Genomic DNA, 144179 nt, shown 5'->3' on the forward strand with positions numbered 1-144179 from the left:
CCTATGTGTGTGTCTTTTTTGGAGAAATATCTGTTCATGTCTTCTGCCCATTTTTAAATTGGATTATTTGGTGTGGGTTTGTGTGTGTGTGTGTGTGTGAGTTGTATCAATTCTTTATATATTTTCGACACTAACCCTTTATTGGAGATGTCATGTGCAAAGATCTCCTCCCATTCAGTAGTTTGCCTTTTAGCTTCATTGACTGTTTCTTCCGCTACAAGGAAGAGGCTTTTTGTTTTGATAGTCCTCACATGCGCTGATTCTTAAGTGGCAGCACTGAAAAGGAGTTGGAAGTCTTGAGAGAACAAAAAGTTTGGGCTTCTGGTTTGAGCTACACCCTTCTCTTGATCATGTCTTACTCTTCTGCTCTGTTTTTGGGTCTCTGTGCCAAGGGCCACAGCTCAGGAGAATCTGGGGCCTTTAGATTTTTTCAAGAAGGTGCATTTACTCGATGAGCACATTTTTCTCTTATTATTTGACTTTCACGGTATATTGTTGGCTTGCAAACTCCTGGTCCCTTTATTGTTTTTCTAAGCACTGGCACTCCATAAGAGGTAAGGGTGAGAGTTGGGAGGTCAGGGGTTCACTTCCCTAACCTCTGGTTGGAGGAGGTAAAGAAATGGGGAAGAAAGGCTCATCCTCCCAAATCTACTTGGAGAATTCTATTTGTTTCTACACCATTCTGTTGACTCCTAAACTGCTAATTGTAGATGTGTCTGACTGGCATGAGAATGCGAGTGTCTCTGAAAGCTGTTGGCCTAACATTCAAACCAGAGAGACCACCAGTGGGGAGACCACCAGGCTAGCACACATGAAACTCTGGTTTTACACCCGGCTATGTCACTGGTCACTTGGAGATCTTAGGCAGTCCTTCTGTGCTTTAGTATGGGCTGTGGAATTGAAAAGGCATTAAAATAGATGAACATCATAATTTTTTGATGATACGAAATGATATGAGAAAATGCTCTTGTCAGTATAATTCTAAGTGGAAAAAACGGGTTCCAGACTTGAGTAAAAAACTTGCCTCGTATCCTTAGATGAGTAATTACCCAGCAGAGGCTCAATCCTGAATCTATCCATTATCCAAACCCAAGGTCTTGACCTCTTAGCCTTAGCCTCTACATGGTGGAAACCAGAATGCTTTATTTTTTTAAAGATCTTGTTTATTCATTTATTTAAGTGGGAGAAAGACTGAGAGAGAGCGAGCATGAGCAGAGAGAGAAGCAGACTACCAACTGAGCAGGAGTCCCATGCGGGAGTTGATCCCGGGACCCCGAGATCATGACCTGAGCCGAGGGCTCTAGGTGCTCCTAGATGCTTTATTTTAAATGACATTTCATTACTGATTTTCTGACACCTGGTAAAATATTAAGCAAGGGGGAAGTTGCTTTTGCTATAGTCCATCATTGTTACACAGCATATATCTTCAAGGACTCCATGCCCTCGAGTGTCTGAATTCACTGTCTCAATCAAATTAGTTCACAGGAAGGAAAGCTTAAGAAGGGGAAGGGGGGAAATATATATATAGTTTAATGTTTGGCAAGAGGGAAGATGAAACTGCTAACCTAAAAGAAAAAAATGCATGTTGTTTCATCTTTATCCTGTTTGCAGTGTTTTCTTCCCTTTCCTGGAGAGTTTTGTCTTGGGTTAGAAAATTCATAACACATAACGGATTTCTTTCCTCCCAAACATAATCTAAATGCATGTGAGATAGCCACATTAAGGCAGAGTTGTTTTGGGAAAGTCTGATTTCCAGGTGTGTGACAGCTAAAGATGGGTGTTTATTGGTAATTTGGCTCAAATGATCAGTCTGGCTCTTTAGAGGTGAAAGTAAATAAATGGAAGTAAGTATTAAATCGTGATAGAATAATGGCCTCCCAAAATGTCTGTGTCCTTGTCTGAAACTTATAAATAGGTAACCTAACATAGGAAAAGGGATTTTGCAGATGTGATTAAGGGTTTTGAGGTGTGGAGATTATCCTGGATTATTTGAGCAGTCCAACGTACCCACAAGGGTCTTAAAAAAAATTTTTTTTTAAAGTAGTTTCCATGCTAAAATTTTTTAAGTAGGCTCCATGCCAACTCACAATTCTGAGATCAAGGCTTGAGCTGAGATCAAGAGTCGGACGCTTAAATGACTGACTGAGCCACCCAGGCACCCCTCACGAGAGTCTTTATAAGAAGGAGGCAGGGGGGTTTACAATCCAAGGAGATGTGACAAAGGAATGAGGTGAGAATGATGCAGCCACAATCCAAGGAATGCTGGTGGCCCCCAGAATCTGGAAAAGGCAATGAATGGGTTTTCTGCACGTGTCCAGAAAAACACAGCCCTCTGACACCTTTTAGTCCTGGAAGGTCCATTTCAGACTTCTGACCTCTAGAACTGTAAGATACATTTGTGTTTTTTTAAGCCCCTGGGTTTGTGGTAATCAATTATAGTATCAGTAGGAAACTAATCTCATTACGATTCTTCTAGAATTGTAGACCTTATAAGGGAGGATATTTTCTTCCAAACTTTATTATTGGGGCTGCGCAGTTCTTCAACACGGAAAAGCTTTTAAAAGTTACCGTGACTGGGAAATGTAAAGGGATGGGCCAAGGACAGATAAATATCCTGTTTTGCTTTGTGATCCAAAGTTTAAACAAATCCGTTTATCTTGGGCACTTTCAGTGCTTTGCTGCAAAGTTGATCTGTGAGCAGCAGAAGTAAGAGGGGGACCAATGAGCTGAACGAGACCTCAGTCAATCTGCTTCCTCCGTCTTCGCTTCACTGCTTCATACAGGAAATCTATTGCTGTGTCAAGTTCCAGAGAAGAGTTTCTTCTGTTCTAACTTACGAATCAGCCTAAAGCACAGAGTGGAAGGAGGAGGTTGGTAGAAAGGGAGTGTCCTACTGTGGATGGGCTAAGAGGATCCAGCCGGGAGCCACTAACCAGAGAGAGCCCCACCATGTCCAGAGCTCCTTTCATACCTGTGTGGAGGCAAAGTACCAAGTAAAGGCAGAATACGAGAAATCGGAGATGCCCTGCACTAGAAGAACTCCTAAACAACGGCTTCTACCAATTTTGACTGTCTGCTTAGTGCTCGGTAAGTCTTAATTCTCTGTGAGAGAGCGACAGGAGAATGGCCAGAAACGTGGCTCAGCTTTTGCTAACTTTGCTTTGCTTTTCTTGTGGAGCGAGGAAAGATAATGTGGTCACCGAGATGGGGGCAGGGGTTACTCTCAGATTTATTTCACGTTATTCTCCTTACTCTGCAGTTTGTCTTACTTATTTTACTTTGTATCCTATGGTACTATAGGTATCTATAATTTGCCTCACTGCCTACTTCCTTATTTCCCCGTTCTCCCCCTCCCCTTTTCTGAACGAGGCAGAATAAATCAAGTATTTTCTAGTAACGATCCAAGTCATTTGGGTTCTCTCTGCCCTTCAAAAAAATTAATCCCACCTCACACAGGTCCATATTGTTCACAGTATAAATTAGGAGAATTTATGGCTTTTAATCGCTTTCTACGGCCAGGTGCTTTTTAAAATATAAAACACACCGCGTGGCGGTGCATCTGTGAGGTGTGTCTGTATTTATCTTTAAGACGCGTAGGCTGTAAAAGACACTTTCTGGATGAGAGGACACTGCAACATCTAGGTTCTCGTAGGAGTTGTAGGACACTGGGGGCTCTTGGGGGGGGGTGTCCTGGTTTCACTACAGAAGGTTGGTAGGAGTTGATGTGGGAGGGAGTTTTCAGGTTTCACTTTTAGTAAATGGGAGCAGCTGCAAGGGAACAGTGTAGTTGGCATTACATTTCATAATTTGATCATTGAAAAAATAAAAGACGTATAAAATACTGCCTACCTTCCAGCAAAACTATCTGTTTTCCACATGACAGTCTTCCTGGTGAGCACAAGTAAAATAACCGTATTGTATTCCTGTGCCTTTCTACGCAGAATTTTCATGTACTTTTGGTCCTTTGGTCTGAAAAGCAAACCAGTGAAGTAGGCAGGGAAGACAGTTTTCCATTTTATGAAGGTAGAAACTGAGGCCTGGAGAGGTGAACTGATTTGTCCAACACCACTTGTCAGTAACAGAGTCACACCCAGTCCCGCCTGTAGCATCACCAGATATTTGAATAGGCTTATGCCTTTCACTAAAAAGCACCACTATTTTTAACACCACGAAAAAAAAATTATGCCCATGCTTGGTTATACGCTTAATGGACTACTTACTCACTTAAGAAAAATCAAGTGATCTAAATATTTCAGTAGTTGAGATCTGATTGTGGAAAGCAAAGACCCAACTTGGCAGGGAAACCAGCCAGGCAAGAGGCGATTTTTCATGTCAAATCGCATTATGACTTTTGGGAAGGAAAAAAAAAATCAAGATGAAAACGTAACGGATAATTTTGAATTGTAATGTTTTAAAGGTTTGCATTTTAAAACTGTTTCTGAATGCAACCAGAAGATACTATGTAAGTCAAATCTCTGAAAGCTGTGCGTGTATAATTGTAAAGTTATCGAAATATTAGAACCAGGATACAAAAAAGCAAATTACATTACATGCAGAGATTTACATGATAAATTCGCCATGAAATAATTTAGAATAACGAGAAACAAACTACTTGGGGTATGAGTTTATGTCTTTATTACTAATACTGCTTTGTTATTAATACTGCCAAACAGAAATAACTCAATTTGTTGTACAAGATAAATTCACAAAGGCGCCTAAGAACTGATGACTTCAGAACTAGGCCTGGGTGGTTCATCAGCCTTTAGCTCAGGTCATGATCCCAGGGTTTTGGGATCGAGCTCCGTGTTGGGGTCCCTGCTCAGTGGGGAGGCTCTTTCTCCTTCTTCCTTTACCACTTACCCTGCTTGTGTTCTCTCTCTCTCTCTCTCAAATAAATAAATAAATACAAATATTAAAAAAAAGAATGACTTTAGTGTAAAACATAGCACTTAAAAAATCTTTTTACTTTTATGTTGATTTATTTGCTTATGAGTTCAAGCAATGTGGTCGTTGGTAGGCAAGGTTTATTAAAAAAATGCCTGCAGGGAAAAATTAAAACAATCTAAGCGGTCCGCTGTCTAGCAAGGCTCTCCAACGCTGTGTCTGGTCTTCTTCCCTCACAATCTCCTTACTGTAGCCTATCTGTATTCTAGACTTTTTTCTTGTGTTCACATTATATTTTGCTATCCTAATCAACTTGATTCTACTTTTATCAAAGTCACTGATACTAAGATCCTGATTACTAAGGACTCCACTTTTTTCCTTCTTTGGGCTTATTTGGTTCATTTGTCATTGTCTTCCACTAGAGGGCAGGAAGTAACAAGAAGAGGAACTAAAAATCAAAACAGGGCTGTTGATAGCTTCAGCATGTTTGCGAAAGACAAAAAACAATTGCAAAAGAGGAGTTTGTTTTCATTAATTTCAGTCCTGTCTCCTTTTTCTAGTTTGAGAGTTATGAATTTGCATAATGGTTTCCTCTAAACATCTATGCTTAAGCAATTAGTTAAGTAATAAAAAGTATTAGGAACACTGAATTGTTTATGATGTGTTTGTGAATCGTGGCTAAAAGTTATTAGCAATATAAATTAGGGAGATCAAGGTAAGACAAAATAATTGGAGAGTATTTTAAATTGGTCCCAAAGATGATAGATATTACAGTGGATTAGAGCTGTTGAAGTCTTAATGGAGAAAATGGATCTTGAATGATAAGTTTGGATAGATGGGGAAAGGTAGATACTTACATTGAAATTGAATGTATTGTATTATTTAATGCCCCTTTGCTTCCAAATTTCATCCATGCATTGAATATTTTGGTGCTTTGCGTTTTCTCAGTAAAATCTCAATCTTCAGGCGCCTGGGTGGCTCAGTTGATTAAGCATCTGCTTTCCGCTCAGGTCATGATCCCAGGGTCCTGGGATAGAGTCCAGAAGCTCCCTGCTCAGCAGGGAGCCTGCTTCTTCCTCTCCCTCTGCGGCTCCCCCTGTTTTGTTTTTTTCCCCTTTCTCTCAAATAAATAAAATCTTCAAAAGAAAATCTCAATCTCTTTTCCCTAAATTTCTTGTTTCTTATATATCTCTGTGTTACGTTTAAAGGTTTGTCGTGAGGTATACTTTTAACCATTAACCATGTCATCTTTAAGAATTGTTTACCCTCTTTGACAATAATTTCCTCATTCGTGAAATGAAGGAGATGTAGGAGACTTTTGAGAAATATAAAGTTTTAGAACAGGAAGGGCTTTAGAAACCTTCAAATTTCATTTCATACATGGGCAAATAAAGCCCAGCATTTGTTCAAGGAATTACTAAAGATAACGCCCAACTTTTTAGTAAATGAACTGAGCTTGAAACTCATCCATAGTATCAAACATACAAGGTAAAAGAGATGTGGCAAGTATGTGTGGGATAATAGGAGATTCCTGTCTAGGAAAAAGAAGGCAAGGCTAAAATGTGGGTTAGTTGTTCTGTTAGTAAGTAAGTAAGGGTGGGTGTGTCGTGTGAGGAACTGTGCTTCATGCTGGTGATACTTGAACAAGACAGACATAAATCATGCGCTCATGAAGCTCAGGCTCTCAGAGGAGAGGTAAGCATTAAATAAACTATTGCACATAAGTAATGTGTAAGGAGAAATAGAAAGTGACATGGAAATATGTAATTGGTAAGTCTAGTCTCGTCTGTGAGGGTCAGGGAAGGCTTCGCTTTGGAAGTGGTGTTTGAGATGAAGAGAAGCAGAAAAGAGCGAGGCAGGAAGCATTGAGGGACTCACATTCCAGGCGGGTCAAGCACCTTGTATGAAGGGCAGAGGAAACTGAACTATGACTGCAGTTGTAAACAAAACAAAACAAAACAAAAACGAAAAACCAAAGAGAAATCAACTGTATCGAGGCTCAGCTGGGGTTCTGGGAGTGAGGGAGAATGATGAGAAAAGGTGCAGAGAGAAAGCTGGGCGGATGAGACATGGGGGAATGTCTGCATTAACGTGCCTAAGGAGAAAGACGGGTTTGCAGAGAAAGCAAAGGAGACAGGGCAAAGTACAGGGGTAATAGTAGGGGGTAAGAAAAGGGATTTACAAGGAAAGGGAAGTGGTTAACAGCATCAGAACCTTCCAACAACCCAGGGGCACCAGCCCTGAAGAAAGGCCAAAGGAGCTGGTGACCTTCAAAACTGGGTTCTGAATGGAAGGGTATAGGAGCCACAAGATTGCTGGTGTTGAGGAGAGGGTGGGTGTGGAGGAAATTGAGGCTGTGGTCACAGACCCCTCATTCCAGACATTTGGCAGTAACAAAAGGAGAACGGATCACAGTTAGAAGGAGAAAGCAGCATCTAATTTCTTTCAACCAACATAGGGGAAACCTGAGTGTGTTCAAAGGGTGTCATCTGAGAACACTCAGTGATTTGGTCAAGGTTCTTTTCCAAACTGGGGGTGTGTATATGTAGCTGTTAGTTGTTTAGTGACTTATTTTCTTTTTCCTTGCCATTTTGTTAGTTTGCCATGAAATGTTACCTCTCCCCGAAGGTGAACTATTATATAATATGAGAGTATTTGGTTATATGATCCTGTTTTGTGGTATTGACAATTTTTCAGAAAAAATGTCCAAGTCAAAATGATGAAATCATGTTACTTTTATTTTCTAAAAAATCATCCCATCTCTTGTTCATTGGATCCTTCCCAGATGTTCCCCAAGGGTTAGTTCCCCAAGCTAGTTGAGAGTCACCTATAGAACCTAAATCATTAAAGATACTGTGATGCCATCTCAAATCTACTTAATCAGACTAATCAGGGTGCAGAGTCTGAGATCTGGGCTTTCATAAATCCTTGCAGATGGTTCTGATGGGAGCTTGGATTTAAACACTGTCTTAGGTCTTTATCACCCAAACTATCCCTCTTATCCTGCATACTCAGCAGATGGCTGCTCACTTTTGATTTACCTGTCATTTAGTGTGGATTTCTTAAACCAAATGATGACCTTTCTGAGGGTAGAGACCTTACTTCATGCATCCTATCACCCCCCAGAGCTCTGCACAGGTACGGACGCTAAGTAAGGATACTCTGAAAATGTTCGTCAACATGAGCTTCCTCCAAATGTCTCTGTGTCTGTAACTTTTCTTGCCCTTTCTGCTTCTCTCTTAAGAGACAATGTATTTTCCCCTTCTTCTTCTTTTTCTCCTCCTGCACCTTCTTCTTCTTCTTCTTCGATTTATCTATTTACTTGAGAGAGATAAAGCTCAAGCTGGGATACAGGCAGAGGGAGAGAGGGAAGGAGAGAGAATCCTCAAGCAGACTCTCCACTGAGCAGGGAGCACAAAGCAGGGATCGAACCCAGGAAGGACCCCGAGGTCATGACTTGAGATGAAATCAAGAGTCTGTCACTTATCCAACTGAGCCACCCAAGAGTCCCAGTATCAGTCTTTTCAAAAGCAAACTTCCACTTTGCTTTGGCCTCATTTCCTGCCAGTACCACTAGGATCCTGCTTTACCATCACTGGTGTAAATTCTAGCTCCCTCTCTTTCTGTCTACAAATAGGTTGTGCTCTCCTCTGTTAGATGCCTTCTCCCTCCTCATCGTTCCAAATATCTTCCCATTCCTCTCTCTCAGGTTTGACATGAAAGGATAAAGCCCCTTGTCATTCTTGCATACTTTCAGGGTCTTGAAAGAATAAGTCTTCATGTGTTGACAGTTGCTTCTGCTTGACTCCTTTCAATCTTGTGCTCGTACCTCTGTCTTAACACTACTCTCTTACAGATGCTACGGCTCTCTGACCACTTTCTTGTTAGTAAATCATAAAGCCTCTTAGTCCTTAACTTAAGGCTTTTCCCACGTGATTTTTTTTTTTTTTTTTTGGATTTTATTTATTTGACAGAGAGTGACACAGTGAAAGAGGGAACAGCAGCAGGGAGAGTGGGAGAGGGAGAAGCAGTCTTCCTGCTGAACAGGGAGCCAGATAAGGGGCTCGAAACCAGGACCCTGGGATCATGACCTGAGCAGAAGGCAGACGCTTGCTGACTGAGCCACCCAGGTGCCCCTTCCCATGTGATTTGATTTTGATGATTCCTGTCTTGAAATCTCCTCCCTGGTTTGTGGCATTGCGTTTACTTTCTTCATCATTTTTGCTAACTCTGCTTCTTCCAACAGATATCTAATTATAAATGTTTTTGAGACTTTGATTTTTGGCCTCTTCTCTAATTTCCACATCAGAGTCAGCAATTTGGCAGCCTATGGACTAGATCTGGCTTGCAGACACTTTTCATTGGCTCGTGTAATATTTTTAAAAATCTGAATTAGTTGCCAATACTTTAAAATTGGGAGATTTTTTTTACCCCAAACCCCTGACCTAGAATCTAGGGTTTCTGAGAGGGTAAAGTTAAACTACGTATATCAAGCACATAACACCATCTGAATTTTACATTCAAAAGGTGGTATCTTAATTATTATTTTGCAGTTTTCAAATATCTTTCATAGATATTATTTCAAAATTTATTTAATTAACCCTTAGAGATCAACTTCCTTGTTGTTTTGTTTTCTGGAATTAAAAACTATGCTGAAATTAATATTCTAGTACATATAGCTTTGCATATTGATATGTATGGGTATTCACTATCCATTCAACACACTGTCTATCCCTTGTGGTAACTGTTATACATTTGTACAACATCTGTCCTGGGCTAGGGAACAAATCTATCCCTATTCACTAGTTTCAGACTATGTGATGGTAATTGCCTGAAAAAAAAATTAACCCATCAACATGGGTTTTATTAGCACAGTGTCCTGACCAACTGATACAGGCTTTTTGATGATATCATTTTGGAAACTAGGGTCAAATTTGTGATTTACCATAATTCTTTTGGCTTTCCAAATTTTATTCATCCATGGAATTCGTTATTGGATTCTTATGTTTTGGAGCTTGATACTTAAACTTTTCTCACTCTTCCTTTTTATAAACAATTTGGGTGTTTTATTTTTCTCTCTGTGTTGTATCTGAAGAATATAATTGTAGTTACCATCTAAGTCACCTTTCAACATATTACTTAACCTTATCTTTTATTGGCCTGTTGGTATCTTTTGCCCATTTTTTCCATTGGGTTGTTCATCTCTCTCTTTCTCTCTCTCTCTCTCTTTCTTTTTCTTTTTTTCTTGGTTTATATGTTTTCTGTATATTTTTTGGAGGAAATTAGTCTTTTGTTTATCGTAAATGTTCAAAATATTCCACAGGTTTTTGCTTGTCAACATTAGTTTACACATTTTCTTTTCTTTTTTGCCATATAGGAATGTAAGATTCTTTCTATAGTCATCTTTCGCAATGTTTTCTTTTGTGGTTTCTGTTTTGTACCAGGGTTAGAAGGTTTTTTTAACTCACAGTGACAACTGTCCCAGTTTGCCTCGGACTTCTCTGGTTTTATTTTGATTTTTTAAATTAATTTTTATTTTTTAAAAATATTTTATTTATTTATTTGAGAGAGAAAGAGAGAGCATAAGCAGGGTGAGCAGTGGAGGGAGAGAGAAAAGCAGGCTCCCCACTGAGCACAGAGTCAGACGGGAGTCGGGGAGTTGATTCCAGAACCCGGGATCATTTCCTGAGTGGGAAGGCAGACACTTAACTGACTGAGTCACCCAGGTGCCCTGATTTTCCTGGTTTTAGCACTAAACATCTTATGTCCCAGGAAGCCCCACATTCCCTGGCAAACCACAGTGTTACTCACTCCATGTCCCATTTAAGATTAAAAAAAAAAAAAAATCACCTATGCTTTCTTTCAGTCTGTCTATCTATCATCTATCAATGATTTCTGTCTTTGGTTCATTTTACTTTATTTTTGTGTAAGAAGTAAGGTAGGAATCTGTTGTTGTTGTTTTTTCTTAAATGACTAGATAAGTTTCCTAATACCATTTATCAAGGATATAAGTAATTATCTTTCCCCTTATGAGTTTGAATGACCACTGTTATCAGATACTAAATTTTTATATGTATAGATTAAGCAACTGAGGTTCAGAGAGTAGTCTGTGAAAGATTGCAGAAGTAATAAATGGAAGAGCCAAAATATTGGTCAATTTTCTTTACTCTAATTTTGTTGTTTTTCTGAAGTTGTTCTGCTAGAACTTTGGGTTCCCGTCCAATGTTTTGCTTATTGAACACCTAATTAGGTGTTGTCTGCTACTAAATAAATACCTTTGAAAATGCAAATCACATTTATAAATTAAAGCATAAGGATGCAACATCATTGATGCTGTGATACAGGGATCAATTGCTCACATTGTTCTATTAAAACGTGTATATACTAATTGTGTTTTTGTGTTTCTTTGAACTTATTATTTTAATTTTCTATTATATTAACATATATATTGCCGAGTGTATTACGTATGTGCATTTCAAAGAACAATTACACAGTGAATGTTTATGAAAGTTTATGAAAATTCTACCACCCAACCTTTGCTGTAAGCTGTTATCTTTTGGGATAATCATTCCCTGCCTTTTTAAATGTTTTACCATGTATGTATCCAGCTCTAAACAGTAAGAGTTATTTTGCCTTTTTTTTTTGATTGCATGTAGATGAAATCATACTCTGTATATTATTTTATTGTTGCTTTCATTTGCTGAATAGTATGTGTGAGATTTACTCATGCTTAAGTTTGTAGTTATAGTACATTAATATAAATAATTTTTATCCTAAAACTTCAAATGCTTGCAAAACAGTTTTTTTCCTTGAAAAAGTTCTGGTGCAGAAATAACAAATATGATTTAAGATAAGAAATCTTGGGGAGACTGGGTGGCTCAGTGGGTTAAGCCTCTGCCTTCAGCTCAGGTCATGATCTCAGTGTCCTGGGATTGAGTCCTGCATCGAGCTCTCTGCTCAGCAGGGAGTCTGCTTCCCCCTCTCTCTCTCTGTCTGCCTCTCTGCCTGCTTGTGATCTCTGTCTGTCAAATGAATAAATAAAATATTTAAAAAAAAGAAATCTCCTATTTTGTATTTCAGTTTCTTTCTTTTTCAGACACAAGGATTCATGATAATGGAGATATTAAGCTATAATACATATGAACATATAAAGGAGAGTTTTCATTTTAAAAATATGTTATATTTCTTATAGCTAAAATGGCAAATGTTTATTTTTCTCTTCTGTTCCCCTTCTATAGAAAGATACATTTGTCTCAGGGAAAAAAATTTATGAAATCATCATGTGAGACTAGAATAATAGGAAAAAATGAGATTGTCTCTTTTTGGCCATGGTGTGTTTTCCCCTTCCTTCCTTCCTTCCTCCTTCCTCCTTTTTTTTTTTTTTAACATTTATTTGTTTTTGTGAGAGAGAGCATGGGAGGGGGGTGTGAGGAGCAGAGGGAGAGGGAGAGAGAGAGACAGAAACCTAAGCAGACTCCTCACTGAGTACAGAGCCCAATGATCCCACAACCCTGAGATCATGACCCTGAGACCATGACCTGAGCTGAAAGCAAGAGTCCAGTGCTTAGCTAACTATACCACCCAGGTGGCCCAGCCCTGGGTCTTCAGATCTTAGTTTTCTATAATCCCTTCAGGCATGTGTCACCTGCACATAATAGTATTTTTATTTAGAATACACTTTCCTCTCTCTCTCTCTCACTCTTATTATTGGCTTCTTGTCTGTTGGATCTTGTGTTAATTACTTATTGTTACATAATAAATTATCCCCAAACAAGTATTTATTTTCTTGCTGTGACCAAGGTGGGGAGAGAGAGAGAGAGAGCAAGCATGAGTGAGCACACACTGGAAACCGCAGTCTTTTTATAATTGACTCTCTGCACTGATATCCATCACTTTCACTATATTGTAGTCATTAAGTGTATGAGTGAGTCCAACCCACAATCAAGAGAAGGGAATTTTACAGACATGAATATCAGGAAGAGAGAACATTGGGAACCACCTTAGGGGCTGTCCACCACCTCGAGACTAGGATAAGTTGCTCAGGGTACATATTTATACTTTTCATTTGCTACTATTGCAATTTCACATAATTATTTGATTATTTGGTTAATGTTTATTGTTCCCAGTAGATTGACACTCCAGGATAAATAGGCATTTATTAAGTGCCTAGCTACTGTAGTTTAATAAAGGAATATTAATATAACTTCAAGTTGCCCTCCATCAGTCCAAAAGTTCTAGAATACCCGATTGGGGGTCACTCTGCCCTTTGAATGAAAACTACTAGTGATCATAATCTGATTATAATCTTAGAAGGCAGAAAATATTTCCTTTATTTCCAAAATTTATCATAAAATTAATGTATTAGACTTCAGGAAGCTTTAGTAGAGAAAAGATTCAGATAAGTCTTTTAGTTCAAGCATTCCTATTTGGTATATATAAATAACAGAATTTGGGGAAGAATTAGTAATGTTTTCAATTATTCCTACAGGGTGATACTGCTTTTTAAATTATATATCGAAATAAAATTATGATTTAGGCTTCCTCCTCCAAAGGTTACGAAGTTCATAGATTTTTTGTTTGACTACCATGGACTTTCATAATTCCTAGATCCCGATGTGAAAACCATTGCATTAGAGGAAGAAATAGAGCTAGCGTATTTGGGTGACAATTCCTCAGTATCTGTAAAAAAAGACATAATTTAATTCCACAACTTCTTGCTCGAATACCTTCATAACTGTTGGGAAATAATACTTTTATGTCTAACCTATATCTGCAAGATGAAGTTTTATAAAACACAATGAAAATATTTACTAACTAAAATGTTAAGTTTGGTATTTAAAGCTTTCTGGAGCCAGAAGTAAAGGTTGAAAGTAAAGGTTTCTGTATTGTATTGACTTTACCATACTGTTGACTAGAAAAAGTTATGTACTTAGTGTAGCTAAATAAAGATTGTTCCAGCAGTGTAATTTGAGTTTCCAGATCTTTGTGTGATTAAGATTTCAGCCTCAAAGTTGCATTTATTTTAAAAGAAACCTTGAATCTTTACGTGAGGTGTATTTCTTCTTTATGACTAGGTTTAATACCTCAGTCTGTCATGTGCTTTGAATACTTTTCATGAGTTATTCCTCACTCATTAATTTAAGAATGAGAGTCTGTGTTTTGCAGAGGGGGGACCTAGAGCATATGAATTCATTTAATTATCTAAAATGAAACAGAGTGTGAAAACTCGTATCTCTCATATTTTGTAGCCATTGCTAATCTGTGATGGTCCAGCACTATATTTGTTATAATAACCTGTAGAGTTTTGAAGTTGGAAAGCTTGAAACATCAAATGTAGAATGAAATAATTCTGTTACTTGGTTTTCCTTATGAAAAATATCAGGATATTTCCATGTATCTCAATGTGTTGAAATGTATTTCGGTGTATTCTGTATTTTTCAAAGTAGTTAAATTCATTCAGTGTTAAATAACAATAAAGATGACAAGTGAAGATGGAAAGACCATAATAAGCAGTAAGAATGACTTCTCATTAATTAGTACTAGCTTAGAGGCTCCAGGTTCTGTAAAGAAATGTCAAAAGAAACTTAAAAATGGAACTATGCCACATGATTCTCTTTTGCAGAAACATGGGCATCTTATCAGAGCATAACAAATAGTTTAGGCTCCAATGTTGTCCCCAATTAAGCATTATTTTAACTTAAAATTCACTGTTTTAGCCTCCTTACTGCTTTGTTTGCCTTCTCCTCAAAGAACCTGCAAATGAATGAAAGGGCAAGAAATCTTTAACTTTTCCGTTTGCCATCCCCATACGCCGGAAATACATGAATCTTAGCAACCCTAGTAACTATTGGAGGATAGCATAATCCACATTCTAATTAGGTTACTAGCAGTTACTTGACCAGGGGTTTTTATTGGGAGTGGTGAAGTATGAACAATGCCTATCTCTCCCTTTTTTAGTCAGGACAACACAGCAGACCACAGGATTTTAGAAGAGATAAAAACTGTTTAACCTCACAAAAAAAACCATGTGTTCTTTCTGAGAGCCTTTTCCCCCCTTCACTGGAGGAAGCCTTTGGAGTATGGCTTTGCACAGTCATGCCCATACAATGTCTGCTGTGTGGGTGGTGTATGCTTGCTCAGGCATATGACAATGACGATTTGGGAAAGGAAACTTCTGGTGCTCAAAGTGAGTAAGAGGTTTCATTTGTACTAAAATCACAAAACAATCTTACTTCTACTGATACTTTTGACTTAGATGGAAAAGTTTTTTTTTTATACCATTATTTTCAGAGTCAAGGGTTTTTCCATTTGTATTTTGTTTTGTGTTTGTGTGGATGCGTGTTCTAGAGTTGCATATGTTAAAACTTGATGTTTCTGATACTGTATTTAGTTCAACTGAGGGACAATTTATGTACAATTAACTGTATCCATTTAAAAGGTACAGTTTGATGAGTTTTGTCCTATTCCTGTGAATCATCACAAACAAGACACAGAACATTTCCATCATTCCCCTTATATTCTTTCATGTATATTTGCAGTCCATCCTTGCCTTGGTCCCTATCTGTAGGCAACCACTGATCTGCTGTTAGGCACCACAGACAGATGAGTTAGCATTTCATCTCTGCAGCATTCTTTTGTGCAGTGTATAGTGTATACTCTTTGTGTCTGCTTGTTTCACGCAACAGAATGAGTTTGAGAATCATCAAGGTTGCTGTGCGCTCCTTTTGTGTTGCTGAGTCATATTCCACAGACAATTTACCCATGTATCCATTAACTGATGTTTAGATTGTGTCCAGCTTTTGGCCATTGCGAACAAAGCTGCTATGAGCATTCATGCACAAGTCTTTGTGTGGACATATATTTTCATTTCTCTTGAGTAAATACCAAGATTGGAATGGTTAGGTTGTATGGTGGGCACACGTTTGACTTTTTTAGTGTAGTTTCCACTAACACTAACAATATGATTATTGAAAATAGGTAACGATATTTTTTGCAATTATTTTTGTCATTAGCTTATATTCCACTAAGAGGCATAGAGTCAAATTGCTGTGTTTTGAAAGTCAATTGGAATAGCTGCTCTGTATGTGGTTATTGCAACCAATTCTACATGCACTTAGGTTCATTTGTTTCACTTTGCTTCATAATTTTAGTGTTTACAAGTAATTTGGTTATACTTTATGATTATGGAAAATGGTTACATGGTTCCAAAGTCAAATCTATAAAATTAGAGACATATTATTTCTATTTCTGTTCCTATTTCATCTATTTAGTTTTGAAATTATAAGCAAGGAAAGAAAGAACACACACACACACACACACACACATCCCTTATAGTTTAGATGAACAGTAGTGTACTATATACAATTTTGTGTATCCTGCTTTTTCTACTTAACAATATATCTTGGAGATCCCTCCATAATAGTTTATAGAGCTTTCCCTCATTCTTTCTAAGAGTTTCATTATATTTCGTTTGGTGGATGTACCATAGTATAGAAAACTAACCCCCTATGAGAGCTCATTGGGTTATTTCTCAAATTCTTGCTATGACAATGTTGTAATGAATAGTCCTTGCATATATTCTTTTAATACTGTTGCCTGGGTTTCTTTAGGATAGATTCTGAGATTTGGCATTGCTAGGGAAGAGAAATGCATATGTAATTTTGCTATATATTGCCAAATTTCCTTCTGTGGACGTTGTAACGCTCTACATTCCTGCCAGCCTGATATCGGCATGCCTATCACTCCACAGCTCCAAAATACATTGTCAAAGTTTTGGCCTTTGGCAGTCTAATAGGTGAGAAATGGTATTTCTGCATAGTTTTAATTTGCATTTATTTTACCATGAATGATGTATGAGCATCTTCCTATATGACTAAAAGACTTTTGTACTGCTTCTGTAAACTAAATCTCCATATCTTTAGTCCAGTTTACTGTAAGATTGTGTTGACCTTTATATTTTTAGCACAGTTTGAGTCACGTACATGACAGGCAGCTGTGCAAACCACTCTTCTAAGCACCGAAGATGTGGAATGAAAAATATAAATGAAAATCCCTGCATATATGGAGTTTATAATCTAGTATATAATCTAGTTTACAATCTAGTGAGGGAGTGATGAGTTTGGCCCATGAATTTTGGCAATTGTCTCCCACCCTCCTCCTTACCTTAACTATTTCTGTTCAGATTTGGAATTCATACTGCTTGTGTCCATACACCATTGTAATCTTGATTCTATTGACTTACCATTTGATGTACTCTTTCAGACCTTTGTCTCTCTGTTTCCCCCCAAACATGGGTTGGATTTGCTTCATTGACTCTCTTAATTTAGATTAATTTGGGTAGTGCATTTATCCCAGTGCATTCCTTAGATCCCATCCTTGGTTTCTATTCAGTAGTAGGACCTCCTTGCACAAGAATAGTTGGGCAATTTAGAGCAGCTTACAAGCTGGGCAGCCTTGGACAAATTGCTTCATCACCCTGAGTCTGCATTTCTTTAACTGTAAAATGACGTTAAAATACTTGTCAGTGTGGGGAGGCTGAAATAAATAGCATATGCTAGTTACCCAAAATTTGTTCCTAGCAAACTTTTGAGCAAGTGCTCAAAAACTCTTAATTTTAAAGACAGTGTTTTATTAAAGTAAATGGTAGCTTGGAGGAGCAGTGGGTTCAAAATTTCTCCAGAAAAACACTGTGTTAAATCTTATGCTAAAATGTTTCTCTTTGCTAGTCAGGTGCACCCACTCTAGATATATTGGAAATGTATCATTTTCTTGTGAACACTTTCTAGGAATGTTGTGCCTTCCACAGTGAGAACCTGCCAATATCCAGCCTCAACTCTAATTGCACATCTGGTTTTTCTCACTTAATGACAAGACTAAACTATTCCTAATTCGTTGAAAGTCCCATGTAGCTTCCTATCTTTTTCTAAATGACTTTTCTTTTTGTATGCAAAAAGATTTCCTTTTTTCTCCCTGCAGAACTCATCTACTGAGCTCAAATATCACGTGTTATACAAAATCTTCCCTTTTACCCTTGCTCTTTTAGAGTTAAACATTTTTTCTTTTTAACTTCTGGACATTATTTTACTTCTATCATCACTCTGAACACTTTACCTTCTAATCATATACATAGCTGCTTCCTTGTCTGGACCTTTAGCTCTTGGAGAGAAGAGGGCATTTTTTATTATGATGTTTCTATGCTTGGTGAGTACTTTGCCAGAAGTTGCTGCTCAAAAAAAAAAAAAAAAAAAAGTTTATTAGCAATTCCCACTTAGAGTTTGCCTTACAAAATTTGAACTTGATAGACCATTGTCCATATGATATGATTTCAACAATGCTTAGGAAAATCCTTTTTTGTTCCATACCAGCCCCCAATGAACACATCACTACTAAACTTTCTTGACTTACTCACTGGTGGCCCCAAAGCCTGTAATGGATGGTAAAATCCTTTTCACGATTGGAGGTAAAGTAAATGCATATAAGCCAGGAATAAGAAATACTTTGACTTGGGGCGCCTGGGTGGCTCAGTGGGTTAAGCCTCTGCCTTCAGCTCAGGTCATGATCTCAGGGTCCTGGGATCGAGCCCCATATCGGGCTCTCTGCTTGGCAGGGAGCCTGCTTCCTCCCCTCTCTGGCTGCTGCTCTGCCTACTTGTAATCTCTCTCTCTCTCTCAATCTGTAAAAAAGAAAAAAAAAATTAAAAAAAAAAAAAAAAGAAATACTTTGACTTGAATATAAAGACAGCAGGGTGGTGACAGACACTTTTCATCTAAAGTAGGGGTATGCCAAAAAGGTAGGAAGTTAAAGTCAAAAGTTCATCGTGGGGTAAATTGTCCTGAGACGTCTTGACTGTCATAACTTATGTTTTTCTTGGCAACTGCAATCCAAAAATGGCCTGTAGAATGTAAAAAAATTGTGACTTTAACTCGGAGTCAGAAATACTAATGTTATTCTTCTGATCACCCCATATGTCTTTTCAGAGTGCATACGTGCAGGAGTGGGAAGTTCTGGGACACCAGGGAACTCAACGAAGCAGCAAACAGGTAAGGACAATTACAGTTTGGGTAAAGGTCATCTTTTAACGATAGCTCTATTAGAAGTATGCTTGATGCTGGTACAGTTTGTATGTTAAGAACTTGAATCGTCTTTAAAAAAAAAAGAACTTGAATCGTCTTCTGTTGTAGTTATAGGCTCTTGTTTAAAAGAGTCTAAATATAATATTGTCTGTTTTATGAAGAGTTCATCATTTGTTCATTCTAAAATGATTTCTATGATTATTTAGTAACTTTTTCAAGAATGGTGATCACTAAGCAAACCAATGGCATGTTAAAAAATTTTCACTGGGTGTTATACACAAATATGACTCATGGATACAACCTCAAAAACTAAAGAAGTACTCTATGTTGATTAACATAACTTAATAAAAAAAAATTCTCATTCAGTTTGAAACATGGGTTTAAAAAAGAGGTCTTAGCAGATATGAGTAATTTATTGTCTCTGTTCCCCACTCAGCCCTACTGTCTTCCAAAGTTGCCATTATACTTAGCTTCTTCTTTATATTTTAAATTTTTATTTTTATTGTATACCTCACTTCATTGAAAAATAATTCCAGTGACTCCAAAATGCATTCCTGGTCTTATAAATATACTTTGTAATTTCACTCAATTATTTCACTATCTAGAAAAATTAGATTCCAGGTAAATAATTAAAATAATTATATAATTATAATTATAGGTAAATAAGTAAAATAATTATATAAACTATAAATCCAAAGGTTGGAAACAATGTATCAGTGGTGCCCCCCCAAGAATGGTGGATTGAATGGTGTCGCCCTCAACAAAAAGTCCAGCTGGATCTTGTGAATGTGGCTGCATTTAGGAAAAGAGTCTTTGAAGATGTAATTAAGTTAAAGCTCTTGAGAAGAGATCATCCTGGATCAGAGTGGGCCTAAATCCAATGATAAGAGTCTTTAGAAGTGAAGAGAAAAGGACACAGGGAGAGCCAATATGAAGATGGAGACAGTGATTGAAATGACATGTCTACAAGCTGAGGAACACCAAGGATTGCTAGTTGCCACCACAAGCTGGAAGAAGTAAGAAGCATTCTTCCCTTGTGCTGTTGGAAGGAACACAGCCCTACTGACATGTTAGTTTCAGACTCCTGGATTCCAGAAATACTAAAAAATACATTTCTGATTTTTTTTAATGTGACCAAGTTGGTCATTTTATATTAAGGCAGCCCTAGGTGGCTAATCTAATGAGTCATTAAGTTACTTTTCTACTATAAATATGTTTTAAAAAACACAATTCACATTTGTTTCTGTCTCTCTCTCTATATATATATATATTGTGAAAGTATTAAATTAGACTTCTGGTGTTAACAATGTAAAAGTATAATCTTTATGAACTTTAAAGAAAATTTGGTTTCAGATAAATAAAGAAAAGAAAGAAATCACAGGACCACTGACCAGAAGGCTGACACATTTGTTTTACTACTTTGGTGTACACAAAGCTTCAAGAAAGCCTGGATAAGGAATTTTCAGTGAAGATACTTGATATGAAATTAGAATTTCATGGCAACTAACTGCAGTTGAGATAATAAAACTAAAGGACTCATATATCAACAGTTAACAAAGTTTAAAAGTCATTTCCAATATTGTAAAAGTAATTAGAGGAATATTTGTGAAAAGAAGCAATTTCTTCTCTTCTGAAAACAATCCTTTTGCACATTTAAGAATACATTCCGACTTGTGGGTTTTATCTCTGGCATGAGAAGTCGTAGTCATCTTGTCTGGAAATATCGGCAATTTAGTTCTTATCAGATATAACTAAGTCTGTATCTGGATAGTATAGGATTCTGTTAGAAGAGCCTGGTCTGGCATTAAGTGATGTCTTCATAACTGATTTGAATGAAGTTTTCAAATATTATATTTTTTAAATTTAATTTAATTTTTTCAGTGTTCCAAGTTTCATTGTTTATGCACCATACCCAGTGCTCCCTGCAGTACATGCCCTCCTTAATACCCACCATCTGGCTTACCCATCCCCCCACCCCTCTCCCTCCCAAAACCCTCAGTTTGTTTCTCAGAGTCCACAGTCTCTCATATTCATCCTTTCTGATGGAGGCGTAATATTCCATTGCATATATGGACCACATCTTCTTTATCCATTCGCCGTTGAAGGGCATCTCAGTTCTTTCCATAGTTTGGTGATTGTGGACATTGCTGCTATGAATTGGGGTGCATATGGCTCTTCTTTTCACTACATCTGTATCTTTGGGGTAAATACCCAGTAGTGCAATTGCAGGGTCATAGGGAAGCTCTATTTTTAATTTCTTAAGGAATCTCCACACTGTTGTCCAAAGTGGCCAGATCAACTTGCATTCCCACCAACAGTGTAAGAGGGTACTTTAAATTAAGAGTCAGTAAACTATGGCCCATGGGCAAAATCCAGCCAGCTCATTTTTGTAATTAAAGTTTTATTAGAAAAAAAGCCACGCCCATTTATTTATATATTATACATGGTTGCTTTCTTGCTGCAATCATAAGATTGAATACTTTCAATGGAGACCATATGGACTGCAAAACCTCAAATATTTACTCTTTGCTCTTTTATGGAAAAAGCTTGCAGTTTTTGATTTTTCTCTTCTAGTACCCTCAGCCCACCTCACTTATACCCTTTAGACCTAATACAACTTAGAAATTACCTTTTGATGACTGTTTCCTTTGCTGTGCAGAAGCTATTGATCTTGATGAAGTCCCAAAATTTCATTTTTGCTTTTGTTTCCCTTACCTTTGGAGACGTGTCTTGAAAGAAATTGCTGTGGCCGATGTCAAAGAGATTACTGCTTATGTTCTCCTCTTGGATTTGGATGGAGTCCTGTCTCACATTGATAAAAAACTTCTCAAATTCAACACCCCAAAAACAAATAATCAAGTCAAAAAATGGGCAGAAGACATGAACTGACAGTTCTCGAAAGAAGACATAAGAATGGTTAACAAACACATGAAAAAATGTTTAACATCATTAGCCATCATGGAAATGCAAATCAAAACCACAATGTGATACCACATTATACCAGTTAGAATGGCCAAAATTGGCAAGGCAGGAAACAACAAATGTTGAAGGGGATATGGAGAAAGGGGAACCCTCTTACACTGTTGGTAGGAATGCAAGCTGGTATAGCCACTTCGGAAAACAGTATGGAATTTCCTCAAAAAGTTAAAAATAGAGCTACCCAATGACCCAGCAATACAAATATAGTGAAAAGAAGGGGCACATGCACCCCAATGTTCATAGCAGCAATGTCCACAATAGTCAAACTGTAGAAGGAGCCAAGATGCCCTTCATCAGATGAATGGATAAAGATGCTGTCCATATATACAGTGGAATATTACTCAACCATCAGAATGGATGAATACCCACCATTTGCATTGACAGGGATGGAACTGGAGGAGATTATGCTAAGTGAAATAAGTCAAGCAGAGAAAGACAATTATCATAAAGTTTCACTTATATGTGGAACATAAAGAATATCATGGAGACATTAGGAGAAGGAAGGGAAAAAGGAAGGAGGGGAAATAGGAGGGGGAGATGAACTATGAGAGAGTATGGACTATAGGAAAGAAACTGAGGGTTTTTTTTGGCGGGGGGGATGGGTGAGCCCGGTGACAGGTATTAAGGAAGGCATATATTGCATGGAGCACTTGGTGTTATATGCAAACAATGAATCATGGAGCACTACATCAAAAACTAATGATGTACTCGCATAACATAATAGATTAAAACAAAATAAAAAAGAAATTTCCTTTTGACACTTCCAAATGGAAACTACAGTACCATCATTGAAACTACCCACATCCTAAATTTTATCTCATTATAAACCCTCAGTCTTGGTTGCTGGTGAATTTGACAAAGGAAGAAACTGTCAGACCTTCTGAGAAGCCAGATATGATAGGATGGGAGAGGTCTGGAAAGACTAAGCTATGTTAAGTTATAATTGAGCTTTAAAATCTAGAATATCTAAGTTATAGCTCGATTTCAGTAAGCCCTCTGAGGTCAGCTCTGACTCATTTGTTTCTGGAATCGATTCTTGAGCCCAATATGAGCTAAATTTAATCATTCAACTTCATTTTAAAAAAAAAAAAGATTTTATTTATTTATTTGAAAGAGAGAGAGAGAGAGACTGCACATGAGCAGGGTGAGAGGGAGAGGGAGGAACAGGCTCTCTGCTGAGCAGGAAGCCAGATGCAGGAACTCCAGAAGCATGACTTGAGATGAAGGCAGACACTTAACCAACTGAGCCACCCAGCTGCCCCACAACTTCATTCTTTGCCTTCCTTCCAGACCAAGCTAATAAAACTTAGTTGCCTAAAAAAGCCCAATTATTTGAGAGGTCTGACTATGTTTATTTTGAAGATCTTTACTAATTTTTTTTGTTTACTTTTTAATGTGGTAGAATAATTATATAATTAGAATGGGGAGCAAAAAGTATATTTTTATAAGCAGAGAGCTCATAAAATGCTTATTAAATGGTGGTCTTTAAACCCAGAGAGAGATCTTTGTTAGGCTCTTAAGTCACAGAAATATTTTTTTCATTGTTGTTGTTTTTAAAAAACAATACTTAAATGGGAATTATCAGAAACCAAGTTTGAAGTAGATGAGCACTATTTTGATTGTCAGTAACTCTATAGAACACAAGGAAAGAATACATGTGGATCTCAGGAACTATACATATTTAGAAACTCAAGCTAGGTGAAGGATGTCGTTTCTCTCTCTGTTTCTGCTTCATTCTTCAGAAGGTAAGTATATTAGGGTTCCTAAGAGAAACAGAACAAAGAGATATTTATCATCCATCTATCATCTATCATCTATCTATCATCGTCTCTATATCCACTTACCTATCAGTGTATCTAGAGAAATATTTATTTTAAAGAATTGGCTCATATGATTGTGGATGCTTGGCAAATGCAAAATCTGAAAAGTAGGCAAGCAGCCTGGAGACCCAGGGAAAAGTTGTAGTTTGAATCTGCAGGCAGTGTACTGGCAGAATTCCTTTTTCAAGAAGATCAGCCTTTTTCTACTAAAGTCTTCAACTGATTGCATAAGGCCCACCCACAATTTGGAGAGTACTTTGTTTTACTCAAAGTCTACTGATTTAAATGTAAATCTCATATAAAAAGCACTTTCACAGACACATCTAGAATAATGTTTAATTAAATACTTAGGATCCATGGCCTAACAAGTTGAAACATAAAATTAGCCATCACAGTAGGAAAAATGAAGGAGAAAGGGGGATGAACTACTCATCTAAATTTGGTTCCAAAATTCTTTTTTTTTTTTTTAAAGATTTTATTTATTTATTTGAAAGACACAGATCACAAGTAGGCAGAGAGGCAGGCAGAGAGAGAGGAAGGAAAGCAGGCTCACCGCTGAGCATAGAGCCTGACGCTGGGGCTTGATCCCAGGACCCTGAGATCATGACCTGAGCTGAAGGCAGAGGCTTTAACCACTGAGCCACCCAGGTGCCCCTGGTTCCAAAATTCTTGAGAAAGTACTCTGATTTGGCAGGTGTTAACATGCTTTTCCACTTGATGGGATAACTTCTAATTTCTGTTTTGCAAAGCTTTTTATGGAATCAGTTACAATTAACTGATTTTCTATCATGGTCTCTGTAAGATTTGTGACTACATAGTGGCTTGTAATCCTTTTAGGCACCTAAAATTGACTTTTCTACTTTTCTCTGAATATTTTCTAGCTTCAACACATAGTTCATCTGTGAAAGGAAAGGAGAGAAGCCTCACACTTCCTGCAGAAGGTAAAGAGATTTTTAAATTTTTTTCTAGAATCCAGTACTAAAGGGAGTAAGTGTGGAATTGCCTTAGAAACATAGTTGATGGACTGGTCAGGAAGCCAGCCTTGAGCCCAGTTGAAGAGTATGGTGATCTGAATGCTGCAATGTGGAGGACCCGGTCCACCTCCCCCAAAGCAGTTCAATTCCATGTGAAGATTATGGAGCTCTATCAGGCCCTGTGCCAGGCTTTGTGGGGAACACAGAGATGAGCAAGGTGAGTTAGACTTCCAGAGCACCCTAAGGGCCTCAGTTTTATGGGGGAGCCCAGAAATAAACACAGATGCCATATAAAGTTGGGGAGATAAGCCCTCACATCAAGTGTGCTGGGAATGTAGAGGAGGGAGCATGAGCACCAAGGCTCTGGGAAGGCTTCAAGGAGGAAGCAGCCTGTGAATTGACTCTTAAAGGAAGAGCAACATTTTCATAGACAGAAGTGCTGAGCAGGCATCCCAGACTGCAAGGACCATTGAGGGAAGACCTAGATATGCAGTCATGCTTGCTGTTGCCTTTCTCAAGTGTGGGGGTGACAGAGGGGTGATAAGATTGCCAAAGTGAGTCCATTTGAAAAAGAGAGCTTTCAAAGCCAGCACAAAGACGTGTCAGTGTTGTCTTCAGGCAGTGAGAGATCTCTGAAGGGTGTCAGAGTGGAGGGAATCACTCCTGTGTTACAGAATCCTGGACCTGCTGCAAGGTAAGGTGAGAACTGAGGAGAGGAGAGTTCTGAGACAGAGAAGATGGTGGGAGTCTTCTGTAGTAACCCAGGTGTGGTAATGGGGTCTTAAAGTAGGGTTTGGCAGTGAGAAGAGAAAGGAAAAGGGATTTGTCTGTGTGCAGAAGGCTGCAGGAGACTGGAGGGGAGTCAGAGACACAGGATGCAGCAACGCTGGGACATCGCTGCTGTTTTGGAGCAAATATGAGAATCTACCTGCTACCCCTCTGTGAAAACGGAGGTGAGGGGTCACCATAGCTGATCACAGGGCTGTGTGGAGATTATATTTGTTGGACAAGTGCCAACCCATTGAGTGTGGGGGAGGGACTGGGCATTGGCAAATTATCACAACAGGCATGAAAAGAGGAAGAAGAGGATTAGGAAAAGGTGAATAACAGCAATCAGGTAAGAAGTCTCATTGAGAGTGAAGGAGGAATGCTGGAGGGTTACAGAGCAGAGGAAGGAGAAAGAACAGAGACTACGCATGGTGCGTGGGATCCTCACTGATGGACCTTCTTCACAGGAGACGGTGCCCTTGTTACAATGCACATGTTTAATTGATCAGCTTGTAGGTCCCTTTAAAATAATAGAGCCAGATCTTGAGAATAAGTATCGGGCAAAATATGAAAGCCTAAGATTTCTCACAAGCTGAAGTGCAAACAGAACACTCTCAACATGCTTCTCACCAGCCTCTTCTCTTTCTGGGTTCATCTTCAGCATCCTGCCCTTGGGCACCTGTGTGCTCACCCACACCCACCTCTAGCTGATCTCCAGGCCCCTGTGTTGCTGTTCACCTCTAAGCCTTGGCCAAATTGCAGGGTCCCTGTGCACAGAGTGGGGACACACTTGCAGTGGGGGGAAGGAGCATGGATTTAACTGCCTCTCAGATCTGCCATAAAATCCACCCACTTGCTTCCAATAGCTATGGGATCTTGATTTGTCTGTGAAATGCAAGGGCTTGAGTCCATCACAGAAGAGGCAAATGGAACAAAGGAGGAGAGGAGAGGAGAGACCTCACATGCACAGTTTAGCATTAGAAATTTCATCCACATAACAGCTTTGCTTCACCTCAGCTGGCTCTGCTCCTATTAAGGTGATGAGCTCGCTGCCACTCACCTGGGTTGAAGGTATGTCTTAACAGACGCCCCTAATCCTCTCTCAGCAAAGTCAGTAATGGATGCATTATGAGTGTTTATGGGAGAGCTGGAGCTTCTAGATTGGAGAACAATTGTAGGTTTCAGGGCTAACTTTTTACACTGAAGATGGGCAAAAGCAGTAACCTTCTTCATTTAATCCTCATAAGTAGGTAAAACATAAGCAAGATCTGTAAACAAAGTTTGCAGTTGGACTGTTTGGCAGTATATGTGTGACTAAATAGGAAGGAAGGAAGGAGGGTTGGTTGGTTGGTTTTTACTGACTTTGTGAATCTCCAAATAATAGCTCAAGAAAGTCCAGTTTGTTCAACCTGAATGCCATCTGATAGTTTTTCTTTGTGTTTGTCCAAAGGAGTACCCTTTGGAATAGGCATTTCATTCTGATACTACTGATTTATGTCTCTGATCAAAACTTAGGAGGAGAAAAGCACATCACCAATTTTTCCACTTTCTGTGGAAGAAGCATGAGTTATAAGATAAGTCTAATAACTTCTTAGACTGAAGGATTAAATTTAGATGACTTTGTCCTTTAAGTTATATTGTGTTTTCTTGTTTGTTTTCAATAAAACTTCTGAGGCAATTTTAAGCCCTTAAAATATTTTTCACACATATAATAAATGTAGTTTATCTGATAATACAAATATAGGAGAAAAATGGGTTCATCTTTGGATTAGGTTTAATGTGTTATACACATTTTGTGCATGTTTAATTTTTTTACGTAAGCCTACTATTTTGAAATAGGATGACCAGCAAAGTCATGCTTTAGTACACTTTATGCAATATGTTGTGGAAAATGGAACACTTGAAGTGTTTTTTTTTCTTTTTTTAAAAGATTTTTATTTATTTGACAGAGATCACAAGTAGGCAGAGAGGCAGGCGGAGAGAGAGAGAGAAGAAGGGAAGCAGGCTCCCCACCGAGCAGAGAGCCTGATGCAGGGCTTGATCCCAGGACTCTGAGATCATTACCTGAGCCGAAGGCAGAGGTTTTAACCCACTGAGCCACCCAGGCACCCCACTTGAAGTGTTTTTAATCAAGCTTTTTTTCATCATTCTCCTTGTGTGTGTGTCCAGCTAACACTTCTCTGTCTGTACCTGTGGATACAAAGGCTGTGCTCCTTTGTCCTCCTGACAACTCCACAGCTTTGCTGGTAACATGGACAATAAGCCTCAGAGACCAGCCTCCCTGCACTAGAGCCTATAGGAGAGACAACAATGAGACCAGTGAAAGAAACTGTACTGATGAGAGAATATCCTGGGAGTCCAGACCTGATCAGAATCCTGCCCTTCAAATTGACCCCGTGGCCATCACTCATGATGGATATTACAGGTGTGAAGTGGCTGCACCTGATGGGCTTTTCGGTCATACATATTGCCTCCGCGTGTTAGGTAAGGAGCATGATATATTGTGGTACGTCACATAACCAGATCTGTGTCTCTATATTCCATACCCCATGTGTTAAGCCTGAAGCATTTTCCCCCACATCTCTGCAGTGCCCCCCAAGGTGACCCTGTTTCGAGACAGCAGTGGAACTGTTGTGTGCAGGGCAGCTGCAGGGAAGCCATCTGCACAGATCTTCTGGACCCCAAGGGGAGATTGTCACGCTGAGGAAGAACCACTGGGCAATGGTACAGTGACCGTCCAGAGTACATGCCACTGGGAGGGCCGCCAGGTGTCTAATGTGTCCTGCTCTGTCTCCCATGTGACTGGCAACAAGAGTCTGTTCTTAGAGCTGAAAACAGGTTAGTAATTCCAGTGTTTGCTTGTATGCTCATTCTTTCAGGGAAGTTACAGAAGAATGAAAAAGGAGAGTGTGAAGAATTTCACTCTAGCATAGTCTCCCCACCCTCTTTCTTATGTCCTTCTCCTCCATCACTAAGAGTTATATCCAGAAGAATGACACAGAAATTTGTTTTTCAGAAGTCAGATTTTAGAATGAAGTTTATTATTTAATAAAGTAAAATGAAAAATAATTTAATAATTTAATATCCACTCTATACAAGCAGTAAGTTGGCTCGGGTAGTGTACTTTTAAATTAATACTTACGGTTTTAGGAGGAGAATTCAATTGTATTTAAAAATAAATCTTTGTGCTTTTAGAAGAAGGATCAAGTCACTCATAAATTTTCTTTACAAATTTTTAGTTTGGTGCCATTTCTACACTAGGTTCTTCCTATAATTTCTTGGATATATTATAATAACCTCTATGATTGATTTAAACTTTACTCTTTAGTTTCCTTAAAAATATATGTACTTATTGTTAATTATCACTATGCTCAGTGACAAAATTAGAAAACTCCTATTAATCTTAATTTCCACATGGTTAAATTTATTGGATAATCCATCAGTTCTATTTTTTTTTTTTTCTAGCAGACTTCCCTTCTTGAGTTTTACATACCCTTGTTCTAATCTGGCCTGCGTAGTCACTAGACCTATTGCACAACTATTGTCCTGGGCACTCTCTTTCCCACAGTGCTTTGCTTGATTCCATGTCTGTTTAATCTGAGTTTCTTCTGCCTTCCAGACATTTGCTAGTTTTAATCTCTTTGTTTTATGCATGAAGCTTTCCTTTACTCTCTGGTAATCCATTAATTTCAAAGTGAACATTCAAAAATGAACTTATTGGAAGCTATGTTCTCTGTGGGTGTTCTGTCAACTTGTTAGCTTCATCAGGCTAAAAGGAAGTAAATGAAAAAAAGTTTTAAAAGTATGGATTCTTTAGTTATCTGAAATTCTTTTCTCTGAGATTGTCCAGTTTCTGCAGAAAATAAGTCTGCAGTCTGTTGTCTTAGAGGGATAAAGCTATTAGTGTTATGAGAGCAGGAAATAAGAGGGGAACGTGTGTGTGTGTGTGTGTGTGTGAGAGAGAGAGAGAGAGAGAGAGAGAGAGAGAAACTGTTCAGCACTCAGACTTTTCTTTAATATCTCTCTTCAGTCTGGTCTTCCTCTCCACCCTCCACTATGTTTGGATCCTTGACCCTGGAATCTCTCCAGTTCACCTTTTCTGAGCAAACTTCCTGTTTCTTGCTGTTTAGGAAGGTGTAGTGACATGGTGACCTGGCTGCTCAGGGTGGGAGTGGACTTGGCTGCCTATCTCTTCTTAATACAGACCTTCAAAGGAGTTTCCAACTTTTAACTCACACTTCATCCCCCACTTGTCCCATTTAATACATTTAGCCCTTCTTGTTCTAGAGTCTTTTTGGTGTTCTGTGAACACTAAGATTCTTAATTATTCTACCCTAAATTATTTGCCTTCATCTGTTCATTTTTCACCTAAAAACAAGTTGAATTTTTTCATCCTCTTATCTTCATCCATGTTCATTGTCTATATTTAAATAGTCTAGACTTAGAAAATTTTCCTATTGATGATTTAGCAAAGTTTAAGAAGAGAGAAGAGAAAAACCCGTGTCTTTAAACCACCATTTCCCAATACCCATTATTCAAGTGATTTTTAAAAAAGTTTTTAGCAGTATTTACTGAGGAGAGTACTGCTTATGTATGCATTCTGACCACCCGGTATTAGAATATGTTGTCATGGTTATGGATGCTCAGACTTGAAGGGACTGTCTCACTCACTCTCAGCCAGTGCTGGGGTCTCCTCCTGTCTCCTTGCAGGGTGGATCTTTAGTGTCTGTGGCCATACTTCCAACAAAAGAACATGCTTCGTTTGCAAGAGAGGGTTTCAAGACAATGATGTTGATTTTAACTGTAAAATTTTTTTTCTTTTTCAAATAAAAGACAGAAAAATGCAATGTTTAGAAACAAACTGTTGAAGGAATGTGGAGGAAAAAGGACACCAGTCTGCTTAGCCTCCATTCACCTCTGTCTGCTGCCCTCAGCCTCATTCATGGTAGAGCCCCAGCGAGGTCTTAGAACCCCTGCCTCCTAAGCTGGCAATTCCTTTTTTTGACTTTTCTTGTCAAACTGAGCCTTATATTGTTGCCAGAGTTAATAAATAATTGAAAGTTGCTGCCATGCACTCATGTCAGTTTGAAGGACCTGGAAGAAAGGTGACTTCAGGATTAGATTGTTTTTCCAATTACTTCTGAATATTGAGATGAGAAACACCCTGCTATTACTGTAACTGAGAAATCTAGTCTTCAGCCCCACCACCTCCACCAATGAAGTCACCATTCATGAATCCTGAAAGCCACAAAATACTGATTTAGGATTAATGTCTTGCTAAACACTCAAGAATCAGAAATACATCAATTTATTATAATGATGATTTGAGCTATTAACGAGTCAGAACTGTTTAAAATCACAGAAGTGAATTTCATGAGCCATGAAACGTTCTTGAACTATATGTGTGTGTGTATACATATATATATAAAATAATAATGTGTGTGTGTGTGTGTATGTGACTTTAGTTTTTAGAGCAGTTTTAGGTTCACAGCAGAGAGTTCCCATGTTTCCATTGCCCCAACAGACACACGGTCTACCCCACTCTACATCAACCATGTCACACTTGTACATTCGTGAGAATCGATGAACCTACATTAACACAACATTATCACTCAATGTTTATAGTTCACATTATGGTTCACTCTAGGTGTACATTCTATGAGTTTTAGCAAATGTAGAACTGGTATCTCTCTACCATTGTAGTTTCACACAGAGCAGTTTCAGTGTCCCAAAGGTCTTCTGTTCTCCACTTACTCATACCTCCCTCCACCCTAACCTCTAGCAACCCCTGATCTTTACACTGTCTCCATAGTTTTGTCTTTTCCAAAATGTCATATGCTTGTAATCATACAGAATGTAGCAGTGTCAGATTGGTTTCTTTTACTGAGTGCTATGCATTTAAATTTCCTCCATGTCTTTTTTAAAATTTTTATTTTATTTTTTCAGTGTTCCAAGATTCATTGTTTCTGCACCACACCCAGTACTCCATGTAATATGGGCCCTCCTTAATATCCACCACCAGGTTTTCCCAACCCCCCACTCTCCTTTCCTTCAAAACCCTCAGTTTGTTCCTTCATGTCTTTTCATGGCTTGATAGCTCATTTCTTTATAGTGCTAAATAATATTTCATTGTCTGGATGCACCACAGATAAACCATTTGCTTTTGTGTCTATGTTTACAGGTGACCAGTTATCACCAAACTCAACTACTTTTTATATAACCTCCTTTTTTTGGTTTGCCTTGGTTTTGGTTGCCTTGGTCATTGTGGGATCCATTGGGCTTTGGAAAACCCATTGCTGCAGGTATTGAGTAATGATTTTTCTTCAGCTTTATTGGGCTAGAAGGGGTAAGATATATGGAATTGATGGGGTAAAATTAATATGTTAACATTAACTTTCCCATAATCAAGAAGCGTGTCCTAAAGATGTTATATCTGGACTACTCTAAATGACAAGAGGGATTTTACTTGCTTACTTAGGTATGCAAGCATAGTGAATTAAACTGTTTAGGGCAATATCTTGGTAGAGATATTTGGGTAAAGAATTACAATAATTCATTTCATGTAACAAAAAGGGTGTGTCACATTTATTCCTTATATCAGGATTCTTTTGCATAAGTTCACTCCTCTTCCCATATGAGAATTATCTCATTTAGGTGTATTAGCTACCAGTAGCATTCTTATTTCTGGTAATTCCTTTCTATATTATTATAACTTCTATAAAAAAAATGAACCACACTTGTCAATAGTATACTGTTTTGTTTTCCCATTTTTAATTAAATAATGATGTTTTCTGAATTCACTCCAGCTTATTTTTATTTTTGCAGAAAATGCAAATTAAAAAAGACAGAAGCTACTTCAGTTGTTGAGGAGGTAAGATAATATTAAAAAGTATTTTTGCAAATTTTAAACTTCAATGTCAAAATATAACCAGGCAATTTGTAATTTGCCTCAATATTAGTATTTTAAATAAAAAGCAAAAATTCTAATTTTATAATGCTAATACTTAGGTGTGCTTATTTTGTCAATGATCTATCTTATACTATTCATACACATTCTGAACGACATTTTCATTTCAAGAACTGTATCCTATATAGCACATAATATTTGCCAAATTTTGATTGTAATGTTTGGAGAAACTGAATTGGTCTTTCCTCCCTCATAAAACTCTCTAATTCTTGACTTCCCTTTCTCCATACCATCATCATTTCTTTCTTAATTGGTCTTAAATCTCTCCTGCTCCATAATCTCATAACCAGTAGTTTACCAAGTCTTTGACCCCCTCCTTTGAAATATCTCTCATGTTACTTCATTCTTTTCCATTCCATCCATACCATCACACAACATTACCATCTCACACTGAGACTTAAATAATCAATAAATTTTTGACTAAATAATAGAAAACAGTCCTTTTTTTATATCCATGTAAGCCCAGAGACACAAATAAAAGCATTCTTGTAGATTACTGAATCTGGGGGCACCTGTGAGGAAAACATAGGTGTAGTTGATGACTTCAGGCTTTTTTTTTTTAATTCATTTTTTATTTTATTTATTTATTTATTTATTTATTTTTTAATTAATTAATTTATTTTCAGCATGATAGTATTCATTGTTTTTGCACCACACCCAGTGCTCCATGCAATACGTGCCCTCCCTATTACCCAGGACCTGGTTCCCCAACCTCCCACCGCCCGCCCCTTCAAAACCCTCAGGTTGTTTTTCAGAGTCCATAGTCTCTCATGGTTCATCTCCCCTTCTGATTTCCCTCAACTCCCTTCTCCTCTCCATCTCCCCATGTCCTCCATGTTCTTTGTTATGCTCCACAAATAAGTGAAACCATATGATACTTGACTCTCTCTCTGCTTGACTTAAGGCTTTTTTGAATTGTTTTTGACTTTGAGTTCTTTCTTAGGAAGAAATGCAGCCTTATGCCAGCTACACAGAGAAGAACAATCCACTCTATGATACCGTGAGCAAGTGAAGTGTTCTCAGGTGTTACAAAGTAAAATTGATAGACTGTATCTCCATACTTCATAAGTTATTGGATTCTAGCAACAGAGCAAATGAATAAATATAGGGCAAAGCTACTATTTTGATTTTCTTAGAGCTCTATTATGGAAAACCTATTTTGGAATTAGCTTTTCAAGGATTCTGAGAAGATAGAGATTTTTAAAGAGTTTGCATACATATCCTTATGTAATTGAAATTTTAGGATATTAGCTGCTATTAGTTCTTTGAAGAACTGATATTACAAAGAAAGCAAATGCTCATGATAAAATATTCAAATTGTTTATTATAATAGATAATGAAAACTGAGTTTCCTCTAGAAAGAACTCTGTAGAAGGAACAATCCCAATATATTTTATGTATTCTTCCAGAAAATTTTATGTACATACATCTGTACACCCAAGGTATGGGTGTATATTCATAAATCTTTTACATATATATATACACATATCCTTGCTAAGACACAAATGAGAACATATCATGATGCTCTTCTGAACTTATAGAAAGCTAATAATATGATAGGTCTTGGAGATATTTTATATCAAAGAAGCAGAGCTACCTCATTCTTTTTAATGGTTATAAAATTCCATTGTATGGTTATGTCATAATTTAATTAACTTCAGTCTTAGTGATAGACATTTAGATTCCTTTAAGTTTTATTTGTTTGTTTCAGTATTATAAACAATACCACATAGAATGTTTCTTGTAGAAAGATCTCTTTGTATTTGTTTAAGTATATTTATAGAATAAATATAGTGGAATTTCAGGTCAAAAGGGTTTGTGCATTTTTTTCATTGAATTGATATGTCAAACTGTATCAATTTACATTCCCTTCAAACATGTTTGAATGTGCCTTTCCATAGACTGTTATTTTAGTATCTACAAATTCCCACTTCTTGTTTTTAATCAGTTAACTAATGTAATATAAGATTATAATAAAAATTATACTGTTTGACAAAATTGGATTTATGTTTTTCTGTCATGAATGAAAGCAGGAATAAGAGAGAGGGAACACATGTGAGGAATTACTTTCTGAACTCATATCTCAATAGGGATTGATAGCTAATGCCTAATAGTTTATAAAGATGTGATAAATTGAAATTGTGTATTTTCATGATGTACATTTTATTGTGAGGTGTTTAGCAAATAACCAATGTTCATTGAGTATATAAGCAACTAAATATGCATTATGAAGAACTTGAATATCCATAGAATTTGGTCTCTGTGCTAAGAGAATGGCCAAGGGACTACATGACCCTTGCCTTCAATTTTTCTGTGGAATACAGTGTTAAAAATGTGGTGGTGGGTATTAAGGAGGGCATGTATTACATGGAGCACTGGGTGTGGTGCATAAAGAATGAATCTTGGAACACTGATAAAATAAAAGAAAAGAAAAGAAAAAAGAAAAAAAAAGAATGTACATATTGTTTTTAAGTTTATGAAAAATATATTTTATTTATAAAAATTTACGAAGAAAAGTCTGGCTCTCCATAGCAGGAAAAATATTAAAAATTTTCATTATGGTAGAAATTAAAACAAAATCCATTCATTCTTTCATTTTGCCACATGAAACTTTTTTTTTTTAAATTTCTTTTCAGTGTAACAGTATTCATTGTTTATGCACGACACCCAGTGCTCCATGCAATACGTGCCCTCCCCAATACCCACCACCTGGTTCCCCCAACCTCCCACCCCCCGCCCCTTCAAAACCCTCAGGTTGTTTTTCAGAGTCCATAGTCTCTCATGGTTCATCTCCCCTTCCGATTTCCCTCAACTCCCTTCTCCTCTCCATCTCCCCATGTCCTCCATGTTATTTGTTAGGCTCCACAAATAAGTGAAACCATATGATAATTGGCTCTCTCTGCTTGATTTATTTCACTCAGCATAATCTCTTCCAGTCCCGTCCATGTTGCAACAAAAGTTGGGTATTCATCCTTTCTGATGGAGGCATAATACCCATAGTGTATATGGACCACATCTTCCTTATCCTTTCATCCATTGAAGGGCATCTTGGTTCTTTCCACAGTTTGGTGACCGTGGCCATTGCTGCTATAAACATTGGGGTACAGATGGCTCTTCTTTTCACTACATCTGTATCTTTGGGGTAAATACCCAGTAGTGCAATTGCACGGTTATAGGGAGTCTCTATTTTTAATTTCTTGAGGAATCTCCACACTGTTTTCCAAAGTGACTGCACTAACTTGCATTCCCACCAACAGTGTAAGAGGGTTCCCCTTTCTCCACATCCTCTCCAACACATGTTGTCTCCTGTCTTGCTAATTTTGGCCATTCTAACTGGTGTAAGGTGGTATCTCAATGTGGTTTTAATTTGAATCTCCCTGATGGCTAGTGATGATGAACATTTTTTCATGTGTCTGATAGCCATTTGTATGTCTTCATTGGAGAAGTGTCTATTCGTATCTTCTGCCCATTTTTTGATATGATTATCTGTTTTGTGTGTGTTGCGTTTGAGAAGTTCTTTATAGATCCTGGATATCAACCTTTTATCTGTACTGTCATTTGCAAATATCTTCTCCCATTCCGTGGGTTGTTTCTTTGTTTTGTTGACTGTTTCCTTTGCTGTGCAGAAGCTTTTGATCTTGATAAAGTCCCAAAAGTTCATTTTTGTTTTTGTTTCCTTTGCCTTTGGAGACATCTTGAAAGAAGTTGCTGTGGCTGATATTGAAGAGGTTACTGCCAATGTTCTCCTCTAGGATTCTGATGGATTCCTGTCTCACATTGAGGTCTTTTATCCATTTCGAGTTTATCTTTCTGTATGGTGTAAGAGAATGGTTGAGTTTCATTCTTCTACATATAGCTGTCCAATTTTCCCAGCACCATTTATTGAAGACTGTCTTTTTTCCCACTGTATATTTTTTCCTGCTTTGTCACCCGGGCCAGTGGGAAAATCTCAGCATGGGATCGCTGCTTGGAACCTCTCTGGCGGTCTGGAGCTGCCCAGACAGCAGCTGCTGTCGTGGTTTTGGTTACAAGCAGAAGTTTCCTGTGTCCCCAGGGACCGCGACTGGGAACCTGCTCTGCCAGCGGCCAAGAGGAAATTTATGTGCTCTGGAGCACTCACAGGGGAACAGACTGAGGCTTCTCTCTGAGTGGGAGGTCGGGGTGCAGTTTGCTTTCCTCTAAACCTCCAAAAACCGTGCTCGCTTCGGCAGCACATATACTAAACCTCCAAAAACCATCAAAAGCCACATGAAACTTTTAAGACAGTTCTTTTGTCACTGTTTTCCTCCCTCAAGGCATTTTAGTTACACTAGGCTTTATCATTAAAAAGATTCTTAGTTTCTTTTGGAGGTAAACTAATCTCATCACATTGAGCACATAATTTTGACCAAACCATTTTGACACCATTTCGGTATGCCACCAAACCAGTCCATTAAGCTTTCCCATATAAATATTACCAAGCAGTACACAATAGACATCAAACTCTGTCCTTGACCTTTCCTTAATTCTTCATCCATTCCTGGGTGGGATGAGGTTCACAAACAACTGGGTTCAAAGATTTCTGCTTAAATATTACTGAACAACAACAACAAAAAATTGTGTTTACACCTTAACTTGATAATATATGTCAAAACAGCCCTGTAGTGGCACCTGGGTGACTCAGTGGGTTAAAGCCTCTGTCTTTGGCTTGGGTTGTGATCCCAGAGTTCTGGGATTGAGCCCCAAGTTGGGCTCTCTGCTCGGCGGGGAGCCTGCTTCTACCTCTCTCTCTGCCTGCCTCTCTGCCTACATGTGATCTCTGTCTGTCAAATAAATAAATAAAATCTTAAAAAACAAACAAACAAACAAACCAACAAAAAAGCCCAGCCCTGTAAATAAAGACTTCAAGATAGTTTACAAATGCTAAATTATGATGTACAAGAAACAAATGTATTAGAACCTTCCACTACAAGGGTGCTAAATGTGGCTGAACATGAGAAATATGTAGGGAAATTAAAAAATTATATAATTACCCAGATCCACTTTTTAGACCTGCTGAGTCAGGAGAAATCTAGAAACTAAAACAGGTGTGTCAGTTAGGTCCTCCAGGAAGCAGAGGCTAAGATGGAGTTAGGAGCAGTAAAGGTTATTTGGGAGAGAGGAGTTCTATGTGTGAAAGATTAAAGGGGTGGGAAGTAGGATAGGGAAGGGAGAGGCTTCAGAACATGACACTGATCTGAATGAGACCTATGAAAGGAAAGGGGAAGAAGCAGGCAGGATACATGAGCCTCAGATCCAGACATAGAACTTAGTCTAGCCAAACCAATGAGAAACCCTAGAGCAAAGACTGCTTCTAAGAAGAATCTTTCATGAACAGAAGTGCAAAATGTTTAGTCATTGGCTGGGAAGTGTATGACCTCAGCTCAGAAGCTGAAATGGATCCTGAAGGCCTTAGCAACTGGAGGGCATCAGCTGATTGCACTCCTTGCATGTGAATGGTAAATTCTCTCTTGATGGGAAATCTGAACCCCTTACTTCCATGGCTGCCCAGTCCATCCTTTCACTAGTTAGTATTTGCCAGGTATGTCATAGTCTGTCTCTCTTCAATTCTCTGTGACCTTCTATATTATGTATATCTTTTACAGCAACAGCTTTTGTTTTTTTTAAGATTTTATTTATTTGTTTGACAGAGATCACACGTAGGCAGAGAGGCAGGTGAGGTGGGGGGAGCAGACTCCCCGCTGAGCAGAGAGCCCAATGCAGGTCTCGATCCCAGAACCCTGAGATCATGACTTGAGCCGAAGGCAGGGGCTTTAAACCATTGAGCCACCCAGGCACCCACTACAGCTTTTTAATGGAAAATATATACCCCATTTTTATGAATTCTGAGAATTTTAACTTTTAATAGGAGAGTTTAAAACATTCATATTTGTTGTGGTTGCTTACATATTTGGTCCCTGTTACAAACTTAATTTTTATATCTTGTTTACTATGTTTACTCTCCATGCCCTGTTTCACTTTTTTCTTTGCCCTGCTTTGCTAGGTCGGCTAACATTTTTGCTATTCTTTCTTTTTTCTAGTACTAGTTTAAAAGATATTCCTTGTAATATAAATGTATTAGTGTTTATGCTTTATTTCAGAACACCTAAAAAGAGCTTTATTGTGGTATAATTGATATAACAATTTATTACATTTTGCATGTATTTCAAGCATATAATTTATTACATTTTGACCTTGTTTTATACTTGTGAATCATCAGCATAATAGATAATGAACTTATCCATCATCCCCGTTTTCTTATTCTTCTTTATAATCCTACCCCAAAACTCTTGCTCTCCTTCCATCCCCAGGCAACCACTGATCTGGTTTCTATAACTATATTTCAGTTTGCATATTCTAGATTTTTATATAAATGTGATTATACAATATGTGCTCCCCCTTTTTTTTTTGGTGGTGGGGATTCCTGGTTTCTTTCACTGAGTATAATTACTCGAAGTAAGTTCACACATTAATAGCTCATTCTTTTTATTGCTAAATAATATTTCTTTGTATGAATATATCAGTTTGTTTATCTGTTTACCTGTTGATGGACATTTGGGTTGTTTCCAATTTTATGCCACCATAAATAAAGCTGTAAACATTCTTGTGCAAATATTTTTGTGGACCTGTGCTTCTATTTTCCTGGGTAAAAACCTGTGAAGGCTGTAACTGTATCACATGGTATGTAGTTTTCTAACTTTTAAAGAAATTGCAAAAGTGTTTTTTCTAAGTGGTCACACTATTTTACATTCCTCCCACGAATGTCTGAGATTTCCTGTTCTCCTGCATTTTTATCAATATATTGTATAGTTGGTCTTTTTAACTTTAGACATTATGGTATATGTATATTTTCTCCATTGGTTTAAAAAAATCATTATTGAAGTAAGGTTGGCATACAGTGTTATGTATTAATTATCTCTCATTGTGATGTTAATATAATCTCCATAAAGACTGATGACCGTCTTATTATAAACTTACTTAACACTCATATATTTTCTTTGATAAGTGCTGAAATGTTTTTCTCCTTTAGAAAAACTGGGTAGTCAATATAATTCATAGGCTCTGATAACAAATATCTTTTAATCAGAAAAAAAAATGGGGTACAGTTTCTCTTTATTGAAAATTCTTCGTATATTCTGAATACAAGTTCTTTCTTTCTCTTTACAGTGTTCAGTGTCTTTTGAAGAGATGTTTTTGGTTTTGGTTGTTTTGTTTTTAAAAGAGGACTTTTTAAATTTTGATGAATAATTTATTGACATTTTTCTTTTATGGATTATAGTTTTGGTATTGCAACTAAGAAAATTTTTTGGTATCACAAAATCTTACCGTGTTTTATTCTAGAAGTTTCATAGTTTAGGTTACACATTTCGGTCTAGAATCCATTTTTGATGGAATTTTGTATGACATATGACATTTATGTGACATATAGACTGAAGTTCTTTTTTTTTTTTTTCATTTTGACACTCATGTGCATATCCCAACACCACTAAATTACCTTCTATTTGTGTCCATCTGTATGGACCTAGTTATGGGCACTCTGTTCTGTTGTATTGAACTATTTGTCTATTGTTATGCCAATATCATACTGTCTTGTAGCTTTATAAATCTTGAAGTCAGGTAGTCTTAGCTCTCTGACTTTGTTCTTTTTCAAAGTTTTTTGGCTATCCTAGGTACCTTCCATTTCCATATGAATTTTAGACTTAGTTTATCAATTTCTGCAAAGAAGACTGTTAGGATTGTGACTTGATTATGTTGAAGTTTATGTCAATTTGAGGAGAACTGATATCTTAACAATAATAATTCTTCCAGTCCATGAGCATAGTAGATTTCCCATTTATTCAGGCCTTTTCCCATTTCTCTCTGCAGTGTTTTGTAATTTTTTTGTGTATAGTTTTTATACATCTTGGTCAGGCTTAACCCTAAATACTGTATTTTGTACTCTTTGATGCTATTGCAAATATTATTTTTTAAATTTCAATTTCTAATTTTTCCTTGATATTATATAAAAACTCACTTGAATTGATGGAGCACCTGGGTGGCTCTGCCTTCAACTCTGCCTTCAACTCAGGTCATGATCTCAGGGTCCTGGGATTAAGCCCTGTATTGGCTTCCTGCTCAGCGAGGAGCCTGTTTCTCCCTCTCCCTTTGCCCATCCTTCCCTCATTTTCTCTCTCTCTTTACCTCTCAAATAAATAAATAAAATCTTTTAAAAAATTCAGTTGAGTTGTATATGTTGACTTTATATATTCTGTAAATTTGATAAATGTACTTGGTGGTTCTAATAATTTTTGAAGTTTCTGTCAGATTTACTACATAGATGATCATGATGCATGTGAATGTAGACAATTTCATTTCTTCCTTTCCAATATGGATGGCTTTTATTTGTTTTACTTAATAAATAACTGCTTCTCTACTCACAACATTTCTAACACTAGTGGATTTTCAACACCAAGCAATTCTCCAGTTCTCTCTGGATACCAACTGGATCACCAATTTCATTCAATTTTGACCTGAATTATCCAGAATTAACTTAAACCCCATAGATTAAGGGATGAGTACCAAAGGACAGCCCTTACTTCAGAGGTCAATTATAAGTGGTGGGTCTCTACATTACTCACACTTTTCATTCAAGCTGGCTACAAATTGGGGGTTCCTATAAGACCTCTTTCCCCAGGTTTTTTTTTGATAGTTTGCTATAATGTCTCACAGTACTCAAGGAAACACCCTTATTATTTCTGGTTTATTATACTGAACAGCTAGGTGAAGATGTATATAGACCAGGTGTGAATAGTTCCCAGGAATAGGAACTCTGTCCCCATGGAGTTTGGAGTGTGCCACCTTCCTGGCACATGGATGTATACACCAAAGCAGAAGTCTTCTGAACTCCTTTGTTTAGGACTTTTATACAGGTTACATTGTGTAGGCATGATGACTAAATCATTGGTCCTGGAGGTCATGGGGTAGGCCTGAAGTTTCCAACTCTGTAATCATGTGGTTTGTTCCTCTGGCAAGAAGTCCCCTTTCCTGATGGTATTCAGAGGCTGATCAAGGTCACTTTAGCATAAACCCAGGTATGACTGAAAGGGATTTGTTACGAATAATAAAGGACATTCCTCTCATCTCTATCACTCAGGGAATTACAAGAGTTTTAAGACCTCTGTGGGAACAATAAAATATGTATTTATTTTAACCCAAGATCAAGCTTACTTATTACACTGGCTAAATCCTTTAGTACAATGTTGATGAGAAGTAGTGAAGTTGACGTTCTTGTCTTATTCCTGGTCTTGGGGAAAAGCATGCAGATTTTCACTGTGAAATACAGTGTTAGTTGCTGGGTTCTGTTTGTTTTCTTTGTTTAATTTTCAGATGCCCTTTATTGGGTAGAAGAGTGTTTCTTATAGTCCTCGTTTCTCAAAGTTTTAAACAGGAACAGATCTTTGATGTTGCAAGGTTTTTTTGTGCCAACTGAGATGATAAAAATTTTTTCTTTTTAGTTTTTAATATGGTAATATTGATTTTTGCAAAATATTAAATCAGCTGGCATTCTGGGTTTAATTCCACTTGGATATATGTATCATCCTTATTTTATGTATTGTTATATTCTATTTGCTAAAATTTTCCTTTGAATTTTTGCATCTATGGTCACTTTTTTTTTAAATTTTTTTTCAGTGTAACAGTATTCATTGTTTTTGCACCATACTTCTTATCTGTAGTTTTCCAGTAATATTTTCCCTTGTTTTATCTGGTATCAACTTAATGCTGGTTTTATAGAAGGAGTTGGCACAAGGTTATGGACTGATATTTGTGTACCTTCAAAATTCAATCCAGTCCCCAATGTGATGCGTCAGGAGGCCACAGTTTTGGGTGATAATTTAGATAAGATTATGAGGGATCTATGATGGGACTAGTGTCCTTATAAAAAGAGGAAGAGAGGCAAGATCTTTCTCTCTACCACTAAGGACACAGTGAAAAAACAGCTGTCTACAAGCCATAAAAAAGATCTAATCAGGAACCAAATTGGTCAGCACCTTGATCTTGGACCTTCCTAGCCTCTCCAACTGTAAGAAAAAGATGTCTGTTACTTAAAGCCATCCAGTCTATGGTATTTTGTTATAATAGCCTGAGCTGACTGAGATAGAAAGTAATCCCTCCTTTTAGTTACTTTAGAAGGATTTGTGTATAGCTGGGAATATCTTTTAAAATGGCTCAAGAGAGTCACCTGTACTTGGGATCTTCTTTTGTGAAGGTTTTAATTTCCATTTAGTTCAAAATACATCATAATTTTTTTAAGATTGCTTCTTGACCTGTGGATTATTTAAAAATGTGCTATTCAATTTCCAAATATTTGAGGATTTTCCAGATATCTTTCTATAATTGATTTCTAATTTCATTCCTTTGTGATCAGAGAACATATTTTGTAGAGATGGGTTGAGATCTTTCAAATTTATTGAGACATGGTATGTGATTGTGATAGAGGACTAACTTGGTAAATGTTCCATGTGTACTTGAAAATAGTGTGTATTCTTCTGTTCTTTGGAGTGTTCAACAAAAGTCAACGAGTTGATAGTGTTGTTCAGATCTTCTGTGTACTTGTTGATTGTCTGTGTACTTCTGTTATTGAGGAGATCTAGTAAAATCTCTGATTATGATTGTAAATTTGTTTCATTTTCCTTGTAGTTCTATCTGATTTTGCTTCACATATTTTGAAGCTCTGGTATAAAGGTAAAAAGTTTTAGAAGTGCTATATCCTCTTTATGAATCCACTCCTTTATCATTATGAAATAAAGTTCTTATCTCTGGTAATAATTTTTTCTCTCAAATTTACCATGTTTTATATTCATACAGTCTCTCTAGATTTCTTTCAACTATTGTTAATACCATGTATCTTTTCCCATTATGTTTCTGTTGAATTATTTATCTTTATATTTAAAGTATGTTTCTTATAGGCAACATATAATTATATTGTCTTTTTTCTCCAGTTTGAACATCTTTGTTTTTAATTTCAGATTGAGACCATTGACATTTGCTTATTGATATGCTTAGGTTGAAATCTATCAATATGCTATTTGTTTTCCACTTTTCTTCATATTTTATTTCTTGTATATTTCCCTTTTCCCCCTTTTATCACTTTGAGAATTTACTAATTTTTATGATACTATTATATCCCCATTAGCTACAACACTTTTTGTGGTTGTTATTCATGTGGTTGTTATAGGATCTATAGTATATCTCTTTAACTGATTGCATTCTACCTTCAAGTGATATTATGATGCTTCACATATAATTGTCTTGCAATAGTGAACTTCCATTTCTTCCTCCCAGCATTTGTGTTTTGTGTCATGCTATAACTTTACGTATGATATTAATGTTATGTTACATATTAAATATACCTAACTGAATTTAACTAACCTAATTTTGTGGATTAAACAGTTTTAAAATATTTCTTTATTTTAATTCTGTATTTTATTTTTAAATATTAAATATTGAAAAGATGTAAATATTTTATCAGTTATCTTTTTTTTAATTTTAAATTTCTTTTTAGTTTTAGTGTTCCAGAATTCATTGTTTATATTGATATCTTTGTTAAAGGACTCAACTTTCCTGAGATAAAGGGGGATTAAAACTGGTTTACATATAGGGGTAGCATTGATTGGGGAAAGGGAATTACCTTGACGCTTATCTCTATATGAATACTAAAAAAAAATAAAATAAAATAAAGTAAATTAAAAAATAGAAAAGCAAAAGAAAAACACAGGTATATGTATCAAAAAAGTTCAGGTTAAAAGGTTATTATGGAATTTAATATACTGAACATCTCATTGTGATGGTAAATAGGTTAAAGAGTTATATAAAAAATAAAAATGAAAAGAACCAGAATAGTGGGGATGAATTAAAAATAAAAGTTGTAGCTATGAAGTAATGTAGTTGTTCTTTTGTTTGTTTGTTTGTTTTGGCTGGCTTTCTGGGAGAGGGTCCTGACACGTGGTTTTTTAGGGAGTCTTGCTATAGTTGAGTCCTCCTGCCTCCATCAAGGGGCTGGGCTCCAAGGAAACTGGTTTTTCAAGCCTTTGTTCTCTGGAGGTTTTTGTTTGTTAGTTAGTTAGTTTTCTCTCTCCTTGGTAGCTTTTGGTGGTTCTTTGGAGGTTTAGAGAAAAGCAAAGGGCATCCAGATCTCCCTCTCAGAGAGAAGCCTCAGTCTGTTCCCCTCTGGGTGCTCGAGAGCACATAAATTCCCCCTCTGCTGCTGGCAGAGCAAGTCCCCAGTCATGGTCTCTGGGGTCACAGGAACTCTCACTTGTACCCAAAACCATGAGAAACACTAGCTGCAGCTGTCTGGGCAGGTCCAGACCACCAGAGAGGTCCCATGCAGATACCACTCTGAGATTTTCAGGAGGCTTGGGAGTGTTTGACTCTCCAGGTCCTAGAGAGCACCAACTAGCGGTGTGGGGCGTTTCTCAGACTCCAGTCAGGCAGCAGGCGTGCAGAGTGCAAAAGGCTGTGGTTCTGCCAGCCAGTGTACCTCACAGGTAATGCCACCCAGATGCTTTCAGGCACGCTGGTGGCTCAGGAACCAAGACCTGGCTTCGCTGTGCTCTCTGAGTGTTACCTGGCAGCGGTGGCCATCCTGGGTCTGTGGGCTTAAGTCCCTGTCCCTAACTGCCCAATTCCACCACTTTCCTCTTAAGATCTTTTGCTCTTTTTGAGTGCTTTCAACCAGACTCCAAGTCAAGCTCGTCCCCAAACACAGGGCACTCTCGTATTGGGGTATTACTTTCCAATGGGTCACTTTCCAATGGGTCTGATGGCTCCCTCCCCCTTTTGTTAGTCTTCCAGTACCAGTCTGGTGTTCCCACTCCACTTTACCTGTCCACTGACATCTTCTGCCCCCATAGAGATCCAGAAGTGTATAATTCTAATCTCAGGCTGATTTCATGGGTGATCAGAGTTCTTTGGTAGGTAATCAGCTCACTTTAGGGGACAGGTTGAAACGGTGCCTCCTATTTCTCTGCTATCTTGTCTCCTCCCCACTTTACCAATGGTTTTGAGCAATTTGATTACTGTATGCTTTGGTGTAGTTTTCTTCATATTTTTTGTGCCTGGAATTTTTTACATTTTTGGAGCTGTAGTTTTGTACCATTTATCAAACTAGGAAATTTTGTTTTGCTATTCTTTCCTCAAAAGTTTTCTTTCTTTTTTTTTTTCTGTCTTTTCTCTCTTTTGTCCTTTGGTGACTCCAAATTTATGTATGTAGTCAAGCCTCTTGAAACTGGCCCACAGTTCACTGATATTCCATTCTTTTTTTCTGTCTATCTTTAGCATAATTTCTATTTTCAAAGTCAATAATTTATTTCTTTTGCAATGTGTAGTCTCCTGTTAATTATATTCAGGGTACTTTTCACTTCATATATTGTAGCATTCATCTTTAGAAATCTGATTTGGGTCTCAGTTAATGTCTTCCATATGTTGAATTTACCTTTGGAACATATGGATGATAGTAATATTGTAATGACTTTTAGTGTCTTTGTCCACTATATCATTCATCCGTGTCAGTTTTGAGTTAGTTTTAATTGAATGTATTCTTTCCTCATTGTGCATTGCATTTTCCTGTTTCTTTGTGTACTTTAAATTTTTTGTAAATATTCATAACATAAAATGACCATTTTAACTACTTTTAAGTGTGCAGTTTAGTGGTATTAAGTACATTCTCACTGTTGTGTGAATTTTAGGTAGGTCTTTTATTACATACCATATTATCTAGGTTCAAAAATTATGGCAATTTAATATTTATTGTTATTTTTTATGTTTATTTGATATAATATTTAAATACTAATATATTATATTTTATATTTTTCTGTGCTTATCTTTTCCCCTTCCCTTTAGACTTTACACAGCACTCAAAGTTCTATTTTTATTGTACTGGAAATCACATACTGCATACCTATTCTTTGAGATTCCCCTTCAGTATATATACGCTTAAAGTCTAGAGTTAATCAATATTATCTTACCTAAGGAATTAAAATATCTTAGGACATTTTTACTCCAATTACTTAATCTTCCATCTAGGAGTTATACTATCTAATTTTGAAATTTTACATGTTTAAAAAAAATTCTCCAAACTAGATATTATTATAATGGTTTATAAAAGTTTATTTATGTATTTAACAATTTTGTTTGTTCAGCATTTCTTCCTAAAACTTAGACCTTTTTGATATCACTTTCCTTCTTCCCTTCCTAAATTTAAAGTTTTTTTCCAGAGTCTTGGTAGTGAGGTCTGTATTTGTTGGTAATAAGTTCTCAGTTTTTGTTTGTCTCTGGAAGAGGTCTTTATTTCCTCCTCATTTGTGAAAAATATGTTTTTCTGGATAAGTAAATCTAAACAGTTATTTTCCTTCAGCACTTTGAAGATACTCCATGTATTTTGGCCTTCTTCATTGCTAATTTCTGCAATAAATCTAAATAAATTAAGCCAATAGTAAGAGATCTGAAATACAGCAATCCAATGATTGTGAGGGACTTTAATACCCCACTTCAGAAATTAAAAGGAAACACTGAAACTGAATTGTACTTTAGACCAAATAGACCTTACAGACTATACAAAACACTTCATTCAGCAACAGGAGAATACACATTCTTTTCACAACTGTACTGGAATATTATGCAAGATAGATCACAAGTTAAAAGCAAGTCTTATTGATGAAATTCTAGAACCTAGGTGAGATTCGGTGGGGTGAGGTCCGGAGCTGATGACCAAGAAAGAATTCTTGAGACATCTTTGGTGCAAAATGGTTTATTAAAGCACAGGGACAGGACCCGTGGGCAGAAAAAGCTGCTGTCGGGTTTGTGCGGGATGGCTGGTTATGTACCCTGCAGCTGGGGGAAGGTGAGGGAAAGGGAGGTTTCAATGGAGCTTTCATATGCTAAAGAGGGCCTACAAGGTGCCAGAGGTCTTGTGGCTTGATCATTGTTGTCTTTTGGCAAGCCATTAACATCAAGATAGTTGGGAGATTCCTGTCTTGCAGTACTGTGATCTCTGCAAGTTAACTACTTGTTTCTCGTGCTTGAGAAATGCTACAGATATTACCAAGGAGAGCGGGTGGAGAGGGGGTGCAAAGTGCCAGCTTTTGCTTTGTTCTCAGCCAGCCTCCTGCTCCCTCATCAGTAGGCTGTCACAATCCTGCTATCAAGCGTCTTTGTTAGTGAGATTTAGGTTCAGAAGAGATTTAACTTTATATTTCCTTCTACCTTAGCATCCTTCAATTTTGCTTATGGAGGGGAGGTTGACATTAGGGCTTGAGGAACTGAGTTATTTGCCTCTGGAAATTGTGCTATTGATAAGGTAACTTCTTTGTTTGTAGATCTCTAGGACATTTGTAAACCAAGGGAGACTCAGGTCTTGCAGGATTGTGATCTCTGTGATTTAACTATTTGTTTCTCATTTATGGCAGTCAGGGGTGCCTGAGGAATGCTACACATATTACCGAGGGGAGTGGGTGGAGAGGGGGTGCAAGGTGCCAGCTTTTGCTTTGTCCTCAGCCAGCCTCCTGCTCCCTCATCATTATCAAATTTAAGAGATTTGTTTATATCAACTACCTTTTCCAAACACAGTGGTATGAAACTAGAAATTGATAACAAGAGGAAAATTGGAAAGCTTACATATATCTAGAAATTAAACAGCACACTCCAGAACCACTAATGGGTAAAAGAAGAATCAAAAGGGAAATCAAAAAGCATCTGGAAGCAAGTGAAAATAGAAATACAATACAGGTTTTTACCAGTGAATATGATGACTATTGATTTTTTTCTTCTCTCTTGGAACTTATTTTGCTACATGTTGTGAGTTCCAAGAGAGAAGAAAAAAAAAAAATCAATAACCATTGAATTCACTGGTGAAAATCTGCAAGCTTTCCTCCTAAGATCATCAACAAGACAAAAATGTCTGTTTATGCTACTTCTATTCAACATCATACCAGAAGTTCTAGCCAGAGCAATTACACAAGGAAAATAAATGAATGGTATCCAAATTACAGAGGAAGACCTAGTACTATGTCTTCACATATGACATGATCTTATATATAGAAAATCCTAAACATACTACCACCCCCCCAATACAATTAGGACTAAATAAACAAATTCAACAAAGTTCCAGGATACAAAATCAAATCAACATGCAGAAATTAGCAATGAATAACCTGAAAAGGAAATTAAGAAAACTGTTCCATTTACAATAGCATCAAAAAAGAATAAGATACTAGGGAATAAATTTAACCAAGGAGTTTAAGACATGTGTGGAAATCTGGAAAACATTGCTAAAAGAATATAAAAATATATAAATAAATGGAAAGACATCCTATATTCATGGGTTAAAGACAGTATTGATAAAATGACAATATTCCTCAAAGAGGTCTCCATATTCAATACAATGTCTATCAAAAAAACCCAATGGTGGGTGCCTGGGTGGCTCAGTTGGTTAAGTGACTGACTTCAGCTCAGGTCCTGATCCTGGAGTCCTGGGATTGAGTCCCACATCAGGCTCCCTGCTCAGCAGGGAGTCTGCTTCTCCCTCTGACTTTTCCCCTTCTCATGCTCTCTCTCTCTCTAAACAAATAAATAAATAAACCTTAAAAAATATATATTTAAAAAAATCCCAATGACTTTTTTTGGGCCGAAATGGAAAATCCTCAAACTCATGTGGAATTTTAAGACACCCTGAATAATCAAAACAATACTGAAAAATAAGTATAAAGTTGGAGAATTAACATTCCCAATTTTAAAACTTCTTACAAAGCTGTAACAACCAAACGTATTGGCACTGGCCAAAGCATAGGTATGCAGACCAGTGGAAAAGAATTTGGAGTTCCACAAATAAAACAACCCTTTTATGGATCATTAATTTTCAGCAAAAGTGTCAAGACCATTCACTGGGGTAAGACTAGTCTCTTCAGCAAGTGACAAAACTGGATTATCACCTGCAAAAGAATGAAGGTGGGTCTTTATCTGACAACATACTCAAAAACTAACTCAAAAATAGATCAGTCCTAAGTATAATTGGTAAAATGTTCAGACTCTTAGAAGAGAAATGTCTCCAATACCTTTAGATTTGGCAATTATTTTTAGATATGGCATCAAGAACACAAGCTCCAAAGAAAACCCAGGGGAGTTTAGAGTTCATCAAAATTAACAAGTTTTGTACAAAGTTTTGTGTATCAGACTACACTATCAAGGGTGAGAAACAACCCATAGAATGTGAAAAAAAAAATTGCAAATGATCTATCTGGTAAGATTCAAGTACCTAAAATATATTAAAAATGTTTTTACTACTCAAAATCCAACAACTCAATTAAAAAATGCTTGAAAGACTTGAATAGGCATTTTTGCAAGGAGGATTTACAAATACCCAATAAACATGATAAGATGGTCAATGTTATTTATTATTAGAAAAATGCAAATCAAGGGCGACTGGGTGGCTCGGTGGGTTAAGCCTCTGCCTTTGGCTCGGGTCATGATCTCAGGGTCCTGGGATTGAGTCTCGCATTGGGCACTCTGCTTGGCAGAGAGCCTGCTTCTTCCTCTCTCTCTGCCTGCCTCTCTGCCTACTTGTGATCTCTCTCTGTCAAATAAATAAATAAAATCTTTTAAAAAAATTGCAAATTGAAACTACAATGAGATACCACTTCACACTAACTAGAGTGGCTAATAATAATGAAAATAACAACTGTGGAGAAAGGTGTGGAGGAATTGGGACTTTCATGTATTGTTAATAGAAATGTACAATGGCGTAGTCATGATAAACAACAATTTGGCAAGTACATAATAAGTTAAATGTAGAATTACACATAGTTCAGCAATTTCACTTAGAGGTTCATAACCAAAAGAATTGAAAATGGATGTTCCAACAAAAACTTGTGCTTAATGTTCATAGAAGCACTATTCACAATAGCCAAAGTAGGACCCAATCTAAAAGCTCATCAGTTGTTGGATGTATACACAAAGGTGGTAGATCCATACAATGGACTATTATTCAGCCACAATAAGAAAAGAAGTATTGATACATGCCATAACAGGAATTAACCTTTAAAACACCATGGGAGATGAACAAAGCCAGATACAGAATGTCACATATTGTATGATTCCATTTATCTGAAGTATTTAGAATAGGCATATACATAAAGACAGAAAGCAGATTAGTGATTGCCAGTGGCTGTGGGTTGAATACTAAGACAGTTACAGAGTTTCCTTTTAGAATGATGAAAATCTCCTGGAACTTGGTAGTGGTGATGGTTTCTTTACACTGAGAATGTACCAAACGAGCGAATGTGAATTGTACACTTTAAAATGCGTAAACTTGGGGTGCCTGGGTGGCTCAGTGGGTTAAAGCCTCTGCCTACAGCTCAGGTCATGGTCACAGGGTCCTGGGATCTCTGCTCAGCAGGGAGCCTGCTTCCTCCTGTCTCTCTACCTGCCTCTCTGCCTACTTGTGATCTCTGTCAAATAAATAAATAAAATCTTGAAAAAAATAAAAAATAAAAAATAAAATGGGTAAACTGGTGACATTTAAGTTATGCATATTCATCATAATAAAAAAAAGTACACTTCAGTTACTTGTAACACCTGAGAGGAAGTTATTTAGGCAATCTTACAAATAAGAGAATGGAATTTTTGGGGAAAGATTTTATTTATTTATTTGACAGAGAGAGAAATCACAGGTAGGCAGAGAGGCAGGCAGAGAGAGAGAGAGGAAGCAGGCTCCTTGCTGAGCAGAGAGCCTGACGTGGGGCTCGATCCCAGGACCCTGAGATCATGACCTGAGCTGAAAGCAGAGGCTTTAACCCACTAAGTCACCCAGGTACCCCAAGAATGGTATTTTCACTTTATATTATTATTTTTTTTAAATTTTGAGGTGATTGGAGATACACAAGCAGTTGTAAGAAATAAGCTAGAGACGGGGCACTTAGGTCACTCAATTGGTTAAATGGTCTGACTCTTGATCTTAGCTCAGGTGTTGATCTCAGGATTTTGAATTCAAGCCCTTCCTTGGCCTCCATCCTGGACATGGAGCCTCTTAAAAAAAGAAGAAATAATCTAGAGATCCTATGCACCTTAACCCTGTTCTTTCCAATAGTAACATTTTGTAAAACTATACTATAACAATTACTATTTTTACTTTTTTTTTTTTTAAAGATTTTATTTATTTATTTGACACAGAGAGAGAGAGAGATCACAAGTAGCCAGAGAGGCAGGCAGAGAGAGAGAGGGGAAGCAGGCTCCCTGCTGAGCAGAGAGTCCGATGTGGGGCTCGATCCCAGCACCCTGAGACCATGGCCTGGGCCGAAGACAGAGGCTTAACCCACTGAGCCACCCAGGCGCCCCATATTTTTACTTTATTTTTTTAACATCTTAATTTAAATTAATTTTTTCCAGTGTTCCAAGATTCATTGTTTATGCACCACACCCAGTGCTCCATGCAATACATGCTCTCCTTAATACCTACCACCAGGCTCACCCATCCCTTCACTCCCCTCCCTTCCAAAACCTTCAGTTTGTTTCTCAGAGTCCCCAGTCTCTTATGATCACTATTATATTGACATTGACATTGATCAAGATATAAAGTCATTCACTCATGTTCTTTTCAAATAGGAACAGATTTCTTTTTTTCCTTTCTCATCTGTAGTTTTTTTTTTTTTTTTTCCCTGTCTTTTTGCTCTGGCTAGAACTTTCAACACTGTGAATAAGAGTTCTGAGAATAGGCATCCTTGCCTTGTTCACTACTTAAGTTGGAAAACATCCAGTCTTCAACAATTAATTATAGGGAGAGATGTAGGTTTTTATAGATGCCCTTTATCAAAATGGGGAAGTTTCCTTTATTGCTATTTTTCTGAAAGTTTTCATCACAAGTTTGTGTTATGGCAGTAGGTGTGTTGAAGTCCTATCATTGGTGGGACTGTGTTAAGAAGTAGGTCTTTAATGTGGGTTTAAAGATGGGGTCCTAATCTAATTTAACTGTTATTCTTAAAGGAAGAACAGACACCAGAAGCATATTTCACTCAAGCACATACACAGAAGAAAGTCATCTGAAAACATGATGAGAAGGCAGCTGTTTGTTTGCGAGGAGGAGAAGCCTCACCAGAACCCTGCTGGTACTAAGTTTGTGATATTTTCCTATAGTAGCCCTAGTGGACTAAGACAACTGATTGTAAAAGTGATTGATAAATGCACTTTAGTTACCTGTAGCATATGGAAGAGAGAGAGAAAAAAAAGAGAGAAACTTTAAGGGAACTTAAAGAGAAGGGAATTTTCTTTCTTATCCTTCTCCTCCCTCTCCATATTCTTTTTCTCCTCCCCTTCCTCCTCCCCCCTCCTCCTCTTCCCCTTCCTCCTCCCCCCTCCTCCTCGTTCCCCTCCTCCTCCTCCTCCACCTTCTTCTTCTTCTTCACTCTGTTGTTACCAAAGTCATGCATAAACTCCTTTAGGTTCTATTGCAAATTTTGAGTAAATAATTACATAAGAATTCAGAATTTATGTATATTTTGATGGCTGTTTTATGAACTGCATCTCTACCATTTAAAATTTTATGTTGAAAGATATCAGAATAATTTTTTTGCAATATTCTCAAGTTCTGAGAAAGGATTAAGTATATTTGTTCCTTTGTCAAAAAATTTTAGAGCATCATAATGACCATAACAACACAAATAATGCTCTTGGATGATGATGTCCTATATGTTAGTTGGAAGCCGCATGGCTGTTGACCACTTGAATTGTAGCTAATCTCAGTTGAGATGTAAGAAGCAGCAAATTGTCCTGGAAGATGTGGTGAGGATGTGTGTGACTGGCTCTCTGCATGGTAGGAATGAAAATGGCACTATTAGCTTGGAAGTGTATTAGTTTTCTAGGGCTGCCTTAACAAAGTACCACAACTAAGTGGCCGAGTCAACAGAAAATACTCTGTCACAGTTCTGAAAGCTAGAAGTCCAAGATCATGGTGTCAGCAGGGTTGCTTCTTTCTGAGATCTATTTGACAGAGTTTTCTTAATGCTGTTTTTACTTAGTTTCGAGGCCTTGACTAGAAGCCAGTTAGTTCCCCTTCTTAAACACTTGATTAAGTACTAAGTTTGTGGTACTAAGTTTGTGATATTTTCCTATAGTAGCCCTAGTGGACTAAGACAACTTCCTTGTTAGAATTCCCACTCTGGGACACCATGCACTTGCCTTAATTGTCCCAGGACCAACACCAGACAACTAGGAACAGCCCTTATGCCCTGGAGCCCATGAAATTATTCAAATTAGCCAATTCATCAAGATAAAAATCTTTTGCACAGCAAAGGAAACAGCAAAATCAAAAGACAACCTACAGAATGGGATATTTGCAAATGTCTTATTAAGACATTTGCAAATATCTTGTATTTGCAAATAATAAATGTCTTAATAAGACATTTGCAAATATCCCATTCTGTAGGTTGTCTTTTGATTTTGCTGTTTCCTTTGCTGTGCAAAAGATTTTTATCTTGATGAATCTTATCTTAATAAGACATTTGCAAATATCCCATTCTATAGGTTGTCTTTTTGCAAATATCTTTTATTTGCAAATATCTTGTATTTGCAAATATTTGCAAATACATTTGCAAATGTCTTAATAAGACATTTGCAAATATCCCATTCTGTAGGTTGTCTTTTTGCAAATATCTTTTATTTGCAAATATCTTGTATTTGCAAATATTTGCAAATACATTTGCAAATGTCTTATTTGCAAATATCCCATTCCATCTTATTATATAATGGGGTAGTATCCAGGTCTATAAAGAACTCATCAAACTCGACACCCAAAAAACAAATAATCCAGTCAAGAAATGGACAGAAGACATGAACAGACATTTCCCTAAGGAAGACATACAAACGGCCAAAGGATACATGAGAAAATGCTCTACATCACTTGGTATCAAGGAAATACAAATCAAAACCACAGTTAGATAGGGACGCCTGAGTGGCTCAGTTGGTTAAGCGGCTGCCTTTGGCTCGGGTCATGATCCCAGCATCCTGGGATCGAGTCCCATATCGGGCTCCTTGCTCGGCAGGGAGCCTGCTTCTCCCTCTGCCTCTGCCTACCTCTCTGCCTACTTGTGATCTTTCTCTCTCTGTCTCTCTCTCTGACAAATAAATAAATAAAATCTTAAAAAAAAAACACCAAACCACAGTTAGATAGCACCTCACACCAGTCAGAATGGCTAAAATTAACAAGTCAGGAAATGACAAATGTTGGTAAGGATGTGGCTAAAAGAGAACCCTCTTACAGTGTTGGGGGAGAATGCAAACTAGTACAGCCACTGTGGAAAACAGTATAGAGGTTCCTCAAAAAGTTAAAAACAGAGCTACCCTATGACCCAGCAACTGCATTACTAGGTATTTACCCTAAAGATACAGTAAACTGAAGGAGCTCCTGCACACCAATGTTTATAACAACAATGTCTATATAGCTAGAATATGGAAAAAGCCCTGATGTCCACTGACAGATGACTGGATAAAGAAAGTGTGAGATACATATATCTATATATATCTATACATAGATATATATAGATATAAATATTACTCAACCCTCAAAGAAAATGAAATCTTACATTTGTAATGACATGGATTGAACTAGGGAATATTACGCTAAGTGAAATAAATCAGTCAAAGAAATTTATCACATGATTTCACTCATGTGGAGTTTAAAAGTAAAACAGATGAACATAAGGGAAGGGAGAAAAAAAATAAGATGAAATCAGAGAGAGAGACAAACCATAATCACTCTTAACTAGAGCAACTGAGGGTTGCTGAGGGGGAGGAGGTGGGTGTTGAGGTAACTGGGTGATGGGCATTAAGGAGGGTACCTGATGTAATGAGCATTGGGTGTTACATGCAATGGATAAATAACTGAACTCTATCTGAAACTAATGATATGTTAATTAATTGAATTTAAATATAATAATTTTTTTAAAAGAGCAAAGTAGTTAATGTGTGGGAAATCAGGAAATCTAGTTAACTCTGCTCTACTTGCCATACACAAACTTCTCCCTACAGTTCTCACTGTTACCCTGAACCTAGTTCATCCTCTGTGTGACCCTGTAGTCAGCCTTCTTTCATATGGGATTGTCACAGAGAGTCTGCCTTTTTTCTATGCTGAGTATCATTTGTTGTGTCCCACCATCAAAATAAAAAACTTTTCAATCTTATAAAACTTTTGTCACTGTGAGCAAGAAAGCATCACCATGATTCTTGCATAGCTTCCTGGGATCTGTTCTTGGCTTACTAATTGACTCCAAACCACCAGGAGAAAAGTTTGAGAAGGAACTGTTGCCTGTTGGTAAGTGGGAGCTTTAACCCTGCAGCTTGCTGCTGTGTCTTCTGGTGGTTTCCATGTCTCTCCTTACTCAGATTTTCTTGGTTTTGGAAGGTTAATAAAAACAAACAATAGTCCTCAATTGCTAAACTGGCTAGATACTAGCCCAGGTGGCAGCCACCTTACAGCAGTGGGAGTGATAGGCCACTTGAGGCACACTTTCCGGGGAATACCCTTAAGTTCTGTTTTCAGTCTACTGTAGACTGAATATTTGTGTCTCCCTCATCCAAATTTATATATTGAAACCAGTTTTTCCAAGAGGCAGTATTTGGAGGTGTGGCATTTGGGGTCTGATTAGATCATAATGACAGAGACTTCATGAATGAGATGAATGTCCTTAGAAAAGAAGTCCTAGAAAGTTAGCTCTTCCCTTCTACCATGTGAGGATGCAATGTAAAATTGGTCTATGAACTAGAAAGCGGGTCTTCAGCAGTACTGAATGTACTGGTGACTTGTTTTTAGACTTCCCAGTATACACAAGTATGAGGAAGAAATTTCTATTGTTTATATGTCACCCAGCCTATATTGTTTTGTTGTAGTAGCCCAGACAGACTAAAATAGCAGCCATACACACTCTGATACAATAAGTAATAAAATATTAATGAATTAATTATGTCATCAATTAAATTTAACAAAATGGGACCTGGTGACCTTCAGTGAAGATAGTTAATATGGGGGCGCCTGGGTGGCTCAGAGGGTTAAAGCCTCTGCCTTCAGCTCAGGTCATGTTCCCAGGGTCCTGGGATCGAGCCCCGCATTGGGCTCTCTGCTTGGTGGGGAGCCTGCTTCCTCCTCTCTCTCTGTCTGCCTCTCTGCCTACTTGTGGTCTCTGTCAAATAAATAAATCTTTAAAAAAAAAAAAAGAAAAAAAAAGAAAGATAGTTAATATGGCTCAATGCAAGTTAAAACAGTCCCCTGATAGATTAAACATTCTGTAAGACCTAATCAATAAATAGGTGATTATTCCCACTGTTTCTGCATTGGACAGCTTAATTTGCCTGGTTCTTAAATCTGCGAAGAATGAATGGTTCCTCATGGTAGATTATTGCAAACTTAATACATTGCTACATCCATTAAAGGCCACATGTCCAATATCCAACATTATTAAAATTAGTAATATCATCTAGTATGTTTCATTCAGTGCTTATTTCAACAGCTCTCAGTTTTCCTTCTTCTCCAAAGGGACACAATACACGCTTACTTGACTACCCATGGAGTACTTCAGCAGACCTGCCATCACACACAGGCTTTGCAGACAGGATTCTAAGTGCATCCACCTTTCTCCATGAACACACGTAGTGCATTACAGTATTAGCATTCTCATCCAAAGAATTTTGTTTAATGTACCATTAAATGCATAAGCAGACCAAAAGGTATGTACAAAACAGAAATGCTCATAGAAGTTTCATTTGTGTTATTTTTGAACTGAAAAATCCAAGTCCACAGCAAAATGGATCAATAAATTATGGCATGGTCAGACCAAAAAAACACTGTACAGTGTTATAAAAAATAACTATGGGAACAGCTTCATTTATATTTAGGCAAAATGGTGATAGATGTCAGGGCAGTGTTTCTCTCTGGAGAAGGGCTATTGACAGAGAAGGAGCAAGAAAGAAAATTTTGAATAGTGTAATGGTCTTACCTTGGTTTTGGAGGTCATTATCTGAATTCATACATATGTAAAAATTCATCAAGCTTTACACTAAATATTTTTGCATTTTTCCACATGTAATTTATGTTTCCTGAAATGCTACTTTCTAAATAAATTGCGTGTCACTTCAGCACTGTGGAAGAACCAATGAATCCTAAGTATTGGCTTTTTTGGTTTATCACTCAACAAAACTCAGTGAGATTTCCTGTCCTTGGTCAGTCGGCAGCTAATCACTCCAAATGCATACTCTGGGGACTTCAGCTTTGAGGGTACTGATGTCCGTCAACATCCTGGTATCTGGTAAGTCTGATACTGTGATATTTTTTAGCAAAATGTAAAGCTATACTTCGATAGTGCCAAGATTGCTCTTTAGCCACTCATGAAATGTGTTCTAATTTGTTCTAGTAGCAGTGATTAATTTGTATATTATTTGGCAAACCTTCATATTTACCTTATGTCATTCATGCACTGACTAGTTGTCTAGCTGAGCCCAGGGAAATACTGGGGACCCTGGAATGGAGTGAAACTGAACTTGTGTGACTAGACAAAATGTAGTGTTTCCTCCAGTTTCTTGGTTTGTATTCTTTTGTCTCCTTGAAATCTTGGTTTTTGAACCTTATATTTATTAATGTGTAATTATTTTTTTCTCCTTTGATATTTCTAATATTTCTAGCACACAGGTTAAGAAGGAAATCCTGTTTCTTTTTGGGGTTGTTAAATTTTAAAATAGCCACAAAAAGTGAATGGGTAATTTTGTTTTAGAAAATGAGGGTCAGAGAATATAAGAATATATAAATGATTATTCAAAGTCAATAATTTCAAGCTGACACCAGAACACTTTATATGATGGATCTTATCCTGAAACATGAACAGGTAGAAGAAATGAGTAGAGTGACTAAATTTAGAGCAGTCATAGGCAGGTGAAAATAAAGTTGAATCCATTTTGTGTTTCCTTGCCATCATTCCAAAGAAGTTCCAAAACTTTCTGAGAAAGAGTGGCTTCCACATTTCCATATTATGTCGAGTTATGAGAGAAAAGAACCAGTTCTTAGGAGAAAGAAAATTGGGAATCTAAGGTGAGGAAAAAGTGAAAGAAATTGGGAGGGAGGAGGGAACATTGGGGAGAACTCAAAAGACAGTGAATAACAGATTTGACTCATGACAAATGCTAGAGAAATATTTAGACATGGCAGGAAACAGATGGCAACAAAAGGATGTAATTGAAAAGAGTGTAATTAAAACCTGTTAATGTCTATTTCTGGGCTCTCTATTGTTTGATCAATCAATGTGTCTGTTTTTGTGCCAGTACCATACTGTCTTGATGATTACAGCTTTGTAATAGAACTTGAAATCAGGCAATGTGATACCCCAGATTTGTTTTTCTTTTTCAATATTTCTTTAGCGATTTGAGGTCTTTTCTGGTTCCATACAAATTTTAGGATTGTTTGTTCCACCACTTTGAAAAATGCCAGTGGTATTTTGATCGGGATGGCATTGAAAGTATAGATTGTTCTGGGCAACATAGACATTTTAACCATGTTTATTCTTCTGATTCATGAGCATGGAATGTTTTCCTATCTTTTTGTGTCTTCTTCAGTTTCTTTCATGAGTATTCTGTAGTTCCTTGAGTATCGATAATTTACCTCTTTGGTTAGGTTTATTCTAGGGCATCTTATGGGTTTTGGTGCTATTGCAAATGCAATTGATTCTCTAATTTCCCTTTCTATAGTTTCATTGTTAGTGTATAAGAAAGCAACTGATTTCTGTGCACTGATTTTGTATCCTGCCATATTACTGAATTGCTGTATGAGTTCTAGTAGTTTAGGGGTGGAGTCTTTTGGGTTTTCCACATAAAGTATCATGTCATCTGGGAAGAGAGTTTGACTTCTTTGCCAGTTTGAATACCTTGTATTTCTTTTTGTTGTCTGATTGCTGTTGCTAGCACTTCTATACTATGTTGAACAGTGGTGAGAGTGGACACCCTTGTCGTGTTCCTGAAACCAACATTTTTTGCAAGTCAGGTCCACTGGAATCAACTGACCTCAATTTTTGTTTGTTTGAGAAAGACTTTCATTTTTCCATACTTTTAGAAGAGAAGGTAATTTTCTAGGGTACAGAATTCTAGTGTGGTGAGGTTTTATCCTATTAACATTTAAAAATTTTTTTTTTTTTAGTGAAAAACAGTGTCCCTATTGCTACAGAGAACTTTAAGAATTTAGTTTACATTTTTCTTTTTTCTTCGTCTTTTTTTTTAAAGTAGAGTTGACACACAATGTTAAATATTTTATTTTATTCTTTTTTCTTGCCTGATTTCTTAGGAGAAGTTGGATATAATTCTCATCTTTGTTCTTTTATAAGATCTTTTGTTTTTCTGGCCTTTTTCACAATTTTTTCTTTATCTTTGATTTCCTGTAGTTTCAATTAATATGACAGGTCTAAGGTTTTCTTGGCATTTATTCTGCTTGGTATTCTCGAACCTTCCCAGAACTTTGGTTTGGTATCTGAGTAACTTAAGGAAATTCTCAGTCATTTCTTCAGATATTTCTAGTCTTCCTTTCTCTCTTTCTTTTCCTTCTGATTTTCCCACTACATGTGTTTACATGTTTTCATAGTGGTCCCATAGTCCTTGGATATGCTGTCTGGTTTTGTTGTTGTTGTTGTTTGTTTGTGTTTTGCTGTGTTTGTGTGTGTGTGTTCTCTTTGCTTTTCAGTTTTGGTGGTTTCTATTGATATACTCTCTAGTTTAGAGATTCTTTCCTCAGCCATATCCCATCTATAAATAAGCTCATCAAAGACATTCTTCATTTCTGCTACAGTATTTTTTATTAAATTCTGTCAACTTTCCTTCATGTATTTTGAAGCTCTTATTAGGTATATGGGCATATCTTGTTTTATTGTGTTTCACTTTATTGCACTTCACAGACATTGTGGTTTTAGTAAATGAAGGTTTGTGGCAACCCTGTATGGAGGGTATTAGCATCATTTTTCCAACAACCTTTGTTCATTTTGCCTCATTGGGTTACATTTTGGCAATTCTTGCAATATTTGAAACTTTATTATTATATTACATTTTTTGTGGTGATCTATGATCAGTGGTCTTTAATATTGCTATTGTAATTGTTTCACCATGTCACTAACCATGCCTGTAGAAGTTGGTGAACTTAAGTGATACCTGTGTGTGCTATGGTTCTTCCACTCACTGGCCATTCCCTCCCTCTCTCTCCCTTTCCTTGGGCCTCCCTCTTCCCTAGGACACAACAATGTTGAAATTAGGCCAATTGATAACCTCACAATGACCATTAGATGTTCAAGTGAAAGGACGAGTCATATATTTCTCACTAAATCAAAAGTTAGAAGTGTTAAGCTTTGTGAGGAAGACATGTTGAAAATTGAGATAGATCAAAAGCTATTTGTGCTTCTTGTGCTAAGTATTTAGCCAAGTTGTGAATGTGAAGGAAAAATTCTTGAAGGAAATCAAAAGCACTACTCTAGTGAATACACTAATGATAAGAAAGTGAAAGAGCCTTATTGCTGATAAGGAGAAAATTTCAGTGGCCTGGAAAGAAGACCAACATTTCCCAAACCAAAGCCCACTATAGAACAAGGCACTAATTTTCTTTGATTCTGTGGAGGTGGAAGGAGCTGAGGAAGCTGCAAAAGAAAAGTGGGAAGCTAGCAGGTGTTAGTTCATGAGGTTTAAGGAAAGAAGCTATTTCCATAACATAGATGTACATGGTAAAGCAGGATATGTCGATGTAGAAGCTGTAACAAGTTTATGCAGAAGATCTAGCTGAGATAATTTATAAAGACAACTACACTAAACAACAGATTTTTTTATGGAGCTGAAACTACTTTGTATTGGAAGAAGATGTTATCTAGGACTTTCTGAAATTCCCCTTTCTCATATCCTTTATGTTTGTTCTTCATCCTAGTTTTCCAGTTTGAGAAAGTAGACAATGAGTAAATTGAACTCTGTTGTGTTCTCTTAATCTGCCTAGGGCTTTTGGGAGGACAGGTGGGACATATATATTTGTTCTTTTATTTCTTTAAACATTCTCAACACATTTAATTTATACCCTATATTCAATAATTCCAAACTCTGAAGTTCTGAATCTTATTCATCTCTTTAGGAAAAAGAGAGGGCAGCCAATAAAAGGTACATTATCTAGGAGCACCTGGGTCACATAGTCAGTTAAGCATCTGACTCTTGGTTCTGGCTCAGGTCATGATCTCTCTGTGGTGGGATCGAGCCCGATGTTGGGCTATGTACTCAGTATGGGGTCTGTTTCAGATTCTTTCCATCTCCCCCTCTGTCCTTCCCCCTACAACAAAAAAAATTTTTTAAAATCTTTTAGAAAGTACATTATCTGCTTTTATGGTTGTTTGTTTTTTCCTGGTTTTTAAATTTTGGAATGTGAGCTCATAATTGTGTTGGTTTGAGTCTGAGAACTGGTTTGAGTATAAAAACATGGTGAAAGATCATCATTTTCCATTATGGCAACTAACATAAGTCTTTACTCACTGCTATGGACTGAATGCCAAAATTCATATGTTGGAACCTAATCTCCATGATGTTATTTGGAGATGGAAGTTTTAGGAAGTAATTATGTCATAATGGTGAAGCTTCCAGATTAGGACATTTATAAGAAGAGACCCAGGTGAGCTTTCTTTTTCTCTCTCCCCCTTTGGCCCTCCCATGTGAGAATAAAGTGAGAAGGTTGCTGTCTACAAGCCAGGAAGTGGGCTATCACTGGACAACATATCTGCCACTGCTTTTGTCTTCGACTTCCCAGCCTCTAGAACTGTGAGAAAAAAATGTTTGTTATCTAAGCCACTCTATGGTGTTTTTGTTGCAGCAGGCAAAACTAAGAAACTCATTTACCCTTGATTTGATTATATAGGGCAAACCATACTCATAAATGGCAGGATTTCAGAATTCTGTCTGTTTTTGTGGGATTGAGAGGAGACATGTAATCCTAAGAGTTCCACCCTGAAGGATCCAGGGGGAATGGAGAAGGTGTGCCTCTTTAGGAACAGTCTGAGAGACCCCCTAGAATCTCTAGTTGGGCTGACAGGTGAAGATCTTTTTCTGAAGCAGCCAATCAGTAAAGACTGGGCGGGGGTGGGGGGGTGGGGAATGACAGCTTCTACAAATGTGAAGACACTAACAATGCAAATCTTCCAAAAGATCAAGGAAACATGATACCACTCAAGGAACAAAATAAAGCTCCAGTGCCTGATCTCAAAGAAATGGAGATCTGTATGTCTGACAAAGAATTAAAAAATAATTCTAGTTAAAGAAGCTCAGTAAGCTACAAGAAAACACAGATAGACAATTAAACAAAATCTAGAAAATAACACATGAACAAAGGGAAAGTTCAAGGAAGAGATAGAAATCATGACAAAGAACCAAACACAAATTCTGGAGCTGAATAATACAATGATTGCACTGAAAAATTCAATAGAGAACTTCGACAACAGATTTGTCAAGTAGAAGAGAGAATTAGTGAACACAAACACATAATTTGAGGGTGCCTGGGTGGCTCAGCTGGTTGGGCATCTACCTTTGGCTCAGGTCATGATCCCAGGATCCTGGGACCAAGTCCTGTGGTGGGCTCCCTGCTCCCCTGGGGAGCCTGCTTCTCCCTCTGCCTCTGCCTCTCTCTCCCCTCTGTCTTGCATGAATAAATAAATAAAATGTTAAAAAAAGGACATAATTTGAAACCATCTACTAAGAGATGAAAAGCAAACAAACTAAAAGAATGAAAGTGAGTGAAGAAAGTCTGCAGGTCTTATGAAATACCAACAAGCAAAATAATATAGGCATGGGAACCCCAGATAAGCATAAAAGAGAAAGGAACAGAAAACTAATTTAAAGTGATAACAAGAGACAGCTTCCCTGTGGGGAATGAACATCCAGATCCATGAAGCCCAAAGAACTTCACTGACCTAAAGAAATCTTCGCTGAGGGGTGCCTGAGTGGCTCAGTCAGTTAAGTGTCTGCCTTCAGCTCAGGTCATGATCTCAGGGTCCTGGGAGCCTGCTTCTTCTTCCTCTGCTACTCCGTGTGCTTGTGCTCTCTCTCTCTCTCAAATAAATTAAAAAAATCTTACATTACCCCTAAAAACAACAACAACAACAACAACAAAATTTCACTGATACACATTATATATACTCAAATGGAAATGAGAGACTTGAATGGGGAAGGGGAAAGGTGACTGGTCACATATAAAGGAGCCCCATAAAACTAACATCTTTCTCAGCAGAAACTTTGCAGACCAGGAGAGTGGGTTGATAAATTCAAAATACTCAAAAAAAAAAAAAAAAAAATCCTGTTTACTTGGCAAACCAGACATAAAGGTGAGATGAAGACTTTCCTAGAAAAAAACAAAGTAAATGGAATTCATCAGTACTAGACTTGCTTAAAATTAATTCTAAACAGAGCTTTTCAATTGTTATGAGAGGATGTTAATCAGCATAGTGAAGACATATAGACAATAAAACACACTAATAAAATCAAATTTATAATTGAATTCAGAATAGTCTAATACTGTAATGGTGGTACATAAATCACTTTTTACTCTAGTACAAATGCTAAAAAGAAAAGCATTAAAAATAATTATAGCTATAATAATCTGTTAGTGATTACACAAATTAAAAATATGTAAATTGTGACATTCATAAAAATTGGGGAAAGGAGAAGTAAAAGTATTCAGTATTATATGCAAGGCACTAAGTTATAATTGGCTTAAAATAAGTCCAAGGTAGTTTTATAAAAAATTATTCATTTAAGAGAGAGACAGAAAACATGAGCTGGGGGAGGGGTAGAGGGAGAGGGAGAAAGAATATCAAGCAAATTTCCCTCTGATTGTGGAACTAGACGCAGGGCTCAATTTCAGGATCCTAAGATCATGACCTAAGCCAAATCTAAATTTGGATGCTTAACTGACTGAACCACTGAGGCATCCTTATTCCAAAATGTTTTATGTAAGTCTCACAGTAACTATGAAGAAAAACATCTGGTAAATACACAAAAGATATAGAAAAAGAAATCAAAGCATACCACTACAAAAAACCAGCAAATCACGAAGGAACAGAAAGAGAGGAAGAAAATAATTAAGGGACTTCAAAGCAGTGAGAAAACAAAGAACAAAATGGCAATGTTAAGTACATATCTACCAGTTATCTTAATATAAACAGACTAAGTTCTCTAATCAAAAGGTACATAGTGTCTGAACAGATGAAATAATGAGTCAACAATATGCTACCTGTAAGAGACTGACTTTATTTAGCTCTATGGATACACTAGGCTGAAAGTGAAGAGATGCAAAAAGGTGTTCAATGCAAATGAAAACCAAAAGAGAGTAGAGGTAGCCATATATACGTAAAAGAAAAAAGACTTTAAGTCGAAAACTGTAACTAATGGCAAAGAAGGTCACTATCTAATGGTAAAGGAGTCAATTCATCAAGATGATGTAACACTTGTAAATATTTATGCATCCAACATCGGAGCACCTAAATATGTAGGGCAGATAGTAACAGAACTGAAGGAGAAATAGACAACAACACAGGGTTGTAGGGAACGGTAATACCCTACACTGAAAAATGGATAGATCATTCTGACATAAAATCACTTAATCATAAAATCACAAGTAGTGCACTTGAACAACACTGTAGACCCAATGGCCCAACAGACATGTACAGAACATTCCTTCCAACACATTCTTCTCATGCACACACAGATTATTCCACAGAATAAATCATAGTTTCAAAAAAAAAGTTTCTACAAAAATTACTTCAATACAGAATTTTTCAGAACCTGGATTTGAAGTACATTAGGAGTACTTTGATTCTCAGAAAACTTTGTAGAGCCTAAGTGAAGGAATGTTTGTGGATCTCAGGAACTATGGAATTAGAAACCAGTGAGGTGAGGAGTATCATTATCTATCTTTCTGCTTCTTGTTCATTCTTCCCAAGATGAGTATATTAATCAGTTCCTCAGAGAAACAGAATAACAGAGAGAGAGATGGGGAGAGAGAGAGGAAGAAGGATGGAGGAGGAATTGAGGGTGAGAAAAAAGAGATTGATTTTAAAGAATTGGCTCACATGATTGCAGAGCCTTGGAAAGTCCAGAATCTGCAGGGTGGGCCAGAGCTAGAGACCCAGAGAGCACAGAAGTTTGAGTCTGAAGGCAGTATGCTTTAGAATTCACTTTCCCAGGAGGCCACTCTTTTTTCACTAGAGGACTTCGACTGATTGGACAAGGCCCACTCACAAATGGAGGGTAATTTACTTTACTGAATGTCTACTCATCTAAATGTTAATCTTATTTTAAAAATTACTTTCACAGAAACATCTAGAATATTGTTTAACTGAATACCTGGGAACTGTGTCCAAGACAGGTTGACACATAAAATTAACAGTCACAGTAGGAAAAATGGGGTAAAAGGAATGAACTATTCTTCTCAATCTGGTTCCAAATTTTCCTGAAAGCAATCTCATTTGTGAAGCTAGGTGAGGCCCATCACTGGATTAAACAACTTTAATCCTGGGTATGGCACCTGGAGAAATCACTACTCAGCCTGGCTCATAATGGGCCAAACCAGTGGCTAGGAAAGAAGTGGGAGCAGGGTTACCTTGGAGAAAATGGTGGTCAAGTATACAGCATAGTGTCCCATAAATGGGAAATTACTGATTAAGAAATTATAATGTAGGGGCGCCTGGGTGGCTCAGCGGGTTAAGCCTCTGCCTTCAGCTCGGGTCATGATCTCGGGGTCCTGGGATCGAGCCCTGCGTGGGGCTCTCTGCTCAGCAGGGAGCCTGCTTCCTCCTGTCTCTCTACCTGCCTCTCTGCCTACTTGTGGTCTCTCTCTCTCTGTCAAATAAATAAATAAAATCTTTTTTTAAAAAAATAAATTATAATGTAATTTTAAAGTGTTAACATGTTTTTTCCACTTAATGATGGAATAACTTCTAATTTTTGTTTTGCAATGCTTTTTATGGAATTAGTTACAGTTAACTGATGTTCTATCATGATATCTGTAAGATTTGTGGATACATACGGGCTTGTACTCCTTTTAGGCACCTAAAATTGATTTTTTTACTTTTCTTTGAATATTTTCTAGCTTCGACATTTAGTTCATCTGTGAAAGGAAAGGAGAGAAGCCTCACACTTCCTGCAGAAGGTAAAGTGATTTTTAATTTTTTCTAGAGACCAGTACTAAAGGGGAGAAGCATGGAACTTCTTTAGAAATATATCTGTTGGGGGCACCTGGATGGCTCAGTGGGTTAAAGCCTCTGCCTTCAGCTCAGGTAATGGTCTCAGGGTCCTGGGATCTAGCCCCGAGTTGAGTTGAACTCTCTGCTCGGCAGGGAGCCTCCTTCTCCCTCTCACTCTTCCTGCCTCTCTGCCTACTTGTGATCTCTGTCAAATAAATAAAACCTTAAAAAAAGGAGAAATATATCTGATGGTCTGGTCATGAGGCCAGTCCTGAGCCCAGTTGAAGACTATGGTGATCTAAATGCTGCAATGTGGGGGACCCATCATCCTCCCCCAAGGCAGTTCAATTCCATGTGAAGATTTTGGAGCTCTCTCTATCAGGCCCTTTGCCAGGCTTTGTGGGGAACACAGAGATGAGCAAGGTGAGCTAGACTGCCAGAGCGCCCTAAGAGCCTCAGTTTTGTGGGGAGCCCAGAAATAAACACAGATGACATATAAAGTAGGGGAGATAAGCCCTCACATCAAGTGTGCTGGGAATGTAGAGAAGGGAGTGTGAGCACCAAGGCTCTGGGAAGGCTTCAAGGAGGAAGCAGCATGTGAATTGGCTCTTAAAGGAAGAGCAACATTTTCGTAGACAGAAGTGCTGTGCAGGCATCCCAGACTGCAAGGACCATTGAGGGAAGACCTAGATATGCAGTCATGCTTGCTGTTGCCTTTCTCAAGTGTGGGGGCGACAAGATTGCCAAGGTGAGTCCATTTGAAAAAGAGGGTTTTCAAAGCCAGCACAAAGACGTGTCAGTGTTGTCTTCAGGCAGAGAGAGAGCTCTGAAGGGTGTCAGAGTGGAGGGGATCACTCCTGTGTTACAGAATCCTGGACCTGCTGCAAGGTAAGGTGAGAGCTGAGGAGAGTTCTGAGACAGAGAAGATGGTGGGAGTCTTCTGTAGTAACCCAGGTGTGGTGATGGAGTCTTAAAGTCGGGTATGGCAGTGAGAAGAGAAAGGAAAAGGGATTTTTCTGTGTGCAGAAGGCTGCAGGAGACTGGAGGGGAGTCAGAGACACAGGATGCAGCAACACTGGGACATCGCTGCTGTTTTGGAGCAAATATGAGAATCTACCTGCTTCCCCTCTGTGAAAACAGAGGTGAGGGGTCACCATATCTGATCACAGGGCTGTGTGGAGATTATATTTGTTGGACAAGTGCCAACCCATTGAGTGTAGGGGAGGGACTGGGCATTGGCAAATTATCACAACAGGTATGAAAAGAGGAAGAAGAGGATTAGGAAAAGGTGAATAACAGCAATCAGGTAAGAAGTCTCATTGAGAGTGAAGGAGGAATGCTGGAGGGTCACAGAGCAGAGCAAGGAGAAAGAACTGGAGTACACATGGTGGGCAGGATCCTCATTCTTGGACCCACGTTTAAAATGTGTATGTTTATTTGATCAACCCACAGTTTCCTTTTAAGAATAGAGTCAGATCTTGAAAATAAGTGTCATGGAAAATATTAAAGACATGGACTATTCATAAGATGAAGTGCTAATTCCCCAGAAGACAAAAGAATGCTCTCAACATGTTCCTCACCAGCCTCTTCTCTTTCTGGGTTCATCATCAGCATCCTGCCCTTGGGCACCTGTGTGCTCACCCACACCCACCTTTAGCTGATCTCCAGGCCCCTGTGTTGCTGCTGGCTTCTAAGATTTGGCCATGTTGCAGGTTCCCTGTGCATGGGGTAGGGACACACTTGCAGTGGGGGAAGGAGCATGGATTTAACTGCCTCTCAGATCTACTCTAAAATCTATCCCCACTTGCTTCCTATAGCTATGGGATCTTGATTTGTCTGTGAAATGCAAGGGCTTGAGTACATCACAGAAGAGGCAAATGAACCAAAGGAGGAGAGGAGAGGAGAGACCTCACATTCACAGTTTAGCATTAGGAATTTCATCCACATAACAACTTTGCTTCACCTCAGCTGGCTCTGCTCCTATTAAGGTGATGAGCTCGCTGCCACTCATCTGGGTTGAAGGTGTGTCTTAACAGACGCCCCTAATCCTCTCTCAGCAAAGTCAGTAATGGATGCATTATGAGTGTTTATGGGAGAGCTGGAGCTTCTAGATTGGAGAACAATTGTAGGTTTCAGGGTTAACTTTTTACACTGAAGATGGGCAAAAGCAGTAACCTTCTTCATTTAATCCTCATAATTAGGTAAAACATAAGCAAGATCTGTAAACAAAGTTCGCAGTTGGACTGTTTGGCAGTATATGTGTGACTAAATAGGAAGGAAGGAAGGAAGGAAGGCAGGCTGGACTGTGTGACAGAATAGGAAGGAAGGAAGGAAGTTTGGTTTGTTGATTTTACTGACTTTGTGAATCTCCAAATAAAGAATAGTTTAAGAAAGTCCAGTTTGTTCAACCTGAATGCCACTGATAGTTTTTCTTTGTGTTTGTCCAAAGGAGTACCCTTTGGTATAGGCATTTCATTCTGATACTACTGATTTACTTTCTTGATCAAAACTTAGGAGGAGAAAAGCACATCACCAATTTCTCCACTTTCTGTGGAAGGAGCATGAGTTATAAGATAAGTCTAATAGTTTCTTAGACTGAAGGATTAGACTTAGATGACTTTGTCCTTTAATTTATATTGTGTTTTCTTGTTTGTTTTCAATAAAACTCGAGACTATTTTAAGCCCTTAAAATATTTTTCACACATATAATAAATGTAGCTTATCTAATAATATAAATATAGGAAAAAAACAGGTTCATCTTTGGATTAGGTTTAATGCATTATACACATTTTGTGTATGTTTAATTTTTTTACATAAGCCTAGTATTTTGGAATAGGATGACCAGCAAAGTCATGTTTTAGTACACTTTATGCAATATGTTGTGGAAAATGGAACACTTGAAGTGTTTTTAATCAAGCTTTTCTTTCATCATTCTTCTTCTGTGTGTGTCCAGCTAACACTTCTCTGTCTGTACCTGTGGATACAAAGGCTGTGCTCCTTTGTCCTCCTGACAACTCCACAGCTTTGCTGGTAACATGGACAATAAGCCTCAGAGACCAGCCTCCCTGCACTAGAGCCTACAGGAGAGACAGCAATGAGACCAGTGAAAGAAACTGTACTGATGAGAGAATATCCTGGGAGTCCAGACCTGATCAGAATCCTGCCCTTCAAATTGACCCCGTGGCCATCACTCATGATGGATATTACAGGTGTGAAGTGGCTGCACCTGATGGGCTTTTCGGTCATACATATTGCCTCTGTGTGTTAGGTAAGAAGCATGACATATTGTGGTACGTCACATATCCAGATCTGGGACTGAATCAAATGTGTCTCTGTATTCCATACCCCATGTGTTAAGCCTGAATCATTTTCCCCCACATCTCTGCAGTGCCCCCCAAGGTGACCCTGTTTCGAGACAGCAGTGGAACTGTTGTGTGCAGGGCAGCTGCAGGGAAGCCATCTGCACAGATCTTCTGGACCCCAAGGGGAGATTGTCACGCTGAGGAAGAACCGCTGGGCAATGGTACAGTGACCGTCCAGAGTACATGCCACTGGGAGGGCCGCCAGGTGTCTAATGTGTCCTGCTCTGTCTCCCATGTGACTGGCAACAAGAGTCTGTTCTTAGAGCTGAAAACAGGTTAGTAATTCCAGTGTTCGCTTGTATGCTCATTCTTTCAGGGAAGTTACAGAAGAATGAAAAAGGAGAGTGTGAAGAATTTCACTCTAGCATAGTCTCCCCACCCTCTTTCTTATGTCCTTCTCCTCCATCATTAAGATTTATATCCAGAAGAATTACACAGAAATTTGATTTTCAGAAGTCAGATTTTAGAATGAAGTTTATTATTTAAAAAAGTAAAATGAAAACTAATTTAATAATTTAATATCCGCTCTATACAAGCAGTAAGTTGGCTTGTGTAGTGTACTTTTAAATTAATACTTACGGTTTTAGGAGGAGAATTCAATTGTATTTAAAAAAAAAATCTTTGTGCTTCTAGAAGAAAGATCAAATCACTCATAAATTTTCTTTACATATTTTTAGTTTGGTGGGATTTCTACTCTAGGTTCTTCCTAGAATTTCTTGGATATATTATAATAACCTCTATGATTGATTTAAACTTTACTCTTTAGTTTCCTTAAAAAACAGACTGAGGGTTGCTGGAGGGAGTGGGGAGGGAGAGGGTGGTGGGGTTATGGACATTGGGGAGGATATGTGCTATGATGAGTGCTGTGAAATGTGTAAACCTGGTGAGTCACAGACCTGTACCCCTGGGGATAAAAATACACTATATGTTTATTAAAAAATTTTAAAATTAAAATAAAAAATATATGTACTTATTGTTAATTATTACTAAGCTCAGTGACAAAATTAGAAATCTCCTATTAATCTTAATTTCCACATGGTCAAATTTATTGGGTAATCCATCAGTTCTATTTTTTTTTTTTTCTTGCAGACTTCCCTTCTTGAGTTTTACATACCCTTGTTCTAATCTGGCCTGCGTAGTCACTAGACCTGCTACACAACTACTGTCCTGGGCACTCTCTTTCCCACAGTGCTCTGTTTGATTCCATGTCTGTTTAATCTGAGTTTCTTCTGCCTTCCAGACATTTGCTAGTTTTAATCTCTTTGTTTTATGCATGAAGCTTTCCTTTACTCTCTGGTAATCCTTGGCTATCCATTAATTTCAAAGTGAACATTCAAAAATGAACTTATTGGAAGCTATGTCCTCTGTGGGTGGTTCTGTCAACTAGTTAGCTTCAGTAGGCTAAAAGGATTGGTAATTGAAAAAAAGTTTTAAAAATATAGATTCTTTAGTTATCTGAAATTCTTTTCTCTGAGATTGTCCAGTTTCTGCAGAAAATAAGTCTGCAGTCTATTGTCTCAGAGGGATAAACCCATTAGTGTTATGAGAGTAGGAAATAAGATGGGAACATGTGTGTGTGTGTGTGTGTGTGTGTGTGTGTGAGAGAGAGAGAGAGAGACTGTTCAGAACTCAGACTTTTCTTTAATATCTCTCTTCAGTCTGGTCTTCCTCTCCACCCTCCATTATGTTTGGATCCTTGACCCTGGAATCTTTCCAGTTCACCTTTTCTGGGCAAACTTCCTGTTTCTTGCAGTTTAGGAAGGTGTGGTGATATGGTGACCTGGCTGCTCAGGGTGGGAGTGGACTTGGCCGCCTATCTCTTCTTAATACAGACCTTCAAAGGAGTTTCCAACTTTTAAGTCACGCTTCACCCCTGATTTGCCCTTTTTTCATATATTTAGCCCTTCCTATTCTAGCGTCTTCTTGGTGTTCTATGGGCAATAAGATTCTTACTCAGTCTACCCTAAATTATTTGCCACCTTCTCTTCATTTTTCACCTAAACACAAGTTGAAAATTTTTATCTGCTTGTCTCATCCATATTCTTTGTCTTTGCAAGTTTTATGGAAAAAATTTTTCTATTGATAATTTAGGAAAGTTTAAGACAGGAGAAGAGAAAAAAATCATATCTTTAAACCACCATTTTCCAATATCCATTATTAAAGTGATTTTTAAAAAGATTTTAGCAGTATTAACTGAGGAGAGAAATGCTTATGTATGCAATCTGACCAACTGGTATTAGAATATGTTGTCGTGTTTATGGATGCTTAGACTTGAAGGGACTGTCTCACTCACTCTCAGCCAGTGCTGGGATTTCTTCCCTGCCTCCTTGCAGGGCACATCCTCAGCCTGTGTGGCTATACTTCCAATGAAAGAGAATGGATTAATTTGCAAGATAGGGTTTTAAAACAATATTGTTGATTTTAAGTTAAAAAGAATCCTTTTTCAAATAAAGAGAGAGAAATGCCATGTTTAAAAAACAAACTGTTGAAAGGATGTGGAGGGAGAGGACATCAGCCAATTTAGCCTCCACTTACCTCTGTCTGCTGCCCTTAGCCCCATTCAGGATACAGAAGGAGCAGGTCCTAGAACCACTGCCTCTTAAAATGGATGAAAGATCTAAATGTGAGACAGGAATCCATCAAAATATTACAGGAGAAAACAGATAGCCCCCTCTTTGACCTTGGCCACAGCAACTTCTTGCTGGACACATCCAAGGCAAGGGAAACAAAAGAAAAAATGAACTACTGGGACTTAATCAGGATAAAACGCTTTTGCACAACAAAGGAAACAGTCAACAAAACTGGAAGGCAACTGCCAGAATGGCAGATGATATTTGCAAATGACTTAGCAGATGAAGGACTAGTATATAAATTCTATAAAGAGCTTATGAAACTCAACACCCAAAAAAAAAAAAAAAAAAAAAAAAATCCAGTGAAGAAATGGGCAGAAGACATGAACAGACATTTCTCCAAAAAGGCAAAGAAATGGCCAATGGACACACGAAAAAGTACTCAACATCACTCCACATCAGGGAAATACAAATCAAAACCACAATGAGATACCATCTTATATCAGTTAGAATGGCTAAAGTTAACAACACAGGAACCAACAGATGTTGGAGAGGATGCAGAGAAAGGGTGACCCTCTTACACTGTTAGTGGGAATGCAAACTGCTGCAGCCACTCTGGAAAACAGTATGGAGTTTCCTCAAAAAGTTAAAAATAGAGCTACCCTATGACCCCACAATTGTATTACTAGGTATTTATCTAAAGGATGCAAACATAGTGATTCAAATGGGCACCTGCCCCCCAAAGTTTATAGCAGCAATGCCCACAATGGCTCAAGTATGGAAAGAATCCAGATGTCCATCGACAGATGAATGGATAAAGAAGGTGTGGCATATATATATATATATATACAGAGAGAGAGAGACAGACAGAGAGAGGAAGTTACTCAGCCATCAAAGTGAATGAAATCTTGCCCCTTGCAACAACGTAGATGGAACTATAGGGTATTATGTTAAGATAAAAAAGTCAGTCAGAAAAAGACAAATACCATATATGATTGCAGTTATATGTGGAATTTAAGAAACAAAACAGATGAACATAGAGGAAGGGAAGGAAAAATAAACCAATATGAAAACAGCAAGAGGCAAACTACAAGAGACTCAATGCTAGGAAACAAACTGAGGGTTGCTGGAGGGAAGATAGGTGGGGGAAATGGTGTAACTGGGTTATGGGCATTAAAGAGGGTACATTATGTAATGAGCACTGGGTGTTATAAGCAACTGATGAATCATTAAATTCTACACTTGGAACAAATAATACAGTAGATGTTAACTAAATTGAATTTAAATACACAAGCTGTGTTTTTCAAAGCTGGCAATTCCTTTGTTGACATCTCCTTTTATCAGACTGAGCTTGATATTACCGCCAGAGTTTATAAATGATTGAAAGTTGTTGCCATGCGCTCATGTCAGTTTCAAGGACCTGGAAGAAAGCTGATTTCAGGATTAGGTTGTTTTCCAATAACCTCCTTTACATCTCCCCATTTACTTCTGAATGATGGAGATGAGAAACACCCTGCTATTAACTGAAAAATCTAGCCTGCACATCTCTTCTATATGAATTCACCATTCATGAATCCTTAAAGCCACAAAAACTTTACTTAGGATGATGTCTTGCTAAACACCCTAGAATTAGAATTAATAAAGCAATTTTATTGTAACAGTGATTTGAACTATTAATAAATCAAACTCTTTAAAATAAAATGACAAAAGTGAACTTCATGAACTCTGAGACATCCTTGAACATATATTTTATTTTGCAGTTATATATATATAAAATAGAATTTATACGATTTATATTTATATTATATATTTAAATATTCATTTAATATTTAATATAAAATATATATTTTAAAATATATACATAGATATGTACATAATGTACATAGATATGTATATATCTATGTATACACATTAGAATTTAGTTTTCAGGGCAGTTTTAGGATCACAGCAAAATTGAGTGGAAAGTGCAGAGAGTTCCCATATTACCCCTGCCCCAACACACACACGGTCTCCCCCTCTCTTTACATCACCCATGCCACACTAATACATTTGTGAGAACTGATGAACCTACGTTAACACAACATTACCACTCAAAGTTTGTGGTTTACATTATGGTTCACTCTAGGTGCACATTCTATGAGTTTTAGCAAATGTGGAAGTGGCATCTATCCATCATAGAAGTTTCACACAGAGCATTTGCACCTTTCTATAAGTTCTTTATGCTCCATTTACTCATCCCTCCCTCCACCCTAACCTCTAGAAACTCCTGATCTTTATACTGTCTCCATAGTTTTGCCTTTTCCAGAATGTCATATACTTGGAATCATACAGAATGTAGCATTGCTAGATTGGCTTCTTTCACTGAGTGCTATGCATTTAAATTTCCTCCATGTCTTTTCATGGCTTGATAGCTCATTTCTTTTTAGTGCTAAATAATATTTCATTGTCTGAATGTACCACAGCTAAACCATACACTTTTGTGTCTATGTTTACAGGTGACCAATTATCACTAAACTTAACTATTTTATATATCACCTCCTCTATTTTGGTTGCCTTGGTCATTGTGGGATTCATTTGGCTTTGGAGAATCGGTTGCTGCAGGTATTCCGTAATGCTTTTTCTTCAGCTTTATTGGGTTGGAAGGGGTAAGGTATATAGAATTGATGGGGTAGAATTAATATGTTAACATCAACTCTCCCCTAATCAAGAAGCGTGTCCTAAAGGTGTCATATTTGGACTACTCTAAATGACAAGAGGGATTTTACTTGGTTACTTAGGCATACAAGTATAGTGATATAGATACATTTAGGGCAAGATCTTGGTAGAGACATTGTATGCTAATCTGCATGTGAGAAAAGAATTATAGTAATTCATTTTATGTAACAAAAATGATGTGCCACATTTATTTCATGTATTGGGCTTTTGTTGTATAATTCCACTTCCATTCCCCATATCTAGAATTATCTTGTTTCGGTGTATTAACTGCAGGCAACATTCTATTTCTTGTAGTCCATTTCCGATTTATAATGATTTCTATATAAAATAAACCACACATCAATAGTATACTTTTTTGTTCTCTCAACTTTTCAAAAATGATGTTTTTTACATTCACTCCAGTTTATTTTTATTTTTGCAGAAAATGCTAATTAAAAAACAGAAGCTACTTCAGATGTTGAGGAGGTAAGATAACATTAAAAAGTATTTTTGCAAACTTTTAAGATACAAAGTCAAAATATAGCCATGAAATTTATAACTTACATCAATATTAGTATTTTAATTAAAAAGCAAAAATTCTAATTTATAATGCTAATACTCAGGTGTGCTTATTTTGTTAATTATATACTGTGTACTACTACTACAAATTCTGAACAATATTGTAATTTCAAGAACTGTATCCTATATAGTACATAATATTATATACATATATATATATACATAATGTCAAATTTGGACTGTAACATTTGGAGAAACTGAATTGGTCTTTTCTCTGCTATGAAACCATCTCTAATTCTTGACTTCCTTTTCTCCATACCATCATCATTTCCTTCTTGTGCTTAAATCCTCTCCTGTTCCATTATCTCTTATAACCAGTAAGTTACCAAGTGACCTTCTCCTTTGAAATACTTCACATACTACTTCATTTTTCTCCATTCCTACTGTCAAGCAAATGTTATCATCTTACACTGAGACTTAAGTAATCCAGAAATTTTAAAAAATATTTTATTTATTTATTTTAGAGAGAGCATGATCGAGGAGAAGGTCAGAGGGAGAAGCAGACTCCCCGTGGAGCTGGGAGCCCGATGTGGGACTTGATCCCGGGACTCCAGGATCATGACCTGAGCTGAAGGCAGTCGCTTAACCAACTGAGCCACCCAGGCGCCCCAATCAGGAAATTTTTTGACAAAGTAATAGAAAACGGTCTTTCTCTTATATCCATGTAAGCCCAGAGACACACATATAAGCACTCATATAAATACAAAGGCTATGTGTACCTTTGAGAAAAACATAGGTAGTTGATGACTTCTGGTTTTTTTGAATTTGATTTTGACTTTGAGTTCTTTTTTAGGGTGAAATGCAGTCTTATGTCAGCTATATGGAGAAGAATAATCCACTCCATGATACTGTGAGCAAGTGAAGAGGTCTCAGGTATTACAACGTGAACTTGAAAGGCTGTGTCTCTACAGTTCTTCATAAGTTACTGGAATCTAACAGCAGGACAAATGAATAAAGATACAGCACAGCTACTACTTTGATTTTCTTAGAGTTCTAGGATGGAAAACCTATTTTGAAATTAGCTTTTCAAAGATTCTTTTCTTTTTCAAAGATTCTGAGAAGACAGACACATTTTAAAGGGTTTTAATTCATATCCTTATATAACTGAAAAATTTTAGAATGTTAGCTGCTTTTAGGTAGATATTGAAGAATTGATATTCATACAAAGAAAGCAAATGCTCATGATAAAATACTCAAATTGTTCAGTATAGTAGATAATGAAAACTGAATTTCCTCATGAAAGAACTATGCAGAAGGAACAATCAACAGCTTTTATATAATCTTCCAGAAAATTTTAGGGTACAGATGTCTATACACCCCAGGTAGGTATGTACATTTGTGAGTCTATTTACATATATAGCCATATGCTTGTCAAGACACAAATGGAAACATACCATGATACTGTTCTATACTTACTAATAATATGATGTCTTAGAGATCTATATGAACTCAAGCAAAGCAGTTTTATTCATTTTAATAGTTACAAAAATTCATTGTATGGTTATGAAATAATTAGTTAACCATAGACCTATTGATGGACATTTAGATTATTTGTTTTGCTATTATAAACAATAACACATAGAATGTTTCTTGTGGATAGATCTCTTTATATTTATTTGAGTATATTTGTAAAAGAATTCCTGAGTGGAATTACCTGGTCAAAGGGGTGCATTTTTATTTTGACTGATATTTCAAATTGTATCAGTTTTCATTCCCATCAACTGTGTTTGAATGTGCCTTTTCATATACTGTTATTTTATTTTCTGCAATTTGACACTTCTTTTTTTAATCAACAAACTAACTAATGTGATGTAAGATTATAATAAGAATTGTACCAATAAAACCAGACAGAGGGAACACATGAGGAATTAGCTTTCTGAACTCATTATATTACTATAGAGGTATTGATAGCTACAGCCTAACAGTTTTGCAGATCTGATAAATTGAAATTGTGTGTTTTTATGATGTACATTTTACTGTGAGGTATTTAACAAATAACAGATGTTCATTGACTATTAAGCAGATGAATGAATATGCATTGTAAAGAACTTGGGTATCTGTAAAATAAGGTCTCTGTGTTAAGATAATTGTGAAGGGATGACATGATTTTCTGTCAATTTTTCTTTTTCAGTGTTAAGAATGTGTATATTAATTGTTTTTAACCTTATGAAAAATATATCTTATTTATGGAAGTTTATGAAAAGAACCAGTCTGCTTCTCCACTGCAGGAAAAACATTAATTTTTTATCATGGTAGAAAGTAAAACAAAATCCATTCATTCTTCCATTTTGCCATGTGATACATTTAAGACAGTTCTTTTGTCACTGTTTTCCTCCCTCCAGACATTTTAGTTACACTAGGCTTTATCATTAAAAAGATTCTTAGTTTCTTTTGGAGGTAAACTAATCTCATCACATTGAGCACATAATTTTGACCAAACCATTTGACACCATCTGACTATGCCCCCAAACCAGTCCATTAACCTCCCCCCATATAAATATTACTAAGCAGTGCACAACAATAGACATCAAACCATGTCCTTGGGGCACCTGGGTGGCTCAGTTGGTTAAGCGACTGCCTTTGGCTCAGGTCATGATCCCGGAGTCCTGGGATCGAGTCCCATATCGGGCTCTCTGCTCCGTGGGGAGTCTGCTTCTCTCTCTGACCTCCCCTCTCATGCTCTCTCGCTCTGTTTCTCTCTCTCTCTCTAATAAATAAATAAATAAAATCTTTAAAAAACAAAACAAAACAAAAAAAAAAAAACCATGTCCTTGACTTTTTATTAATTCTTCATCCATCTCTGGGTGGGATGAGGCTCACAGTTAACTGGGTTCAAAAATATATGCTTAAGTATTGCTGGAAAACAAAAAAAAGCAAAATTGTGTTTGCCCCTTACCTTGATAATATGTGTCAAAATAGCCATGTAAATAAAGACTTCAAGATAGTGAAATACTAAATTATGATGTACAGGAGACAGATGTATTAAAATCTTCCACTACAGCTGTGCTAAATGTGGTTGAACATGAGAATTATGTGGGGAAATAAAAAATTATATAGATTACCAAATCCACTTTAGACCTGCTGAATCAGGAGAAATCTAGAAACGAAAACAGGTGTATCAGGTCAGGAAGTGGAGGCTGAGATGGAGTTAGGAGCAGTAAAAGTTATTTGGGAGAGAGGGGTTCTATGTGTGAAAGATTAAAGGAGCAGGAAGTAGGATAGGGAAGGGAGAGGCTTCAGACCATGACACTGATCTGAATGAGACCTGTGAAAGGAAAGGGGAAGAAGCAGGATACAAGAGCCCCAGTTCCAAACACAGAAGTGCCAAAGTCTTAGCCAAACCAATGAGAAACCCTGGAGCAAAGATTGCTTCTAAGAAGAAATCTTTCATGAACAGAAGTGCAAAACGTTTAGTCATTGGCTGGGAAGTGTAAGACCTTGGCTCAGAAGCTGAAATGGATCCTGAAGGCCTTAGCAACTAGAGGGCATCAGCTGATTGCACTCCTTGCATGTGAATGGTAAATTCTCTCTTGATGGGAAATCTGAACCCCTTACCTCCATGGCTGCCCAGTCCATCCTTTCACTAGTTAGTATTTGCTGGGTATGTAGTCATCTGTCTCTCTTCAACTTCTATGTGATGCTTTATTTATTTTTTTTTTAAAAGATTTTTTATTTATTTATTTGACAGAGAGATCACAAGTAGACAGAGAGGCAGGCAGAGAGAGAGGGGAAAGCAGGCTCCCTGCCGAGCAGAGAGCCCGATGCGGGACTCGATCCCAGGACCCTGAGATCATGACCTGGGCCGTAGGCAGCGGCTTAACCCACTGAGCCACCCAGGCGCCCATGCTTTATTTTTTTATTTTTTATTTTTTTTGTTGTATTATGTTAGTCACCGTACAATACATCATTTGTTGTTGACATGGTGTCCCATGATTCATTGTGTATAACACCCAGTGCTCCATGCAATCCAAGCCCTCCTTAATACCCATCACCAGGCTCAGCCATCCCCCCAACCCCCCTCCTTTCTAAGTATACCTTTAACAAAGAAACTATAGCTTTTTAATAGACAAGATAAAACTGATTTTTATTAACTCTTTGAGAATTTAAACTTTTAATAAGAGAATTTAAACCATCCACATTTGTTGTGGTTACTTACATGTATTTAGTCATATGTTTGCAATTTTAATTTGTATGTCTTGTTTTCTATGTTTACTCTCCATGTTCTGTGTCACCTATTTCTTTCACTATGCTTTGCTAGAGTGGCTAATGTTTTTCCTCTTTTCTTTATTTTACCTCTTCTAGTTTCAAAAATATCCATTGTAGTATACATGTATTAGTAGTTATGCTTTATTTCAGAACACCTAAAAACAGCTTGGTTTTGTTATTATTTTCTCAACAAATTTTTTCTGTCCCTTTTCTCTCTTCTGTCCTTTGGGTACTCCAAATTTAAATATGTAATCAGGGTACTCAAAAATTATATATGTAATCAGGCCTCTTGAAATTGGCCCATAGCTCACTGATACTCCTTTCATGTTAATGTAATCTTTTCTCTCCTTTTATCTTTGCAGAATTTCTATTAACAAGGTCAGTATTTTTTCTTTTGCAGTGTAAAATCTGCTGTTAGTTCTATTCAGTGTATTTTTCACCTCACATATTGTAGTACTCATCTTTAGAAATCTGATTTTGGTCTATTTAATTCCCTCCACATGTTGAATAAACCTTTGGAATTTATGGAGGGTAGTAATATAATGACTTTCAGTGTCCTTGTCTACTTATCTTTCATCTGTGTCAGTTTTGAGTTGGTTTAATTGAATGTCTTTTTTCCTCATTGTAGATTGCATTTTCTTGTTTCTTTGAATACCTTGTAATTAAAAATATTTTTTGTAATAATTCATAATATGAAATTGACCATTTTAGCCACTTTTTAAGCGTACAGTTCAGTGGTACATTACTACTGTTAAATGTATAGGAGTTAGGTAAGTTTTTTATTATATATCATATATTTGGGTTAAGAAATTGTGATAATTTGGGCGCCTGGGTGGCTCAGTGTGTTGAGCCTCTGCCTTCGGCTCAGGTCATGATCTCAGGGTCCTGGGATTGAGTCCCGTGTCCGGCTCTCTGCTCGGTGGGGAGCCTGCTTCCCTCTCTCTCTCTCTCTGCCTGCCTCTCTATCTACTTGTGATCTCTCTCTGTCAAATAAATAAATAAAATCTTTAAAAAAAATTGTGATAATTTTAGTATTTATTGTTGTTCATATATTTGATATGATAACATTTACATATTAATATATTATCATTTTTATTTATCCTGATTTTTCTGTGGTTATGTTTTTCCCTTCCTCTTAGACTTACTGAACTTAAAAAGTTCTATTTTTTTATTGTACTGGAAATTACACACTCTATTTTTATTCTTTTGAGATTTCCCCTTCAATATTTGTGCTTGAAATCTAGAGCTAATCAATATTATTTTACTCAAAGTGTTAAAATATCTTAGTACATTTTAACTCATATTACTTCATCTTCCATCTAGAGGTTGAGATTTTATAATTTTTTAAAAAAACATTCTCCAAACTAGTTATTACTATAATGGTTTATAAGAGTTTATCCATACATTTACCAATTTTGTTTGTTCCGTATCTCTTCCTGAAACTTAGATGTTCCTCTTGAGATCAGTTTCCTCTTTCCATTCCTCATTTTTAAGTTTTGTTCAAGAGTTTATGTAGTGAGGTTCTATGTTTATTGGTAACAAGCTTTCAGTTTTTGTTTGTCTAGAAGAAAGGTCTTTAGTTTCTCCTCATTTGTAAGAAGTATATATTTTCTGGATAACTAAATCTAAAGAGTTATTTTCCTTGAGCAGTTTGAAGATATTCCATGTATTTTGGCCTTCATCTTTGTTGTTAAGAATTCTAATGTCAGTACAAGTGTTATTCCCTGGTAAGTAATCAGTTTTTCTTCCTCATTGCTTTTAAGAGAATCCCTTTGTCATCAGTGTTTTGTAATTTTACTGCTGTGTACCTAAATATGCATTTATTTTTATTATTCTGGCTTAGGATTGTCTGTGTATTCCAAATTTGGAAATTCTGGATTTTTAAAAATTAATTCAATACTGGAAAACTCTTAGTTATTATCTCTTTTGACATTAGGTTTCATTACTTTTAAAAAATATTTTATTTATTTATTTGTCAGAGAGAGAGAGAGCAAAAGTTGGGGGAGCACAGGCAGAGCAGGCAGAGTAGGCAGAGGGAGAAGCCGGTTCCCCACCGAGCAAGGAGTCCAGTGTGGGACTTAATCCCAGGACCCTAGGTTTCATTATTTGTATCTGTTCTCTTCTTCTAGAAATCTAATGAAGTCTTCTCTATCTTCCATGACTCAACATGTTTCATATTTTCTATATCTTTGTCTAGCTATGTAGTAGTATCTGTGATTTTTTTCAGGTTTCTCTTAGAGACCACAAATTTTTCCTCACTTGTTTCTTATCTACTGTTTGGGCTGTTCTTAGCATTTTAACTTTTAACAACATTAAATTTCATTTGTAAGTTCTATTAAGTTCCTTTGAATCTCTTTTTCAGTTTGAGTATCATTTTGAATTTTTATAAACATGTTAAAAATAATCATTTTCTAAATATTTTAAGTATATATTCTATAAATCTATTTGAATATTACAATACTTTTATCTTTTTGTAAGTCTGCTTACTTTATTTTTATTTGTCATCTCCTGCTATGAATATTTGCCTTGATGTTCTTTCTCTTGTAATTTTGGATTGTGTGCTCATATTTCACTAATTTATATCTGGATCTTGGGACAGTGATTTCTTCCAAAGGGATTTTCTGCTCTTGGGCTCGCTACTAAGATGGGGATAGTGCATTTTAATTTCTGAGATTAAAGTCACTTAGATATAAGCAGTATAAATTCAACCCCTAGACCCATGTGAGGGCAGTGTGGTAACACATTCATGGTGGAAAACCTTCCATTGTTCTTATAAAAATAAGAAATAGAGGTATGACAAGTAATTTCCTCTTCTTTCTTTTCAAATAATAACTTATTTAAACTTTATTCTGGCCTTTATTCAGAGGAGGGGAATCTCCATTTCTACTTTCTGCTTTGCCTGGGTCCAGTGTTCTTCTGTTTCCTAAATGGGTCTTAAAACCCTAATGTCTATGTTCCTGATATCAGTTTTGATGGTTTGGGGGCTAAATCAATCTTTATACTCCATATTTGCTGCTTTTCACTTTTGATTCCAGAAGTTCTCCTTAATTACTTGTGAGCTTAGTTAAGCATTAAAAATTTATACATATTTAAGCTCTTCTTTTTGGTGTTTTGAACTGTAGATTTTTTTCAGGGTATATGATGAAGTGTGTTTCCAGAAATAGAAGTCCTAAACAGAACTGAAATCAGATTCTACATTATATCTAACTTTTCAACAATCAGTTGTTACTAAATATGAAGATATGTAAAAGTATAAAACACACTGACAATGATAAGTATATATTCAAATTCAGACTACTCTAACACTGTAATGCTGGTATGTAAATCATGTAATTCTAGTACAAAGATGAATAAATGAAAACATTAAAAGTAAATATAGCTATGGCAATGTTAATGAATACACAATATAAAAATGTAAATTATGACATCAAAAACATAAAATGAGGAGCAGTAAAAAAGTATAGTTTTTATGTAACTATAGTGAAGTTGTCATCAACTTAAAATAGACTGGTAATAACTGTAAGATGTTTTATAAAACTTCATGGTAACCATAAAGGAAAAACCTCCAGTAGATCCACAAAAAATAAAGAGAAAGTAACTAAAGCATACCAGTATGGAAAGTCATCAAGTCACAAAGCAATACTTCAAGAGACAAAGAAAAGTACAAAGAATCCACAAAAGAGCTAGAAAACAATAAAAGTACAGTACTCAGTCCTGATTTTTCAGTAATTACTTTACATGTAAATGGATCAAATTCTCTAATCTAAAGACAGAGAGTGGTTAAATGGACAAAAAACCAAGATCCAAATCTATGCTACCTATGAGACTCACTTCAGTTTTCAGGACACACATAGGCTGAATGTGATGAGATGGAAAAAGATAATTCCACACAAATGGAAACCAAAGGAGAGCAGGGATAATTATGCTTATATGAAACAAAATAGATTTTAAATCAGAACCTGAACAAGAGACAAAGAAAGTCATTATATCACCATAAAGGGATCAGTTCCTCAAGAAGATATAACAATTGTTGTTGTTGTTTTGAAGACTTTACTTATTTATTTGAGAGAAAAAGCATGAGAGAGAGCACACACACAGGAGATAGAGCCTGAGAGAGGGTAGGGGGAGAGGAGGAGGGAGAAGCAGACTCCCTTGAGCAGGGAGCCAGATGCAAGGCTTGATCCCAGTACCCTGAGATCATGACCTGAGCCAAAGTCAGCTGTTTAACTGACTGAGCCTCGCAGGCACACACACCAAAGTTATGGCAATTATAAATATATATGTCCCAGGATTGGAAAACCTAAATATATTAAGGTACTAATAGACCTGAAATACAGGAATAAAATCAAGGTAAGAAACTTCAGTACCCAACTTAGGAAATTAAAAGGAAACATTGAACCTGAACTATACTGTAGACTAAATGGACCTTATAAACATATACAGAACATTTGATTCAGCAGCAGCAAAATATACATTCTTTTCAAGTGTACACAGAATATTATCCAGGATGGATCACAAAGTTAAGGCAAAAACAAGTCTTATCAAATTTAAGAAGTTTGATTATAACAACTATCTTTTCTAAACCAGTGGTATGAAACTAGAAATTGATAACAAGAGAAAAATTGGAAAACTCACAAATATCTGGAAATTAAACACTCCAGAACCGCTAATGGGTAAAAGAAGAAATCAAAAGGAAAATCAAAAAATATCTGGAAGGAAGTGAGAATGGAAACACAATACACCAAAACTCATAAGTTGCCACAAAATAAGTTCCAAGAGGGATGAAAGAGAATCAATAATCATCATATTTACTGGTGAAAAAATGGAAGCTTTCTTTCTAAGATCATGAGTAAGACAAGAATGTCCACTTTTGCTACTCCTATTCAACATCATGCCAGAAATTTTTTTTAAAGATTTTATTTATCTATTTGACAGACAGAGATCACAAGCAGGCAGAGAGGCAGGCAGAGAGAGAGAGGAGGAAGCAGGCTCCCCTCTGAGCAGAGAGCACGATGTGGGGCTCGACCCAGAACCCTGGGATCACGACCTGAGCTGAAGGCAGAGGCTTTAATCCACTGAACCACCCAGGTGCCCCCATGCCAGAAATTTTAACCAGAGCAATTACCCAAGGAAAAGAAGTGAAAAGTATCCAAATTGCAGAGGAAGACCTAGGACCAGCTCTTCACATATGACATGACTTACATATAGAAAATCCTAAGCATACTACCAATTCCCATCCCCCAATACATTTAGAGCTAATAAACAAAGTCAACAAAGTTCCAGGATACGAAATCAAAATCAACATGCAGAAATATGTATTTCTGTACATTAGCATGAATAACCTGGAAAGGAAATTAAGAAAACTGTTCCACTTATAATAGCATCAAAAAGAATAAGATACTGAAGAGAAAATGTAACTAAGGAGCTGCAAGACTTATAAATTGAAAACTGTAAGATGTGGCTAAAAGAAAGTAAAATATATCTAAACAAATGGACATACATTCCCATATTCATAGATTAGAAACAATATTGATAAAACAGCAATACTCCTCAAAGAGATCTATATATTCAATGCAATTACTATCAAAATCAGAAATGGCCTTATTTGGAAGAAACAGAAAATCATCTAATTCATATGGAATTTCAAGAGACCCCAAATAATAGAAACAATATTGAAATATAAGAATAAGTTTAGATGGGGCGCCTGGGTGGCTCAGTGGGTTAAACCCTCTGCCTTCAGCTCAGGTCATGATCCCAGGGTCATGATCCCAGGGTCATGGGATGGAGCCCCACATTAGGCTCTCTGCTCAGCAGGGAGCCTGCTTCCTCCTCTCTCTCTGCCTGCCTCTCTTCCTACTTGTGATCTCTGTCTGTCAAATAAATAATTAAAAAAAAAAAAAGAATAAGTTTAGAGAATTGACATTCCCAATTTTAAAACTTTTACAAAGCTATAATAAAACAGTTTGGTACTGACCAAAGCCTAGACATGCAGACCAGTGGAAAAGAACTTGAGGAGTCCACAAATAAAACCACACTTTTATGGCTCATTAATTTTCAGCAAAGATGCCAAGACCATTCACAGGGGGTAAGAATGGTCCTTTCAACAAATGAACAAAATAGATCATCACCTACAAAAGAATGAAGTTGGGTTTTTATCTGACACTCTATTAAGAAGCTAACCCCAAGTATGTTAAAGTCCAAATATGATTGCTAAAATGATCAAATTCATAGAAGGAAAGGTCTTCATTACTTTAAGATTTGGCAATCATTTTTAAGTGTGGCATCAAAGGGACAAACATCCAAGAAAAACATAGAGAAATTAGAGTTCAACAATATTAAGAAGTTTTACGTACAAAATTTTGTGTATCAGAGTACACTATCAAGAGTGGAAAACAACCCATAGAATGTGAAATATAATTGCAAATGATCTGACAAGATTCGAATACCCAGAATACATAAATTTTTTTTACTACTAGAAGGCAAACAATCAAATTTTTAAAAATGGATGAAAGACTTGAATGGGAATTTTCCCAAAAAAGCTTAACAAATAGCCAATAAACACATGATAAGATGGTCAATGTTATTTGTTATTAGGAAAATGCAAATTGAAACTACAATGAGATAACACTTCACACTAACTATGGTGGTTAATAATAATGAAAATAACCACTGTGGGAAAGGATGTAGAGGAATTGGAACTTGTATTGCTAGTAGAAATGTACAGTGGTGTAGCCAGATGAACAATAATTTGGCAAGTACATAAATAAGTTAAATGTAGAATTACACATAGTTCAGCAATTCGACTTATAGGTACATAGCCAAGAGAATTGAAAACAGATGTTCAAACAAAAACTTGTACCTAATGTTCACAGCAGCACTATTCATAACAGTCAAAGTAGGACCCAATCTAAAAGCTCGTCAGTTGTTGGATGTATACACAAAGGTGGTAGATCCATACAATGGACTATTATTGAGCCATGAAAAGAAAAGAAGTACTGATACATGCCACAACATGGATAAACCTTTAAAACACTATCATACATGAATGAAGCTCTACACAAAATGCTACATATAAGATTCCATTTATCTGAAATATCTACAATAGGCAAATCCATAGACAGAAAGAAAATTAGTGATTGCCAGGTGGTATGGGATTAGTACTGATGACTGCAGTTTCCTTTAGGGTGACAAAAATCCTCTGGAACTTGGTAATGGTGATGGCTTCTTTACATTGTGAATGTACTAAAGACTACTGAACTGTACAGTTTAAAATGGGTAAACTGGTAAAATTTACATTATGCATATTTGCTACAAAAAAGTGCATTTTAGTTTCTTGTAACAACTGAAGGGCAATTGACCACTTGAATTGTGGCTAATCAGAGCTAATCAGAGCTGAGATGTAAGATGTGGCAAATTATCTTGGGAGATGGTGAGTATATGTGTAACTGGCTCTCTGCAATTGTAGGAATGAAAATGGCACTATTAAGTTTGGAAGGGTATTAGTTCTAGGGTTGCCTTAACAAAGTACCACAAACTAAGTGGCTGAAGCAACAAAAAATTCTGTGTCACAGTTCTGAGGGCTAGAAGTCAAGATCATGGCATTAGCAGGGTTGGTTCTTTCTAAGAAGTATTTGATGCAGGTTTTTTTAATGCTATTTTTATTTGGTTTGAGCTCCTAGTTAGAGGGGCTCAGTTCTTCTTCTTGAACACTTGATTAAGTCCACCTCTCAACCACTTCCTTATTAGAGCTCCCATTCTGGGACACCATGCACCTGCCCTGATTGCCAGGACCAACACCAGACAACTAGGGACCACCTCTTGTGCCCTGATCCCATGAAATTATTCAAACTCACCAATGCATGGGAACTCAGGGGATCTAGTGAACTCTGCTCTACTGCCATACATAAGCTTCTCCCTACAGTTCTCACTGTTACTCTGAACCCAGTTTATTTTCTGTATGGCCCTGTATGGCAGCCTTATTTCACAGACTCTGTAATTGTCACAGAGTCTGCCTTTCATTTATTCTGAGTGTCATTTGTTGAGTCCCACTATCAAAAAATAAAAACAAAAAAACAACCCCCCCCCCAAATAAAACCTTCAATCTTATAAAACATTTGGCACTGTGAGCAAGAAAGCATCGCTATGACTCCTTACTCTTGCATAGCTTCTTGGGGCTCTGTTTTTGGCTTAACCAATTTACTCCAAACTTGGGAAGGAAATGTTGACTGTTGGTAAGTGGGAGTTTTAACCCTGCAGTTTGCTGCTGTGTCTGCTCGTGGTTTCCATGTCTCTCCTTACCCAGATTTTCTTGGTTTTGGAAGGTTAGTAAAAAACAAACAACAGTCCTCAATTGTTAAACTCCACTGGCTAGATACTAGCCCAGGTGGCAGCCACCTTGGAGCAGTGGGAGTGATAGGCCACTTGAACCACACTTTCCGGGGAATACCCTTAAGTTCTGTTTTCAGTCTACTGTAGACTGAATATTTGTGTCCCCCTCATCCAAATTTGTATACTGAAACCAGTTTTTCTAAAAGGCAGTATTTGAGTTGTAGTCTTTTGGAGCTGATTAGGTCATAAGGACAGAACCTTCATGAAAGGGATGAATGCCCTTATAAAAGAAATCCTAGAGAGCTAGCTCTTTCCTTCTACCACGTGAGGATGCAATGTAAAATTGCCCCATGAACTAGAAAGGAGTCTTCAGCAGTACCAAATGTGTTGGTGCCTTGTTCTTAGACTTCCCGGCCTCCAAAACTGTGAGAAATAAATTTCTTTTTTTGTATGTCACCCATTTTGTGGTGTTCTGTGGTAGTAGCTTGAACAAACTAAAATAGTAGACATATGCATTTGTAACACATTAAGTATTAAATTAAAATTTAATTTCAACAGATGAATGGATAAAGAAGTGATATATATGTGAATATATATATACATACATACATACATATAATGGAATATGACTAAGCCATCAAAAAGAATGAAATCTTACCATTTGGAAGATGGACCAAAAGAGTGTTATGGTAAGTGAAATAGTCAGAGAAAGACAAATATCATGTGATTTCACTCATATGTGGAATTTAAAAAATGAAACAGATGACCATAAGGGAAGGGAAGGAAAAAATAGAATGAAAACAAAGTGGGATACAAACCATTAGAGACTCTTTAACTATAGGAAACAAACTGAAGGTTGCTGGAGGGGAGATGGGTGGAGGATGGGGTAACTGGGCAGTGCACATTAAAGAGGGCACTTGATGCAATGAGCAGTGAGTGTTATATGCAACGGATGAATCATTAAATTCCACCTCTGAAACTAATAATGCACTATATGTTAATTAAATTGTATTTAAATTAAATAAAAACAAATATTAAAATTAAATAAATAAATAAATTTGTTGTCATAAATTAAATTTGACAAAATAGGACCCTGTGACCTTAGTTAGAATAGTTAATATGGATCAATATAAGTTAAAACAGGTCTCTGAACAATTGAAACACTCTGTAAGACCTAACCAGTGAATAGGTGATTATTCCCACTTCCCCATCGGACAATTTTACCTGTTCTTAAATATGGAAAGAGTGCATTGTGTCTCATGGTAGATTATTGCAAACTTAATGTAATTACTGCATCCATTAAAGCCCACATGCCCAATATCCAACATTATTAAAATTAGTAACATCATCTAATATGTTTCAGGCAGTGCCTCTCAACAGCCTCTCAGTTTGCCTTCTTCTCCAAAGAAACACAATACACATTTACTGGACTAAGCATGGAACACCTCAGCAGCCCTGCCGTCACACACAGGCTTTGCAAGCAGAATTTTAAGTGCATCTACCTTTCCCCATAAACACAAGTAGGGCATTATAGTAACATTCTCATCCAAAGAATTTTGTTTAACATAAATATTAAGGACATATAAGTCTCACATCTTTCAATCACTTTTGGGTTCTAGAGGCAACATATTCCTCATTTACTAATTTTATTTATTCTTCCTGATGCTGCTATCTACAAAGGAGCTCACGTTAAATGACACCCATCCCCAACAAAAGGCTCTACAACCTATCCAGTTAAAATCAATAGGCCCTTCCACTAAAACTAACAGAGATTCATTCACTGTACAGGCTTTAGCAAAATCCTCTTATACCTGGGATCTCTGGACTATATATAATGGCCATAAATAGCTTATGAGTTTCTGATACAAAAACCTACCCTTCACTGTTTGTTTAGTCCATAATCTTAACATACTTTGTTTTCTGCCAAAATGTACATCCCTACACTCCCATGTGTAAAGGGACATCTGGTGGAGGTAACTACCATTTGTGCCATTCGAAAAAGTAGTGGATATTGTTACTCTCTGCAGGAGACAACTGCCTTATATAGGTCCACACCCAGCCCCCTGGGGGGAGGGCCTCCCAATCCCCTTAGCTGTCTCTTTGCTTCACACCTCCAGTTAGTCACCACAACCTCCCACCCTGCATCTCTGACCATAACCACCATAACTTACCCTTCCCCTTGGTTACAAATGTTATTAACCATTACATATTCCTTACCGAACTATAGTTAGTACCAATGTAAGTGCTGGACTTGCCACCTTGAACCAAGAAACGCACCAAGATATTATTGTCATAAAAAATACAACTCATACTTGTAACATGCTTTACAACTCAATCATTGTATTGTTACAGATCCTGGAAATTCCAGATCTGTGATCTAGTCTAATGCCATATAATGGTGAACTTGGCTATGGACTGGCCTACAAGGATTCTACTTGTTTTCCTCTCATAATAAAATGATTTTTATGCTGTTTAGGGGCAACATATGTACTAAGATACTTAAAATAATGAAGTTTAAAGCTGATGAAATCAATGGGTCAATTTGAATATAGTTTTAAATTTTTACAAAATGCTATCTAGACCCATTTTTGAGGTCCTGACTGGGATGGTCAGTTTTCCTTCTTGAGACCTAATTAAATCCACACCCCATATACTTCCCTTACCTGGGGATTTCACATTCTAGGCCTCTAGGCCAAGTACCAGACAACCAGAATAAACCCACACAAAATTACACAAAGGAGCCTGGGAAATTATTCCAATTATCCAGTCTGAGAGCCCTTGAAACCTAATCTCATCCTACTTGCCATGCATATACCACATTCTATAGTTCCAACGTGGTATTACTCTGTCCATGGGGGCAAGCTCTGTGTGGCCCTATATGTCAGCCTTCTCTTTTTTGGGGACTCTAAGTAACAAAGTTCTCCTTCTCATCTATTCAAATGTCTTGTATTGTGTCCCACCATCAAAGGAATCTTCAAATCTCCCAGAGCAGGAAGGAAGAATTTGTTCCTTGCTTTTCTCTTACCTTCTGGTGGTTTGCTGGAAATCTTTGGAGTTCACTGGGTTGCAGAGGGTCTGCCTTGATCTCTATCTTTATCTTTATATGGCATTCTCCCTGTGCATGTATCTGTGTCCAACTTCCCTCTGTTTATAATGATACCAGTCATTGGATTAGGGCCCACCTGACTCTAGTGTGGCCTCATGGTAACTAATTACATCTGCAATGACCCTGTTCCAAATAAGGTCTGGGTACTGAGGGTTAGAATTTCAACATTCAACATTCAAATTTTGAGAGGACACAAGTCAACTCATAACAAGAAGTATTTATCAAAGCCACACATTATGCCTATCATGTGATCCTCAGATTTTATTCCTGGTATGTATGCAAGAAACAAATGCATAAGTAGATCAAAAGATATGTATAAAACAGAAATGTTCATAGAAGATTTATTTGTGTTAGTCTTAAAATAGAAAATCCAAGTACAGAGCAAAATGGTTGAAAAAATTATGGCATGATCAGATTAGAAAACCAGTACACAGTATTACAAAAATGAACTATGTAAATAATTTCATTTATATGGAATTGAAAAACTGGCATAATGGTGATAGATGTCAGAGTAGTATTTCTCTCTGGAGAAGGGCTATTGACAGAGAAATAGCATGAAGGAAATTTCTTGAATAGTGGAAATGGTCTTACCTTGGTTTTGGAAGTCATTATCTGAATTCATACATATATAAAAATTCATCAATCTGTACACTAAATACTTTTGCATTTTATCATAATTTATGCATCCTGAAATGCTGCTTTCTAAATAAATTGCTATGTAATTTATTGCATCACTTCAGTACTATGGGAGAACCAATGATCATAAGTATTGGCTTTTTTGCTTCATTGCTCAACAAAACTCAGTGACATTTCCTGTTCTTGGCTACTTGGTGGCTAACCACTCCAAATGCACACTCTGGGGAGGATTTCAACTTTGAGAGTAGTGATCTCTATCAATATCATCATATCTGGTAAGTATGATGCTGTGGCATTTTCAGCAAAATGTAAAGCTGTATTTCAATATTGACAAGGAGGCTCTTTAGCCACTCGTAAAATGTTTTCTAATTTGTCCTAGTAGCAGTGATAAATTTGTATATCATCCAGCAAACCTTCATATTTACCTTATGTCATTTGTGCACTGACTAGTTGTCTAGCTGAGTCCAGGGTAATACTGGGGACCCTGGAATGGAGTGAAACTGAACTTTTGGGACTAGACAAAATGCAGTGTTTCCTTCAGTTTTTAGGTTTGTGTTTTTATTGTTTCCCTGAATTCTTATTTTTGGGGCCTTATATTTATTGATGTGTAATTATTTTTTCTCCTTTGATAGTTCTAATGTTTCTAGCACAGGGGCTAAGAAGGAAATACTATGTTTTTATTTGGGGTTGTTAAATTTTAAAATAGAGGCAAAAATGAATGGGTAAAATTTGTTTCAGAAAATGAGGATCAGAGAATATAAGAATATATAAATGATAAATAATTACTTGACATCAAGGATTTCATGTTCACACCAGAATACTTTAAATAAAGGGAATCTTATCCCACAGCATGAACAGGTAGAAGAAATGAGTAGAGTGACTAAAATTAGAGCAGTCCTAGACGGGTGGAAACAAACTTGAATCCATTCTGTGTTCCTTGCAATTATCGCAAAAAAGTTCCAAAACACTCTGAGAAACACTGGTTTTCACATTTCCATATTATGTCTAGTTAAGGGAGAAGAGAACCAGTTCTTAGGAGAAAGAAAAGTGAGAATCTAAGGTGAGGAAAAGGTGAAAGAAATTGGAAAGGGGGGAACACTTGGGAAGAACTCAGAAGACAGAGAATAACAGATCTGACTCATGACAAGCGCTAGAGAAGTATTGAGACATGGCAGGAAACAGATGGCAACAAAAGCATGTAATTGAAAAGAATGTAATTAAAACCGGTTAATGTAATTGACTCCATTCCCTGTTTGAAGGAGAAAAAATGTAAGATTGCACAATGTATGTGATAAAATTAAACATCCAGTTATTATAAAAAGTGTTTTTTTTTTTTGTTTTTTTTTTTTTACTTTAAGACCCTTCTTTTAAGGGCAGTTTTGTGTTGACAGTAACCTTGAAAGGAAAGTACAGAGATTTCCCAAATCCCTCCTGACCCCACCTGTGCCTGTATCTCATTATCAACATCCCCACCACACTTTTACATTTGTTATAAGTGATGAACCTACACTGACACATAATTATCACCCAAAGTCCATAGTTTACCCAGGGTTCATTCTTGGTGGTACATTCTATAAGTTTGAACAAAAGTATAATAATACATATCCACAACTATAGTATTATATAGCATAGTTCCATGGCCCCAAAATTCCTCTGTGTTCTGTGTATTCATCCTCGCTTGCCACTAAACCATGAAAACCACTAATCTTTTTAGTGTCTCCACAGTTTCTGCCTTTTGCATAATATCACAGTTAGAATTGCACAATATGTAGCCTTCCAAAGGTTTATTTTTCACTTTGTAATATGTATTTCAGTTTCCTCTTAGTCTTTTCATGTCTTGATAGCTCATTGACTTTAGCTCTGAACAATATTTCTGTGTCTGGATTTACCTCGGTTTATCTGGCCATTTACCTATTGAAGGGCATCTTGGTTCCTTCCAAGTGTTGACAATGTTGCCATTGCATTGAATAAGCATGAATAAAGATGTTACAAACATCTGGGTGCAGGTTTTCATGAAGACAAAAATCTTCAATCCCACTGGGTAAGTACCAAGCAGTGCTGTTGATTGATCATATTGTAAGAGTATGTTTAGTATATTAAGAAACTGCCAATCTCTCTTCCAAAGTTGCTGTAGCATTTTTCAATTCCATTGGTAATCATTGAGTCCATGTTGCTTCACAACATTGCCAATATTTGGTTTTATTAGTGACCACTAATAGATTTTGGACATTTCTTGTATTATTGATGTCACTCATTTCAATTGCATATAAATATACTCTATCTAATTAAACATATATAATTGTATTTCTATATTGTATATATTTATATTTATGTTAAATATTTATATAATATATAAATATATATATTTATATAGTACATATATAATATAGAGAGAGCATATAAGTATATACCTAAAGAATATGTCATTGTTTTATTATTTTGAATAAACTGTTATCTGTTAGATCAATTAGGAAGAAAATAAAATCTATTATTTTTCCTTTACTTATTTATTCTCCAATACTCTTTCTTCCTTTATGTACCTCCGAGTTTCTTGTAACTTTATATCCTTATTCTTGAAGAAGTCTTAACATTTCTTGCAAGGCAAATCCACTGGAATCAACTGACCTCAATTTTTGTTTGTTTAAGAAAGTCTTTTATTTCTCTTTCACTTTTAAAGGGTAAGTTCATAGGATATAGAATTCTAGGTTGGTGGGTTTTTTCCTCTTAACATTTAAAACCGGATGTTATAAGCAACTAATTAATCATTGACCACTACATAAAAAACTAATGATGGACTGTGTGGTGATTAGAAACAAACTGAGGATTTTAGAGGGAAGAGATGATGGGTTAGCCCAGTGATGGGTATTAAGGAGGGCACATATTATATGGAGCACTGGGTGTTATATGCAAACAATGAATCATGGGACATTACATCAAAAACTAATGATGTACTTTATGGTGACTAACATAACATTAAAAAAAAAAAGAACTGGGGCACCTGGGTGTCTCAGTGGGTTAAGCCACTGCCTTTGGTTTAGGTCATGGTCATGTGGGATTGAGATCCACATTGGGCTCTCTGCTCAGCAGGGAGCCTGCTTCCCCCTCTGTCTCTGCCTATCTCTGCCTACTTGTCATCTCTGTCAAATAAATAAATAAAATCTTTAAAAAAAGAAAAAACAAATAAAGAAAAAAACTAATGATGTACTATATGTTGGCTAATAGAATTTAATAAAAAAATAAAATAAAATAAATTTTCTTCATTCTTTTTCTTGCCTGGCTTTCTAGAAGAAGTTGGATATAATTCTCACCTTTGTTCCTTTGTAAGATGTTTTGTTTTTCTAGCTTTGTTCAGAATTTGTTCTTTATCTTTGATTTTGTGTAGTTTGAATATAATATGTCAGGCCCTGTTTTTTTGATTTGTTTTATTTTATGTTTTTGGACTTTTGTTGTTGTTGTTTAGCATTTTGCCTGCTTGGTGTCTCCAAGTTTCCTAGAACTTTGGTTTGGTATCTGATAGCAACTTGGGGAAATTCTCAACTATTGTTTCAAAGATTTCTTCTGTTCCTTTTTTTATTCTCCTTCTAATTTTTCCATTACATGTGTTTTGCATGTTTTCTTTTTCTTTTTTTAAAAATTAACATATCATGTATTGTTTCAGGGGTACAAGTCTGTGATTCTTCAGCCTTACACAATTCACAGCACTCCCCATAGCTCATACCCTCCCCAATGTCCATCACCTTGCTCCTATCCCTGCCCCCCCTCCAATCCAGCAACTCTCAGTTGGTTTTCTGAGACCAAGAGTCTCTTAAGGTTTATCACTCTCTCTGATTTTGTCCTGTTTCATTTTTCCCTCCCTACCCCTATGACCCTCTGTCTTTTTTCTCAAATTCCGCATATTAGTGAGATCATATGATAATTATCTTTCTCTGATTGACTTATTTCACTTAGTATAATACCCTCTAGTTCCATCCACATAGTTACAAATGACAAGATTTCATTTCTTTTGAAATAGTATTCCATTTTATATCCATCTATCTATCTCACACAGGTCTTTAACCATTCATCTGTTGATGGACATCATCTAGGTTCTTTCTATAGTTTGGCTGTTGTGAGCATTGCTGCTATAAACATTGGGGTGCACATGCCCCTTCTGATCACTACATTTGTATCTTTAGGATAAATACCCAGTAGTGCAATTGCTGGGTCATAAGGTAACTCTATTTCCAACTTTTTGAGGAACCTCCATACTGTTTTCCATAGTGAAAACCAACCTGCATTCCCACCAACAGTGTAGAAGGGTTCCCCTTTCTCTGCATTCTTGCCAATACCTGTCATTTCCTGATTTGTCAATTTTAACCATTCTGACTGGTGCAAGGTAGTATCTCACTGTGGTTTTGATTTGTATTTCCCTGGTGCCGAGTGCTGTCAAGCACTTTTTCATGTGTCTCTTGGCCATTTGGATGTCTTCCTCACAGAAATGTCTGTTCATGTCCTCTGCCCATTTCTTGATTGGATTATTTGTTGTTGGGGTGTTGAATTTTATAAACTCTTTATAGATTCTTCATTGATTTCTTCTCTTATCTTTATTATTTCTCTTCTCCTACTGGGTTTAGGCTTTATTTGCTGTTCTTTCTCCAGCTCCTTTAGATGTCAGGTTAGATTGTATATTTCAGACCTTTCTGTTTCTTTTGAAAGGCTTGTATTATTACATAGTTTCCTCTTAGGACCACCTTTGCTGCATCCCGAAGATTTTGAACAGTTGTTTTTATCATTTTCATGAATTTTTTCAATTCTTCTTTAATTTCCTGGTTGACTCATTCATTCTTTAGTAGGATGCTCTTTAGCCTCCATGTATGAGTTCTTTCCAACATTCCTCTTGTGATTGAGTTCCAGTTTCAGAGCACTGTGGTCTAAATGTATGCAGGGAATGTTTCCTTCTTTTGGTATTAGCTGAGACATGTTTTATGACCAGGATGTGATCTATTCTGGAGAATGTTCCATGTGTACTAGGGAAGAATGTATATTCTATTGCTTTGGGTTGGAATGTTCTGAATATATCTGTGATGTCCATCTTGTTCAATGTGTCATTCAAAGCCTTTATTTCCTTGTTGATCATCTGCTTCGATGATCTGTCCATTTTAGTGAATGAGGTGTTAAAGTCCCGTACTATTATTGTATTATTTTTGAGGTGTTTCTTTGATTTTGTTATTGGTTGGCTTATAATTGGCTGCTCCCATGTTCAGGGCATAGATATTTAAAATTGTTAGATCTTGTTGGACAGACCCTTTTAGTATCATATAGTGTCCTTCTTATCTCTTGTTACAGTCTTTGATTTTTAAAATCTAATTTGTTTGATATAAGGATTGCCCCCCCCCCCCAGCTTACTTTTGATGTCCATTAGCATGGTACATGGTTTCTACCCCCTCATTTTAACTCTGGAGATATCTTTGGGTCTAAAACGAGTCTCTTGCTGACAGAGTATTGATGGGTCTTGTTTTTTTAATCCATTCTGATACCGTGTGTCTTTTAATTGGGGGCGTTTAGCCCATTTACAGTCACGGTAACTACTGAAAGATTTGAATTTAGTGCCAGGGTATTGCCTGTAAGGTGACTACTTACATTGCCTCTGTTCCTTTCTGGTCTATGTTACTTTTAGTGTCTTTTTTTGCTTAGAGGACCCCTTTCAATATTTCCTGTAGGGCTGTTTAGTTTTTGCAAATTCTTTTAGTTTTTGTTTGTCCTAGAAAGTTTTTATTTCTCCTTTTATTTTCAATGACAGTCTAGCTGGATATAATATTCTTGGTTGCTTATTTTCTCATATTAGTGCTCTGAATATATCATGTAGTCCTTTCTGGCCTTCCAGGTCTCTGTGGATAGGTCTGCTGCAATCTAATATTTCTATTATTGTAGGTTACTGACCTCTTGTCCCAAGCCCCTTTGGGGATTTTCTCTTTGTCTCTGTGATTGTAAGTTTTACGATTAGATGATGGGGTGTTGACCTATTTTTATTGATTTTGAGGGGAGTTCTCTGTGTATCCGGATTTTGATGCTTGTTCCCTTTCCCAGATTAGGGAAATTCTCTGGTATAATTTGCTCCAATATACCTTCTGCCCTTCTCTCTCTTTCTTCTTCTTCTGGGATCCCAACTATTCTAATATAGTTTCATCTTATGGTATCATTTATCTCTTGAATTCTCCCTTCATGGTCCAGTAGTTGTTTATATCTCTTTTTCTCAGCTTCTTTATTCTCCATCATTTGTTCTTGGTGTTGTTATATACATTCCTCTCAGGACTGCCTTTGCTGTGTCCCAAAGATTTTGAACAGTTGTGTTTTCATTTTCATTTGCTTCCATGAATTTTTTTCAATTCTTTAATTTCTTGGTTGACTCACTCATTCTGTAGTAGGATGCTCTTTAGCCTCCATGTATTTACCTCTTTCCAACTTTCCTCTTGTGATTGAGTTCTAGTTTCAAATCATTATGGTCTGAACATATGCAGGGAATGATGCCCATCTTTTGATACCAGTAAAGACCTGATTTGTGACCCAGGATGTGATCTATTCTGGAGAATGTTCCATATGCACTAGAGAATAATGTGTATTCTGTTGCTTTGGGATAGAAAAAGCTGCCTCCCAAATTCTAAGAAAAGGAAAAAATTTATATATACATATACATATGCATATTTATATATATATATATACACACACACACACACATACATATATATATATACATAAAAAATAAGGGTAAATATGATGAAGGGATGGAATATGACTGTAAAGATGAAAATTGAAAAATATTTTAAAAAAGAAATTGTAAGATAAGAAGTTGGTTGAAGAAAGAAAGAGAAACAATTTTTTTTTTTTAAGGGAGAGAATGTGATCAGGCAGGAACCTAGAACAAAGCCAGACACTATATTTAGGGTATATTTTTATCTGTTAGAAAAAACTGTATCCCCCAAATCTTAAAGAATGAAAAACTTATATATATAAAAAAATAAGGTTAAATACAGTGGAGGGATATAACTTGACTGTAAAATGAAAATTAAAAAAGATTTTTGAAAAGAGTATTGATAAGTTGTTTCTTAAAATAGGAAAGAGGAAAAATTTAAAAAAAAGAAGACTAAAAAATAAAATTTAAAAATTTAACTTTGAAAGACTAAAAAATCATGGGATAAAAAGCCATGAATTCTATGTGCTGTACTTCCCTAGCGCTGGAGTTTTGAAGTTCTCATTGATCAGTAAATTTGGTGTCAGCTGGATGCTCTTTCTGATCTTCTGAGGGATGGACCTGTTGCAGTGATTCTCAAATATCTTTGCCCAAGGTGGAATGCACTGCCCTTGCCAGGGGCCAGGCTAAGGAATCTGCTCGGGTTTGCTCTCAGTAACTTTTGTTCTCTGAAAGATCCATACAGCTTTGGAGGACAAAAATGAAAATGGTGGCCTCCCAATCTCTGGCCCAGAGATGCCAAGAGCTCAGGGCCGCACTCCTTAGCACACCCTCAGAGAAAAGCAATCCATCACTCCTTTCTCCCTGGTCTCTGGCCACACTCTGAGCTCACCCAGCTTGTGACCAAGCATTTCTATTTGGCACATGACCCGATTTGTTGTCTCCAAACCCAGGAGATTCCTGCAGCGCACTCCTGTGCTACTCTTCCTGGTGGAGGAAGGAGAGTCTCCCTGAGTCTGACACTTGTGAGGTCCCTGCTCAAAGAGCAGTAGCCTGACTGTGACTTGGGCCATAGTTTATGGAAACCCTTAGCTGAGAGTCCAGTCTCTGTCCTTGAAGCTGGTTTCTCCACTCTGAAACCTGGGAACTCTGCCACAGGTCTTTCTGTGACTCCAAGTGTCTTGAGACCACACTGTCCCATCAAGGATTCCACCCCCCACTTATTCACTGGAGTGCTGTCCCTCCATGCAAAGACTTCCAAATGTTCTGATTTTGTGCTCTGCTTCTCTATCGCTTGCCAGGAGCTGGCCCCTCCCCCACAGTCTATCTTCCAGTATTCACCTCTAACTCACTAATCTGCATGTCATACCTTCCAGAAAGTGGTTTCTTTTCTGTTCATAGAATTGCTGATATTCTTTTCTTTGATCTCCTGTTGAGTTTGTGGGTATTCAGAATGCTTTGATAACCACCTAGCTGAATTCCTGGGACCAGATGAAATTTAGGTCTCCTACTCCTCCACCATCCTGCTACTCCCATTTTACATGTTTCCATAGTTATCCCATAGTACTTGGATATCCTTTGTGTGTGTGGGGGGGGTTGTTATTTGTTATTTGTGGGGTTTTTTGTTTGTTTGTTTGGTTGTTTTTTTTTTTTGTTTTTTGGTTTTTTTTTTTTTTTAGTCTCTTTGCTTTTCAGTTTTGGAAGTCTATATGATATATTCTCTAGCTTAGAGATTTTTTTCCTCAGCCATAGTCTATTTATTAATAAGCTCATCAAAGACATTCTTCATTTTTGTTACAGTGTTTTTTATTTAATTTTGTCAACTTTGTCTCGTGTATTTTGAAACTCTTATTAGGTATATGGGCATATCTTGTTTTTTTTTTGTGTGTGTGTGTTTCACTTCATTGCACTTTGCAGATATTGTGGTTATTAGAAATTGAAGGTTTGCCTTCAATTGCCTGGAGTAACACTATCAGCACCATTTTGCCAACAGCATTTGCACACTTTGCCTCTCTGTGTCTCATTTTGGTAATTTTAGCAATATTTGAAAATTTGTTATTAGTTTAAATTTGTTGTAGTGATCTGTGGTCAATGATCTATGATGTTACTATTTTAATTTTTTGTTGTGTCACTAACCATGCTCATAGAAGATGGTAAACTCAAATGACACATATGTGCATGTGTTCTAGCTCTATCACTAACTGGCCATTCCCCATGTCTCTCTCTCTTTCCTCAAGCCTCGTTCTTTCCTGAGACACAACAATATTGAATATTAAGCTCACAATGACCTCAAAATATTCATGTAGAAGGAGGAGTAATATTTCTCACTTTAAATTAGAAGTTAGAAATGATTAAGCTTAGTGAGGAAGGCATGTTGAAAGCTGAGACAGATCAAAATCTAATCCTGTTGTGCCAAGAAGTAGTCAAGTTGTGAATGTGAAGGGAAAATTCTTGAAGGAAATTAGAAGTCCTACTTTAATGAACACACTAATGATGAGAAAATGAAAGTGATTATTATTAATTTGGAGAAAGCTTGAATGATCTGGATAGAGTATCAAACCAGCCACAACATTCCCTTAAACCAAAACCTAATCTAGAGCAAGGCCTTACTCTCTTCAATTCTGTGGAGGTTAAGAGAGATGACGAAGCTGCAGAATAAACATGGGAAGCTAGAAGAGGTTGGTTCATGAGGTTTAAGGAAAAAAGCCATCTCCAAACCATAAAAGTGCCAGGTGAAACAGCAAATGCTGATGTAGAAGCTGCAGCAAGTTATCCAGAAGATCTAATTCAGGTAATTCATGAAGGTGGCTACAATAAACAACAGATTTTTAATGGAGATGAAACCACCTTATATTGAAAGAAGAGGTCGTAATGGACTTTGTGAAATTCTATTGCCTTTTTCTTTTCATGTATATTTGTGTTGTTCTCTCTCATTTTTCAGTTTGGGTAAGTAGAGAATCAATGAGTAACAATGAGACCTCTGCTGTGTTCTTGTAATTGGTATAGTTTTTTGGGGGTGAAAGTATGTGAGGAGAGCATATATTTTTATCTTCTTCTTTTTTGTTATTCTGCTTTTATTTCTTTAAACACTCTCCATACATTTATTTTATACCCTACATTTAATAATTCTAAACTCTTAAGTTCTGAATCTTATTCTCCTGTTTAAGAAAGAGAGGGCAGCCAATAAAAAGTACATTATCTCATCTTTTGGTTGCATTTTCCCTCCTGTGCTTTGTAATTTTGGAATATGAATTCATAATTATGTGACTTTGTGTCTGATAACTGGGTTATAGAAAGCTGGTGAAGGATCATCATTTTCCATTATGATAGCTAACCTGAGTCTTTACTCACTGCTATGGACTGAATATGCCAAAATTCGTATGTTGGAATGTAATCTCCAGTGTTCTAGTATTTGGAGATGGAAGTTTTGTGAGGGAATTTTGTCATGATGGTGGTGCTTTTGATCAGTACCCTTACAAAAGGAGACCCAAGAGAGCTTGCTTTCTGTCTTTCTCTCTCCACCTGGCCCTGCCATGTAAGAATACAGTAAGAAGGTAGCTGTCCACAAGCCAGGAAGTGGGCTTTCACCAGACACCATATCTGCTGGTGCTTTGATATTATACTACTCAGCCTCTAGAACTGTGAGGAAAAAAAAAAGTTTGTTATCTAAGCCACTCTATGGTGGTTTTGTTGCAGGAGGCAAAACTAAGATGCTTGTTTACACTTGATTTAGTTATATAAGGCAAACCATACCCTCTTTGGCTGCCCTTTCATCTTATCCCAGATTAAGTATTACCTAACTTTTCCCACAAATCCTTTAGGTCAGAGTGTCTTCATTGTCATTCTGGCCTTGCTAGTGTTTATGGTTATCTACTTTCCTGGGACTGTTAAGTGCTGTCACCTTGTCTTGGTACTACAGAATCGAATCACCCTCTCTATGGCCAGCGCCACTATACCACAGATGGTGTGCACCTCCTTAGTTAGTGTGCATGGATAAGAGTACTCACTTTATTCTGCTGAATAGAGAGATGGCACACAACCCTGAACATTTCAGGGTACTTCCCTTGTGTAAATAAATGGAAGACTTTCAGAATTCTGTTTTTGTGGATTTAAAAGAAGACACACAATCTTAAGACTTCTACTCTGAGAAGGAGTCAGAGGGAATGGAAAAGAAATGCATCTTTAGGAAAGGTCTTAGAGACCTACCAGAATCACTAGCTGGGCTGTTTTTCTGAAGCCAGTCAGTAAAGACAGAAGGAAGTGACAACTTCTACAAATGTGAAGACCCTAGCAATGCAAAATTCAAAAAAATTAAAGAAAGGTGACACTGCCAAAGGAAAAAAAAAAAAAAACTCCAGTGGCTGATAATAAAGAAATGGATATCTACATGTCCTACAAAGAAATCAAAAACAGTATATGTAAGGAAGCTCAGTGGGCTGTAAGAAAACACAGATAGACAACAAAACAAAATCTGGAAAACAGTACATGAGCAAAACAAAGTTTCAAGAAAGAGATAGAAGTCATGAAAAGAAGCAAACACAAATTCTGGGGCTGAATAATGCAATGATTTCATTGAAAAATTCAATACAGAGCTTCAACAGCAAATTCATCAAGCAGAAGAAAGCATCAGTGAACGTAAAGACATAATTTGAAATCATCTAGTCAGAGATAGAAAAGCAAGAACAACATAATGAGTGAGTGGTGAAAGTCTATGGGTCTTATGAAACACCAATAAACAAAATAATGTAAGCATTATGGGAGCCCCAAATGGACATAAAAGAGAATGGAGGAGACATCTAATTTAAAGTAATAATGAGAGACAACTTCATAAAACTTTGGGGGCAATGGGTATGGAGAATTAACATCAAAATCCAGAAGCCCAAATACTTGACTGACCATAAAGGAATCTTCACTGAGATACATTATAATCAAATAGAAAAGAGAGACTTTTAAAGCGGAAGGGGATAGGTGACTCATCACATATAAAGTAGCCCCATAAAACTAGAAGATTTCTCAGCATAGACCTTACAGACTAGAGGAGTGGGATGATATATTCAAAGAGCTGAAAGAAAAAGCCTGGCATAGAAGAATACTTTACTTGACAAACCAGAAATAAAGATGAGATAATAACTTCCCTTGAAAAAATAAAAGCTGACAAAATTTGTCAGTACTAGATCTGCTTACAAGAAATTGTAAAGGGAGGGCACCTAGGTGGCTCAGTTGGTTAAGTGTCCTAGGTTCCTGGGATCAAGCCGACATTGGGCTCTTAGCTCAGTGAGGAGTCTGCTTATCCCTCTCCCTCTGCCTGCTGCTCCTCTTGTTTGTGCTTTCTCTAAAAAAAATAAATAAAATCTTAAGAAAAGAAGAAATCCTAAAGGGAGCTCTTCAAGTTTAATGACAGAATGCTAATGAAGACATATGAAAAATATGAAAAATAAAACACACTGGTAAAAGCAAATACATAGTTGAATTCAGAATAATCTAATACTATAACAGTGTTGTGTAAAGCACTTTTAACTCTAAAAAAAGTCAAAAAGAAAAGTATAAAAATAATTATAGTTATAATAATATATTAGCTAATGCAAATCAGTATATCAATAAAATAAAAAGGGGAGAGAAATAAAAGCATTGAATATTGCATGTAATGAAATTAAGTTGTAAGCAGCTTAAAATAACTATAAGGTGTTTCATATAAGCTTTAGTCACCAGAAATAAAAAAATATCTGGTAGACACACTAAAGATAAAGAAAAAGGAATTGAAGCATACCACTATGAAAAACCAGCAAATCACAAAGCAACAAAAAGAGAGGAAGAAAGGAACAAAGGAACTTCAAAATAGTCAGAAAAAACAATGAACAAAATGACAATAGTATGTACTTATCAGTTATCCTAATATAAATAGAATAAATTCTCCAATCATATGGTATAGTAACTAAATGGATAAATAATCAAGATTCAACAATATGCTACCTGTAAGAGACTGACTTTAGCTATATGGGTACAATAGGCTGAAAGTGAAGGGGTGGAGAAAAGTATTCCATGCTAATTTTTGGTTTGCTAATGAAACCAAAAAAAGTAAGAATAACTATTCTTAAATTAGAGAAAACAGACTTTAAGTAAGAAAAAAGTAACTAATGGCAAAGAAGGTCACTATCTAATGGTGAAGGAGTCAACTCATTAAGATGATGTAACACTTGTAAATATTTATGCATCCAACATCGGAGCACCTAAATATGTAGAGCAGATAGGAACAGAACTAAAGGAGAAATGGGAAACAATACAGTGGTTGTAGGGAACTGTAATACTCCACACTGAAAAATGAATAGATCATTCTGACATTAAATCAGTAAGGAAACACTGCACTTGAACAACACTGTAGACCAAATGGCCAGGCAGAGATGTACAGAACGTTCCTTCCAAACACAGCAGAACACTATCTTCTAAGCACACACAGAATATTCCAAAGGATATATCATAGTTTCAAAAGAAAGGTTTTTATAAAAATCATTTCAATAAATAATTTTTCAGAAGTACATTAGGAGTACTTTGACAGAAACTTTGTAGAAACTAAGTGAAGAAATGCATGTGGATGTCAGGAACTATGGAATTAGAAATGAGTGAGGTGAAGAGTATCATTATCTATCTTTCTGCTTCTTGTTCATTCTTCCCAAGATGGGTATATTAATCAGTTCCTCAGAGAAACAGAGTAATAGAAGGAGAAGGAGAGAGAGAGAAGAAGGAGGGGGGGAGGTAGAATTGAGAGGGAGAGAGAGAGATATTTATTTTAAAGATTTGGCTAACATGATTGCAGAGACTTGGCAAGTCAGAATCTGCAGGGTGGGCCAGAGCTAGAGACCCAGAGAGCACAGAAGTTTGAGTCTGAGGCAATATGCTATAAAACTCACTCTCTCAGGAGGTCACTCTTTTTTCACTAGAAGCCTTCGCCTGATGGACAAGACCCATTCACATATGAAGGGTAATTTACTTTACTACAAGTATACTCATTTAAATGTTAATCTTATCTAAAAAATTACCTTCACAGAAACATCTAGAATATTGTGAACTGAATACCTGGAACCATGTCCAAGCCAGGCTGACACATAAAATTAGCAGTCATCGTAGGAAAAATGGGAAAAAAAAGGGATGAATTATTCCCCTGAATCTGGTTCCAAATTTTCCTGAAAGTAATCTCATTTGTGCAGCTAGGTGAGGCCCACCAGTAGATTAAACAACTTTAATCCTGGGGGTGGCATCTGGAGAAAGTACTACCCAGCCCAGCTCATGTGAGGTACCCATGATGGGCCAAATCAGTGGCTAAGCAAGAGGTGGAAGCAGGGTTATCTTGGACAAAATGGTGATCAAGTGTGAAGCATAGTATCCCATAAGCAAGAAATCATTGATTAAGAAGTTATAATGTAATTTTTAAGTGTTATTATGTTTTTCCACTTAATGATGGAATAACTTCCAATTTCTGTTTTGCAAAGCTTTTCATGGAATTCAGTTACGGTTAACTGATTTTCTATCGTGGTGTCTGTAAGATTTGTGGATACATAGTGGTTTGCACTTTCAGGCACCTAAAATTGATTTCTTTTACTTTTCTCTGAATATTTTCTAGCTTCAACACATAGTTCATCTGTGAAAGGAAAGGAGAGAAGCCTCACACTTCCTGCAGAAGGTAAAGTGATTTTTAATTTTTTTCTAGAATCCAGTACTAAAGGGAGTAAGTGTGGAATTGCCTTAGAAACATAGTTGATGGACTGGTCAGGAGGCCAGACTTGTGCAGTTGAAGAGTATGGTGACCTGAATGCTGCAATGTGGGGGACCTGGCCCTCCTCCCCCAAAGCAGTTCAATTCTGTGTGAAGATTTTGGAGCTCTCTCTATCAGGCCCTTTGCCAGGCTTTGTGGGGGAACACAGAGATGAGCAAGGTGAGCTAGACTGCCAGAGTGCCCTAAGGGGCTCAGTTTTATGGGGGAACCCAGAAATAAACACAGATGCCATATAAAGTAGGGGAGATAAGCCCTCACATCAAGTGTGCTGGGAATGTAGAGAAGGGAGTGTGAGCACCAAGGCTCTGGGAAGGCTTCAAGGAGGAAGCAGCATGTGAATTGGCTCTTAAAGGAAGAGCAACATTTTCATAGACAGAAGTGCTGTGCAGGCATCCCAGACTGCAAGGACCATTGAGGGAAGACCTAGATATGCAGTCATGCTTGCTGTTGCCTTTCTCAAGTGTGGGGGTGACAGAGGGGTGATAAGATTGCCAAGGTGAGTCAATTTGAAAAAGAGGGTTTTCAAAGCCAGCACAAAGACGTGTCATTGTTGTCTTCAGGCAGAGAGAGAGCTCTGAAGGGTGTCAGAGTGGAGGGGATCACTCCTGTGTTACAGAATCCTGGACCTGCTGCAAGGTAAGGTGAGAGCTGAGGAAAGGAGAGTTTTGAGACAGAGACAGATGGTGGGAGTCTTCTGTAGTAACCCAGGTGTGGTGATGGAATCTTAAAGTCGGGTATGGCAGTGAGAAGAGAAAGGAAAAGGGATTTGTCTGTGTGCAGAAGGCTGCAGGAGACTGGAGGGGAGTCAGAGACACAGGATGCAGCAACACTGGGACATCGCTGCTGTTCTGGAGCAAATATGAGAATCTACCTGCTCCACCTCTGTGAGGGGGAGGGGAAGTCACCATAGCTGATCACAGGGCTGTGTTGAGATTATGTTTGTTGGACAAGTGCCAACCCATTGAGTGTGAATAACAGCAATCAGGTAAGAAGTCTCATTGAGAGTGAAGGAGGAATGCTGGAGGGTCATCCAACAGAGCAAGGAGAAAGAACAGAGAGTACGCATGGTGCATGGGATCCTCACTGATGGAGCTTCTTCAGGGGAGACAGTGCCCTTGTTAAAATGCACATGTTTAATTGATCAGCTCGTAGGTTCCTTTAAAATAATAGGACCAGATCTTGAGAATAAGTATAAGGCAAAATATGAAAGCCCAAGACTGCTCACAAGCTGAAGTGCAAACAGAGAACACTCTCAACATGCTTCTCACCAGCCTCTTCTCTTTCTGGGTTCATCTTCTGCATCCTGCCCTTGGGCACATGTGTGCTCACCCACATCCACCTCTAGCTGATCTCCAGGCCCCTGTGTTGCTGCTCACCTCTAAGCCTTGGCCAAATTGCAGGGTCTTTGTACATGGGGTAGGGACACACTTGCAGTGGAGGAAGGAGCATGGATTTAACTGCCTCTCAGATCTGCTCTAAAATACACCCACTTGCTTCCTATAGCTATGGGATCTTGATTTGTCTGTGAAATGCAAGGGCTTGAGTCCATCACAGAAGAGGCAAATGAACCAAAGGAGGAGAGGAGAGACCTCACATTCACAGTTTAGCATTAAGAATTTCATCCACATAATACTGTGCTTCACCTCAGCTGGTTCTGCTCCTATTAAGGTGATGAGCTCGCTGCCACTCACCCACGTTGCAGGTGTGTTGTACCTGATGCCCCTAACCCTCAGCAAAGCCAGTTATGGATACATTATGAGTGTTTATGGGAGAGCTGGAGCTTCTAGATTGGAGAATAATTGTAGATTTCAGGGTTAATTTTTTACACTGAAGATGGGCAGAAGCAGTAACCTTCTTCATTTAATCCTCATAATTAGGTAAAACATAAACAAGATCTGTAAACAAAGTTCATGGTTGGACTGTTTGGCAGTATATGTGTGACTAAATAGGAAGGAAGGAAGGAAGGTTGGTTTATTAATTTTACAGACTTTGTGAATCTCCAAATAAATAATAGCTCAAGAAAGTCCAGTTTGTTCAACCTGAATGCCATCTGATAGTTTTTATTTGTGTTTGTCCAAAGGAGTACCCTTTGGTATAGGCATTTTATTCTGATACTACTGATTTATTGTCTTGATCAAAACTTAGGAGGAGAAAAGCACATCACCAATTTCTCCACTTTCTGTGGAAGGAGCATGAGTTATAAGATAAGTCTAATAGTTTCTTAGACTGAAGGATTAGACTTAGATGACTTTGTCCTTTAATTTATATTGTGTTTTCTTGTTTGTTTTCAATAAAACTCCTGAGGCTATTTTAAGCCCTTAAAATATTTTTCACACATATAATAAATGTAGCTTATCTAATAATATAAATATAGGAAAAAAACAGGTTCATCTTTGGATTAGGTTTAATGCATTATACACATTTTGTGTATGTTTAATTTTTTTACGTAAGCCTAGTATTTTGGAATAAGATGACCAGCAAAGTCATGTTTTAGTACACTTTATGTAATATGTTGTGGAAAATGGAACACTTGAAGTGTTTTTAATCAAGCTTTTCTTTCATCATTCTTCTTGTGTGTGTGTCCAGCTAACACTTCTCTGTCTGTACCTGTGGATACAAAGGCTGTGCTCCTTTGTCCTCCTGACAACTCCACAGCTTTGCTGGTAACATGGACAATAAGCCTCAGAGACCAGCCTCCCTGCACTAGAGCCTACAGGAGAGACAACAATGAGACCAGTGAAAGAAACTGTACTGATGAGAGAATATCCTGGGAGTCCAGACCTGATCAGAATCCTGCCCTTCAGATTGACCCCGTGGCCATCACTCATGATGGATATTACAGGTGTGAAGTGGCTGCACCTGATGGGCTTTTCGGTCATACATATTGCCTCCGCGTGTTAGGTAAGGAGCATGACATATTGTGGTACGTCACATAACCAGATCTGGGATTGAATCAAATGTGTCTCTATATTCCATATCCCATGTGTTAAGCCTGAAGAATTTTCACCTGCATCTCTGCAGTGCCCCCCAAGGTGACCCTGTTTCGAGACAGCAGTGGAACTATTGTGTGCAGGGCAGCTGCAGGGAAGCCATCTGCACAGATCTTCTGGACCCCAAGGGGAGATTGTCACGCTGAGGAAGAACCACTGGGCAATGGTACAGTGACCGTCCAGAGTACATGCCACTGGGAGGGCCGCCAGGTGTCTAATGTGTCCTGCTCTGTCTCCCATGTGACTGGCAACAAGAGTCTGTACTTCAACTTGAATCAAAGTAATCACCTGGGTTTTTGTTTCTGTTTGTTTTTTTGTAGAGTAATGAACTTGATGCTTAGCATTTTCCTCCACAGATTAGGCATAACCAAAAACAAAGTAAGGAAGCTTATACTACTCATTTGAAGATAATTCTCTAAAACTTAACCGGGTAATTAATTCCTTAGTATGCTAGGGAAATAATTCCTATTCCTTTATCAAATAAATAAATTTAATAACTTCTTATCTCTACCTTCTCTAAGTACCTTTTATTCTGGAAGCCACAAAAATTTTGTTAACTTAGTATCTATTGACTTTTACTTTGAGATTAATATTCATATAAAATGGCAATAATTTTATATACCATAACAATATTGATTCTGTAGATAGACAAGAACAATAATTATTCCCTTCTTGATTTTTATAGTTTATGTAGTATTCACCATTTTTTGTTACTCTGAGTAGGAGACAAGTTTTTGTCCCCCTCTCCCTTGCATTCTGAAACCTACATATTAATTCATTTGCCAAATATTTGTGTATTGTTATTATGTGTTTGAGGCAATCATGTAAAGATGAAAAGACAAGGTACGTGTCTTATATCATCCAGGCTGTATAACCTGGTAATTAGGAGCAAAATCTTTGGTATAATATGGCTTCTCCTTTACTAGCTATGTGACTTGGAACAATATTTAATCTCTCTGTCTCATGGCTTTTTAACAAATTGAAATATAACTGACATATAATAATAAATTAGTCTTAGATACACAGCATAATGATTTGATATTTGTATATATTGCAAAATGATCACTACAATTAGTTTAGTGAATGTCTCATGATTTCTTCATTTGTTAAGGGGATGATAGAACCTACCTCACAGAGTTATCATAATAATTAATAATTATCATAATAATTAAATAATTAATCATAATTATGATAATTAAATAATTAATTTAATTATTAATATTGATAATAATTAATTAACATAATAGCGATATTAATTAATAATAAATAATTAATTAAAAAGAAGAATACATTTCCTTAACATGGTAGCTATCACATAGTTGCACTCAGTAAATTTTAGCTACTATATTTACTCTACTGACAAATGTTAGCTTCTATATTAATAAATATTAGCTATTATGTTTGTTATATTAATATATATTAGCTATTATATTCATTATCATATTATTAAAACCATGATACCTATTAATTATTGTTCATTACCTCTCTCATATTAAATTTTTTTGCAACAGCTTTATCGAGACCTAATTTATATACCTTACAATTCACCCACTTAAAGTGTACCACTTAGTGGTCTTTGGCACATTCAGAGCTGTGCAACCATCACCACAATCAATTTTAGAACATATTCATCACTCCAAAAAGAAACTTCTATCCTTTAGCCAGGACTCTGTAATCCCAAAAATCCACCAGCTTTAGGTAGTCACTAATATACTTACTGTATACAGATTTTCCTATTTTGGACATTTCACATAAATGGAACCCTATAATATATGACTTTTGTTACTTGTTTCTTTCACTTGGGGTAATGTTTTCAAGCATCATCAATGCTGTAGCATGTACTAATACATTCACTTCTAGTCATTATTTTCTATCATCAATTTCCCACCATTTCTACGTTCTTATTTTATACTTCTTGTCTCTAGACATATGCATTTATCTGCAGTCCCACCTGACTTTCCTTTCCATAGATCAAATATTCAACCAATACTCTACACTTGTTTTTCCCTTCCCATATCCTGAGAGGCTTTGCTTCAGTAATTACCCTTGCTCTCCTTTGTTCAGTCTTTTTTATTCCACAGCTCTTTTCCCTAAGGCTGATTATATGAATCTGCCTCTTTTCCTTCTGAGTTTAAAAGTAGATGCTATGTAATAATAAGTTATATGTTAATAAAAAATTTTTAAAAAGTAGATGCTATGCATTCTTTAAATTCTTAGCTCTTGCCTTTCACTCATCCAAGATTTTTTAAAAAGAAGCATCTACCCTCATTGTCCCCTCTATGGCACCTCACATCCACTCCTTAACTCTCTTGCATCTCTCTGCACAGGAAATGTTCTAATGAAAAGCTAAAGATCTCTCAAATGCCAAGCAAAATATAAAATTTTAATTTGTAGTTACTAATTAGCCTTGTGATATTTGATGTGGTCTTTCCTCTCTTCTCACCTATTTGCCTCCCATAATCACTTGGTTCTTTTCTTAACCTTCAGTAAACTCTTAGTCTCCTTAAATAGTTTTCCATCTCTTCATTCCATGAAGGAAGGCATTTCTCTGAGTTCCATCTTAAATAGGAATTGAAAAGAAAATATTTTCTTTTCACATTTACCCCTATTCCTTGAAGGATCTCACCCATACATATGGTTCCAACCACTGCCTAATTCTTGACCCTCAAATCTCTATTTTTAGTCCAGATTTCTCTCCTTGGCTATGCCATGATCAAAACCAATTTCCAACTGAATGGCTTCACATGCACTTGAATGTATCAAGGGCACCTCAACTTGCATATTCCTAAAAAGGAATTCCTCTTCTGTATCCCTTCATAAGCTCCATACTTATATTTTGATAAATATAAGTATGATAAATATATTTGATAAATGACTCAAGCCAGAAAATTAAAGACATTGTACAATATCACTCTTTCCTATTTCCCATATTCAAAATTGGTCACTATGTTCTGTTGATTTTATCTTAATTTTTTTTTTTAAATCTATACCTTTTTCTTTCCTTCATATTAGTTGAGCCTGTGGTCATCTCTCACCAGAATTATTACAATATTCTTGCAACAGGTCTCCTGGCCCCTAACTTACCTCCTTCCATTTTATCACCTAAACTGTTACCACAATGATTTTCCTAAAATAAAAAACATGCCCTTCCCTACTTAAATGCTCGATCTGTCACTCTCCTTAGCCTCATGTCTCGCTAATCTTTAGCCTGTACCCCATGCGTGTGGACCTCTTTGGACTCCTCAAAAGTGTTTATCTTTCTTATTCTTTTGTACATGCAATTGTACATTGTACATGCAATTTCTACCTCTTCCCCAGGTACTTCTTTCCTCATCCTCTCTTCTTCCATTTGCTCAATTCCGATTTAAGTGTTTTTTTTTTTTTTAAGATTTATTTATTCATTTGAGAGAGAGAGAGAGAGAGCTAGAATGAATAATGTTGGAGGGAAGGCAGAGGTAGAGAGAGAATCCCTGCTGAGCACAGAGCCTATTGCAGGGCTTGATCTCACAACTCTGAGATCAGAACCTAAGCTGAAATCAAGAGTTGAATGATTAACTGACAGCCATCAAGGTGCCCCTCCTACTGATGTTTTCAGGCTTAGAAACTGGGCTAATTTTTTTTTTCACCCTGCAGTTTGGTTAGTTGCTCCTACTTTGTGCTCATGTAATGCCTCATGCATGCCTCAGAGTACTTCGTAGCATTGTAATTGACTGTAACCTCTCTGACTCCCAGTGCAAGATAAACTCTTTGAGAGTCGTAACTATATTCTTCATTTCTATATCCAGGGTCTGACATAGTGCCTAAAATACACAAATAGCTACAGAATTAGGTTCAGGTCATCACAGACTTCATCTCGATGTACCCCACTCTATGCTCTACCACATTTGATTTAAGTTAATGAGTTCTTCAAATTTTTGTTCAAATTGTTTCTTTCCCTTAGGAAGTTCTTTCTTCTTTTCTTAACCTATTTAATCCTGCTATTGGCAAGGCTCAGTTAAAATCCCACTTCACCCTAACCTCCCAGTTGGGGTTGTTTCAGTGTTCTTACTCCTGAGATGACTTATAATCTATAATGATCACTGAGCAATGCTTGTTCTCTCATAAGTGATCTTTTCATTTGTATGGCTCTGATGGCTCCAGTTGGATTGTGAGTCATTTGAGCTCAGGCTGAGACCATGTCTTCTTCTTCCCTGACAGTGCATAAGAAGGAGATTGTCTGACATCCTTCTAGTTTAGTATTTAAGCAATTTATTTAACAGGGCGACATGACTTTTGGAGCCAAGAGTCAGAATAGTACTTAAAGTTTACTTGTGGTTGCCATTTTCATAGCAGAAATAAACTTCAGAATGATAGTCCTACTTAGTCTCATTTTACCTTTTCAACAATTCTTGGGGCCATCTTTTACAGATGAATAAATGAAAGTAAAAAGACATAAAATACTCAATTAAAGGGTGACAGCAACTCAGTGACAAAATTACTTCACTGTGTGGAAAATAGCAGATAGTGCTAAAAATATTAATAATAGTACCCTAAAAGACTAACACTTACACAGGAAGTTAGAAAGCATATTTCCTTTTTTCTTATAAAGTTGGGATGTATTAGCAACACTTACTGTGCATTTATTCATTTAGAAAATATTGAAAATCTACCAGGTTATATAAAACATAGATATAATTTCTAAACTCTGTCATGAAAGAATATCTTAGCAGCATTTGAATTGTAGTCTAGAAGGTGGATTGATTATGATAGTCTGTGAACTTTTAAAATATTTTAAATGCCTCTTTTAAACAATTGACCCTACTTTTTTCATTAGAAGAACCCTTGAAATGGCTCCTTACCTCTGCCTGTGTTGCCTGTATTTAAAGGTGTCATAACTCTGGAATTTCCAGCGTCAGACTTACTGATCATTCTCTATGTGAAATTCTCTCTATTCTTGGTTTTCCTGGTCACCGTGGGATTCATCTACTTCAAGAGAGCAAGGATTGCAGGTAGGAAACGAAGTCTAAAAAAATATAGATTTATCAGAAAGAAATCATCATCGTAAGGCTTTACGTTTACAATGTCCTAGGAAGAGCATGGTGCATTTGGTTTTGCACATTGTTTGTACCCCTAGCCCTTTCTTTGGTATATAATCTTTGTTAACATATGGAAGCCCAGAAGAGATGCTTGCAGCACTGGGGCAAAAGCTTCTATTTCATTACAGTGCTTTCCTGAGAGATAGCCTGTCTTGGGGCACCCCTCAAGAATTCTGTGGGGGAAATGAAGTTCAACTGGTGCTTCTTAAGTGTTCCCTCCCTAGTTTTTCTGCCTCTGAGGGCTTGTATTCATTGAGCTAATTATATATTTTCTGTTTTTTTCATAGAGCATGAAAATTGAAAAATCTGGAAGTCAATTTAGATTTGAGGAGACATCATGAAGATCAGACCTTGGGTTTAGCATCTAACTCAACTGCTCCTGTTACTATTTGCTCCCTTTGTGTTTATGTGAATTACTGTGATAGCTGTCCAGTCCTGTTTCAAACTCTTAGCAAGCATGTATTTATACATATGCCAAGGCTTGCTGCTTGCCATTATAAATGCCTGGGATGACTCATCTGCATTCCCCTTTGCCTTACTGAGTTCTTATTTGCAAACAAGAAATAGCCCAGCTTCTTAGCCTAAAGAGGAAGATGGCTCAGGAAATGGCAAATTACAATACTTTGCAGTTTTTCTACACTCCTTTGAGTTCTTTGGATAGTGCTTTCATCCTTGTTTCTTGTTTCCTCTGACCTTTTAAGATGCTAAATAATGTTGCAGTGTCAGAAGTTACTACAAACACTGCCTTCTGGTTGACCTGTAGCCAACCTCCCATCCCTTTCTTTTTTTTTTTTTTTTAATTTTATTTATTTATTTGACAGAGAGAGATCACAAGTAGACAGAGAGGCAGGCAGAGAGAGAGAGGGGGAAGCAGGCTCGCTGCTGAGCAGAGAGCCCGATGCGGGACTCGATCCCAGGACCCTGAGATCATGACCTGAGCCGAAGGCAGCGGCTTAACCCACTGAGCCACCCAGGCGCTCCCTCCTGAGCCACCCAGGCGCTCCCTCCCATCCCTTTCTTGCTTGCTAACAATTAGTACATGTTTGGCCTGATTATTGAATAAATGGTCAGGAGTCATTTTTAGTAGTACCTTTACTGCTGAAGGAATTTTAAGTGGATCCTAAATAAAGAGCTCTTTGAGTCATTGGAGACTATGCTGAATGTCACCTCACCTTTTAGAGCTCCACAGTCTCAATTCTCTCCCATCTGTACTCCAGGTTGGAATGGATCAATGGTAGTAAGGGTAAGAGTTCTTGGTGAAACCCTAACATCTAGGGCCACTGTAAACTGGAACCCTATCTTCATTGGCACACATGATAATCCTATAGTAAAAAGTACCCTTTAATTTAAAGGAAAAATTTCTTGTGTAAGGTGGCAGATGATTCAAGCAATTACTTTTATTTGTAGCCAGTCTCAGAAGGAGAAAATGAATGCATACTACTATCTGGAAGATAATATATAAGTAAGATAGTCTAATTGTTGAAACAAACAACATCCCAATCTTAGTGTATTCATATTACGAAAGTTTAATTTTTGGTCACTTCATATCATAGGGCAGGTTGGTGGATTTAGGGCAGGGAACAGGAATGGTTCTGCTCTAAGGTAGCACTTTATCCTATAACTGCCTTTCTCAGAGTGTTCTCCATTCAGCTGGTGAACGGGAAAAAGAGAGAATGAGGGATTTTATATAGGAGGTTTTTATGAGCAGGGCCTGGAGTAGTAAGGACATTTGCTCATGTATTTGTCACATGGCCACACTAACTTCTGTGGAAGTTGGAGAATGTAGTGGAGTTGCCTCAGCAGAAACAGAGTCAGGGTTTGGGTACAGATAGTTAGTAGATAGGTAGTTTCTGCCTATAGGAAAGGAAAGGACAAGTGCTAAGACCTACTTCATTAGTAACTGGACATGAGCCAAGAAATAAACTAGTAAATAATTTTATTTATAACTTATATTAGCTTTTCTCTCTCTCTCTCTCTCTCTCTCTCTCTCTCTCTCTCTCTTTATTATAACTCCTTCATATTTAAAACAGGGCATAGAATGGAAAAAAGCTTAGTGCCATAGTTCCATCACAGACTCAAAAACACTGTGACACTGGTTGCTAGCTGCCTGAGCCAATGCTCATCTTCCCCTTTCTCTTTGTGGTAGAAGATTGCATTCTTAACTCCAGATCTTTCTGCCTCACTCTATCCATGTGTTTTGTCAGTGATTTTTGAGTTGGAAAAATAAAGCAAGTACATGTTTCTCTAACTCATGTAATTTGCTTTAGCCAATCAAATGAGGCAGAAATGGCAGTGTACCAGTTTTGAGCTTACATCTCAAGAAGTCTTATGTATTTCTGTTGCTAGCCCATGAGAATATGCCTGGGCTAGTCTGCCGGAGGGGAGGTTGAGAAACATGTAGAGCAGAGCTGGGTCATCATAATCCCTTCTGACACTTCACTGTTGAGGTCAGCCTAGATAATGCAACAGTTAGTCATCTCTTAAACAAGGGAGAAGCTCAATCAAGGTCAGAAGAGCTGCTGACCTGACCCTCAGATGATCCTAGACATTTAAGCAACTGTTGCTGCAGAGGTTTTGTGATTGTTACACAGCATTATTGTGCTAATAGATCTCTGATACAGTGCTTAATAACATGACTCCAGCTTTATTTTGTAAGGAGACACACATAACTGTAAGACATTTCTCAGTTTCCATTACAATTGCGTATGACTATGCATTAAAATTTTTGCAAATAAGGTGTAAGCATGTAACTTGTGTGATATTTTTAGGATATCTCTTTAAAGATAAAGAAGAGATCCTCTTTTTCTTTTCCTCCTTATCTTCTGGACTACAACAGTGGTGTAATGACTGGAGGTCCCGCAGCCAACTTGGGCCATGGATGACATTGAGGAGGAAGCTACTCAATAAGATGATGGAAAAGAAAGAAGTTTCCTGGGTCCTAATGCACGGACTTGCCATACTAACCCTAGAATACCTACCGTAAGATTATTATTTTTTTTAAGATTTTATTTATTTATTTGACAGAGATCACAAGCAGACAGAGAAAGGGAAAAAGAGAGAGAGAAACAGGCTCCTCACCGACCAGAGAGCCCGATATGGGGCTCGATCCTAGGACCCAGAGATCATGACCAGAGCTGAAGGCAGAGGCTCAACCCGCTGAGCCACCCAGGCACCCCCTACCATCTTTATGTGAGAGAAAATTCTCTATTGTGTTCGTACCACTGTTATTTTGAGTTTTACTCAATACAAAGTTGAACTTAATCCTGGTTAACACAAGAACTTACTTTGCCAATTTCAAAGTTTGCTAGTAATCTTGCAACACATATTATACTCTATTCATATGCATTTTTCATATTCTATTTTCATTCTTCCCATAGAGATTATGAAACAGATGTAACTTCAGAAGGTAATAATCATAGGTATAAGAGCTAACTCTGTGATTGTTCCAGAAAAATTGCTGGTTGTATAAAACTGAAGGATACTGTGGGCTTGTTATAGGAAAGGCTTGGGAATCTGGAAATGTGCAAAGATCACCTAATAGTCAACCAATCCCTACACCTGTGAGGACATATCTACATTATAGGATTGGGAAGATAAAGACACTGTTCTGGACTCTTAGAGAGGATCTGATCAGAAGAAACATAGGAACTGAAATCTATAGGGCTTTATTATGTTAATCCTTTTTACTCTTGATTATTCCTGGAAGAGATTTATCTGAATTCATGCTTCTTCACTGCCATGATTTTCTGTGTGATATCAGACTGGAAGAGTAAAAAGCTATAGCTACTGTCTCTCAACCTCTTAGCACTGCATAAAGATAAAAAAAATTTTTTTCTTTCCTAAACACATATATGCATACATATATACATGCACAACAAATTAATTGTGGTCCTAAACTGAGGAAAATTGGGAGCAACCTTTAGCAAAACATAATTGAGAACCACTAGATGGTGCTTCAACTTAATTCTTTCAACATTTTGAAGCAAGCTAAAATCTAACCTCAGATAGTAATCCTGCATTTTTTCTTTAATTTTTCCATTCAATTGCTTCTACATTTTTAATTCTTTAGGTCTTCTTGAGTAATTTTAGGACGATTACAGAAGGAAGAAAACCATTGTTAAAATTAAAGAGGAAAAAAAAAATGTTTGGTTCCCAAACTTGAATTGTACTACTCTTGCCACTTAATTTTGATAGAAATATTTTGTTTATCAAACAAGATAAGGATGGATATTAATAGTCCAGTTTCAGGGAAAGAGGAAATGTGAGAATCTCTTGGTGGTTAAACCAAGATCAGTACTCACTTATTTCTTAAATGGAGTGTTGAGTTCTTCAATCACTAAAGAACAAATAGCTGCTTGTTAATGTTAACAGCAGCAGACGTTTGAGCTACAAATAAAATTAGCTGGCCTTCTCTACTTCTTGGGTCTAGCCCCATTTCTCATGGCCCATGACTTTTAGAGGTCTATGTGGTATTTTAAAGCTGGAAGGAAGCTACACATAAGTAGACCAACTTCCTCGTTTTACAAAAAAAGGAAACTATGACATTCAGAATTAACTGACTGTCGGGTGTTACTAAGAAGCCAGCTGGAGTGTGGACCTGCCTTGCTTGCTGATGAGAGCACTCACACAGTGAACTTTAGAGTTTGTTTTGTTTGCAGTGAGAGTTGGGGTTCAGGAGGGAATTTATGGGGGTCTTCAAAAGGATGACCAAATGAAATAACACATGAAATATCATGAGACTAATTATTATCTTCAAGGAAGGATTGGATATTCTCATTAAAAATCAAGCATCACCACATGTCAAGGATATCACATTTAAGCTTTCTTTTTTTTTTTAAAAGATTTATTTATTTATTTGAGAGAGGGAAAGGAGGAGAGAGAGAGAGGGAGAGAATCTCCAGCAGACCCTGGCCAAGCACAGAGCCAGACGCAGGGTTCGATGACCCTGAGTCATGACATGAGCTGAAAATCAAGTGTTGGACACTTAACCAATGAAACCACCCAGGTGTCCCCACATTTAAGCTTTGAGAATACAGTTGCAATGGAGAGATTTTTAAAATTGCTTATTTAAATCTTACTTCAGTCCTTCTTACAATTTGGAAGCAGGAAGAGACAAAAGAAGAAATTTTGTCTGTTTAGTGAAATACACCAACAGATTAAAGAGGAAAGGTAAAGCTCAGGTCATAGAATGCATTGGGAATTCCAAAATAAAGAGAACTAAAATGGTCAGCATAATTTTTTTAAAAAAGTGTTGCTTCTGGACTTCAATGACAGGAATCTGTGGACTCTTAAGGAATCAGGTAAAAGAAATAAACTAGATCTTAGCTACAAAAAGAAAATTAGGTGGTTGTAAATTCTCCATGACAGGGTAGCTAAAGAATTCTTGAATTAAGGATGCCTCTCTGTTGGCATTTTGTTAAAGTCTGTTATATACAACAGTCTTCATGTGATTAATGGTGATTTAGAAATGAAGGAAGAGGGAACCCTACCCACATCCTGCGGAAAACAGTACACGGAAGGCAGAAGCTGGCAGCTCAGGTAATGAGAAACCAAGGGTGATCAAGAAACTGGTCTGGGATTTAAAGCTTATAGTAAGAGATAACAAGAAGCCAGCAAGGAAAGGCAGACCATGAAAACCTAGTACTGATGCTGTAATGGAGGTAGGTACACATTGCCAGAGCAATCAGAGGAAGGAATACTCAATTCTGGCTGAATGTGTGGGTTGAAGTTCAGGAAAAGCATTGGATGAATTAGGGAGCTTCCAGCTGCAATACACAGAAGGTAGGGTTCTAACTGAATAAAACATTTATTATCTTACATGAGAAGGTATCCAGAAGGGGAGCCTGGATGGCTCAGTTGGTTAAGCATCTGCCTTTGGTTCAGGTCCTAATCTCGGGGTCCTGGCATTGAGCCCCGTGTCGGGCTCCCTGCTCAGTAGGGAGTCTGCTTCTCCCTCTCCCTCTGCCCCCTCCCTTGCTCATGCTCTCTCTTTCTCTCTGTCTCGTTCTTTCTTTCTCAAATAAATAAAATCTTAAAAAAAAAAAAGAAGAAGAAGAAGACATCCAGAAGTAGAACCAACTTCAAGTTTGGTTGTTTTGATGGCTCTATGAAATATTGAAGGGCCTGGATTTTATCCTCATCTGTGCTCTGCCATTTTCAGTGTTTGTCTCATCCTCAGACTGAAAGTGAGAAGGCAGCAGCCACCCAAAGACCATAAGGCATGTTCAGAGGGAGAGGGTTGACTATATCTTTCTCAAATTCCATCTTACTCGTGAGGACCAACAGCCCCACATTCATTTCTTCTCTTACCTAATTGGCCAAGGCCACAGGACAATTCTTTATCTAATTTCTGGCAGAGACAGAGATTTTCTTTGTGTTGATTTGGACTTCTGTGGAGATGGGCTAAAGTCAGCACCTTTCACCAGGCACATATCCTAGTGGGAGAGGAATGAATAGAGACCTGAACAAAAACTGGAGCTTCAGAGAGAAGAATGCCTGAGAAGCCTTAGTGAAAAAGATGGTAACAGTCAAGCTGAGTTCTAAAAGATGCACGGGAATGCTACAGGTGGACAAGGGCAGGGACGAAAGGGAAGAGACATCATGGGTAAAGGCAGGGGGCTGTGACAGAGCATGTCTCTTTCCAGGCAATGGGGAAACTGTATCATCCCACACAAATCCTGCATTTCAGAAAGTCATCTGGGGACACAAGACTGCTATTCTATTGAGAATGCCAGAAGAGTTTTGCAGATCAAGCAAATCTTGATGAATTTATAACATTTTCTGAACAGAATGTCCAAATCTTCTGACTGATTCACCCAACACTGATTTTAAGATCAAATAAGGAGCCAAGAACATTGGCTTATACACAGTGGACAACCAAAGAAAGGCAGGGGAGCTCAGCCTAGAGAGACAATGAGTTGGCGGGATGATGTCACTCATCTCCGAAGGGCGGGACTCAGTTTCTGAATCTGGTAAAGCTGGCAGAGTTGAGACGCTTCTCTTTATCCTAATGAAATATGAAAATAATTCTTGTTCTTAACCCAGGTGAAGAGAAAGTTTTGAGGATAATCTTTATAAACTTATAAATGTCCTTGGGGAAAATGCTATAGAAATACAAAGTCTTGTTATTAATCCCTGCTTTCAAATGTCTTTTCATGCACACATAGGAAAGTAAAAAAAAATGGCAATGTGCTCTGCCTTAAAACACCTCTCCTACATAAGACACAGAGACCCCACACACAGACAACCACAGACATAGATTTCCATTTCCAGTTGTGTGGTCTACCTTGAAGTTCCCACACATTGAAGAAAGAGATCTGTAGAGGTATGACAATCACTAGAGAGGGAAGAAGTGATCTTCTCTGCACAGGTAGGAGGAGGCCATGTAACTAATCAAGGCAATTTGAAAATTTAACAAGAGGGAGAGAAAAAACATACAAGGCTCAAAAAAAAAAAGCAACAAATTTAAATAAGATGCACTAAAAGAAAAAGATTTGTGAGGTTTCATCAAATGTTAAGACTTTTAGGAGAAATGAATCACCTTCCAAACTGTTGTCATGATTTGCCTATTAATAAGAATGTGCTTCTCCTGGGAAAGCGAGGTTGGCTATGAGATTAGGTATTTACTCTTGTGCCTTAACATGATGGAAATGCTTGAGTTCATCACATCCTGTTAGGTTCCCTTTTATCTCATTACCTTTATGAAACTTATTGTCTTTATGAAAAGAGACAGCAGCAGACAGCAGAGTGGTTTGTGCTAACATATGAGTTTTACTGTTTCTGAAGGGCATTTCTGTTCACTGTGCAGCTTTCTGGGGTTCCATGGGGGTCACAGAACTCGGAGAGAAAGCAGTTCTCCTCCTTTGTGGGTACTGTGAAAATAGGTCATGCTAGTGAAAAGATGATTCTGTAAATTGCTAGTGACCCTTCAAATGGACATACGCATCTCTATACACCTAGCTAATGTTCTGTAGGTGATGAGGCCAGTCCAGTTATGTATTTTGTGCCTGACTACAACAGCTTACAGGTTATTTACAATTTATACACACCCAATTTAAGGCTTCCGGCCTGAGGACATCATCTCTGACACAACACCTTTAAAAAAAATCTCTCCCACAGATTTTCCTATATTCCATATAATGGAAAATTACAACACAACACCATTTACAAGACATTGAAAACCAAGGAGTGGCCCAAGATGTCTGCTCCAAGAAACTACAGTAACTGTCTTGGGACTAGAAAGAAAGATTAAACAACTCACATTCCAGCAAGAAGCATCTGTCTTTTGTCATTCTCCCTAAAGCAACATAAAATGTGCAGAGAAAGGCAGCCATTTCAGTGAGGGCAAAGGAGGTCGCCTGTTTGTAAGATTTTCCACCATTCCCTTGCAACAAAAATCCAAATCCCATTACTTTCCAACTGCCTATCAAAGGAGGGTGTTTGCTGATGCAGCCCAAGGAAGCCTAATCACTATCCATGGCAGCCCCTGTGTTCTGGAGGATGATTAAATGGCAGAGCCTTGGGAGGAGCTGGATGTGAAACCTTACCCCTATGCCAAACTCCTCTCGGGTATTTCAAATTTTTATTTTTTTTTTCTTTTTACTTTTTTTCAGATTCCTCTCCAAAACATGCTTTCTTTGGCAGCCTCCCCAGAAGACTGTGAAGTCATAGTGCATAAGCTATCCAACTCCTACCTCTGCAGGATGGTAAAACAGACTCAAGACTTGCCAACTACAGCTGTTCTAGGCGAGGGCTGTCTCTGGCCGGTGGAAATCAGCAGACACACTGGCAGTGCACACACCCACGCTGGGGGAGCCACAGAGCTTCCCTCTTCAGGAGGTTGTCAAGCTTGCTGATGAGGCCATTCGTGTTCTCCCAGTCACTCTGAATCTTTGCTTAACATCTCACAGTCAATGGTGTTCTTTTCGTGAATGACTACCTCTCAGGGAGACTATGAATTGTAGAAGTTATCACTTATTTCTTATTTATGGATAGAAGATTAAGATATTTCCACCTGACCTTTTCAATCTGGTCTTCCACTGACTTGACTCCTCTAACTCCTATGTGGACAGCCACTCTCCAGCCTTCCCAGAAATTTCTCCCCAGCCCTTCCTGGCTGCACTTTCTGCCAGGCTTATGCTGTTTCTCCTGTGATGAAGATTTTTACCTATCCCTGCCTTTCAAAAGGTCTGTCTCTTCAATTCTACTGCATCTGTGAAATTTTTGCACATGATTTATTCTGAGCGAGATATTGCCCTACTGTAGTACCTCTTTTTATAGTACTTTGTGGATTATTAAGACCCTTGGCTTTATAGATATTTGTGTACGTGTGTCCCCAACACTGAATTGTGAGATCAATGAGGGCAGATGTCAGGCCTCAACTATTTTTATATTTTCCAAATCGCCTAGTGCAGTGTCTTATATGTAGTGAGTACTCAATAAATCTATGCTGAATTTGAATTTAAAATTCAAAATAATGAAGACTGATGAAGGTATGAGTATTAAAGGGATGAATAAAATGGTAGAAAATATTTACAATATATGTAAGACAACCTTTATTAGCTTCAGTACATTAGCTCCAACAAATCAAAAGAGAAAGAAAAAAAAACCCATAGAAATATGGGAAAAGGTTATGTATAGCTATTTCTACAAGATAGGAAATATAAATGTCTAATAAACATATGACAACATATTCAACCTGAGTAATAAAGGGAAGTGCCAATTACCAAAAAAAAAAAAAAAAAAAAAAAAAAAATCCAAGATACCATTTTTTGGATACACCCATTTGGTAAAATCAATAATTTTGATAGTATTAACTAAGAGATTTACGAGGAGCAGTTTCTGATGAGAGTAAAAATCAGCATAGCCACTTCAGAGAGCAGTTTGCAAGGATGATTCAACATTTCAGTTTCTCAGCATCTACTCAAAGTACTCTTGTTCATGTGCACAAGGAGGTAATACAACAACATAGTTTCTAATGAGAAACAAATCTTGCTATCCTTCTGCAGGGCTATGTCATGCTAGGCTGTGTAGAAGCTATAAAGAATGAGGTTGACCCTACAGAGGGGTCCTCTCTACTCTCTGAAATACCACTTGTGTCTTTGCCCCTTTATCCCACTTTCTTTCTCTGTGTATATTTGACTATTATCTTTCTTCTTCTCTAACTTGTAAACTGACAAGAATAGATACTTAGTCTATTTTTCCAGGGCTATATATGCAGCTCTGGCACATAATAGGGGCTTAATAAGTGGATATTGAAAGACGAATGTGGAGCTATATGTAGCATCATGGAAATTTCTTCAAGGCATATGAACAAGAAGAAAAAGCAAGTTACAGAATAATACAACTAGGATGATATAATTTATGCATAGTAAGTATAAAACCAACTTTTTTTCAGTGTCTTTTAAACAATTCCATTCTCTACATAACCCCTCTCATTTCAAACTTGGCCATCTTAAGCTCATCACCTTAACCAAAAGACATATTTGGGCAGAGGGTAAGAATGTGACATATATGGTTCTTCCTAACTCTGGTTTTCAATAGTGTAAATTCCTTTAGGGAAACAGAATTCTCAATGTTTTCCCTCTTCCCTTCCCAGAACCCAAACAACAGCAACAACCAACCTTGAGCTGAGCAGAGAAGGGAAAATGGGTATGTGATGAGAATACAGATTCTTTTCGGGGGCTATCTCACTCAGACAGCACTCAGAAGCTGAAAGGCAGAGGGAGTTTTGGTGGAAGAAAACCTGGATGGCTTTGCAGGGATTCTCTTGTTTTAACAGGCAGTACCAGCAGACTGATTCCTACTCTTCAGTCTTGACATGGCAAAGGCAGGCTCCATTTCTAAGGAGCCGGGCAGAGGGAAACAAGGGTTTTCTCCACAAATGCCTGTGAGACAGATGACTTAGAGGACCAGAAGCTTCCCTAATTGCCAGCAAATGTACCTTATATTTATCCTATTTTATGTTAATTAACCTTTTTATTTGAGTAGAGCTGACACATGACGTTACATTAGTTTCAGGTGCACAACATAGTGATTCCACAAGTGTAAACATTATGCTATGCTCCCCACAAGTGTTGCTACCATCTGTCACCATACAGCGCTATTACAATGTCATCGACTATATTCCTTATGCTGTGCTTTTTATTCCTGTTACTTATTCATTCCATAACTGGGAGCCTCTACCTCCCACTCCCCTTTACCCCTTTTGCCCCCCACCCCCCGCCACTTCTCCTCTCTGGTAACCATCAGTTTGTTCTCTGTGTTTACAGGTCTGATTCTGCTTTTCGTTTGTTTATTTTTTTTATTTTTAAATTTTTTTTAGATTCTATATAAGAGTGAAATCATGTAGTATATTTCTTTCTCAGTCTGATTCATTTCATTAGCATAATACCCTCTAGGTTTACCCATGTTGTCACAAATGGAATACTTGTATACTTTGGTGGGAATGTAAATTGGTAGGTCAACTGCGGAAAACAGTATGGTGGTTTTTCAAAAAATTAAAGATAGGATTACCATATGATGTAATAATTCCACTACTGGGTATTTACCCAAAGAAAACAAAGACACAAATTCAGAAGGATATGTGCACCCCTATGTTTATATGTTTATTGCATTATTTACAAGAGCCAAGATACAGAGGAAATCTAAGAGTCCGTTGGTAGATGAATGGATAAGGAAGATGTGTTATTTATATATCTCTCTATATATCTTATTTATATATCTCTCTATGTATCTATATATTCATATATATGAATATAAATATTTACATATATATGAAATATTATGGAATATAAAAAATGGAATATAATAATATATAATGGAATATTATAATATTTTGTTATAATATTTAATGGAATACAATATATAATGGAATATATATAGATATATATATGAGAGAATATTATGCAGCCATAGCAGAAGAGAGGAGGGAAGTATCCGATGTACTAGGAACAATGCTTTTTATGCTACCAGAAGAAGTACTCTAAATATTAATTATTTTCTTTGCAACTTGAGTAGAGGTTGAGCTTTACACCTGTACCTATATAATTCATATATAGGTTTTTCATAGAAAAACATCTGGAAGTTTGCAAGCATGCACAGGGGACTTGAACTGTGGTTAGCAGTGAATAGAGGCTTTGGCTTGATCTGTAATGTTTGGATTTTGTACAAAGAATGTGTTCACGTAGTCAGTGTAATTAAAAATAAAAATTTCCAAAGATAAAAGATAAAAAGACAGCTCAATGTACTTTCTTGCCAAAAGGTTGGGTAAGAGTTAGATTTGCTGAGTCCATGTAGAGGGATTGAGTTTAGAGCTGACAGGCTTCTAAGGGGAAACCTGATAAGGCTGGGGTAGAGCTGTTTAAATCTAACCTATAGAAAGCTGTGATTCTGCATTTTTACTGATTATTCATGTAGGTAATTCCTCTGGCCTCCCTACAGATTTGTCTACCATCCTAAAAATGCCAGAATTTATAACTCAAGAATTAATCAAAGGCTTATGAGGAGAAAAATGAAACATTAAATCTAAGTTCTCTCATGGATATGGCTTTTTAATTACTTAGGAAAACAATATAACATTCTGATATTTATGACTATCTTATACTTTTATAGCTGGTTTCAATTATGTACTTAAATTTCATTTTCTACGTGTCCTTGCTCTAAGTAGTATGGTTTTAAAATTAATTTTGTTTTTCATTTCTTGATGCCCTTATTTCTTGAAGTTAATGAATGGTTTGAAATAATTTTTAGCAAGTTAATAAACATGTAATTATAAAACTACTGAAGTAGAAAAACTCAGACTTTGAGAAGTGTTTCATTTATAAATCATTGATGTTTGAGGGTCCCAAACTCTGGATGCACTGACGCCTACCTATAATGATTTATCTTAAAGATAATGTGTTCCGTTAACATTTTTCTTTCTGTATTGTAATTCAGTTTTCTGCCAGTTAAGTTGTGCCTTCGAAGACTAATTCAAGGGGCCAGAATCAAGTAATCCTCTCTCTCAGGGACTTCCTATTGATTTTTGATGTATCCGATGCCCTTGTGATTTCCACTGGACCTACCACGATACAGTACGCATAATGCATCATGATGATTATGCACAAAAGAGAACTAGTAATATTGGGTAGCTCATAGAATCTCTGTAGCTGGAAAACCAGCACTGGGAAAGGGGCAGGAGCGAACCAGTCTAATGAGGAGGAGCACTGCTGTCATAACTGCTGGACCACACTGGCTGCCATAGCACAATACAACCATCACTGTGAACAAGATACCTGACTGGGCACTGGTCCAACAACTGCCAGACAGACTGGCAAGTAAGTAATCTGCATTTTCTGGGTCTAGAGTGGAAGGAACATCTCACCAAGACTTGGAAGGTGGAAAATTCACAAACACAAGAGGGGAATTCAAAGCCCAAGGAATTGCAAACACCCATAAATGTCTATCACAGAGATTAAAGTGGAGGCTTTTTTCTTCCCTGACGCTGAAAGATTTATGAACACTGGATCTCTGAATATTGGGTGTTAAATGCCTGAGTGTATTAGTTTTCTGTTGCTATATAACAAATTACACCAAAAATTTAGTAGTTTAAAACCAAAAGAAGCATTTATTCTTTCACACAGTTTCTGTGGGCCAGGAATTCAGAGGCAACTTAGCTGGGCAGTTCCTGCTTGGGATCTCTTATGAGGTTGCAGTCAAGGTATCAGCAGGACCTGCGTCTTCTGAAAGCTTGACTGGGGTTGAAGGATCCACTTCTAAGGGTTTACTTACAGGCTAACAGTTAACACCAACAGTTGGAAGGAGGCCTCTGTTTCTCCCCACATAACCTCCCTACAGGGTTTGAGGGCTTTCATGACACAGAAGCTGTAGTAAGCCAAGAAAGAGCAAAGCAGAAGATGCAATGTTTTCTGCACAGTATTCTTCTGCTAATACAGCTTAGTCCCATTCAATATAGGAAAAAACTACACTGGGGGGCATGAACATCAGGAGGAGAGGATCACTGGAGGCCGGACATCACACTAAACACAATAGAAATTTGGGAACTATCTAGTTAATTTCATAATCAAAGTGGAAAATCAAATAGATTTGCTATTCATTTGACTTGAGATATGTAGACACAAACTTGGAATGAGGATATCATAATTATTTGAGCTGAAGGCCAAAAACTTCCCTGAATCTATTAAATTATGATGATTAAACAAAAGCCAGAAATTAAAAGTCTCTCACAGAATAAATTCAAGAATTTTTTTCAGTTGAATCCAGTTTAGAATTTCTTCATCAAAAAATACTTCCTGTTACTCTTCCAAAACTGTCAGAATAAAATAAGAAATTAGAAAATTAAGGGGATTTGTTCTTCTTGGTGCATTGTTTGGCTGGAGTGCTAACTGATTGGTAAGCTCTTAAATTGTTTAAAATATTAGATTCTCTTTGCCTGGAATTATGAGCAGTCATGCAGTGTTGGACATGAATGGTAAAAGATAACGACCATTATTTTTCATGCGAGGACATGTCTACACCTCTTTCTTATTTAACTCTCACAAAGTTGACTTACTCTTTTCTTATCCAACTGCTCCCACAAGATCAGTTGAGAAATGGAGAAAATCTAACAAGTTTTTTCTTCTTTGGTCCTAAGTGAAATTATTTGTATATATGTCCCTTTGGGTTTAAATAAATATCATTGCACTTTAGATGAAAGAAAGAAAGAAAGAAAGAAAGAAAGAAAGAAAGAAAGAAAGAAAGAAAGAAAGAAAAGGAAAAGAGAAAGAGAGGACGAAGGGAGAGAGGGAGGTAGGGAGGAAGGGAGGAAGGGAGGGAGAGAGGGAAGGAGGGAGAGAGGAAGGAAGGAAAACTTCCAGATTACCAATTTCTCAAGTGTAGAGAGAATGAGTTACCATCCTTAGGAGGTGAGTGAATTCATAATCTAATCCTGGAAGGGCTGGAGAACAGATTGAGCTCAAGGGTATGTCAATAACTAGCACTGCAAATGGGCTAAAAATTAGAAGGGTCCCTCAGCTGAAAGAATGACATAGTAGAATGTCCTACGAAGTTTGATAGGGTATACAGTATACAGAGGAGACCCCCCCCCCCGCCCATCCCAATAAAAAAAGGAACATTTGGCCAGAATCTGTACTAGCCATGTGCTGGAGCCAGCTCTTACTAGCTTGTTGAGATCGAATACCAAATGTTCAGGCAATTTGGCAATTGGTTGTTCAGGAAATTTTAGCAATTGGTTACCAAGCTATAATTGGTAGCTTGAAGTAGGCTACAGTAGGAATACTTACATCATGGTGCAACTCAGGGGTCCCTCTTTACTCCCCTGCACCTTGTGAAAGAACCAGTTGTTATGGGCTGAATTATCTCTTCCCAAAATTCATATCTTTTTTTTCCCACCAAAATTCATATCTTGAAACCTTAATAACCCCTATACTTCAGAACATGTTTATATTGGTGGTAGGGCCTTTAAAGAGGCAGTTAAGTTAAAATGAGGCCATTATGGTGGGCTGTAATCCAAATGGAATGGTGTCTTTATAAGAAGAGGGAACTGGACACACAAAGAGACACCAAGGATGATGGATGCCCAGAAGAAAGACCATGTGAGGACACTGTGAGAAAGTGGATATTTGCAAGACAGGGAGAGAGGTCTCAGAAGAAGTCAAACCTGCCGATCTTGATCTTGTACCTCCGACCTCCAGAACTGTGAGCAAATACATTCCTGTTGTTTAAACCACTCAGTCTGTAATATTTTTGCTATGGCAGCCCTAGCAAACTAATTCACCAATTTCCTGGTACCTATAGGATGTTTACAATGGAGACACCTTGAAAAGGTGGTACCATGATTTAGTTTACAACAGTAGGTAGTAGCGGTGGTGATAGTTATTAAAAAAAAAAAAAAAAAAAAAAAAAAGCTGAGCTTCATCTGGAAATAAAGCCGGTTGGTCCAAGTGAGGCAATGCTCACAGGACAGAAAGAACTGGTTCAGGGATACATTTAGAATCTAGAACCCCAGAGGCTTTTTTGAGAAGTAAAGGTGACTGCAGATCAGCATGTGAAAGTCTATAGCCTAGAGGAAGAATTTAAGGTTTCATTAGGAAAAGGAGACAGAAGCTCATACTTATAAAAGCACCAGCTTTGTGTGCTATAATCATTTCATCAATCTGCCCAGGAAGGCAGTTATTAATGATTTTGTCCATTTTACAGTTGAGAACATTGATGCTCCAATTAGTAAGTGGTGGAGAGCCAAAGTTCTAACTCAGGGTTGTCCCATGGTACTGTTATCTCCCAGACCTTCCTCAAGCAAATTGTGAACAGGGAAAGGAAGAAGTAAAATGATTTAAGGACCAGAAATCTCTAGAAAGAGCAGGAAGGTATCTCCAAGTTAGTGAAGAAAGACAGGAAGTTGAAGGGAGAAATATCTGAGCAGAAAAAACCTTCCTCACCAAAAGGAGCTAGGCTGACCTATGAAATGGGTTTTTCATCTAAGTTTCTGCTGTAGAGCCAGGAAACTATGTGCATGAATAGGAGAACTGCATTCTTGTAGGAGCCAAAGGAATGTTTTTATAAATTAGACCTGAGCCATCCTACTCAGTTGACAGATCTATAGCCCTTATTAAAGGCTCAAAGATAATAGGTAAGGATTTCTCTTTGGCTTGGAACTGACCTAAAAGGGACAATGCATCCCTCTTCAGGTTAACTTTATTATGATTACTTTTTTTGAACCTCTAGTTCCTTAAACTGGTATTCACTATGCATGACGAAGGGCATGAGGAATGAGACTATTTTCTCTCCAAAATGATTATATGCTCCTGGAGGACAGGAAGTTGGTCTTCTTCTTTGGTATGTTTCATGACAGCATGGCACATTGGATGAACAAAAATTACTTTTTAATAAATGTGTTGAACAGACATCCAAAGTCTCTGCTGAAAACAAAATTGGTTTCAGGTTCTGTAGTTCTACCTCTGTGGTCTCACTGCGCAAACATATGTTTTAGATCTTAAGCTATTCAAGACATGTGTTCTGACTTATTATTTGTAACAAGATGAAATAGAAAATGCAACCAAAAGGCTTAAAGAATTTGCCTGAGGACTACAAATGGAGTACATGCAGGTTGTAAGATGGAAATTTGGGGACCCCAAGAATAAGCAGGAATTATTCATTCAAACTATGTGGCTCATGACCCTGTAGTGGACTTTTCCGTTCCTGCTGTGTAACTTACCCTGCCGAGGTTCTAAGGCCTTTGATCCAAACTTGGTTAAAACCTCAAGCATTGTATTTTGTTTTCATTCTGGCTCAAAATCCAGAAGATATTGAGACAAGGAAAGCCTTGTTTGTCACTCCACTCCACCCAGCACTACTGAGGTAAAACTGACAAATAAAACTGTAACATATTCAAATTACACGATGTGATGATTTGATATACATATGCATTGTGAAAGGATTTCCCAAGTTAATTTATAATATATTCCCTCACACATTAAGTTTGTGTGTTTGCAGAAAGTACTACTCCTTTAGCAAATTTTAATTATGTGGTACAGTGCTCTCTACTATGGTTAACGTTAGATCCTCAGACCTTATCTTGAAATTTATATCCATTTACCTACTTCTCTATATTTCCTCCAGCCTCTGATAACCACATTTTTTTTTTTGCTATTTCTATGAGTTCAACTTCTCTTCTATTCTCTTTCCCTTCCTCCCTTCTTTCTTTCCTCCTTCCCTTCTTCCCTCCATTTCTTTCTTTCCTTCTCGTCCTTCCTGTCTTCCTTCCTTCCTTCCCCCCCTTTCCTTTCCTTCTTTTTTTCCTTTCTTTTCTTTCGTCTTTTCTTCCTTCCTCCCTTCTTTGCTTCCTGCCTTCATGACTTCATGACTTCCTGCCCTTCTTTCTTTCTTCCTGCCTTCCTTCTTCCATCCCTCCCTCTCTCTCTCTCTTTCTTTCTAGATTCCACATATAAGTGATGACTCATTTCATTTAGTAGAATGCCCTTCAGTTGCATCCATGTTGTCACAAATGATAAGAATTCTTCTTTTTTTTAAAGGTTTATTTATTCATTTTAGAGAGGAAGAGAGAGAGAGAGAGAGCATGAGTAGAATGAAGGGCTGAGGGAGAGGGAAGGAATCCCAAGCAGACTCCATGCTGAGTTTGGAGCCTGACACAGGGGTTGACCTCATGACCCTGGGATCATGACCTAAGCAAATTTAGACTCGGTGGCTTAGCCAGGTGGGCCACCCAGGTGCCCCAAGAATTCTTCTTTTTAAAGGCTGAATCATACTCCATTGCATGTATATACCACATTTTCTTGATCCATTCATCCACTGATGGGACACAGGTTATTTCCATACTCTGAATAATGAATAATGGTTTTATCCTTTGAGTTGTGAATAATGCTACAACGAACATGGGAATACATTATGTCTTAGATAATGATTTTGTTTCCTTTTTGTATATCCAGAAGTAGAATTTCTCGGTCATATGGTAGTTCTATTTTTAATTTCTTGAAGAATCTCCATACTGTTTTCTATAGTGACTACCAGTTTATATTCCCAATGACAGTATACAAGCATTCTTTTTTCTCCACATCCTTGCCAGCATTATTTATCTCCTGTCTTTTTTATAATAACCATTCTATTAGGTGAGAGGTGATATCTCATTATTGTTTCAATTTGCATTTCCCTGATGATTTGTGATGTGAGCACCTTTTTATGTATCTGTTGGCCGTTTGTATGTCTTCTTTGGAAAAAGGTCTATTCAGATCCTTTGCCGATTTTTAATTGGGTTATGTTTTTACTATTGAGTGGTATGACTTCCTTGTAAATTTTGGATAGTAATCCCTTATAAGCTATGTGGTTTCCAATATTTTTCATCCATCTCAAAGTTTGCTTTTTAAATTTCGTTTATGGTTTCTTTTGCTGAGCAGAAGCTTTTTAGTTTGATGTATTCCTATTTGTTTATTTTTGCTTTTGTTACTTTTGCTTTTGGTATCAAATCCAAAAAATCATCACCAAGACCAATGTTAAGGACTTACTTTCTATGTTTTCTTCTAGGAGTTTCATAGTTTCAGGTTTTATGTTCAAGTCTTTAATTCATTTTGACTAGATTTTTCTGTACAGTGTAAAATTGGGATCCACTTTCATTCTTTTGCATGTGGCTATCCAGTTTTCCCAACACCATTCACTAAAAAAACTATCCTTTCCCATATGTATACTCGTAGCTTCTTTGTCATAAAGTAATTGTCCCTGGGTTTATTTCTGAGCTCTCTATTTTGCTTCATTGATCAATGTGTCTGTTCTTATGCAAATACCATACTGTTTCGATTGTTATAGCTATGTAATATAGATTAAAATCAAGAATTGTGATGTATCCAGCTTTGTTTTTCTCAAGATTGCTTTCAGCTATTCAGAAGATTTTGTGGCTCCATATGAATTTTAGGATTTTTTTCCCTAATTTTGTGAAAAATACCATTGGGGTTTTGATAGGGATTGCATTGGATCTGTAGACTGCTTTGGGTGGCATGGATAATTTAATAATATTAACTCCATGAGCATGGAATATTTTTCCATTTATTTGTATCTTTCTCAGTTTCCTTCATCAAGGTCATCATTTTCAATGTAAAAATCTTTCATGTCCTTGATATTATTTCTAGGTATTTTACTTTTTTGGATCCTACTGTAAATGGGATTGTTTTTTTTAAATTTCTCTTTCTGATAATTCATTGTTAGTGTATAAAAATGCAACTGACTTTTGCATATTGATTTTTTATACTGCAGCTTCACTGAATTCATTTATTCTAACAGTTTCCAGGTGGAATTTTTAAGGTTTTCTATATGTAATATCATGTCATCTGAAAACAGAGACAATTTTACTTCTTCCTCTCTAATTTGGATGTTTTTTATTTTTATTTCTTGTACAGTTGCTCTTAATGCTTTTCATCATTAAATATGATGGCTGTGGGCTTGTTGGATATGGACTTTATTATGTTGAGTTATGTTCCCTCTATATCCATTTATTTGAGGGTTATTATTATGAAAAGGTGCCAGATTTTGTCAAATGCTTTTTCTGTACTAATTGAGATGATCATGTAATTTTTATTTGTTAATGTGGTATATCACATTGATTGATTTACAGATGTTGAACCATCTTTGCATCCCTGGAATCAACTTAGTTGATCATGATGTATGATTTTTTAAAAAAATACTATGAATTCTTGCTAATATTTCTTGAGATCTTCACGTCTATTTTTTCAGGGTTATTTGCATTAATTTTCTTTTCTTTTAGTGTCTTTTTCTGGTTTTGGTATTAGAATAACCTGGCCTCATAAAATGAGTTTGAAAGTGTTCAATCCTGTTTAATTCTTTGGAAACTTTTGAGAAAGATTGTTATTAATTATTCTTTAAATGGTTAGTAGAATTCACTAGTGAAGCCATCTGATTCTGGGCCTTATTGTGACATTTTTGATTAGTGATTCAATCTCCTTACTATTAATTGGTCTGGTCAGTTTATTTATTTGTTCATAATTCAGTCTTGGTAGGTTGTATGTGTTTAGGAGTTTATCTTATTGTAGCTTGTCCAATATGTTGGCATAAATTGTTCATTGTTGTCTCCTGTGATCTTTTTTATTTCAGTGATATCAGTTGTAATGTCTCCTCTTTCACTTCTAATTTTATTTACTTGAGTTTTTTTTTTTTTTTCTTGGTAGCTCTAGCTAAAGGTTTATCTATCTTGATTATCTTTTCAAAAAGCCAGCTCTTAGTTTAGTTGTTCTTTTCTATTGTCTTGTTTGTCTCTATTTCATTAATTTATCCTCTGATCTTTGTAGTTTTTCATCCTTACACTAACATTGGACTTCATTTGTTCTTCTTTTTCTACTTCTTTGATGTGTAAAGTTAAGCTGTTTGAAATCTCTCTTTTTTCTTAATACAGGCATTTATCACTATAAACTTCCCTCTTACAATCACTTTTGCTGTATCTTGTGTTTTGGTATGCTGTGTTTCAGTTTTCTTTGTCTCAAGATATTTTTTTATTTTGACTTTGATTTTATCTTTGACACATCAGTTATTCAGGAGCATGCTGCTTAATTTCTACATACTTGTGAATTTCCTATTTTTTTTCTTTTAATTGATTTCCAGTTTCAAACCACTGTCAGAAAAAATACTTGGTATTATTTCAATGCTCTTAGATTTATTAACACTTGGTTTATATATTAACACATGGAAATCATTCCATGTGGGCTTGAGAAAAATGTGTGTTCTGCTGCTATTGGATGGAATGTTCTATAAATGCCTGTTAGGTCCATCTGATCTAATGTGTAGTTTATATTTAGATACAACTTTTACTTGTTGATTTTCTGTCTGGATAATCTACCCAGTGTTGCAAATGTGTTACTGAAGTCACCTAGTATTATTTTATTGCTCTCTTTCAGGGTAGTCTTAAATATCTGTTTTTCCAAGAGTAGTTACAAAAATTTTGAAGTTTGTGACAAAGGCAATCTATTCTTGTCCTTTGTCCAGGCAAACGAAAGTGTTATCAGGAAAATCCACAGAGCTGTTGAAATCCAGTGTTCCTGTACTTCCCAGCTGAGAATACTGAAAACCAGTGTGTGATGGATCTTGATCAAGGGAAGAGCTTGAATCACCTTTTGTTCCAGGGGAGTCCTCATGAAACTCAAGACTGCTCATTCCAAACATATTTGCCCATCTTTGCTTATAGATGCAACACTATTCATGAAATACTTGAAACATTCAGTAGGTGGACAGTAGATAAACAGAATATATTGTTGTAACTGAGAATGTCCCTATTCTCTTTGTCTTTTTCACAGAGACAGTGTAAAGATGTATGACTGTTGAACTTTAACTTTTGTGTGTTCAGTTTTAACTTTAACAATTTTATTTCCCTTTATTTTGTGAGTTAAGAGAATGGAAACAAAATTAAAAGTTTGGCAATGAGTTCTCAACTCTTTTCCCCTTCCAGGTGATTGGTAGGGCTAAAACACCAGTTTGCTTGTAAAATGTTGCCATTATATAAATCTACATGGTTTAGTGGAAAGAATCCCAACGGAGAGCCTGAGCTTTCCCATACCTTAGTTTGCTCATCTGTAAATGAGGAGTTTAAATAGATTTTTCTACTTCCCCTCTAATAGCCTCTGGCATCTGGGTATAATTGCAGAACTTTAGAGGCAAAGGCACTAGACCCAAAAATCTGGGGTTTAGATCTGACTTTGTACATTTTGTGGGTTTATTTCCTTATTTCTAAGAAATAACGAGTAATAGCTATCTTTTGGTCACAGGTGCAATATATGATTAGCTATTACCTTGCATAAGAAGTTTGCAAGTAAAAACGCCCATGGAAAAGAAGTCTCTCCCCTGAAGGTTTAAAACATATTAAAAATTTAGATTAAACACATGTTCCATCTCTGTAGAAAGATGAAAATAGATTAAAATAATAGAATAAAGTACAGAAAGAGCTTATGCATGCATTAGCAGTAGTTTATTTAAGAGAAAGTACAAACAACCCATACATTCATTAAAAATGCTCAGTATTGTTATTAACCAAAGAAATACAAATAAAGACAACAATGAGATACCATTTTCCTGCCATTAAGCAAGACATTGAAATATTGTTATCAAATGTTGGTGAAAGTATAGGGAAGTGGTTACCATGAAATACTGCTGCTCAGAGTATAAACTGTCATAAACATCTTGAAAGATAAGTTGACAGTGCTATAATTTTAAAAGTATATATCTTATGATCAGAAATTACTTTTTTATATTTACTCATCTGCCTAAGAATTAGTTATTGCAGTTGTAAGAGCAAAACATTTGAAATGACTCCCTTGTAAGTCAATAGTTAAATAGTTAAACAAATGATAACATATTCACACTGTAGAGTACCATGTGACAGTTAAAAAGGATGAGGCAGATAACTGCGTACTGACATGGGAGACTGTCTCTAACATACATTGCAGGTAAAAAGCTAGTTATAGGACAGTTTGTATATTTATGGGCAAATACACACCCAAAAACTATGTGTTTCTATAAATATGTTACATATTAAAGAAAAGGCAGAGAAAATATGTTAAAGGGATACACAGGGTCACCTACTGGCTCAGTCACTTAAGTGTGTGACCCTTGATCTCAGCTCAGATCTTGATCCCAGCATCATGAGTTCAAGCCCTGTATTGGGCTCCATAGAAGATACACAATGAGGGGCACCTGGGGTCAGTTAAGCATCCAATTCTTGATTTCAGCTCAGGTTCAGGGCTGTGAGATCAAGTCCCATGTCAGGCTCCATGCTTGATGTGGAGCCTGCTTGAGACTCTCTTTCTCTCTCTCTTTCTCTCTTTCCTTCTGCCTTTCCAACACCCCTCAAGATCCCTCTCTCTCTCTCTCTAAAATAAAAAAAAATAAAAAATAATCTACACAGTGCACTGATAATAGTGCACAGTGCACTCAAACTTACATTTCAGAAGGGAAATGGTGATGCAAGAGACTGAAACTTTAAAGGATTTACATTTTTTTCAAGTAAGAATACATTCATGTATTGTTTAGCAATTAAAGAGAAGGTGCCCCCCCCACACACACACAATGAAAAAAGAGAACTTAACTCAAGCATTTTTCTATTCAACTAAATTAAATCAAACTCAAGCTATTGTCCTCTGGGCAATGTTATGTAACTTCCATGCATACCCTATTTTCTAGAATACCACCCAGTTCACTGGGTCTGAATCCTTGATGAACTCAGGCTTTCATTAGGCTTATTCTTTTATTTATCCAACAACACAGCCAATTGGCTGTAAAATTTGATTTGTAGAGTGTTCAGAAATGAATATTCAGACTTTTAGTAAAGGTAGTTCTGAGATTGAAATTATCATGAAATTACTCCATCTTATTGAATTTGAAAGCAAAATGTCACAGAAGGTGGTGGCATTTCTCCAGAGATGGGTAATTATCTTAACCACTGCTGTTAATAGTGTTCTGCTGTGCAGTTAATATTCATCTATGCATATAAAGTCCTCCCTCAGAAAAGATGTTAAATTCCAGAAGTCAACTGTAATTCTACCACTGGATTTTTTTTTTTTTTTTTGAAAGCTGTTCATTCTGTTAGAAGTTAGTAATTTGAGAAAACACAAATACACACTTAACAATAGTTGTTACATTTAGGAATAGAAGGGAAGGAAGAATCTGAAGGTTGGGGATATAGAGAGACAAATTTTGCCCCCTCAGTAATCCTAGAAACTGCAGAGTGGAGATGATATTATTATTATTATTATTATTATTATTATTATTATGTCCCATTTTTCACATTAAAAAAATAAGATTCAGGGGGCACCTGAGTGGTTCAGTCAGTTAAAACTCTGACTCCTGATTTTTGCTCAGGTCATGATCTCAGGGTCATGGGATCAATCCCCATGTTGGGCTCTGTTCTTGGTGCAGAGTCTGCTTGCGATTCTCTCTCCCCCATCCCCTCCCCCACCCAGGCTCACACTCTCTCTCCCTCCCTCTCTCTAAAATAAATAAATCTTTAAAAAAAAAGACTCAGAAAAGTTTAGTAATTTGCCCAAGTCCACACAGTGAGTAATAAGTACAGTTTTTTTTTTCTTGACTCAAAGTTTAACACTTTTCCCACTCCATTATTGTCTCTACCTTCATGAAACTAGGTTCTGAAATTTGAAGACACATATTCAAATTGAGCTACTGAGTCAACTAATATTTCACCTAACATTTGTTGGATGTTTGCTGTAGATTCATCTCTGTTCCAAATTCTTACATAATAATCACTTAAATCTTACTAGAACACTGTGAGATACATATTATTATCTCTGCATTACAAATGAAGAAATGGCAGCTTAGAAACTAAACAGTTTACTCATGCACATCACCAGGAAGGAGTAGAATAAAATTACAAGTGCATAATTTCTGGCTCAAGCAAGTACTTTCCTCATTAGCGTTATAGAGAGGGCACATATTGCATGCAGCACTGGGTGTGGTGCAAAAACAATGAGTATTGTTACGCTGAAAATAAATAAATTAATTTAAAAAAAAAGATTTTATTATTTGAAAGAAAGAGCTCTCATCAGCAGACTTGAACCTTGAACAAGGTTTTTCCCTAAATAGACACAAGTTTTTCAGTCTGGTTAACTACGTTTGTTGTGGGACACTTGTCAAACAAATCAGTGTGGGTTAGAATTTTTTATATATGGCTGAGAACCATCTGGTGATATTAGAAAAACAAGCTATGTCTAAATAATGCCATGTGTGAGCCAACAAGAGATCCATTCTTTCACTCCTTCTCAAGGGACCTCCCAGCCTCCTCTGTAAGAGTGGGTGTTAGGGCTCCCCTTACACCGATCCAGAGTAATTTGTTTTAATAATGTCTGAGATCTCTGAGGTAATGGTCTTATGATCTCAACTAGTGTTTTTAAGGAAGAAAGAAATGTGAATAAATAGAATATTTCAATTTTAAGTTCAGAAATACCTAGAAAATTGACTATCCAAACAATGAATTGTGATGCATGGTACTATAAGCCTCAGGAAAGTGATTTGAATGAAAATATTTACTTACATGGCAAACTCCAAAATGGCAGACATCTGGGAGAAAGTGAGAGGAAGAAAGAGAACCAGAATCACTTTCTAGCCTCACAATTTCTGTAAATCATGATGACATTATTTATGAGTGTTTATTGCACCATGGGCACTTTGCATGTGGTAATTAATTCTATCCTTAACAAAAGTTCAATGAAGTGGTTTATTAGTTCCATTTTACAGGTGAAGAAACTAAGGCCAGAAAGTGGCAAGGGTGGAATTAAACCTAAATCTAGCTTTGTTTTGAAAGTCAGTGTCCTTGCTACACTGGGTCCAGGCAGAGGGCAAGGGCACGAAATCCATACTGAGCTTTTGAGTGTTGTTGAATAGGCCACATATTGTAAATTTGAGACAGCTTCACATTCTTCCAGAATGGGATCTCCTGAGCTGTCTGCTTTATTTCATCTGAAATGTAAGTTCTCAAAAACTCAATCACAGCCATGATCAAAAAAAGGTAACATTTTCCAAAGGAGATGAGCAGGACTTTGCTTTAATCATTTGGAGGGGAATGTTGGTCACTGAGGAACTTCTAAAAGTATGAATTTTTCAAAAAACCAAAAGATGTAAACAGTATAAGAGAAATATCTCAGCCATCTCCCAGTTTAAGAAATAAAACCTGACAAACAAACCCACTTAAAGCCCTTCATGTACCCCACCCTGATTTCATTTCCTTCCCTCTCCTCCAGAGATAAATCTCTGTCCTAAATTAGGAGTGTATCATTGTCATGAAAATCTCTATAACTTTCACCTTTGTTTGTATTCTTATAACATATATTTAATTTTACACATTTTAAATTTAATGGAAATGGATGCATATTTGTGTATTCTCATGAAATATCTGTTTTACTTCTCATTATGTCCACAATATTCATCCATGTTAATGTGTTTAGCTCTAGTTCATTCATTTTTACTGCTCAATAGTATCTATCATATGAATATATCACAATTATATAGACATTCTACAATTGATATATTTCCCCACATTTTGACTATGACAAATTATGCTGCTAATCCTTCCATGTGTCTCATTAGGTATATGTTGAGAGTTCTGGGGATAATCTGCAAAATGAAATTGTTAGGCAATAGCTTTATGTATTTAATTTTAGTAAAATATAACCAATTGTTCTAACTGGTTGTGTCAATTTACACACCAAGAGTTTTATTTTTCTAAATTATCTCCAGTGCTTGTAATTGTTGTTTTTACCTTCTGCTAATCTGAATGTTTTAAGTAATATCTCATGATTTTTAAAATGAATATCTTTGATTATTAGTGAAGTTGAGTGGCTTTTCATATGTTCTTAAGCTATGTGTTTCTCTGCTTGTTCATATTTATGTCTATATTTTTATTGCATTATTGTTTTTTCCTATTGATTTATAGGTATTTTTGTATATTATTGATATACATTATTTTTGTCTGTGTATGCACTGCAAAAAGTGATTTATCTACTTGACCTTAGCATTGGTAATATCAAGCAGACAAAACCAATCACAATTTTGCAATTTTTGGTGCTACCATTTTTACTTTCCAAGAACATCCAAATGACATTAAATGTGTCTTTAAATAGACACATTTAGATTTTCATATAATTTTCCTTTTGGACAAAATAATCTTTAAGTGATTATCTCAGAATTTTTTTTTAAATTTATTTATTTTTTCAGCGTAACAGTATTCATTGTTTTTGCACAACACCCAGTGCTCCATGCAAAACGTGCCCTCCCTATTACCCACCACCTGTTCCCCCAACCTCCCACCCCTGACCCTTCAAAACCCTCAGGTTGTTTTTCAGAGTCCATAGTCTCTTATGGTTAGCCTCCCCTTCCAATTTTTTTTTTTATAAACATATAATGTATTTTTATCCCCAGGGGTACAGGTCTGTGAATCGCCAGGTTTACACACTTCACAGCACTCACGATAGCACATACCCTCCCCAATGTCCATAACCCCCTCCCCCTCTCCAAACCCCACCTCCCCCCAACAACCCCCAGTTTGTTTTGTGAGATTAAGAATCATTTATGGTTTGTCTCCCTCCCAATCCCATCTTGTTTCATTTATTCTTCTCCTATCCCCCTAACCCCCCATGTTGCTTCTCCATGTCCTCATATCAGGGAGATCATATGATAGTTGTCTTTCTCCGACTGACTTATTTCACTAAGCATGATACCCTCTAGTTCCATCCACGTCGTTGCAAATGGCAAGATTTCATTTCTTTTGATGGCTGCATAGTATTCCATTGTGTATATATACCACATCTTCTTTATCCATTCATCTGTTGATGGACATCTAGGTTCTTTCCATAGTTTGGCTATTGTAGACATTGCTGCTATAAACATTCGGGTACACGTGCCCCTTCGGATCACTATGTTTGTATCTTTAGGGTAAATACCCAGTAGTGCAATTGCTGGGTCATAGGGTAGTTCTATTTTCAACATTTTGAGGAACCTCCATGCTGTTTTCCAGAGTGGTTGCACCAGCTTGCATTCCCACCAACAGTGTAGGAGGGTTCCTCTTTCTCCACATCCTTGCCAGCATTATCTCAGAATTTCTTACATGTGAATTAATTTTGATCTAATTTTATGTGGCTGCACTGTTCTTTTTAATGTCCCAGAAGTTGAAAAAAGTAGTGTTTTTTTCAAGGCAATTTATTTTAATATCTTTTCTTCCTCCAGTAGACCCAGCAGAAAAGTGGGAAAATACAGACTGTGCTAATGGAAAGGAGTTCCCTTCAAAGTGAACATCAAGATTACAAGTTTACTCTAATTTGGAAGGGTGGATGCTCACAGATTAGTTCTTGGTTATCTAGAACCTACACCTACCTCTTCCATGTGGGTATCATTTCCCTTATATCAAATTGGGAGGCAGTGTGCACAATGGGTAAAACTTGGGGGTCAGAAAGGCTTGAGCTGAGATCAGAAAGTTTCATCACTTTTTATAGCACCTTTGTAAGCAAATTATTTAAAACCTCTGAATCCCAGTTTCTGTGTCTGAAAGTCTGACAAATGCTGCCTTTGTCTTGAGCCTTCTTCAAGAGTAAATGAGATCATGTCGGTATCGTACTTCTGTGTAGTGAATGTTCAATTAATCTTTACTAATTAATGTTCAATTAAGTTACTATTACATGGTCCTAATAAAACCCTCATCCAATTGAAAAAAGTGCTTTCAAAATTTTATAATTTGTTAAAGAAAACATATCCTCCCCCCCTTCTTTAGAGGATACTTTGAGGACTAAGATTTTTCTGGAAAATATGCAGTTCTCTGTAGGGAACTGAACATTAGCTCCTCCTGTCTCAGCTCCCCAAATGCCACTGTTGGTCTTACTGAACAACCCAAGAACAGAGTTTATTAGGTTGGCCTTGAAGGTCAATAGCACCTGAAAATATAACCTGTTCATACTGAAATGATAGAAAGCTAACCATGTTGCCCCTGGCAGAACATTTTGTTTGGCCACAATGTTTTTCAAAGCTACAGAACGCTCTAGTTGTTCTGTTGTCTACAATGTGCTTATTCTTTGGCTCTTTCCAGCTCTATATTAAAGCTTGTTTGTGTACCTGCTGGATCCTTCTAACACACACACACACACACACACACACACACACACACACAATATACACACTAATGCTTAAATTGAGCTAACGGTTCATACACAGAAAGCAACTTTTTGTAAAGCAATTGACAGAACTGTTTAGACTTCCTTTGCCAACTGTGGTCTACTGGTATCTGCCAAAGATAGACAATTTACTCGGAATTTTGTTAATACTTGTCTGGTTTTCCTAACAGGGATTCAACCCCTCTTAATGCCAGGAAGCTTTGGTCTTCTTCAAGCATCTATCTTAAAAGAACAGATAATCCTAAAAGTGTTTTGGTGAAATATTCACCCAAAAAGACCACAAATGGGTAAATACAATCAT

The 144179-nt window shown here is 37.0% G+C and overlaps 3 protein-coding genes across 6 annotated transcripts; all 3 read left to right on the forward strand.

The window, feature by feature from the left end:
* The first annotated feature begins 2732 nt into the window (after nucleotides 1-2732).
* On the forward strand, nucleotides 2733-34452 carry LOC123939664 (cell surface glycoprotein CD200 receptor 1-like). 2 transcript variants are annotated; one of them, XM_046001435.1, is made up of 8 exons: nucleotides 2733-3087; nucleotides 18861-18923; nucleotides 24637-24696; nucleotides 27667-27981; nucleotides 28087-28335; nucleotides 31679-31799; nucleotides 32323-32368; nucleotides 33408-34452. In XM_046001435.1, exons 1-8 carry the CDS (start codon nucleotides 3021-3023, stop codon nucleotides 33474-33476), a joined length of 990 nt encoding a protein of 329 aa, XP_045857391.1. In that variant the 5' UTR covers nucleotides 2733-3020; the 3' UTR covers nucleotides 33477-34452. The 2 variants fall into 2 exon arrangements, with proteins under 2 accessions (XP_045857391.1, XP_045857392.1); XM_046001436.1 differs by having other exon boundaries at nucleotides 33412-34452.
* An 18066-nt stretch (nucleotides 34453-52518) lies between these two features.
* LOC123940237 (cell surface glycoprotein CD200 receptor 1-like) lies at nucleotides 52519-78311 on the forward strand. The gene is made up of 8 exons (XM_046002802.1): nucleotides 52519-52617; nucleotides 57724-57804; nucleotides 66630-66689; nucleotides 69677-69991; nucleotides 70112-70360; nucleotides 75151-75256; nucleotides 75792-75835; nucleotides 76722-78311. Exons 2-7 carry the CDS (start codon nucleotides 57744-57746, stop codon nucleotides 75799-75801), a joined length of 801 nt encoding a protein of 266 aa, XP_045858758.1. The 5' UTR covers nucleotides 52519-52617; nucleotides 57724-57743; the 3' UTR covers nucleotides 75802-75835; nucleotides 76722-78311.
* Nucleotides 78312-81698: 3387 nt separating this feature from the next.
* Nucleotides 81699-115476, forward strand: LOC123940204 (cell surface glycoprotein CD200 receptor 1-like). Of its 3 annotated transcripts, none has more exons than XM_046002755.1 (7): nucleotides 81699-81861; nucleotides 89021-89151; nucleotides 106487-106546; nucleotides 109226-109540; nucleotides 109661-109909; nucleotides 114495-114617; nucleotides 114992-115476. In XM_046002755.1, the coding sequence occupies exons 2-7, from the start codon at nucleotides 89088-89090 to the stop codon at nucleotides 115003-115005; spliced, it is 825 nt and encodes a 274-aa protein (XP_045858711.1). In that variant the 5' UTR covers nucleotides 81699-81861; nucleotides 89021-89087; the 3' UTR covers nucleotides 115006-115476. The 3 variants fall into 3 exon arrangements, with proteins under 3 accessions (XP_045858711.1, XP_045858709.1, XP_045858708.1); XM_046002753.1 differs by lacking the exon at nucleotides 89021-89151 and adding an exon at nucleotides 92373-92479; XM_046002752.1 differs by lacking the exon at nucleotides 81699-81861 and adding an exon at nucleotides 92373-92479 and having other exon boundaries at nucleotides 89133-89151.
* The last annotated feature ends 28703 nt before the right edge of the window (nucleotides 115477-144179 follow it).

The sequence above is a fragment of the Meles meles genome, chromosome 4 (assembly GCF_922984935.1).
Source record: "Meles meles chromosome 4, mMelMel3.1 paternal haplotype, whole genome shotgun sequence".
Lineage (NCBI taxonomy): Eukaryota > Metazoa > Chordata > Mammalia > Carnivora > Mustelidae > Meles > Meles meles.

Excerpts from the sequence above, each read along its gene's own strand:
- LOC123939664 (XM_046001435.1), top strand. The coding sequence starts at position 3,021 with ATGCCCTGCACTAGAAGAACTCCTAAACAACGGCTTCTACCAATTTTG. Across the intron at positions 18,924-24,636 it reads CTCAACGAAGCAGCAAACAG|CTTCAACACATAGTTCATCT; the intron begins GTAAGGACAATT and ends AATATTTTCTAG. Across the intron at positions 32,369-33,407 it reads CTACTTCAGTTGTTGAGGAG|GAAGAAATGCAGCCTTATGC; the intron begins GTAAGATAATAT and ends GTTCTTTCTTAG.
- LOC123940237 (XM_046002802.1), top strand. The coding sequence starts at position 57,744 with ATGCATACTCTGGGGACTTCAGCTTTGAGGGTACTGATGTCCGTCAAC. Across the intron at positions 57,805-66,629 it reads CGTCAACATCCTGGTATCTG|CTTCGACATTTAGTTCATCT; the intron begins GTAAGTCTGATA and ends AATATTTTCTAG. Across the intron at positions 69,992-70,111 it reads ATATTGCCTCTGTGTGTTAG|TGCCCCCCAAGGTGACCCTG; the intron begins GTAAGAAGCATG and ends ACATCTCTGCAG.
- LOC123940204 (XM_046002755.1), top strand. The coding sequence starts at position 89,088 with ATGACTAAGCCATCAAAAAGAATGAAATCTTACCATTTGGAAGATGGA. Across the intron at positions 106,547-109,225 it reads CCTCACACTTCCTGCAGAAG|CTAACACTTCTCTGTCTGTA; the intron begins GTAAAGTGATTT and ends GTGTGTGTCCAG. Across the intron at positions 109,541-109,660 it reads ATATTGCCTCCGCGTGTTAG|TGCCCCCCAAGGTGACCCTG; the intron begins GTAAGGAGCATG and ends GCATCTCTGCAG.